The sequence below is a fragment of the Oryzias latipes genome, chromosome 9 (genome assembly GCF_053564925.1).
Source record: "Oryzias latipes strain Hd-rR chromosome 9, Olatipes_Hd-rR_3.1".
Classification (NCBI taxonomy): Eukaryota; Metazoa; Chordata; class Actinopteri; order Beloniformes; family Adrianichthyidae; genus Oryzias; species Oryzias latipes.
Window position 1 is genome coordinate 1754821 of NC_136245.1, and position 120548 is coordinate 1875368.

Below are 120548 nucleotides of genomic sequence, written 5' to 3' on the forward strand. Positions count from 1 at the left end.
TTCATGCTAAACCAGAAATGTGTCCTTATTACTTACTTTAGTTTAATGTTTTTACAGCAGTTCAGACCGTTATGAGTCCTTGAGAAAATGGCTCATTGGGAGACTGTCTGCAGATTTTACGCATCAACATTTTTGGATTCAGAACTTGGAGAATGTCAGAAACCGTCATTTTAGGAGGTTTCTATTTGAAAACAAGTACGTAGGGCAGTAAGTGGTCAACATTTTTATTCTCTTGATTTTCAGAATAAAAGCAAATACACAACGCTGGAGGTCAGAAATAATGACTTAAAAGCCTCAGAACTCTTTGTTACAGTTTTAAAGAAGATTTAGTTTCAAAAGCTTCCAGAAGAATCAGAAATAAAAAGGAGAAGGAAGAGACCAGCCTCACACTTCAGGTCAGACAAATGTTTATTTTTCTGTCTTTGCTGTGGTTTTCTCATGCAAGCTAACGCTGGAACACTGATGTGCAGCTGAACACGTTCTGTGTTTTCAGGCTCCGCCCCCTGGATGACCCTCAGACGGGGAACAGCATCCGGGGGGGTTGAGTGAGCTTTTGGCGCCGCCTAAATCCATCCGAGAAAGGAGAACAATTTATTTTCTTTAGGACAGCTGTGGAGGGAGCAGTAGGGGCTTTCCCGACAGGACATCCCAAAAACAGCCCGCGTCAGGGGGAGGGGGCAAGACCTTCAGGGGGGGCAAGCAGAGAGTGCCCGTGAGGCGCTTGAGGAGTCGGACCTGAACAGCCTCCGTGGGGCCACACGTGCACCGCATGATAGGATGCACTCTGCTCCAGCTGGGCAAAAGCCATTTAGCCCCTCCCCCTGAGGCATCACCTGGCAAAAGTCCCTCCCCCTGAGGCACCCCCCCCCCATTAGATGGAAAGAAGATGGAGACGTGACCCCAGCTGCAGAAATCTAAAGTGGATCTGACCTGTAGTGCGTAAAAACAACATTTCAAATATATCTGTGTACATATATCTATACAGGTTTATATAAATCTGCAGCAAGTCTGAGGTTCAAACAGGAAATGCATACTCCAGTTTCTTACACAGCGCCATCTAACCATGCATAGAGGAGCAGGACGGAGGACACGAGGCTACATCACAAACGGACATACGCTGCAGGGAGGAGACTCCGCCCACACCTGCTCCTTCTGTCAAACGCTGCAGGGGAGCCAGAGTCTACAGGAGGAACTCGCCAAACATTCAAACACTGAAGAGGAACCTGGAGGAATCTTCAGTCTGTTCGGCGTCTCTGACCACGGGGGCGCGGCGGCGCTCAGCAGCGTGTGAGGAGTGTGTGCATGCATGTCCGTTCGGCCAGAGAACACAACAGCGCTACATTCCAACATCCGAGACTCCAGATTCACTGGTGGAGCCTCTGCAGGTAAAGGGTGGAGTCGTCAAAAAGGGGGTTCTTCACCTCCATCTCCCCCGTCTGCAAAGGAAGTGGGACAGTCCGTGGTCAGGAACAGCGTCAAGAAGAACCATGTCAGACAGAATAGTGGACTTTCACAAACAGGAAGTGGACGTCCACAAACAGGAAGCGGACGTCCACAAACAGGAAGCGGACGTCCACAAACAGGAAGCGGACGTCCACAAACAGGAAGCGGACGTCCACAAACAGGAAGTGGACTTCCACAAACAGGAAGCGGACGTCCACAAACAGGAAGCGGACGTCCACAAACAGGAAGTGGACGTCCACAAACAGGAAGCGGACGTCCACAAACAGGAAGCGGACGTCCACAAACAGGAAGTGGACGTCCACAAACAGGAAGCGGACGTCCACAAACAGGAAGCGGACGTCCACAAACAGGAAGCGGACGTCCACAAACAGGAAGCGGACGTCCACAAACAGGAAGCGGACGTCCACAAACAGGAAGTGGACGTCCACAAACAGGAAGCGGACGTCCACAAACAGGAAGCGGACGTCCACAAACAGGAAGCGGACGTCCACAAACAGTAAGCGGACGTACACAAACAGGAAGTGGACATCCACAAACAGGAAGTGAATGACACAGCAGGGATTTCTGCCCCGAAACAGAATCCAAACACAAAAGGGACCATGATGTCAGATCTGGTGAGTAGCAGTGGACGATTGTGGTTCATTCTCTGCTAGCTTCACATGGACCCCCCGCGCCCCCCCCCCCCCCCCCCCCCGCCTCCAGAAAGGCTCTGACTGACACCTGGCTGGTGAACTGACAGTGACGAAGAGCGCGGTTGACTCACGGGCGCCAGTCCTGGACACTCGTACACGGTGAAGTCTCCGTCCTCGTTCTCCTCATCTGTGGAGGCTCCTGAGTCGGGAACTTTGGGCTCGTCCCTGTGCCTGTGGGGGCCACAAACAGATTCACTGTGGAGGGGGTGGGGGGCATAGGAGCTTTTTGGTATTTCAAGTTTCCCTTTCAAAACAAAGACATTTTAAAAATAAAATATTATAATAAAAAAATAAAAATTCAAACATTTTCTCTTTTTCAGAATATAAAATAATGAAAATGTAAAAAAAAGTATTTGTTTCATGTGAACACGATGTTTTTTGGTGACCTGAACTAAAGCAAGGTGATGCCTCAAGGGGGAGGAGCTATAGCCAAGTGATGCCTCAGGGGGAGGGGCTGTATTCAGGTGATACCTCAGGGGGAGGGGCTGTAACCAGGTGATGCCTTAGGGGGAGGGGCTGTATCCTTGTGATGCCTTAGAGGTGAGGGGCTGTAACCAGGTGATGCGTTAGGGGGAGGGGCTATAGCCAGGTGATGACTCAGGAGAGGGGCTGTATCCAGGTGATGCCTTAGAGGGGAGGGACTGTATCCAGGTGATGCCTCAGGGGGAGGGGCTATAGCCATATGATGCTTCAGGGGGAGGGGCTGTATCCATGTAATGCCTCAGGGGGAGGGGCTGTATCCATGTGATGCCTCAGGGGGAGGGGCTGTGTCCAAGTGATGCCTCAGGGGGAGGGGCTGTAACGAGGTGATACCTCAGGGGGAGGGGCTGTGGCCAAGTGATGCCTCAGGGGGAGGGGCTGTGTCCAAGTGATGCCTCAGGGGGAGGGGCTGTGTCCAGGTGATGCCGTAGAGGGGACGGACTGCATCCAGGTGATGCTTCAGGGGGAGGGGTTGTAAACAGGTGATGTGTTAGGGGGAGGGGCTTAAGCCAGGTGAAGACTCAGGGGAGAGGCTGGAGATAGGTGATGCTTTAGGGGGAGGGGCTGTAACCAGGTGATGCCTCAGGGGGAGGGGCTGTATCCATGTGATGCCTCAGGGGGAGGGGCTGTATTCAGGTGATACCTCATGGGGAGGGGCTGTAACCAGGTGATGCCTTAGGGGGAGGGGCTGTATCCATGTGATGCCTCAGGGGGAGGGGCTGTGTCCAAGTGATGCCTCAGGGGGAGGGGCTGTAACGAGGTGATACCTCAGGGGGAGGGGCTGTGTCCAAGTGATGCCTCAGGGGGAGGGGCTGTGTCCAGGTGATGCCGTAGAGGGGACGGACTGCATCCAGGTGATGCTTCAGGGGGAGGGGTTGTAAACAGGTGATGTGTTAGGGGGAGGGGCTTAAGCCAGGTGAAGACTCAGGGGAGAGGCTGGAGATAGGTGATGCTTTAGGGGGAGGGGCTGTAACCAGGTGATGCCTCAGGGGAAGGGGCTGTATCCATGTGATGCTTCAGGGGGAGGGGCTGTATTCAGGTGATACCTCAGGGGGAGGGGCTGTAACCAGGTGATGCCTTAGGGGGAGGGGCTGTATCCTTGTGATGCCTTAGAGGTGAGGGGCTGTAACCAGGTGATGCGTTAGGGGGAGGGGCTATAGCCAGGTGATGACTCAGGAGAGGGGCTGTATCCAGGTGATGCCTTAGAGGGGAGGGGCTGTATCCATGTGATGCCTCAGGGGGAGGGGCTATAGCCATATGATGCTTCAGGGGGAGGGGCTGTATCCATGTAATGCCTCAGGGGGAGGGGCTGTGTCCAAGTGATGCCTCAGGGGGAGGGGCTGTAACGAGGTGATACCTCAGGGGGAGGGGCTGTGGCCAGTGATGCCTCAGGGGGAGGGGCTGTGTCCAAGTGATGCCTCGGGGGGGAGGGGCTGTGTCCAGGTGATGCCTCAGGGGGAGGGGCTGTGTCCAGGTGATGCTTCAGGGGGAGGGGTTGTAAACAGGTGATGTGTTGGGGGAGGGGCTTAAGCCAGGTGAAGACTCAGGGGAGAGGCTGCAGATAGGTGATGCTTTAGGGGGAGGGGCTGTAACCAGGTGATGCCTTAGAGGGGAGGGGCCATATCCAAGTGATGCCTCAGGGGGAGGGGCTGTAACCAGGTGATGCCTTAGGGGGAGGGGCTATAGCCTGGTGATGACTCAGGGGAGGGGCTGTAACCAGGAGATGCCTTAGAGGGGAGGGGCTGTATCTGGGGTGATGCCATAGGGGGAGGGGCTATAGCCAGGTGATGACTCAGGGGAGGGGCTGTAGCTAGGTGATGCCTCAGGGGGAGGGGCTGTAACCAGGTGATGCCTCAGGGGGAGGGGCTGTAACCAGGTGATGCCTCATATGTCTCTTCCCCATTATGAAAATAGACTGATCATGGGAAATGATCTGTCACACACTGACTGAGACCTCAACCTTTAGCGACCCCCCTCCCAGACACACCTGTGGAGGTGGGATCTTTCCTGCATTTCTTTTTTCTTGCCTATACACCAAAATGGAGCTATTGATCAATATGTGGAAAATAAAGGAACTTCTGGTCATCATTGCTGCTTCTGCCTCGAGCCTTTGATGGGGTCATAGCTCAGACTCAAAGATGACCTCAGGATCTGACCTCCATGCTGGAGCAAAACCAGTCGGGATGTTTTCAGGCTTCCCGCCCCATCATGAGGCAAAACTCAGGTTTGTGCAGGTATGATGTGCCATCAAACTTTTAGAAAAGTCAAGCATGGTACTCCTGCAAAGCATCTCCTCAGGCTTTGTCGTCTGACATGACCTAAACAGTGTGTTCCAGCTGCCATCAGACCTGACTGAACACCTGAGTCAAGTCTGGTCACTTTGACCAAAACCATGGTCATGTTTGGGCTCCCCCTGGGTTTAACATGAAGACTCCTGAGTCCGTCCCATGCCGATTCAAAACAACTCAGTCATCTGTGCAGACGATCTACTGAGCTACTTCAGCCTGACAGAGGCCACTACAACCGTTTATCTGTTACCTGTAGTTCAATGGAATACAAACATTTTAATTCCAAACGATAAGACACCAAATGTTGATAACAGTCAGGGCACGTGTAACCTGATGGTTCAGGAGAAAACCATAGGTGGAAAACATCTGGCCAATGGTCAAACACACCTCCAGCATTCTGCAGAATGAGACTCAAGCTGAACTAGACAATCCGGGTGGAAATGTGTATTCAGGTAGAGAACACACCGAAAGAACAGGAAGGGAAAGTAGTAAAGGCTTGTCAGGCACCACAGGAAAGCATTGCACCCGACACCTGTCATGCAGGAGATGCTGGTTTATAGACCATGTCAACAAGAGGAGAACATGAGAGAACAAATATAAAACACTAAGAAGTGTTTCCACACTTTGGTCTGACAGTAACAACAGTGTCAACTACACACTGCAGTCTCCATGGACTCGCTCCAAAATATCTGTCTGACCTGATTCAGGTGTACACTCCTCCCCGCTCCTTTAGGTCAACAAATCAGACACAGCTGGTCGTCTCGAAGACCAGGAGAAAACTGAGAGGTGACCGAGCCTTCTCGGTCTTCGGACCAAAAATCTGGAACAAATTGCCCCTGTACCTCAGACAGATAGACTCACTTAGTATTTTTAAATCTGCTCTTAAAACATATTTTTTCACTTTGGCTTTTAACTGAGTTGGAATCCGGACCTATTTTATGTGTTTTGTGCTTTATATTTTCATGTGCTTTTATTAATTTTTGTGTTGTTCAGCACTTTGGTGAACCTTGTTCTGTTTAAAGTGCTTTATAAATAAAGTTGAGTTGAGTTGAGTTGCAATGGCTTTTCTCCAACAACTGGACCAGGAGTAGATCCATATGAAGGACAACCTTGTGTTTGTCTTCATCATGGACCTCGGTGACCTCTGGGTGCAGATGCTAATGTGCTGAAGACACCAGAACCTCGTCAGAACAACACTGTACCATGTGGCTCTCCAAACACCCAACGGACATCACCACACAGGTGTTTATTATCCAGTCCAAGTTAGGTAAACAGACATTTATCACCTGAACTTCCCTCCAGAACCAAAAGAAACTTAAATGTTCCATAAAACAATGAACTCATTTAAGAAAGCTTCCAAATTCCTCCATGGGATTTCAACTGCCAACAGTCAGTTTTGCAGCATATTTAATAAAAGCAGTGCTGCAGCAGTGAAACCCAACGGTTCGGACGGTTGGGTGCAGCTGTTCTGTCGTAATGTCGGTGAGTGTCTGAAACGACATTTGCTGAATCCAAAGGAGCACTTCCAGGTAGATCTCAGTTGATCCTTTTATCATATCATAAAGGAAAGATAAAACTGAAATAATGTCAGACATGTTTGACCAACAAAAGCTGCATTCTATTGTCCATTCTAGGTCAACATAGTAAAAATCAAGCTTTCCTTTCCTTTCATTCGTTTGTCTTTGTTGGTAAAAAGCCCAGCAGACAAGGATGACTCACCTCTCCATGGAGAGCATCTGCTGCTTCTGGTGCTGGTAGTGGTACATCTGAGCGTTGTGGGCCAGCTTCTTATCCCCAGGCTGGAAAACAACACGGGGGGTGTGTGTGTGTGTGTGGGGGGGGGGGGGGGGGGTCACACTCCAGCATGGTGTCGGAGATTTCTCATTTTTCAGAGGATGAGGGTCAACATCCCAGCAGAGAGGATTTCATTCAGAATTTGAACAAACCAACCGTCTTGGTCCACATTTGTTCAACAGAAAAGTTCTGAAGATTCCTAACGACGGGCAGCTGCTATTAGAAACCCAACAGAACTTCTGACCCGTTCTGTTACTGGAGCCGCTGGTGTTACCAAAGCTGAACCAAAGGCCGCCTTGCCTTGACCCCAGAGCCCGCTTGGTTGTCTGTTGATGTTGCTCTGTTCAGACAGGATTAACCCCCCCCCCCCAAAAAAAAAAAAATCTGCTTCTTCTTCTTGTAGTTTAAATGGCAGGAGGCATCAACAACAAGGTGCACTACTGCCACCTACTGTATTGGAGTATGGGGCGGAGTGGGGGACTACCTAACTTAAAAAAACAACAATATTCTCCTAAATAATCTGGTTCTGCTCAAAGAACCTATAATTGCACCATTTAAATTCTCCTCCCCTCCCAAAAGCTTCTTCAAACTCAGCCGTTCACCTTTTATCAACCGTACTCTATTCTCCAGCTGTCGTCTTTCTTCCCCATTCAATTCACAATGACACAGAATGTGCTCCACTGATTCTTCCCCTTTCCCACACTCACACACACCAGTTGGATGTTTCCCTATCAGATGTAATGTGTTATTTAGAGCAGTGTGTCCCATCCTCAACCGTGATATTATGCCGTGATCTCTGGTGTTTACTCTAATATTCATTCCTCTCCCCACTTTGTCTTGAATAATGAATAATATCGACCTTTCATCTCTCTTTCCCATTGTTTCTGCCATTCTTCCACAATACGCCTCCTAATCGCCCTAATTTCCGTTCTGCCTAAAGGAATTTCCATCTCTATACTCTGTTTCAAGGCCCGTTTTGCCAGAAAATCAGCCATTTCATTTCCCTCCACCCCCCGATGTGCTGGTACCCACATAAATCTGATGCTTATCTTCAATAAATTTCATCCATTGGATCTGATCTGCTTTCAGAAGAAAAAGATTTCAAGGACATCAATGCTGATAATGAGTCTGAACATATTATACCATCTCCAATTCTAACCAGTGTAAACTATATGATATTGCCAACATTTCAACTGCAAAAACTGAAAGATCCTTTGACGTCTTGATTCCGACATATTTTCCCAATGTAGGGATACAGACAGAAAAACCAGTCCTTTGTGTCTGGGTCTTTAGATCCATCTGTATAAATGGGGATAAATGAGGCCGTGTCTAACCGTCTGCTGGGATTTCATCCCAGTTTCCCTTCCCTTTGCTACCCTCCATCTTCCTGTGGAGGTTGAAAAAATCCAGAAGGGAGTGGCCGGATACAAAAACGTCTTAACTAGGGTTTTACCATGACTCTTTGTTCCTCTCTCTAATCTAGCTCATTTCCAAGCAACACTTTCGTTTTTCCCACTCCCACTTTCCCAACAGGGAGCAGTAGCTCTGCTAACCATGTGTTCTTCATCTGCACTACCCCGTATGTTCACCCAAAAATTAAAGCAGCAGTGGTTTAACTCTGAGATTCAATGGTATTTCCCCCATTTCAACTTGTAATGACACAGCAGGAGTTGAGCTCATAGCCCCAGTACATATTCTCAACGCCTGATTTTGAATGACCCCCTACATTATGTAACAGTCTTTGATATTATGTTCAGTAAAACTGGAAAAAAAAAAACTATGCAACAGAGTTTTGCAAGCTGAATTGTAAACAATAATTCCATAATCTGTGACTGACCCATTATTGTAACATATATTTGTTTTAAAGCCTGGTCACTAGCTCCCCACCCAGTGCCTTTCAAGCACCTCAATATATTTATGACTTTCTTACATCTCCCTACTATACTATCAATATTTTCTCTCCATTTCAACTTTGTATCAAATAGAACTCCCAATTATCTAAAACTCTGCACTTCCTCCAGTTTTTCTCCATATAATTTTAAATTCAAAACAGTTTCACGTTTCCTGCTACCTACTGTTTTGGGAGAGGAAACATCACAAACATCTCTGTTTTTTACTCAAATACAGTATCTTGTGGGATTTTTTTTTCCTCTTTGAAAACTAAACTGTGCATCTGTCTATGAGAGGGATTTAAACCAGCAACTCTTCCCTAAACAAACACGAGTTTAAACTGACGAGAACATGCCCTCAGTTTGGTTATTTCTACATTTCTGATGTTTTCTACTCACAAAGCTGCAGATGTTCTGGGCTCTCATCAGTCCGTAAGCGGGATAGTCCACCTTCTGAGTGAGACGCAGGCCTTTCTGTAATCTGACACAGAAGAAAGCTGTTAGAATCACTCTGAAGGTCTCTAGGGCCCCGTCAGACCTCATCCTCTCCGTAATGAGGGTTCATTCTGCGGTGGATGAAAGAGGACACCTGCTCCGGTCAGTCATGGCAGGAATGTCGCCAACAGGTAGAACGAGCTCATTTACTGGTTGAAGCACAGAGACTCTGTGCTGGTCATCCGTAGAGAATCACTCAAATTGTCCGGTGGAATACCGTTTGGTTCTTTTTTATCCTTTCCCCCAGAGGGGGTGGGGGGTCAGCAGACTTCTCCTCCCTGCAGGTCCAGCTTTACCCTTGTGCCATCTTGTGGGGTCCAGATGACCCCACTCCCAACATTAACATGCCTTGGAGGCACGTTAACGTTGGGACCCCACAAGCTAGCACCAGGGTTAATGGAAAACTACCTGCAGCCGAGCAACACAAACACTCTATTATGAACCATGAACCTTGGCAGGGTCTGACTGCTGTACACGAGCCTTCAACTGCAAGGCTTTAAACCCCGCCCCCAGAGTGATTACATCACAGCATTAGAACACCTTTGTCAACACTGAAGAAAAGCGCCAGCGGAGTGGCGCCCACTTTCCAGAAATGATTTACGTGTGTTGGTTTGTGTGCATGAGTAAGAGTGTGTGAACTGTAGTTGTATGGTGTACATGTTTAGATGTGTATGTAAACATTTTTGGAGCCAACAGGTATGTGTGTAACATTAGAATGTACGTGTGTGTGGACAGGCCCCGCCGCATCAGGCGCGTTGGGATTCCCCAATTATTGCCGCCAGTCTCTCATCAGGAGGGGTCAGCTCCGGTGTCCCCCCCCCCCACACACACACACACCCGTGGCAGACACGGGTGTGTGTGTGTGGGGGGGGGGGGGGGGGGGTACAGCGCTAGACGTTTTTTTGCCTTGACTTTGATGTCCGACCTTCTCTTTTTTATTTCTACGGCCACGGTCCGAGGTTGTGAGGCTACAGCATTACGGCGTCTGCCACCGTCTGCCACTCACGTGCCTTTTTGGCATTAGTAATGCCCACACTGGGCCCTCCAAACAACATTCTTCTCCTCTTTTCCACCTCGCCAACGATAACTTCTACTTCACATTGAGTGAAGTTACGTTTTTTTTCATTTCCTCTCTGTGTTTGCCATGTTTTCATAATCAATGAATATTCATTTGTGGGCGTTTCACGGACTATTTATGGGCAACTATGGGCGTGTCATGAAGCCGCTAAAGCTGCGCAGCATTTAGAATCGGTTGTGATTTATTAAGGGAAAGATGCGTAGGATGTGCGTGCGCACGGTTTTATAACTCCGAATATTTCTGTGCGTACGCACGTCCTATGTTTCATCCGTACGCCACTTCTGACGCAAATCCTACGCAAAGTTTTATAAATGAGGCCCCTGCACACCACCAGGGGCAAGGTGGAAGTTCAGTGTCTTGCCCAAGGATGCATCGACTCATGGGTGTGCAAGGCGGGAATCGAACCTGCAATAGTATGATCATGGGTGGACTGCCCTACTACTGCACCACAGCCGGCCCACATCTGTCCCACAATATTACCTTGATCATGGCAACAAATGACACTCAGATGAAGCCCGGATGTCATTCAGAGGTCAGTAATAGGTTAGTGTGTGATAAAAAATAATAATAATAAAGGGGGGAGGGGAGGGGGTACTGTGTCAAAGCTCCCAGATAAGGAGGCTGCAGGGCTGGTGGTGGGCCACATCAGCACACAGCAGACACAGGTGAAGGACTTCCATCTTCATTTCTTATTTATAGTTTTTGCCATTTCCTGTGCAGCTCTTTTCAAAATAAGACTCCAGAGCTTTAGCAGATTGGCGTGTATGCGTTTCCAATGGCATACGTTACAGTATTTAAATTCAAATTAATTCTATTTCCAAAGCACCTTTCATGAAAAAGCAAAGAACAGCTTAAGGTGATGTACATTAAAACAAACAAGAACGCAAAAACACCAATTCTCACATATGCAATAAAATAATAAAATAAGCCCTATGAATAATAAGAAAATACACAAAAAAAACACAAAAAAAAGAGAAATTTTTATAAAAAGCTAAAGAAGAGAGAACCCAGAAGGCGCCGTCCGCCCTGACCTCCTGTTGGTGGGTGTGTCAGCATCTAAGCAGCACAGTCTATTGTCACCTGTAGACTAGAAATTAGTATTTTCTTGTCGATTCTGCTCAGTTTGCTTTTGTTTACGTCAGAAAGTGTGTTTTTGTGCTTTTTTACATTCCAATCATCCGTCTGGTCTTGTAGACTCTGAATGCCACAAATCAAGACGACCACTGTGTTAAAGATGTCGACTCCATCAAAGACACACAACAGATGAGACCGAACGATAAAGCTCCACAATCCTCACTGTCCAATAGTTCTGAAGCATCAAAAGAAGCCTGCAAGCTCTCATGTGGAAGGCAGAGCCACGGTCCCACTGAGAAACGGCTTACCTGAGCCAGCAGGCCCCCGCTACGAGTAACACCAGCCCCCCGGCCGCAATGAAGACGCTGCTGATGACTAGGAAAAGATAAAAACAGACAGTCAGGGGCAGAGACAGCAGAGCAGGTCTCCGTATGTCCAAGGAGGACATGGTTTCGGCAGGACAGCTCGGCAGAGGGGGCGCTGCTGTGGGCGTCAGCCTGGGAGTTGCTGACGACCCCCACTGCTTGACCTAGATGAATAAATGAATGCCACATCTCAGCTCTGCTGTTTGTTCCCAGAAAGGGAAATCAGGATCTATCTGACGGTTTCTCAGCATGAAGCTCACAAAGAAATCCTTTCACCCAAACTGCTCTGATTAGCTGCTCTGTGAAATCTTTGGTAGACGGTTTGCGTCAAGAATGAGGTCACACAGGACTTCAATTCAAACTGTGTTTCCGCTTTGAAGCTCTCTGTGCTGAGAAATGATCAGAAAAAAGGTTTTGATGCTAGAAAAGACCCTGAGATAAACCTAAAGCCTGGTGGCATCTCTGAACCCCCCTGAGAGTTGTCTTGTTCACTGACTGCACTGCAGCCATGGAGGAATCTGGATGCAGGTCAGATCAGCATCACATGAACAGCTGGTTGGGAGGCAATGGAGGAGGCCTGTCAAAATAAATGTTCGCTTTTGGAAAAGTACGATTTTCCCAAAAGGTTTGTTGTTAAAGAGGAAGCAGACGGGGCCGCCCACTGTCCTCGTCTTCATGCTACTTTGAATCAACCTCTGGCTGCAGCAATAAGAGCTGCAGCCAGAGGTTGATTCAAAGTAAGATTCAAGAAAGGTATCTAAACACACTAATCACAAAAGAAGTCTTTACGACATATTACTTCTACAAAATTCACAATAAATCTGAGAAACAGAAAACATATTAGTGAAGTCTCCTCCATCTCAGACTGAGATGTGACTGAACAGTAGTAAAGACTCTCCATGCCGGTCAAATCATGTCAAATATCTTGGTATTTATTTCTCCCACAAGCTATCAGAGCTGGTGCTGCATTACTGAACAGCATCCAGGATGATCTACCCCCCCTGGGGCAACCTGCCTCTGCCCCTCATGGGCAAAGACTGCCGTCTTTCACAACCCATGTTGTGTTAAGAAAAAGAGTTATGTTCTTTGTCCGAAACAGGAGATAACTAGATCCCCAGAGAACAGAAACTCACAAATCCTAGTTTTAGCTGCTGGATTTCCTTTGAGGTTAACGTGTCTTAAATCTGCACTTACTGACAAACACACGGTCACTGGAAGGGTAGGGGAGGATGATGGGATCTCTGGGAGGAATGGAGGTGTGGTTTGTGGTGGTGGGTGGAGCCCAACTGCTTGACAGGTGACCTTGGCTGGTGGGCACCTCTGCAGTTTGATTGGCATCTGGTCTGACGTCCTGAGGCTGGGAGACTGTGGCTGCTATAAAGCAGAATTTCAGGTTCCTGTGACATTAGCAGTGTTAGGTTTCAAAGTCATCTGAGTAAAGCTGTGGTCTGCTCCGTACCTGAAACCAGAGATTCGGTCCCCTGCTCGCTGATGATGGCAGACAGGAAGTCAATCTCCTCATCGAGCTCAGGGTAAGAAGTCCCTTTACCTGGAAAGAAGACAAAGTGTGTTCTGCACATGCTCAGGCAGCCAAACTCACCTCTAACCTCCAATCCTACACCCAACCCGGTAACATGTTTCAGTCACCCTTCAGACTTTCTCATTTATGGCTTGGTACCTAGTTTTTAAGCACCTACCAATGCCTTGATACTGAGTATCAAAAGAATAATTTCAAGCCAAAGGTTGATTCCTAATGCAACCACAAGGGGGCACAATCCACTGCTTTTGCAGGCTGGTCCCAAGAGGGAGAGAATCTGTATAAAGTCAGGTTTGTTGCAAAGGTGTTGTCCATCCGTAAAAAGGTTTCGTACTAATAAGAAGAGATTTGTGTGTCTGTACAGATGCTATGTAACTGTAGAAAAAATGACTCCATCTGTAAAAGTTTTGTACTTGTAATAAGAATTCTTTGTGTGTGAAAACAGTTTTGTAGAAAAAAATTGTCTTCCGTAAAAAAGCTTCGTCTGTGTGTGAAACACCACGCCCACAGACGAGCGCGATCACTGATCTACAGTGAGAAACCCCAAATGACCAATCAGAAGCCATTCTCTGTCACCCAATCGCGGCGCTGCTTGGACCAGCCATCATCATCATCATATCAATGCCAGGAAAACAAAAGTTTTGTTAAGACGAAGACGAGGGGAAATGGAAGATACCCAAAATATGGTAAGTGATGGAGGAGGAGGAGGAGAGGGGGAGATCACAGGTTCATTCCCTCTCGTTCAAACTGTAATCTGAGAGATCGATGCTTAGACACGGCTGGGGAGAGTTTATCCAGACAGCAAAGGATGTGATGTGAGGATGACTCTGGTGGTGAGGAAGATGACGAGTAGTTTGGATGAGGAAGTCTGGAGTGACACAGAAGAACATTGGAGATGTTCAGGACATAAAAGAGAGCTGGAAGACAGAGGAGTTCCAGGTGGAGGCGGGACTTAACCTAGGATAAGCTTTAAGGCTCCTTGTTTACTGTGGTGACGGACAGACTGACAGATGAGGTTAGCAGGGTCACTACATCACTGTAGTAACAATAAAGCTGTGGAGGCTCCATCTCTCAGTTTTCTCAGGTACTGGACAGGGTGTAAAAGAGGAAGAGGAGGAAAATACTTCATAAGCATCTCCTGGTGGCTGGTAGGAGAGGAACTCTTCCTGAGCCTCTGGACAAAGCAAAAGAAGTGGTGGTGTTACTCCTTCAGCAGCACAGCAGGCACATTGTGAACATCCCCAGGTAAATGCTAAAAACAAGCCAATCTGGTCTCTGCTCCAGGGAAGCCAGAGGTTTTCTCCTGTCAGCTGATTACCAGCTCATTTCTCTGATGGGGGATCGACAAATATTGAGTTGTATCTTATTTCTAAACAGTTGATGATTTCCTGGCATCACAGGTACTAAATAAAAAAAAGTCCTTTCAGAGTCTGACCCTTTAAACAATGAATATCCTGTATATACAGAACCGTAAAACCAGATCTGAAAAGTGAACTGTTGTTTCCACATTTTTAAACACCAACGGGGAGTCCACTCCTCACACTCTTCCACAGACATGTCTCAAAGTGTGAGACACGTGCACATGAAGCCTAAATTAGGCCTCAGTGTTGGCGCGTTGGGGAGGATGCTGGACGGCAACAAGAGCGAATGAAAGACAGGAACGCGGCTGTTTCAGAGTCCTGAACCTTCAGGTGGACGGGAGCTGGTGGTTCCAGAAGCTGTCCTCTGAGACTGGAGGGAATGATTGAAATCAGTATTTAGCATAGTTTCATGTCAGGTTTGCTGCTGAAAAGTGAAGGAAGTTAGATAATGGGACCCGCTCTGCATCACCGTGGCAACCCCAATTTCAGCTGATGAACTTCCCTCCGCTTCAAAAGTCTTACCAGATGGATGACCATGTCTCCTCCTGACAATGCAGCGACCGTAGGAGTCTTCCACCAGGGGGCGCAGGCAGGGGCCACAGCGGGAGCTCCCAGGCTGGCAGAAGTGGCGCCCGGCGCGAGCACAGTCCAAACTGCGGGGGCACAGGTCCGACCCTGCTGAGGCAAAACACATAGTGGAGCTGCTTTTGAGCAACCACAGCTTTCCCATACCACCTTCACTTGAGCTCTGTGTCAGGAGAGGATCATCTGTGTCTGGGGGGGGTTGTCTGAATCGGAGAGGATCAGCGTCTCTTTTCCACAGTAGATGAAACGCAAGAAAAGATGGAATCAAACAGATTTCAAGCTGAATTTTCTCAAACAGAAAAACTCCATTTTCAGTAGTTTGTGTTCATCACACAAACTCAACAACAACGCACAAGAGGACACCTTTTTTGGGATTTATTAGTCTCATCTTACATCACGGCCTCCCCTCACTGCATCATAACCGCCCCCCTGTGGTTGGCAGGTGTTATCAACATGAGCTGCAGATCCGTCCAGATCCGTCTCGCTGCCTGCACACCTCTGCAGCAGCGCAGCACAGAAACACAGCGAGGCCGTCCATGTTACCTCCTCCAGCTTCCTCGCTAGATCCCCTCTCATCTCTGGTGGAACCTGGACACTTGTTGCCATGACAATCACCATGGCAACAGGGAGGGAGACGTCAGCAGAGGAGGGTGACTCACTGACAAACGCAGAAGTCACAGATAGATGGAGAAGGCAGACACGTGGACGACTCGTCACACTTTGGTGCTGCACTCCTTTGACACCGCAGGTGGAGCACACACACACACACTTCCAGCAAAAATAAGAAGCCCCGCAAGCCCCCCCCCCCCCCCCCCCCCCACAGCGATGGTGCTTCCACACTGAAACCGCAACATCCCCATCCTAAACTTCACCACCAGAAGAGCCTCCACCACGGTCCAGACGCTCAGGCAGTCCAACAAAAAGGCTGCACCTCTTATCTCACCCCCCCCAGCAGGACTGCTTTGAATGCAGCCACATTCAAATAGAACTGAGCTGCTCTATCAAAGCTGTGTGGACAAAGGCTGTCAGGTTCCTCAGCTCTTCTGTGAGGAGCCCAACTCTGAGCGCCACCCTGCCGCCGCCATGCTGCAGCTGCAGCATGGCGGCTGCAGCATGGCGGCTGCAGCATGGCGGCTGCACACTTCACACTTATCCAGTGTCTGCAGAGCAAACACGCATGAAGTCAGAACATGCTGATGTCCTTCAGGTTGTGGTTCCTCTCAGCCCGACTGCAGTCAGAACCACAGAGACAACCGTGTCAGCAGAGGAACTGTAACCAGCAGAGTCGGGCTTCCATGATCCAGCCGTTCTCCCCCCCAGCTGCCAGTTTCCTATTCGGATGGGGTCAACCCTGTTCCTGGAGCATCAGAGGCTACACGCTCAAAGCCTGGAGTCTCAAAGTCCAGTCATAGCAACTGGACTTCAAAGCTTCTTACTTCACATGCATCGCCTCTTGTATTTTGATGGAATATAAGTTACTTTCGCAGCTCATTTTTTACCCAGAAGACAGACGACTTGATCACTGAGGCTCCGTCTTTTGCTCCTTGTGGGTCCACCCATTTCATGGCGTCATCCAGCTGCGTTTCTCCCACGAAAACGAACATCCGAACTTTTCCAAAGATGGATGTTCATAGGAAATGAAAGCGTTAAGTCTATCACTGCTAGCTCCACTGAGAAAGTGGGCGTGTGCGTTAGCCTGGGGGCGGGGCCGGCAGCACAGACTCTTCCTGGAAGGGGCTGTTCCTCACTTTGTGATGTCTGGTGCTCAGAAATGCAGGAATGGATCAAAATAGCACTTTGGGGTTGTTTTTGTGAGGAATGAACAATATAATAAGCTTAAAGGCTCAAAAAGTTGATTTTGCCTGATTTAGGCTCTTTAACACCCTCACCTCACCTGACTGTGCTTCTTCGCCCTCTCCCCGGTCTAGGATTGGCTGACAGAGATGGTAAATGGCGTGGACTTATGCGGCACACACCCGTTCACACACTGATGACGGCTGTAACCAGCTGAAACAATGTGGAGCTCGCCGGCATAAAGGTGGTCTCTCCGTTCACATCTTGGGCAGCGCCGCCTCCCCTGGAATCTGTGGTAATGTAGTCAAACCTGTTGCCTTGGTAACCATGCACCAAAGGCCTCAAACTCTCAAACCAGTATGCATCAATGCTCACTAGATTTTTAGTAGTTAGGGGTTAGGGCGGGAATTCAGACGCAGCCTAAGTGTGTAAACCATGAAAATGCAAAGCTGGATTCTGAAAATGATGGGTAAAACCCAGCTGTACGAGTCGTGCTGCTGAGGGAACGGGTGCAGATGAACTGAAGGTGGAACCCCGACAGCAGCAGAAGGTGGAGAAGAAAGAAGATGGACCCCCCCCCCCCCCCCCCTCAAAGACAAGCCCATTTACCAGCAGCCTTCCTGGTCTTTCCCTGCATCCAGCTAAACTCTGAAGGAACCCACAGACCGCTGACACAAGCCGCCCTGCTGTAGACACAAAGCAGCTCACTGCTGCACGGCAAAGCTCAGAGGATATCAATCCACCAGAGAAAGTAGGGCCAACAAAGACCAGAAATCTCCTTTAGCTCCGTCTGAAAGAAAAAACAGTTTCTTTGGTAGGAATCCTGAAAGTGGAGCACAGACATGTGAAGGTCTGTCACACGGCTGCAGGTCACAATCTGCTGCTGCTGCATCTGCTGCACCTGTTGCTGCATCTGCAGCTGCACTATCTGCACTAGCTGCACTATCTGCACTAGCTGCACTATCTGCAGCAGCTGCACTATCTGCAGCAGCTGCACTATCTGCAGCAGCTGCACTATCTGCAGCAGCTGCACTATCTGCAGCAGCTGCACTATCTGCAGCAGCTGCACTATCTGCAGCAGCTGCACTATCTGCACTATCTGCATCTGCACTATCTGCATCTGCACTAGCTGCACTATCTGCATCTGCACTAGCTGCACTATCTGCATCTGCACTAGCTGCACTATCTGCATCTGCACTAGCTGCACTATCTGCATCTGCACTAGCTGCACTGGCTGCACTATCTGCAGCTGCACTAGCTGCACTAGCTGCACTATCTGCAGCTGCACTAGCTGCACTAGCTGCACTATCTGCATCTGCACTAGCTGCACTAGCTGCACTAGCTGCAGCTGCACTAGCTGCACTATCTGCAGCTGCACTAGCTGCACTATCTGCAGCTGCACTATCTGCACTATCTGCAGCTGCACTATCTGCAGCTGCACTATCTGCAGCTGCACTATCTGCAGCTGCACTAGCTGCACTATCTGCAGCTGCACTAGCTGCAGCTGCACTAGCTGCACTATCTGCAGCTGCACTATCTGCAGCTGCACTATCTGCACTAGCTGCACTATCTGCACTAGCTGCACTATCTGCACTAGCTGCACTATCTGCACTAGCTGCACTAGCTGCACTATCTGCAGCTGCACTAGCTGCACTAGCTGCAGCTGCACTAGCTGCACTAGCTGCAGCTGCACTAGCTGCAGCTGCACTAGCTGCAGCTGCACTAGCTGCACTAGCTGCAGCTGCACTAGCTGCAGCTGCACTAGCTGCACTAGCTGCAGCTGCACTATCTGCAGCTGCACTAGCTGCACTATCTGCACTATCTGCAGCTGCACTATCTGCACTATCTGCAGCTGCACTATCTGCACTATCTGCAGCTGCACTAGCTGCACTATCTGCAGCTGCACTATCTGCACTATCTGCACTATCTGCACTATCTGCACTATCTGCACTATCTGCAGCTGCACTATCTGCACTATCTGCAGCTGCACTATCTGCACTATCTGCAGCTGCACTATCTGCACTATCTGCAGCTGCACTATCTGCACTATCTGCAGCTGCACTATCTGCACTATCTGCAGCTGCTGCTGCACTATCTGCATCTGCTGCTGCACTATCTGCATCTGCTGCTGCACTATCTGCATCTGCTGCTGCACTATCTGCATCTGCTGCTGCACTATCTGCATCTGCTGCTGCACTATCTGCATCTGCTGCTGCACTATCTGCATCTGCTGCTGCACTATCTGCATCTGCATCTGCACTATCTGCATCTGCTGCTGCACTATCTGCATCTGCTGCTGCACTATCTGCATCTGCTGCTGCACTATCTGCATCTGCTGCTGCACTATCTGCATCTGCTGCTGCACTATCTGCATCTGCTGCTGCACTATCTGCATCTGCTGCTGCACTATCTGCATCTGCTGCTGCACTATCTGCATCTGCACCTGCTGCTGCATCTACTGCATCTGCTGCTGCATCTGCTGCTGCATTTGTTGCTGCATATGCTGCTGCTGAATCAGCTGCATCTGCTGCTGCTGAATCAGCTGCATCTGCTGCTGCTGCACCTGTTGCTGCACCTGCAGCATCTGTTGCTGCATCTGCATCTTCTTCATCTGCTGCTGCATCTGCTGCTGCTGCACCTGTTGCTGCATCTGTTGCTGCAGCAGATACAGCATCTGTTGCTGCTGCATCTCTATCAGGTGGGGGAAATACATCAGATATCAACCTTCTGTTTCCACAAACTGTTGAGTTTTCAGCTCCACTGTTCACTTTCAGCTGCAAACTGTTCGTTTTCAAGACCTCATCAGCTCACCGCTGCAGGGAGCCCCCCCTCTGACTTCCACCCCATGCAGAATTTCAGCAGCTGTAACCTGAAGGAGCCAAATTGATGGGATTTTTCTGGCCTTTGACCCCCCCGCCCCCCTCCATCTTTCCAGGTGTTTCCCTCCATCCAATAAAGTCAGGTCACAAACAAGAAAAAGTCAAAAGGTCTCCAGCACCTGCAGGTAGTTGGCCAATCAGAGACAACGTAAAAGCGCGGGTATGCCCCCCCCCCCCAACATCAACAAGCAAGGATAATTTCTGGAATCGATTTCAGAGACACTGAAGCGAACCCTGCGGGGGGGGGGGGGGGGGGATCCTGGCGCGAGCGCAGCAGCCAGCATTCGCCTGGTCTCACCTGGAAGGCAGGTGCCCACGGCTAGCAGGGCCGCAAACACCGCAGCCCGCATCCTGGCCAAGCCGAGACGGAGCCGATCGGAGGAGGAGGAGGAGGAGGCGGGGAGTGAGAGGAGACGCGGCCGATCATCCCCTCATCCCCTGCGGCTCAGGGAGGAGAGGGAGTCCAACAGAACCAGCAGAACCAGAACCACAGCAGAGAACCGCGGCCGAGACACAAGCTGCTCCGACTGACTGACCAGCACGGTGCGCGCGCACCTCCGCAGACCTGAAGCACCGACGAGCAGCTGTGATCCCACAGCGGAGGGAGGCACGTACGAGTGACGTCAGCACGCTGCCGGCGGGCGCGTCTCCTCAGAATCTATTAGAATGGACCGAATTCTCGGATCTCCGCATTCACAGGTTAAATGGCCCGGTTCTTCTGAAGCGGGTGTGAATATTATCCTTTGTTTATAAGGCTCATTTGTGGTTTTAATTTAAATTATGTTTCCAAATTCGCAGTTAGAGAAGGAACATTTTCCTCTTGTTGACATTTGACAATGATTTACTGGAGAACAAAGTGTTAGTGCTGCTTTTCCTTCGTTGTAAATGTAGATTTTCTTCTCAAGACACCTTTTATGTTCATTAGGCAGACTCAGAAAAACTCAGGCAGAAAACATAACGGACGGATGGATGGACGGATGGATGGTGTAGTGTCTCTCTCTCTCTCTCTGCTTGTCTTTCTCTTGTCCCACTGCTTGAAGTCTGTCCAGCAACTGTTTTTCGAAACGCGAGTGAGATGTGTTCTTCATCAACTTTTTATTCCAAAAAATAGAAATTACACGAACACACGGTCAAAAAACTATATCGCTTCCAACTTTCTGAGGCTTCAATCAGCAATGAGTCTCGCTAACAGCATCTCTGTGACGTAGCATTATTTAATTGGAAGTTCAAACAATGCTTATGTAAATGAACTATTAAATAAAAACAGTGCGTTCGGCACAACGCTGAAGTTGTGAATCGGAAGCCAACTTTAGCGTCGTGCATTACGATCCAAATAACTATTAAATATAAACTGTGAATTTGGCTCCAATAGATGGATGGATGAAGGGATGGATGGAGGGATGGACGGATGGATGGATGCTGTTGAACTGGAGTTTGAGGATGACTTTCCAGCAGCAGCTGCTCTGTATCTGAATGAGGATGGCGTCTGTGTGGATTGCAGCTGATAGACGAATGCAATGGAAAGTTGTGCTGCTGGGCCAAAGAGAGCGCTGCCTTTAAGGGGAGGAGTCAGACATCAGTTCCTTACCAGCTGTGAGCCTTTTTGAATTTACTGCTTTCATTCTTACTCGCCGTCAGAAACCTTTATAATCCACACCGATGATCATCAAATGTTGAGATTAAACAACTTAAAAGCCCATCTCCATCCAGCAACACCTGCTTCCTGCACTTGGAGCAAAATGCAGATGAGACCGTAGGACTACACACCTCCACCTCACTTCAGTCACAGGATCAACCAGCAGAAGGAACGGAGCTGCAGAGGGAAAGGTCATGTGACCGGGACACTTTAGAAGCACCCCCCCCCCCCCCCCCCGTGTGTCGTCTGTTCAGGCCGCTCCATGTAGATTCTGCTGATGAAGGGAGAAGGTTCCCATCCTCTGCATGTTGTGTCATCAAACATCACAAACGTGCGTTTGTCATGAACTTCATCATCCGTGTCCGTGCTTATGAGCCGACACAGAAACCAAAAGAATCATTAAGACATCATCCGATTTAATGAGTGACTGATTTATTATCAAGAAAAGACATTTGGAGAACAAAGAAAAAAAACTAAAATAAATGTCAGCAAGGAAATGGGGGCAAAAATAATAAATAATACAGATGGAGAAATCAGCAAAGGGACTTTTGATGTTATAAAACACACAAATAATGTAAAATGACGACTTGGCACTTCACCTTTTCATACAAGTTTTACAAACTATACAGTCTTGTGGGGACAAACAAACCTTTAAAATAGTGTCATTGGTGGGGGGCCGCATTAGCCGCCACGTTAGGTAAACTTGTACTTTTCATTCTAGACGACATTTTCTGTTGTCCAGGTAGGACTAATACTCTTTAAAGCAACTCGTTTGAAGGCTGGAGCACACCTTTGCGGTCCACCCCCCTGTGCTCATGCTTCTGTTGGGTGGACAGGACTTCAAACTAGTCGTCCTCCGCCTGTGCAGTGGGGTGAGACCTTTAAACCCTTGTGGGGGGGTCAAACTGCAGTGGAAAGTAGAAAAGAGTTTGTTTGGCATAATGCTGACACACATGGAGGATGCTTGCCGTTACTGCTCTCCGGTCTCGGTGTTGGTGCTGCTTTTGTGCTCTGCAGCTCCACCCGTCTCCCCTGCAAGCGGCTGTTCTTCTCTTAGCTGTGAATGTGATGCACAGGAAACTGTGGCCCCCTCCTCATCCACTGCTTTGCTGGCAGGAACCTGGGTGCAACTGTTCAGGGGAGGTAGACTGGAGTCCGGCTTGGAGTCGGCGGGGGTCTCCGGGCGGGTTTCTGGAGCTGGAGACGGCATTGCCTCTGCAGCAGGGCACAGCCGTTTGGATTCCACCCCTTTGTTGGAGGCTGGGGGTTCCTGCGCCCCCGGCTTGGTGTCAATTGCTGTGCGATCTTCAGCAGCAGCCTCCTCCTCCTCTAGGGCCCGCTTCTCAGGTTTGGCTTCCTGCATGATTTCAGAACCAATTCCCAAGGCTGGAGCGCTGTCTGGAGTCTTTTGTGGAGAGGACATTTCCTTGTCAGCAGGTGAGAGAGGGACAGATGCCACCACCGGGGAAGACGGAGGTTCCTCTACCTCAGGCTTGGTGTCCTTGATGTCTTCACACGTGGTTGCAGGCGCTGTGAGAGCTGCTCCATCCTCTTTTGGGTTATCCTCCTTACCTGACCCCCCCAGCTTAACTTCCTGTTTAGAGTCAGACCCATTTGCATTGTCTGGAGTGCTCTTTGGAGTGACATCTAACTCTCCAGAGGGCATAACTGCAGCAGCAGGGGACAGTGGTTTGGATTCCACCCCGTTTTTGCTGGACTCTGGAGGTCCCTGCACCTCAGACTTGCTGTCCTTTGCTTTGAGATCCTCGTCCATGATCACAGCAACAGCTGCTGCAGCTTCAGGTTTGGCTTCCTGCACGATTATAGAACCATTTACCAAGACCGGAGTGCTCTCTGGAGTCTTTTTTGAAGAAGGCATTTCCTCCTTGGCAGGGGAGAGAGGGACAGATTCCCCCACCGGGGAAGACGGAGGCTCTTCTGCCTCAGGCTTGTCCTTTTTTGGGATGCTTCCCTCACTCACGCTCCCCACAGTTTCTGCTTTATCCGTTTTACCTGGCTCCTGAAGTTTGACTTCCTGTTTCATGTCAGAGCCCTTTGTGACGTCTGAAGCGCCCTCTAGGGTTGTTTCTAAAGTTCCAGATGGCGTCTCCTCTGAGCGAGGGGACTGCGGTTTGGATTCCACTCCTTTTTGGCCGGGTGCTGGAGGTTCTTCGACCCCAGGCTTGCTGTCCTTTGCCTCGACTCCCTCGTCTGTGATTGCAGTAACTGCTTCTTCCTCCTCTTCACCTTCACCTTGCTCCCCTGGCTTGACTCCCTGATTCAGGTCTGAACCATTTGACATGTCAGATGGATACTCTGGAGTCACCTCTTGAGCTCCAGGCGGCAATTCTTCAGCAATTGGGGACAGGGGTAGTGCTTTCTTTAGCTCCTTGCTGGAGGCTGACTGCTCCTCCACCTCAGGCTGGCTGTCCTTTGCTTTGCCTCCTACACCCACGGCTGCAGAAAGTGCTGCTTCATCGTCTTCACCCCGGTCGTCCGGTTTGGCTTCCTGCTTCAGATCAGCACCGTTGGCCATGTCTGGAGGGATCTCTGACTTTGTGGGTCCATTTTGGTTGTCGTCTGAGCTTTTATTCACGTTTCCATCCGTCTCTTCCTGGCTGACGTCAGAATCGGGCACCTCCACGGACGACTGACCAGGCAGCAACGAAGAGCCTTCCACCTGGATCATGGACACCACCTGCTTCATCCTCCAACTCCTTTTGGACTCGGCATCCTCCCCCTCATTCTCAGTGTCCCCCCCTGGTCCATCTGTGCTGTCCTGGGCTCCTCCGTATTTTCTGGCCCAGTCAATGGATGGCTTTTCCACCAGGAGGTGCAGGTTGGGGTCGCTGTTGCTCAGGACCATGCTGTCTCTGAACAGGTTGTGCTTCCTCTGGACTGCTGCTTCCTTCACAGCTGCAGATGCAGAGAAAAGGATCAGCTGTGGTTGTTTCTTCTGCCCTCAATCGAAACTTTTGAAAATTGAACCAGTTTCTCCGTTTTGATTAAAACATATGTGAAAACCAAAGCAGTAAACTGACCTATCATGATGTCTTTCATCACAGAATGCAGAACCACCTCCTCAAAGATGTTCTCAACCAAGATAAAGCGGCAGAAGTCCTCAAAGATCAGGTCCTGGAAGCCGGGAAGCTCCTGATGTTTGCAACACAAACAGTCGAATATTTCCAAAAAGCATTCGTGCGTGTCACATCTTAGACATTTCCTCTAGAATTTAACAAGACCAAAGTTCTGAAATGACTCACTGAGGCACAAGTGGGGCTGAGCTGTTTGAGCATGTAGGGGATGAAGATCTGGAGCAGAGCTTCACGGAAGAACCGCTTCCTCACCGTGCTGCTGTCATAGTCAAATTTCTGAGAAAAACAAGCAGTGAGTTAGAGAACCTTTAGCATCCCAGTCTTGCTGTGGACTCCTCAGTCCAGGTTTCAGAAAACTGACAGTAAACTTTCAAAGTAGAACCGTTTCAAGGTTTCATTGCATCTTCTATTGTCTGACATTAAAAAGGTTGGAGACCACTGCACTGGATTATCCGTCAAACAGCAGTTTGTGCCGACTATTGAGTGAGATGAGAACTGGGATGATCACAGAGTCGTGCAGGATGCTGTACCTTCAGAACTCTGTCCTGGCAGCGCTGGATGGTCTTACAGAGATCCTCTGGTCCCTGGGACTCCAGGCTCTGGTGAAGGATGTGCTCAAATGTGAACACAGCATTGTCCATTTGCTGCAGGGACACAAAAACGCTGACTAAAACCATGACCAATCATTTTTCATCATTAAGCTCCTCTGTTTTAAACTCCAAGAAGTGTGAAATGAGTCAAAAGAATAAAAGAAATGTGTCCATCTTTGGATAAAACCTTAAAAGTTCTGTTTAAATGGTGAAGTTCACATCTACAGGTGTAAATCCACAGTTCAGGCCTTTGCAGGAGCTCCAAAGGGAGGTTGGGCAATCACACCTTCTTTCAACTGGCTAATCTTTAGCAAAGGCGTCTTTGGATTCAAAAAGCTCAGTTGTCACCTGTCTCATAAGGATCTGGGCCCGCTGGACAAAGACGGATGGGCTGGAGACGTCGAATCTCTGCTGCAGACCCTCCAGACTGAGCTGCTCCACCTTCTCATAGCAGCTCTGCATCTTCACGGGATGGTAAGGCAGCATGGAGATCTTCTCCATGTGCTGAGGGAAGGGGAAGCGGACAGTTTTCACGGCTCTGACTGAGCTGACCGAAGCTTAAACTCAAACGCCGTCACACTTTGGGGAACTGAACCTCCTCCTCCTCGTGCTCCTCACCTGGGCTACCGTCTCCTTGGTCCCCTTGTTCACAGTGTTTTTGCTCATCTCTGTCAGCTCCCCAAAGAAAACGTCCCGCACCTCAAAAAAACCTCGGCTGGTGGGTTCCATCAGGGCGTCGAGGATGGAGCTGATGTACGGCTGGATGCTCACCTTCAACAGCTTCTCCGCCTTTGAGAGAACCGCCCCTGCAGAAGAGAGACCAGGGAGAAAAGGCAAAGAGGTCAGAACAATCTGGGAGAACAAAGGTGGATCTTTGAGAAGCAGGAATCTTCTGGGCTTTGAGCCTTGAAGTCACATCGTCGCTAGATCTGTTCAGGTGTGGGAGACTACAGAGACGAGGTTTCCAGCAATGCTTCAAAATGTACAGATATGACTCCCATTTGAATTTTTTGTCTTTCCTTGAACTGAAACCAGAAGAAGTACAAGGAACAATCACTGTCTTTAAAGTCAAAAAGAAGACTTTCATTTGCGTTTTTAAGGTTACTGCAGCGGAACAGGTCCTACAGTTTACACTCTCAGATTATTATTGCAATGAGGTGGAGTGACAGCAGACCGAGGAGCTGCAGGGTCACGACCACCTGAAGGTCTGCAGAGAAAACAGGAAACAGTGGAGGAAAGAAGTATTTGATCCCTCTACACCAGGGGTCGGGAACCTATGGCTCGCGAGCCATATATGGCTCTTTTGATGGTCACATGTGGCTCGCAGACAAATCTTTAATTATACTTTTTTTTTTTCATTAGACCAGTCCTTCACAGGTGCGATGCGATGCTAAGGAGGGCGGGGGGTAGTAGTGGTGCTTGGAGAAAATAAATCTGCACTACTATCAATTAACTATCATCTATTATTTCACAGAGTTTATAACAGCCTAAAACCTGCGATCCGCCGTCTCTTCAACTTCCCGTCTCTGAGAAAGAGCGCGAAGGTGCAGCGGGATGTGTGAGGACGAAAGGGGGGGGGGGCACAGACAGCAAGGTGAATCGCGCAGGGATTGTCAAAATTTAAAACACGCTGCCCGTCACATACTGCAGCGTGTGAGTGTATGTTTGGCTCCACGTCTGCATGTGAGCCGTCTTTCTCACATCTATAGAACATTCAGACCAACCTACGATCACGTTTAAAGTCTCAACGCCTGCATGAAGCCGAAACTCGCCACGTATCAACCAGACTAGACCATCAGCAGAACTACGCAGCACCAGAATTTGTAATAATGGTAAGAAATTCTCATCATTTATTAGCAACAGCATAATAATGTTATTAAAAAAGAATCCACAGACTTATTGTACTTTAAAAGTGTTGAAATTACATCAAATACACACATTCACTGGTTTATTTAGTTTTAAACTGAATTTAAATTTATAGCGGACTGAGTTAAACTGGTGGCTGTTGGGTTGCGTTCTAAATTCCGGAGTTGTTTGAATGCATCAAGTAGAGATCTGATTGGCCCTCAGTTCTGTCACTCAGCCTGTGTTTAAGGAGTTTGGACCAATGGGGTTCAGCTATTGGCTAAATAAGGTATATGGGAGGCCTGTGGCGGCAGTGAAGAAATATAAAGTTGGGAGAAGCGCTCTCCTCTCGTCTCAGCGGGAGAGATTCAGGAGTTGCTGAATTAATTGAACGGCGTTGGTTACGGTCTGCAGTAACCAGAATAAAGAACCTTAAAAGAGGTTAAGTCTCAGTGCCTCAGTGTGGGAAGGAGACACTACATTATTGTATGGCTCTTTCAAAATTACATTTAAAAATATGTGGCGTTTATGGCTCTCTTGGCCAAAAAGGTTCCCGACCCCTGATCTAGCCAGTAAGACTTAGTACTTTGTGGTAAAACTACAGGGTACAGTAAATGTCAAAAAGAAAAGTATCCATTCAGACAAAGGTGTTCACAAATGAATACTTTGTGCACAACGTTGCAAAAAATATGAATACAACATTTCGTTTTATGTTTGACATGTCTGTTTTGAATACGACATTTCTCCTGTTACATTACTGTCAAAAACATGTCACGGGTATTTGACATTTGACCTTGGCCCATAGAAAAACCTGATCCAGCACAGAGGTTTGTTGTAGTTGATGATCCAGTTTCTACACATATCAGGAGGAATTCTGCTCCTCCCTTCTTTACAAATGATTACTAAATCATTCAGATTTGCTGGCTGTTGCTTAGCAACTCTGAGCTTCAGCTCTCTCTGAGGTTCAGAGACTGGCTGGACCAATCCATGACCTTGATCGACCTCTTCTTCAGCCGTTCCTCGGTTGTCTTGGCTGCATGTTTGTGTCATGATCCTGTTGGAAGACCCATCCACCGCCTGTTTTAAGCCTCCTGGTGGAGGGAAGGAGGTTGTCACTCAGGACTTGGCGGTCTATGCCCGGTGCAGAAAAACTCCTCCAAACCATAATGTTTCCACCTCCGTGCTTGACAGTGGGGATGGTGTTTTTGGGGTCATTGGCAGCATCTCTCTTCCTCCAAACATGAAGGGTTGAGTTGATGCCAAAGAGCTCCATGTTGGTCTGATCTGACCACAGCACCGTCTCCCAATCACTCTGTAAACCCCCCCCCCCCCCCCCCCACACACACACACACACCCCCCCCACACACACACACACACCCCCACACACACACACTAAATGTAACAAATGGATATAAAATGATAAAAAAACAAAGATCTACACTCTGGTTTTCCGAAGATTCATAACCTCTTTGTGATAGTAAAACCTGTCCAACACAAAAGGCCTTCAACGCTCATCTGTCTGCTCAGTTGTTGGACAGAACAAGTTAAAGAAAAAAAAAGTTTTTCAGGATTTCCTGCTTCTTCAGCTGATGCAGCATTGAGCCATTAACTCCAGCAGCTTCAACTGTCAGCAGTCACTTGGATTTTTGCAGGTTATAAAGTGTTTTCTAGTTTTAATTTTATTTTGTTCTTGAAAATGATCAATTTTAGGAAATTGTGTATTTATATTTTCTTACACGTATTTGAAAATCTGCTCCAGAATTGTATTTTTCCTCTCCTGGTCAGCAGGTGAAACGACTCAGACCTCCTTGTCTGATGGTTGGTCTGTTAGGAGCAGCTGCAGACGGTTTTCACCAACCTTTGACCTTGCTGGTGATGTGCTCCTTGGATGCAATGATCTGGTCCATGTCTTTCCTTATGGATGCCTCCAGGGAGGAGCGGCTGTCCTCACATTTTTGCAGCAGTGCCTCATGGTGGGCGCGGCACTGCTCCTGCACCTGGCTGTAGACGGCGTCGCTGATCTGCCCACAGAGACGGTCCACTTTACACAATGACACTCCACACCAGCAATAGTGGAACTAGCTCAGAACATCTCTTATTGATAGTAAAGGTCGTGTCGCGCAGCCACTATGTACATTTTCAGCATTTTCCACAGATGAAATGTCGGTCTTTCATGATCCATGCGAGATATTCATCATTCATCATTTGGGTTCATCATTTGTTGATGTGCTCAGAGGGTTTCAGCTGACTGGTTTTTATGCAAACTCGGTTTTGAGCTGTTCAAATCTTTGGTTGGTTGAGAATTACACAGTTTCTGTGTATTTTACATAGTTTATACATAATTATTACCTAAATCTTATGCAATTGTTCATAATTTTTGCAAGATCCAAACAATTTTGTGTCTTTCCAGGACCGTTCCACGTTTGTCTAACAGACTTTTCACACATGAACCACTGATGTATAGCTTCTAGATCACGTATACGGTGCACGTATCACGTTACAGTTATGTAATTGACGCACAAATCCCTAATGAACTGCAGATAGACATCACAATAACCACTTACGGTTCATGTTCTATGTTGATTTACCTGTTCTTTCCGTGGTCTATTTGTACTTCTGTGATTTTAAAGTGGTTCATTCCTTATACATCTGTGGAAATTTCAAATAAAGACCACAATTTTTCTCACTTTTTCCACGTATGGCTAATTTTCATCTATGCAATATACACAAAATGTACGTAGTGGCTGCAGGACACGGCCTTAACTTAGAAAACATTCAACTGCAGCGAAGAGTCCGACCACACCGACACGGAGCAGCCGAACCACTCATCTCCAACGCAGAAACATTCCTTTGCCCACCCTTTCAAAGGCTGAGTGATTTATTTACGCAGTCTCCAATCATCTACACAGAGGAAAAGGCTTTCAACCTTCACCTGTGTAATTCTCTGCCTTGCCAGATGGAGGCAGCGAAGTCCATCGCCGATGACTCATTGTGGCCGCTTCCACCAAGAAGCAGGTGAGAACACCCCTCCCACCCACTCCCCACCCCCATACCCCCAAACCTTTTTAACGTCAACAGACATTCCTTTCAGAAGCTTGTTGGAGGTTGAAACTCCTGATTTTATTCTGATATTCAGAGCTTCGGTGAGGTGGTTGCTTCTTACCAGCATCCAGCTTCTCTGTCGGTCATGCAGCTTTCCTTTGAGGCGGGGGGAAATGAGCTCCCTCAGCTCGGGGTGGAGGCTCTCCATCACCAGGTTGGACAGGATCTACCAGCAGAACAGGGAGCACAAAGCATTCAGCTCCCCGGACCACGGAGGTGGCCATAACTTTCCAGAGTCTGGAGTTTCTGTGTCAGGTGGGGGTGGGGGGGTCTAGAGTTTGAAAAATGATGATCAAGAAGTTCTGAAGATACCGGCCCTTTTTCAGGTTCCTGCCGTGCAACCATGCATGCTCTGGGTGAGCAGAACCCCCCAGTTTACGTCCATGTTGGCGTCAGAGCAGAAACTGCAGCACTTTTTCTGACATTTAACATGAGAACAAAGTCTGAGGGGCTCATCAGCTTCTGGGGGGGTCTGCAGGACCGACCCAACCCAGACGGAAGGGATCTCCATCAGAACGACGGCTGGTTTCATCTACAGGATGTCGGGGCTTTACCTGCGACGGGAGTCCACACATCATGTCCCACGTGCCGTAGTTCCCTTGTGCCTGTCGGTAGAGTCGCACTGCATCAGTGAAGGCTGGAGTTTGGACCCTATTCTCCTCACACAAACCTGAAATCAGATCATCAGCTGGAGTCATGAGGATGCTCAGGCCTCGCCGTGGGACGGATTTCCTCTGACAAGTTTTTTTAATAAAGATTTGATTCCAGAACGAATCAAGTACTTCACAACACACAACACAATTCACCACAAAAACAAACCATTAAAATCCACTTTGTGCCAAAAGTCTGCTTAGACAACAGATGAAAGACTGAAGTAAACCTCAGACTCTTCCACAGTCGGAGGTTTCAGAGAGAAGCTCAGAGAAGAGCTTCAGACTTAGACAAGAAGATCACTGCAGTAACACAAATCCAGGAATTATCCTTTCTAGATGCATCTTAGACGGCAGAATCCTGAGATCTGCAGGTCTTACTCAGCTGGAAAAGCCATGTTTCTGGTTGACATGATGATTGTTGAGACTTTAAAGGCAAATGGTGCGACTGTGGCGCTCCATCAGAGACTCAGGTTTCTGCAGCCATAGGTTCGTCTGAGTCGACTGAAGAAGGATCAGAGGAAGGATGTGAAACCAGAAAAGTCCCAGGAAGACCTCCAGCGGGCATAAAAGCAGTCAAGAATGGCAGCACTTCCTCCCAGCTGATCCCGTTCCAGCACGCCGCCATTCTCAGTGGGACAGAAATCCTCATTGTGGTTATAAATCAGCCTCATATCAAACTTTAATGAGAAAATGCCGGCGACCCTTTCCGCTCCTGCTCCTCCATGATACTCCAGAGGAAGTCAGCCTGTGTTTCTCCGGCCAGGGGGGGCATGAAAAACCCTTCCACACAATCTGCTGGTCACAAATTGAGGCTGTAATTGTTCGGATAAACTGGACTAACTGGAATCATCTGGATTATTCCAACCACTGCTAATGAATCACAATGTTTTCAGCTTTTCTTTTAGGTTTGAAGATAACTTTGATTGAAAACTGAATCAATTCACCAAATGCGTCACTCGATTTTCACCTTAATGTTTGGGTTTTTCCAAAAATGAAAAGAAATTTTTCTGTTTGTTTACATTTCAGAATTCATAACTTTAATACGGAAATTTGCTCTTTTTTAAGTTTAAATCCCTAAGTGGATTCTCAAACCAAACAAAGACGGCTTAAGATGAAACTTTCAAAAATACATCCGGGTACTTTGGACCCAGTCGATTTCTAAACCTTTCATTCTCAAATCAAACAGATTCCGTTTGTTCTTCATTCTGAGGCGCCATCCACCAAAGTCCTGAGAGTTGTTCTTAAACTTTGGAGGAACAGCTGAGCGCATTGCCTCACACAGGCCGTTATCCGCCTGATAAGACGGCGTCTCTTCAGTCTGGGGATGATGTGGCGTCACATCCTGAAGCTCCGAAGGGCCGGCTGAGCCGCGGCCCGCTGACTTCACCCCACAGGTTGTGTAAGATCCAAGAGTGACTAAGCCACAAGCCACGTCTGTCCGTCCAGCAGAAAATGTGGTCAAACCAGAAAAGGGTGTGAAGTGCTGATCAGCCTCAGTGGACAGAGCAAGACATGTGACAAAACCAGGAAGTGTGCCTGTGGGGGTGGGGGCGTTCACAGGCGGAGGTCCCTGATGAAGCTGAAACAGGAAGATCCGATCAGAGAGGAATTTCTGCTCAGCCTGAGTGTAACGTGCCTCACCTCAGACACTGATAACTGTTCACAGGAGACGCAGCAGCAGAGTCCAGATGGGGTAAAACAAATCCTTCTGGCATTTAAAGTCAGTTTCTAGCAAAAATGTGGAAATCTCACAAAGGTGGAGAGGTCACGCCACTGAAACGTGACAGTCCAAGAACCCAAGTAAGCTGCTTCTTTTCTGTTCAGTGGAGCAAAAATCTGTCCATCTGTCCAAAACCTGACCCTAAACCTGACCCAGATCCAGAACCAGACCCTTACCCTAACCCTGACCCTGACCCTGACCCTGACCCTGATCCTGACCCTGATCCTGATCCTGAACCAGACCCTGACCCTGACCCTGATCCTGACCATAACCCTGATCCTGACCCTGACCCTGACCCTGACCCTGAACCTGAACCTGAACCTGATCTTCATCCTGAACCTGTATTGGAATATTTGAAACATGGATTGGAACAAAGTGTTTATCAAAAGTGCGCTCTGTGAAAACATGAACTTTGACCTCTTCTGTGTTCTAAAAACCTGGGTTCACGTAATTGTTTGCGACTGCTGATCAGTTTAGCGCCTTCAGAAGGTTCAGTGCAGACACGCCTTTCATTGTTATGAACCTGGACTGCTGTACCTGCTTTAAACACCAGGAGTCTGTTTCAGAACGCCAAAAGGCTCCTTTCAGACCAGATCGATGGTCTGTTCATACTGAAGTCTGCAGGCAGCCCAGCAGATCCTGCAGCCTCCCTCTGTTACACGGATCTGACCAATCGGATGATTTCGATTCTACGCCGTCTCACGTGGTCGGGTCCGAGTGAGTCTTTCTGGCTGATCTGAGGTTTAGTCAAGCTGTCAACAAAAGCTCACTCAGGAGGACTTTAAAGCAGCTCGTTTTCATGACCAAAGCTGCATGTGGTCACCTGCAGACCATTACGCGCCCAGAAAGCGTTTCACTGCACTGTCCAAAGTGTGCCGGAGCCATATTTGAGTCTGAAGGGACAGACAGGATCTGTTTGTAACCCCACACCTTCTGGCAACTCAACGTCTCAAATAAGTCAAACCAAACAGGAAGACAGTGATATTGGTGAGCGACTGAGCTGATCTAGTCGGACTCATTATCCGCCTCCTGCTTGAGAAAGGTGCAGGGTGCAGCCCTGAGCAGAAAAACAGGCAGAGCCGTTCTCAGGAAAGTGTTGTGACATGCCAGCCAACAGGGTGTGTTTGTGTCAAAGCAACGCGCCTGCTGCAGACATGACGGGAATGGAGGAACGAAGCTGCAGACACCAGCAGGAGCTGCTTCAACCTGACAGACTCTCACGTCTCTGCCGGATCACAGATGTGGCTCCTCTACATGCATGTTTCACTCTGTTCAGAAGCTACGTTTACCACACTTCAACTGCTCACACGTCTATGAAAAAGAAGATTAAGAAAAAAAAAGATTCCAGACAAAAAGCTCCAAATCCATTTCTTCAGATTCTGCAGAACAGTTCAGGCCAGAAATGACAAAAACCTTTTTTCTTGGGTCACTCAAAGACATTTCTGAACTTGACAGACATGGATTTCTGTCATTCTGAAGCCCTCATCTTTGCTGCTAATAAACCAAAAATTGTAGATTGGCCGACAGGAAGCAGCTGCTGAAAACCAACACTGCTGTGGAGTGTGGGGTTTGGGTCGGGGTCAGGGTTAGGACGGATGGACAGATTGGAGACAAACCTCCATCCATGTTTCCATCCTCCAGGAAACGGGTTTGGATTCTTTTCAGCTTCAATTTTCTCTTATTTCAAGCCGACTAACAGAGAACCTTAGTTTTAGTTCAAATGAAAGTGATCATCTTGGAATGTGCCGGGGTTATTCCTGCTGGCATTTCTCTACATCCCTAGAATCAAGCTAATAACTTCAACCATTAAAGCAGAATTTCTTCAGAAATATCAGCATCATGTATGAAATTATGAGGGATCAAAAATGACAGGGAAAGGGCGAGAACATGTTCTGAACACCGCCGTCACATGACCCAAACTGGCCGGAGTTCAACCCCAACAGCTGATTAAATTCATTCTTTGAGTCTTCAAATATTTAGGAAAAAGTTGAATCCTCCTTGAAAACACGATTCCCGTTTGCAGGAAAGGCTCTTTTCTCTTTTCTTCATAACTCGGTTTCTTCTCATCCTCTTTTGTTCTTTCATGGGTTTGATATTTGTGTTAAAAACATAAGCCGACGTGTTCATGAACACTTCTAAACAACCAGCGCCGCTCCCTGAAATGGACTGAGGGTCATTTTCACAGGAACTTCTCTTCACAAAGATGGGAAATGGGTTACATATCTGGCTGTGGTTGTTAGGTGATAAAAGCTCGACTGGATGTCATCATTTCTAGAAAAGCAAACAGATCCTCTAGCTTCCAGCTTCTCCATCGCTGCTTTGCTCCTTCCAGCTGAAATCCGCTGCTGCACCAGTTTCTCCTGCTCCACCTCTTGGTCCCTTTCACTGACAAGAACTTGACAGACTGACAAACGGCGGCAGAGCTTTGGGTTGGACTGTGAACACCAGCTGACCGATCTACCGAGGATTTCTGCTGGCAGAAGGACGTCTAAGACGGAGAACACAGCCACTCCGTGGGCAGTCTGAGCCAGCCCTCTGTGGAAGCGTCTGGTGTGACGGGGGTTTCTGCTGCGCTGAAGCGGAAGGACTCACCGTCGTTGGAATGCCGGACACAGTCCTGCAGGACAGCCTGCCACTTCTGCTGCTCCTTCTCGCTGCCGGCGCAGAAGTAATGGTGCCGAGTGTACGGATGCCACACGATCACAGGGAACTGGCTGGGACACTTCAGAAACGGAGAATTTCCCGCTTTGGCTTTCACATCTGCAAAGAAGAGGTTTTTCAAAACGCTGAAGCATCTCCATCCAGATGGAAACAGATCTGCAGAGACGGGCGTGACCTGAGCCTCACCTGGCAGGCTGTCACTCATCAGGTCCAGGTACTGCTCCACAGAGGTCAGCACTTTGGAGCCAGCGCAGTTGATGCTTCCTTTGGGGGGCAGATGCTTGTCAAAGGCCTGGAGGACCCAGGAGGACATGTTAGAAGATCAGAACAGCCAAGCAGCACCATCCAAGCACAGCTGACCCCTTACAGCTTTGTTTTCATAGCAGCTGATGTTGTAAGAGTCCGGGACAAACAGGAAGCGGTTCCTCCACTTCTTGTTCTCCTCGACGTACTGAAAGATGGTTCCAGAGAAGATGGACTTGTTCTCCAGGGGAATCTGCAGAAGATGACACAGAATGAGGACAGAAGCCATGCCTGCCAACCTCTCTTTGCTTTTAAAGGTTATCCGAGTTCACATGAAACAAGGTGCAACAGAACTCAAAGATGATGTGGAGTCAGAGATGCTTCTGTGCTTTGGTACCAGCATTTAGGCCAACATCACATGGGAGAGCTCTTTAAGAGCATTGATCAAAGACCAGCAAGTCTCTCACTTTGGAGGTACTGATGATTACATCATCAGCATGAAAACAGAACTAGAGCATGCAGATTTACTGGTAGACTGATGCAGATGGGATCGACCTTTCGTGCCAACAGTTCCCGTTTCTCCTGCTATCGAGGACAGACTGAAACAAAGATCACCCAGCTGATGTGGAGTCTGCCCCCCTCCCATCCTGAAGACCTGGAAGGACCTTCCTTCTGCCAACTGCACCCCAGCTGTTGTGCTGGGAGTGCCGCCGCACTTCCTGGCTCATCGGGTTTGTGTGTTCCGACCGCTGAGTGGTGAAACGCTCCAACGGGGGCACAAACCCCCCCTCAGGGGTCCCGATGGCACACACATGCCGAAGCTGGCCATCAATTAGATGTCAGAGTCCATCTGTTCTAAAGGTTTTCTGAGCTTCACACATGAAAATAACAATCAGCAGCCAGATTTCAGACTTGACGCATAGAAAGCGGTGACTTTCTGCACCGACAGAAACTTGTCTGCCCTGGGGGGGGTCACGGCGAACACAAAGAGCCTGTTTTCTTTACCACCTTCTGGTGCAAATCCAAACTTTTGTCCCCGTTTTCCTGGGCTGAGAATGCACCACAGACGCACTGAAAGGTTCTCAGCCTGTTGACGTCCTCATGAATCACAGCTCAGCTGCAGCAGGTTCCGACACGCCAACAGTTTCGACAGCAGCTCTCCTCTAATATGTTGAAATCAAAAACACGCCTGCACTTCAAAGATCCGTTTCTCAGAACAAAAGTACCCGTAGAACCCAGAAGACTATCGCTCGACTGTTTATGTGATGTCACACGGGCACAGAACCAGTAATAAGACGTGTTTGATTATTAATCGAGTATTTCAGCTTCCAGAGGGGGCTGCATGGTGACCCGTGTCCCCAAAAGGGATAGGGGTGGGATTATATAAGCTTGCTTCTTCCCACTCCTTTTCAAGCAATAAATCAAACTCTACTTATACTTTAATTGATGATCACTGTATTTAATTAAGCAAATGTGATTTAAGTGACGTTTCTGTTCTGTTTTATTTTCTGTCTTTTTAATCTAAGCATTTCATCATTTCTGTAATTAGTTTGATAAATATTGGTACATTTTTTATTGCTTTGACTACAAAGCTTGAAAATCAATCAAAAAAATCAATCAAATCAAAAGGGATCCAACGGTTCTGAAGATGGATGGATCTTCCAGAGTGATCTTTCTCCTACTTTGCCTTCAGTCCTGTTCCATGATTGGGTCTTTAGAGAAAGCCCTGACATGATGGACCTCTGAAGTCCCCAGACCAACTGCAGATGAAGGAGGAGACCCCGACTGAAGCTGAAGACCATCTAGACCAGTGGAGGCACCAAGACTGATGGATCGCTTTAAGGAGAGCAGTCACAAAATGTTTGGACCTAAATAGGAAAGTCTGCACCACTTTATGGTCTGGAGCAACGCGTTTCCTTGTGAAGTGTGGCATGGTGTGTAGTGCTCAGCACTCCGGTGACCATGTGACCCCAAAAAGGAATTAAGAGGGTTAAAAAAAGGATTACATCTGATCTTTTTGGTTCGCACAGGAGGCTCCCAAAAACCTCAGCGACTAAAGCGTTTTGAACGTTTCTAAGATAAAGGTCTCCGTCTTTTCTTTAGGCAGTGACCTTGGCACTTAGCCACCGCCGTCGCCACCGCCGTGTGCTGGCGTCAGACGCTTACCTTACGCTGCAGCAGCTGGGACTGCGGCCCGCCTCCTCCTTCGAGGTCGAAGCGAACACTGTTGAAGAGAGCCACGCCATACTGCTGCTCGTACAGGCGGCCAAACTCCGCCATGACCGCTCCGGTCCGAGCTGCAACACAAACACCAGTCAGCACTTCTGCAACCCCCAAAGCCCCCGCCCGCCTCTGCATTTAATTTAGCAGACCTCTGAGCAAACAGGTGCACATGCACAGCAGAAACAGGTCTGCACACCTGTGCAGGTGGAGCACCCACATTTGTTCAGCTGCTCCTCTTCTTCAAGCAAAGTCTCGGCCTCTTTTTAATAAAAAAAGATTCCCTGAAAGGTTTCCAGTTCGACGGACATTCAGGACACCAGGTTTCTGCGGTGAACAGGTTATGAGCTGCTGACAGGTGAGCGAATACTCAGCCACCGCAGTCACATGACGTGACAGGAGAAGGTCAGCTGACATGTCTGGACGTCGTTTATCCTCCTCCTGCATGAATCCAGACATCTTTGAGGACGCACAGATGATTGTCCGTCATGTCCCGGACTCAGAGACATCATCACATTCAACAAATACAGCAAGAGGGTCCAGAGACGTCAGAAAGTCAAAGGAAAGATCAGCCGTGACGACGGGAGGAGCTGCAGCGACTCCTGACCGACCTGGAGCCCAATGATCAATCAGGCAACCGTTACCGTCTCATCAATAGATTCAAAACACCATTGATGAGGATTTTTGCCAAAACCAAGCTTTCTCCTTAACAGCAGGTCCATCTGATAAGATGAACTGTTGTATTTTAGGAAAGGAAAACAGAAAGCATGAAGGGTTTCAGTATCTAGCTCAACTTCTGATCTTACACAGTCAAACAGAAACATTTCAGCCGCTTCAGGTTCCAGGAAGTGAAATATGAAATCCAAGAGCAGAGTCAGAGCTCTGCAGGTTCTAGATCTCAATCTGTAAAATGAGGAAACTCTTCAATCTGGACTTCTTTAAAGACCCCCTCCAGTAGAGATTCTGTTTTTAACATGTTCTCAAAGCATTTCTCTCAGGATGGAGAAACTAAGCATAACATTACTTTTCTGAGGATTTCTTTATACAAATCATTGTGAATCAGGAACAGAAGAGAAAATGAGTTTGTATTTGTTACATAGAAGCTACAATCGGTGGGCTACAAGCTTCCAGTTCTGCTCCATTCTGATCATCCACCTGCAGACCAACAGATCCATGAAAGTCTTTGTTCTCCTGGTCTGAGCTGGAACCTGGATCAGAACCGGATTGATGGATGGATGGATGGATCTGATATTGCTGCCATTTTGGTTGCACTGCTTATGTTAGTTGGGGCTGTAAGCTAGCAGGAAAGGGTGCTCGTCTGCCCGTCAGGTGTGACTGTGGGTCCAGGAGAGTCCGGGTCCTCTGTGCTTGGAGACCAAGGAAAGATGCTGAGCTTCTGCAGACGCTCCGCTCACTGATTTGGAGCTTTCTGTCAGGCCCGTTTCATTCCTCTGATGGATCGTGGGTTTTTTCCAAGGCAGCAGACGGCCGTCATCATTCCAAGAGGACAAAAATAATAATAAACATGTTAAGGAGGGAAAAGCCAAGACGCCATGATGCAACTCTGGAATGAATCCAAGACATTTCTACTTCAGAACAAAGAAAGAACAAAGAACTGTGGCCGTTTGGTTCTGCTGTGAACAGCAGCATCAGAAAAGCTCAGACTGGGTCAAAGATTCGTCTCACTTCAGGCTGAAATGTTCCTGCTGGGATTTGCTGACCTTGCATTAACATCGGCACTTCCTTTGACAGCAAATGTAAGGGGGGGGGGGGGGGACTTCAACTCACCCAGATAAATCCCACGTTGACTTGTGTGACGGAATAAAAACTAAACAGATACTTTTCCACCAACAATCATTTTTCCATGAAGCACCAACAGTCTTCCAAGTGAGCACCGGACATGGGGGGGGGGGGGGGGGGGGGGGGGGGGGTATACAGCCAACTCTTTGTTGTGCAGCAGGAGCCCCCACATTAAAGGCCTCAGGCCCTGCAACAGTTTAAATGAGACCATGTCGTCCTCCATCACAGCAATAATGCGACCCCCACCCCAACCCCACTTCAACAGTTTCAGCATGTCTTTATTAAAAAAGCACCCCCCCCCCCCCTTGCAGAGGCTCAACAAAAACATTCCTGTGAGACGGAGCCCCCCCGCTCTGACTCATAAATAAAGCTGGTTCCATCACAGCTGCAGCTCCCAGAACCTCAGCACCGGTTCTGGCTCGGCTTCCAGCCCGTTTCCCATCAGACCCACCGGCATTCCTGTCGGCTTGGACCTCAGACTCAGTTCAGGATCTGACACACAAACTGAACGGATCCCATCAGAACATCAGCGCTGGGATCAAAGGGCTGTAGGGTGGGAGGCGGGACACTTCCAGTTCTCCCCAACCTTCTTCTCATTTGATTCAAAACGGAAAATCTACAAAAGATTTGTTTCCGTCTGTGACAAAAGTTTTAGCAAATGCATGAAAATATGCTTTATCAACCACAAATTTCATCCAATGTTTTCCTTTAAAAGACACAGTTTTGTACTTTTGAGGACAAAAATCTGCGTTTTTGTTGGTTTTGATTGAAGGCGTGACGGTAGAGAAACGTCCTAAATGCATCTGAGTTGTCATGCCGACAGCTTTGTGTTTGTGTCTGGTCACCAACGGAGAAGCTGACGTACCAAAGATCTACTGTATTGACTCCAACGATGAACATTTGTGTTGAAAGAACTCCAGCGGTTCAAGAACAGCAGACGCGTTTGGAAAACGCCGCTGACATCTACAGCGGTTATCACCTTATTGATCATCGTGCTCACGGGTGACGCTCGGTCCTCTAGAAGCCTGAAGGCTGTGTCCTCGTCCCTGACGCACAGACTTTTCTACAGTTCTTTGGGTGATTTTCAACGCCGTCACAGTTTGGTGTTGAGTCATTTTTAGTGTTTTACAGCAGAGGAGCCATTTCTGGCTGTAAGAACCTCATGAACCCATCCATCACACGGTAGCGTCTCCCTGCAGGCTGAGCGGAAGTCTGATCTAGATCTGATAAGGAGCCCGGACCACAGAACGTCACGTGACGGATCTGATCTGCCATCCTCCTGGAGGCACGCCAGGGATCGTCAGGGCGCATTTTTGTAGCGTTTTCCGTTTGCGGTCCGATCGATGAGTTATGACTCCAGCTCGTCTCAGACTTTCACGGATTCTTCGGATTCCACTCCTCGCGTTGCCTCACCGTGGGGCCCCCTCCAGTCTGCTTCTGCGGGTCAGCTCAACCTCAGCCCTGGGGGGCGGATGGGTTGCAGCGTGTTGGTCCAGCCGTGGTCAGATGAAAAGATGAGACTCTGCATGTGAAGACTTCTCACTCTGTTCGGCTCGGGTTCTGTGTTCGGCTTTTGGGGGGGGGCTCCTGAAGGGATTTGAGGTTCGAGTCCCAGACAGCCCGTCTGAAAGCCGTCCAGCTGTCTGAACTGCAGACGACCTCAGAAGTTTCATGGATGGGAGGAATTCCACGTCCGGAAAGATGGCAGCAGCAAACTAACATCACGAAGCTCCTCCAATGAGCGACACCGCTGTGTTCAACAGGAAAGGAATCATTAAAGACGGATTGACTGAGAAAATGACATGAATGTCAAAATAATCCTTTTTTCCATTAAAAAAACCTTTTCTGTCCATAGTTGTGTGAAAACGTTTTTTATCAATCAATCCGTCTCAGCTTTGGATGGAATTTTAATGGACCTGTAAGAAATTCCAAACGTGTGAAGCGATACGGAAAGGGTTGAGCTGAAGGTGACTTGGCGCTTTGTCCCAGACGAACACTGAGGCCTTCATGAAGGCCGGACTCGCACTAACTAGGCGGGGCCCTGCACACACAGAAGACCTCGCCGGAGGTTGGAGGCCTGAAGCCCGGCCGACTTTCTGAGTAGGAAATCTGTCTTTAAGGGGAATTCCAGAGGAATTTTCCCACTGCAGGCAGAAATTCCAATGTCTGAGTTCAAGCGAAATGCATCATTAGCACACCAGCAGCAGCTGGAGAACAGAGCCCATGTTTTCCCCAGGGGATGCTTCGGACTGCAGCAGAGTGGTTCTGGTTAATCCTGCCCCACATGCTCGGAGCGTGCTCCTCAGTTCCTGTCACCTTTGACCCAGAGGCACCAGCAGCAACACCAAGCGTGAAGGGATTGCACATGTATCTGGCCTAAAGCAGAGGAAAGGAACACTGCAGCGTCCACAGCTCCACCAGGTCTAAACCTGCCAGACAAACGGACTCGAAACATCTCCCGGCTCTGCTCTGCAGTGGAACTGACAGTCCAGCCTCGCCTGCAGCTCCGCCGCCTTTGTCCCAAGCCGGCGTGTCTCTCCCGAGCGCAGCTTCCTGTGACACTGATTGCACAATAAGCGGGGAAACACTGGAGGCCGGAGCTCCTCCCAATGCGGCGCCGTCTTATCCGACGTTCTTTAAAGCAGCACAAAAGGGAAGATTCGGGTCAAACCATGAGGACTCCTCACGCCAGCAGCACCAAATGGATTTCCCCATCCCATCTCCAGAGAGCAGATGAAGAACGTCAGGGTTTTACTTCTGTCCACTGTGGACCTGCAGGCCTGGACTCCAGTCCGAGGCTGCAGGTGTGACTGTGGGTCCAGGAGAGTCCGGGTCCTCTGTGCTTGGAGACCAAGGAAAGATGCTGAGCTTCTGCAGACGCTCCGCTCACTGATTCTGTGCTTTCTGTCCGGCCTGTTTCGTTTCTTCTGATGGAGCTGCAGCTTCCTACTGTCGACGAGCTTGATGGTGGTTTTCTGAGCACCCCGATTCATTTCCTGCTCGGTTCTCTTCGGATCTTCGTGTCCAACTTAACCTCTCAGCGGGTCTGAAGGCAGAGCTTCTTCAGCTTCCTAAAGACGTGAAGGTTTAGGAAGAACGAGATCGGCAGAGCACAGCGGGCTCTTGAACCTCCGACATTCTAGGATGCACAGCCCCTCCTCAGCAGCTGCACGTCAGGATTTCATCTCTTGAAGTGCTGGACACAGATGCCACAAAGCAGCGCAAACTCCTCAAAGGACAGAGATCTGGAGGATTCAGAGTCATGAAGGAAATCCCACAACCTCTGCAGACGGAGGAGAGGCTCCGCCCCATGTGAAACCACATCAGCTCTGCATCATCCGACGCCCTCACAGCAGGTCCAGACGGGCCTTGAGAAGGTCAGGGGGGCGGTGGTGGGGGGTGTGGGGGTTTTGAGTTCAAAGATAAAAAGCGGTGACTCGTGCAGACGACACAGTTTCACCGTGAAGCTGCAGATGACGTTTGGATGCTTGTTTTTCGTGTCCCAACTTCCCCCGTGACTAACCGATTCCTGAACCCGGTCATTCACTAAGCTGCTCTTCAGGGAGGACGTCCACGCCCAAACGGACCCGGTTCCTCTTTTCTGACCATCTTCACCAAGCAGTTTCTGCTACTTTTGGGTCCAACAAACTGCTTTCAGCTGAGGAGAAGGAAAAAGCACCACATTCTGCTCAATGTTCACACCATAGGCAACAAAGAGCTGGAAATGGAGTTCTGAAGAACCTGGAGGTCTGATGGGACTGGAGGTCTGGTGGGACTGGGGGTGTGGAGGACCTGGAGGTCTGGTGGGACTGGGAGTCTGGTGGGACTGGGAGTCTGGAGGACCTGGGGGTGTGGAGGACCTGGGGGTGTGGAGGACGTGACCTCAGTTTGCGGTGGGGGTTACTGTTCACTCGGGCAGGTGGGGTCCCTGCAGCTGTAGATGTTCTGCAGGGCGTTTCTGCCATCTGACGCTCCTCACGTGACTTTCAACTTACAAGTGAAGTTAGGCGAAAGGGGGAACCACAACAGCGGTCTGAGAGCGCATGTGCAGAAGGAGGGCTTCGTGCCTTTTTGGGATACGTCAGTTGTCAGAAGAACTTTGTCAAACCAGAAACAAGAACTTTTCTCAATGTTCCAAAAGCAAAAACAATGAACTGTCTTTGTAATGAGGAACACTGCGGGGAGGGTGGGGCTCTGAACCTCTTCTTTTCTCTGTCTGGGGGGGTTAAAGCTCAGGGTGTGTCCGCGGGGCTGGGACGCGTAAAGCGCACATGCGCCAAAACGCCACCGCGCCAAACGCTCGGCTCACCTGTGATCAGCTCCCGCTTGGATTCATCCAGGTGACTGGAAACGACGTCCCCCATGACGGATGACACTCACAAGTCCCGGAGATCCACGGCACGTCCACAGTCAGTCCTCGAGATCCGCGTCCGGCCGCTGCGCTCAGACCTGGAGACACTGCGCGGGCACGTCGACAGCTCGGGGGCGAGCTCTGTGATCTGGGTGGAGTTGGAAGTTGCGGGGAGTTGAAGTTGGTCGCGCCAACAAACACTCCTTTAAAGTGGGAGGAGACTCCCACTCACGACGGTGCGTTCAGGTGTAGTAGGAAAAGTCGAATTCAGCAAGCAAGCGTTTCTGGGATAGAATGGAATGGAATAGAATAGAACAGAATAGAATAGAATTCTCTGCAGTGATGTTTCTCAGAGATTTTACATCTTCAAGGCTTCATCCATCATACTTTGACCATGTGACCTGGTGGGATCCCAGAACTAAGGTTTTATGTTGAAGAGTTTTTGTTTTTCTGATACCATGAAGACGGTTGTTTATGTAAACCTTTAAACAACCGAGAGTAAGTTGGGATCGTGTTGGATAACCCGGTTTAAAAGCACAGGCGGACGTTTGCTGGTCTCTGAACGTTGGACTCCACATTTCCTGCTCATTGAGTCTGGCTGCAGGAGTGTGGAGCGTCTCCTCCATGGTCCACACTGGTGTTTTCGCCGGTGGAGCTGCTGCTGTTTGAACCCAAGGGGATCGTGTTTGAGGTCCACACGTGCTGCTGCAGCATCACGAGCACTGCTGTGCATCAGCGGCCTGCTGCGTGGATCACAGTCACTGTCTAAGCAGGCAAGGATCTGGGGAGAAAAATGGGTTTGAACTGAACCCAAACACAATCACCATCAATTCAGTGCAAAACAAGGCGTTGGAGCGCCCCCTGGTGTCCATCTGTGCAAATGCCTGTTCCTTTGGTCCTGGCTGCAGCCTGCAGAATGGCTCAACGTAGTGGAATGCTGGAACGCTGAGGAATGTGAACACGCTGTGGAATGTTAACCCCGCCCACGTTGAGCCCGTGCATTTGATTCACCTTCGTCAGTGCAGTTGTGATTGCAGGAAAGGGGAAGAATCAGTGGAGCACATTTTGTGTCATTGGTAATTGTATGACACAATAAAATTGTGTTTGTTTTATTTAAAAATATATATTTTAAAACAATGTATCTACATATAATTGACCTAACACAAAATGTATTAATAGTTCCCCCGATAACTCCAGTAATCCAGAATAATTGAGTTCAAGTAAGGGGCATGCTGTTGAATGCTGTTTCCCTGTTTCTCTTTATTTATTCTTTTTGCCGTCTCATGGCTACAATTTTTCACCTATTTTAACTATTCAGCTATTAAAATGTTCAACTCCTTCGTCTAATGCCTGGTATGACTTTTGGTCCTTCAAATCCTTCGACTTTTCAAAAGTGAAAACTTTCGTTCGTTTTTTCCACGTAAAAAGCGAAACTGTGGCATGAAATCGTTTCAACTCGGCTTCTCCCAATAAGACGATACACGACGAGCCTCAATTGTGTAAATAATGAATCTATTTTTTTTATACCGGCGGCTTTAAGATGTCACAAAAGTATTAGCTCAGTGGATTAATTAGCGGGCTTAACATACAGAGGTTCTGAGTTTGAGGCTGGCTTCAGACTGCTGTTGCATAGTTTTTTTTCCCTTGCCTTTCTTGTTAAAATTGAGTTCGAATAACTCAATTATATTTCGTTACATGGAAGAATTTTCTTTGAGGTGGGGTCACTCATATTAATTGGATGGAAATCCTGCCCACAATTAAATTGAGTTCATCCAATGAGTTATTTTTTGAGTCCGTGAGGCCAGACAAAATGTATTAACTCCCTAATGCATGCACATGGAAACTTGTAAAAGGCATAAGAAGACAGCAATCACTGTATAAATTCTCTAATTCAATTAAATATTTTTTTTTATTTAGGGCCAATTCGAATTACAGACGTCTCAAGGTAAACATACAATGAAAAAGGGATCATGAATACAAAGAATGCATTAGGATTAATACTAAACTTGAACAAAACAGATTAATCTAAACTGATATTCCTGCCCTTAGACCCCCCCCCCCCCCCTTCACGGTAAGGAAAAACTCCTTAAAACTGGTAGGTGGCAAATTGCACATGGAAACTTGTGAAACCAAAGAAGACGGGCTCAGCATGGGCGGGGTTAACATTCCACAGCATGTTCACATTCCTCAGCGTTTCAGTATTCCACTACGTTGAGCCATTCTGCAGGCTGCAGCCAGGGGGAGTTGCAGTTGTTGGGGTTGATGGTGGCCAGTCATATTCCCTGAACTGTCATTTTATTTATCAGTCAGTTCCGCTCTCTGAGGGAACACACTGCAGAAGCTGAGCACATATTAATGACAATTTGTTGCACAGATTTCCTGTCTCCCCACTTTGCAAAGCTTTGGGATCATTTATCCTCAACGGCATTTTCTGCTTCTCAGTCTTTTTCCTGGATTTGGGAAAATGTTGTCAGGGAAGCTGTGTGCTCGTGTGATGAAAACGGATGCATCTGAGTCAGATCCAAAGGATTGATTCATTCATGTTTGTGATGAGGCTTCTACTTGAAATTGGGCCCAGAAACACCAAACAGATGAGCGTCAGAGGAGAGAGAGAGGGGGGATGCTGTGAGGGAGGAGACGCCCTGAAGCTCCACCACCAGGTCCGCCCTGGAGGGAATAAGCTGGTGTCGACCTCAAGCCTACAGTGAGGAACTTCCAGGCTGAAGCCTGAGGTGACGACTCTGACTTCCACACAGTTCTAGCGTTCACACTGATCCTAAACTCTGGTCACTGAGGTTTGGAGGGGCAACATTCTTCTCATGTCTAAAACAAGTAAGACCCAAATTGGCTGTTAATCTTTATAATAGATCTAAGAATTTTGGACTTCTGGAATATCTGTAGTCTCTATTTATTTTTTGAATTTTCTTTTCTATTTTTGTCTTTGACAATTTTTCCTTTTTTTTCTGCTTGTATTGTATTCTGCTTGAATATTGTTAATAAGAGCAAAAACTAAGGTTCAGAGGCGCCTGGTGAGGCGGGGTTAAAGCTGTAATGGGAGGAGCCTCTTCTTCTGCCACAAAGGTGTTGCTCTCCCATTGAAGAGCTGGGAATGTGTTTAAATATGAGGACAGGCGGAGCAGGAGTGCAGCGTCTGACCCGTTCAGACCCCCATCAGCTGCAGCGTCTTCCTGATCACATTTCAGGCTGGACGCCTGGCATCAGTGAGGAACTCAAACCCACAGCCTGGTCCCCTCCTCAGCAGAGCAGCGAGGTTCCCGTCTTCAGCGGTGAAGGCTTTTCTTTTTGATGATTTTTATTTTTATTTAAAAACGGCATTTAAAACATGAATCTACAGGTGATTTAAAAAAATGTGCAGATTAAAGTAAATAAACAGTGATTTCATTCAAATCCTAAAAGACGCTCTGTTGCCGGGTAAAAATCGGAACATTGATTATTGCTGCAGCGGTGGGGGGGGGGGGGGGGGGGGGGGTGATGAGGGGGATCAGTCTTCAGATGCGTCGTCAAAAGCCACGCCAGTCGCCTGCAGCTTCCTGCAAAAACCCAGACGGCCTGCATTCAGACGGGTCACAGCGACGCCAACTCGGCTGACGGGTTCGTCCTACTTTTTCGTTCCTGGGTTGATGAGTGAAGCTCCGGGAAGTCTCCTCTTCATCGTCACTGATGAAGAGGCATTCTGCTGCTGCAGCCTGGCCTCCAGCTCTGCAGAGAAGAGCACACATCCTTCACTTCATGTCGTCTGAGGGTCTCCCAGGACCCCCCAGAACAGACAAAGCCTGAAGCTCCGTTCATGCCGCTGAAGATGATTCGAATATGGCTCCAGCGTGCAGCTGTCCCGCAGTCACCGTGCACGAGCGTGCTGCTGTCCCGCAGCCACCGTGCACGAGCGTGCTGCTGTCCCGCAGTCACCGTGCACGAGCGTGCTGCTGTCCTGCAGCCACCGTGCACGAGCGTGCTGCTGTCCCGCAGTCACCGTGCATGAGCGTGCTGCTGTCCTGCAGTCACCGTGCATGAGCGTGCTGCTGTCCTGCAGTCACCGTGCACGAGCGTGCTGCTGTCCCGCAGTCACCGTGCACGAGCGTGCTGCTGTCCCGCAGTCACCGTGCATGAGCGTGCTGCTGTCCTGCAGTCACCGTGCATGAGCGTGCTGCTGTCCTGCAGTCACCGTGCATGAGCGTGCTGCTGTCCTGCAGTCACCGTGCACGAGCGTGCTGCTGTGCAGCAGCCACCGTGCATGAGCGTGCTGCTGTCCCGCAGTCACCGTGCATGAGCGTGCTGCTGTCCCGCAGCCACCGTGCATGAGCGTGCTGCTGTCCCGCAGTCACCGTGCACGAGCGTGCTGCTGTGCAGCAGTCACCGTGCATGAGCGTGCTGCTGTGCAGCAGTCACCGTGCATGAGCGTGCTGCTGTGCAGCACCTGTTAAGACGCTGTTTGCACCACTATCCCCCCGCATATACTTTTATAATAGAGCGTGCTGAATTACAGGGTTCAGAGCAGTTTACCTGATGACCACCTGTGGTGAGCTTTCATTGGACTGACCTGAGGACTTTCACCTGCAAGACAAACAAATGGAGTCGTGGGAGTTCAGGTAAGCGTGTTTTCTAAACAGCCGTTGCACGGCGTCTTTGTGTTTCCGTGATCAAGCGGTGAGACGTGACGGTGCGATTTCTCTGGATTCCAGAGGAACGGGTCCCTGCCTTGCTGTGCCAGCCTGTCCGCCATGGAGAAGAGCAGCTCCCGCAGTTCCTCCGTGGCCTGGGGGCCTTCCATCCTGGGGAGGGTCAAAGCTGGCTCCCGTGAGTCGGCTCCCACATGTATATCTGCAGTGGCGCCGTGCACCACGGCGGTCACGTCGCCACTCCGGCAGGAAGCCCTGTGGGAGGCAGCTACAAGTCAGGATGGCTTCCTGATGCCACTGGCAAGCAGGGGGGGGGGGGGGGACTCTCACCTGAACTTCAGGATGTAATCTTCAGCAGATTTGAAGGCCAGCCTCCGTCTCTGGGGGAGGAGATCCCGTTAGAGTCGTGGTCAGATTCAGAAGGAAGGAAGCGGACGCTTACCTGCTGAGTCAGCGCGTCCTCCGAGAGCTCCGACCTCCACACAGATTCTGCGTCTGTCAGGCTGCATGACATCATAGCGGTTAGGGGGGGTGTCCAACACTGAGCCTCTCCTGCCTTAAATAAACCATGTTTACTGAAAAGCCTCCAGTCTAATTCTCTGACCAGCAGGTTCGACTGAAACAGAAGCTGTCTGCTCTCTCCACCCAGAGGGCACTGCACCTGTCGGCAGGTGTCCTGACCACTCCCCCTGCTGCTGCAGCTCTCAGGTGTGGAGTCTTCCACCAAGACATTGGCCTCGCATGTAAACTTCAACAGCTGTTTTAACAAGGGGCAGCTTCAAACATCTGTGAGGAGAAAGCTCTGATCTCTACACCCATAGTCCATCTCATAAAAAGGAACAAAATTAACCTCTTTTTATTTCTATGCAAATGGCAAAATCAAAAATCCAAATTTTCAGCAATTTAATCCTCTTTTCTCTATCTTTGTCTATCAATGAGGTCAAACATTACATAAACACAATAAAACAATCTGACAATATTAAGGCCATTAAAAAACTCGATCTGTGCGTCAGTTTCAGTGTGTTTGTTTAAAATGTAATCATAAACCCCGGCTTGTTCTTTTCCTGTTGTTGTTTCGCACTGTTTTGTATTGGTTCGTTGTGTTCAATAAAGTTTGTTGAAAAAAAAAGAAAGCTCGGCTCTCCCCCCGCGGCGGCTAAACCCCGTTAGCATCGCTAGCATCCTTACCTCACGGTGAAAGTCCCCTCGCTCCTGCGGGTGGAAAACAGATACTTGGTGCGTTTAGCGTCAAAAACAGCGCAGAAGGAGCCTTCATTCACGGCCATCGTGTCCGGCTTGTGTCGTTCTTCCGCGTTCTCTTCTTCGTGGGTTTCGTTGACTTTCAGACTCACTGCTGCCCCCTCCTGTTCTGGAGCGGGACGTCAGCTGAGATCAAGCTACCATTGACAGTAAACAGGAACTGGACTGAGTGACTCCGCCCTTCTGGTACCAAAACAGGAAGTACCTGTGTAATGTATCTTAATTCCTGCTGGTAAGGTTTATAAGAAACATTCACGAGACGAGGGAGCCGTTCAGATGACGTACTTTTATATACTGCTTTGCGACAGTCGTAAATCAGAACTACGGACAGCGGCAGGGACATTACAAAGCAATAGCTTGATTCACCAAACATTACATCCCCTTTTCTCAGTTATAAAAAAAAAACATAAATACGATTATCAACAATAACAAACTAAAGGCTGTCCTGGTGCTCTAACATGGAGCTCAAATGTTCTGAAATAACCCAACAAAACATAAATAATAATCATAAACAAGCTTTCCAGCATTTATGAACTAATCTAGGAAGGAGAGGTTACCAGCACTTCACTTCCATCAGACGTCTGCGTCACGTCTGTCCCTGAATACTATCTGGCACTGGATGTAGCCGGATTACAAGTCTAGTCTATCAGGTGGCTTTACAGCTCTGCCACGTCTGGTGCGATATGGTTCGCTCCTTTGTGATGTAGAACACTGGGGAACCACTGAAGGTTGAGATGGTAGCTCTGAGGGTGCCACTGCACACTGCTCCTCCTTAGCTTCTGGCGTCCCTGCAGGTTCACACCAGGGCTCCTCGTTGGGCATGGTATGGCGCGATATATTGGCAGCAGCTGTGCTCGTGCGGAGATGCTGTCTGGTTCGACGGAACAGCTTGCCCTCACTGTCCACAATGTAGGAGCGTGGAGCACTGTGTGGTCGGACGACCACTGCTGGGGACCATTTTTGGTTTCCAGGGTGTGGCGCCATCCTGACCTCATCTCCGGGTTGTAACTCTGGCTTGGTGCTGACCGCTCTTCTGTCGTGGTAATGCTTCTGGATATGTTTTGTCTTGTCTAGTAACCATTTCACTTTATTGGAATCATAGGATGTGGGTTTGAGCAGTGCTCTGGCTGTAGGTAAGTTGTTGCGAGGTCTCCTGCCCATTAGCAGCTGAGCAGGTGACAGTCCTACAGACTCGAGTGGTGTTGTGCGGTAGTCCAATAATGCGAGATATTTGTCTTTTGCTTTGCTCCACAGTCTTTTAACAGTTTGTACTGCCCTTTCCGCCTCACCATTAGAGTGTGGAGTGTGTGGCGATGATGTTTTGTGCTGGATTCCATAGCTTTGGCAAAATTCCTTGAACTCTGCTGATGTATACTGTGGACCATTATCTGTTCTTAGGATGGCAGGGATGCCATGCCTGCTGAACTGAGTTTTTAGTGCCTCAATAGTAGTGCTGCTGCGCTGATCTTTCAGCTTGTCTGCTTCAATGAATTTTGAATAATAATCCACAAGTACGATGTAATGCTTATCCTCAAACTCAAACAGATCGGAGCCAACTACTTCAAAAGGAAGTTCCGGTGTTTCTGTTGGCATTAGAGGAAGTTTGGGGAGTCGGTTTTGCACTTCAGCACACTTTGGGCAGCTTCTGATCATGTTTTCAATCTCGGCGCTCATACCTGGCCAGTATAACACTTCGCGTGCACGCTGTTTGCTTTTCACCATTCCCAAGTGGGACTGATGTATGAGGCGAAGCATGTCTGTTTGCATGGTGGGGGGAACAACAATACGCATACCTTTGTAGACAATGCCATCTGTTACCACTAGTTGACTTCTTGAGTCCCAGTATGGCTGCACAGGGGTCGGCACCTCTCTTCTGTGTTCCGGCCAGCCATGCTGAATGACCTGTTGGAGCAGACTCAGTTCATTGTTAGTTCGTGTCTGCAGCTCGGTGTATTTCTCTTCACTCACAGACAGAAAGTTGATCATGGAGACACACTCTAGACCTCCTGCCTCTGGTGTTTTGTCTGACAATTGAGCTCGAGACAGCGTGTCTGGCAGTTCCATATCTTTGCCTCTCCTGTACCTGACTGTGATGTCATACCACTGAAGTCGCAAGCGCATTCTTTGGATACGCAGTGGTGTGGACAGCAGCGGCTTTTTGTAGATGTCCTCGAGTGGCTTGTGGTCGTTAAATACTGTGACATGTTTTCCAAAAATATAGTGGTGAAACTTGGTGCAGGCATGGACAATGGAGAGCATCTCCTTTTCAATCTGCGCATAACGCGTCTCTGCATCTGTCATTGACCGTGATGAAAAGGCTACTGGTCTGTCGTCCTGTATCAGCACAGCTCCCAGTCCGGTGCTGCTTGCATCACAGTATATTTCCACAGGTTTTGACACATCGAAGAACTTCAGTACAGGGGGGTTCGTGCAAACATCCTTGAGCTTCTCAAAGGCTTGTTGCTGTGCTGGCTGCCACATGAATTCCACATCTCTTTTTGTAAGCTGCCTTAGTGGTGCGTCGATTTCGCTGAGGTTCGGAATAAATTTAGACAGATATGTCACAAAACCCAGGAACCGTCGGACACCTTCCTTGTCTGTAGGGGGCGGCATACACCTAACAGCTTCAGTTTTCACTGGGTCTGGTTTTAGCCCATCAGCTGTTATTAAGTGTCCCACATAAGGCACAGCTGACTGACGAATGTGGCATTTATTGAAGTTTAACCTCAAATTATAAGTCGTGGCTCGCTGCACAACCTGCTTTAGAATTTTGTTGTGTTCTGCTAGGGTTGGCGCTGCTATGAGGATGTCATCCATCACACTTGTGGCTCCACCAATGCCCTCTAGCATTTGATCCATAATGCGCTGGAATATTTCAGGAGCGCATTTGATACCAAATGGTAGTCTCAACCATCTGAATCTTCCAATGGGTGTGTTGAAGGTTGTTAGGAACGACGATGGGTCATCTAGCTCAATCTGGAGAAAGCCTGATTTTGCATCTAGGACCGAGAAGACCTTGGCATTGGGCATTGTCGACACAACTTCCTCTATTGTGCGCATGGGACAATGCTCTCGCTTTATAGCATTGTTCAGGTTGCTTGGATCGATGCAGATTCTAAGCTTGTCTTTGTTTTGGACTACTACCATAGAGCTCACCCAGTCGGTTGGTTGGTCAACCTTTGTGATATAGCCATCTTGCACCATTTCATGCAGTTTTTTCACTATCTTAGCTCTGAGTGCAACAGGCTGTCGGCGCACAGGATGTATAACAGGCTTGGCATCTGGATCAATTTTTATTGTGTATTTACCTGGTAGTGTTCCTGTAGTATGAGTCAGTTCTGGGAAGTTCTCAAGCCCGACAGGTGTCTCTGGCGTTGTAGCTTCATTTCCAACTTCGCCTGCTTTGTTTGAAGCAGCATCTTGTAGAGTGTGTAGTCTCATGATAAAGCCCAGTGCCTCTGCTGTTGTGCCGCTCAACACATTTTCTTGTGCAATGTCAACTATTTCAAACTCTGCTTTGGCCTTGTGTGCTTTGTATTTTAGCGGGAGGTCAACTGATGCAATTGGTTTTATTTTGTGGTTGGAGTAGGTTTTGAGCACTCTTTTAGACGTTTTAAGCTCACCTTTGTGGTTTAGGGATTGGTAACAGTTTAGAGTGAGCGTGTTACATCTTGCACCAGTGTCGATCCTGAACTGCACCTTTTTAGACAGGATGTCAGTGTCCATTAACCACTTATCTTCCACTAATGTTGCTATGGGAACTGCATCTGTAGTGAGGTCGATGTCCAGTATTTCCTCCTCACACTCGTCATTAGTTGACTCCACATTTAAAGCACTCACCATGCGACTGTGGCAAACTGATGCCCAGTGGTTTGGCTTATTACAGCATGAGCAGATTGATCCTTTAGCTGGACATACACCTTTACTCCACTTGTGTTTGGGGTCTTTCCCACATTTGGAACACATTTTTGCTTTACCTTGCACATTTTGCCTTGGTTGTGTGGGATTTTGCTGCCACTGAGTGTGAGCCTTTTTATTTTGTGAATCAAATCTTGGTTTGCTTGACACTGCTGACACCTGTGTGTCCTCCTCTCTCACAATTCTCATCTGTGTTTGTGACATTTCAAACTGTTGAGGGATTTCTATAGCTTTAGCTAGTGTCAGCTCCTCACCTTTGTCCAAAAGTCTTTCCTGGACACGTTTTTCCCTCACACCAGCAATGATGGCATCCACGAGCATGTCATCTGGGTCACGATACTCACAATCCAGCAATAGAAGTTTCAAGTCTTTCACAAAACGGTCGAATGTCTCCGTTGCTCCTTGTTTCCTCTGCTTGAAGCGATGCCTCGCGATCCTCTTGTTTTTCCGAGGTCTTACGTAGGCTGCAAATTTGTCCAGGACTTTAACTGGATCATCCTTTTCACCGTCAGCCCACTGGAGCGTTTTGTAGATTTCTCTCCCTTGCTCGCCAAGCCACGTTCCAAGCCAGCCCGCCTTCTGTTTGGGCTCTTGCGCGGACAGAGGACCCGCGAACACGAAGCTAACGTGGCTGCTAAACCTTTCAAACTCTTGGAATAAATCCGCCGCTTCCCAGTCTATTCTTGGGTGGTCAAACTGCATAGTCATGGCTGCGTAGGTTTCTTACTGTTCTTGACAGCTTTCTGACACCATGTAATGTATCTTAATTCCTGCTGGTAAGGTTTATAAGAAACATTCACGAGACGAGGGAGCCGTTCAGATGACGTACTTTTATATACTGCTTTGCGACAGTCGTAAATCAGAACTACGGACAGCGGCAGGGACATCACAAAGCAATAGCTTGATTCACCAAACATTACAACCTGCTAGCTTCAAGAAGACAAGGGTTATGTCTGAATTCTTTCCCTACGCACTATAGAGTGCACTCTTTAGAGTGTTCGCCATTTTGTAGTGCTGTCCAAATAGATCGGCGAATGTAGACCACAATGCATTGCGTCAGAACAAATTTTGCCAAAAAATGTATTTAATTTTTTTTAATAAACCATCAACATATTCATCTTCAGAAGACAGTGGACTCAGAAGACATGACGTCATATCCGCCGCTTTAAAAAACAACAAAAAAACGTAGTGAGCATGGTGTCCAAATTGCTTTTAAAATTCAGGGCACTACACTGTTTTGTTTTTCAGTAGTTAAGGGTTGGGGTGGGAATTCGGACGTAGCGTCAGTGACTCTGCTCCTCTGGCGTTCAAAACAGGAAGTACCTGCTGGCTCCAAGAAGCCAAAATCCATAGAGAAACAGACAGCTGTTACTCAGTCATTCTACTGATCAGAATAACTGTTCTGGATCTGGTACCTTTTCTAACAACTTCCTGATAATCCAATTATTTCATGATATTTTTGCTGAAGCGCTAATTATTCAAGGTATGAACTGACCAATCAGGTGCCTCAGTAAAAGTCCTTCATGTCAAACATTTGATTGACAGATTCTTCAGAGCCATCCTCAGTGGAAGGGTGTGGCCTTCTAACGTGTTCACTTCCTGATTGGAGAGAGTGGTTCCCATAGAAATGTAGACGGCTTACTGTGGACGTCTAGTGACTGAATTGAAATCAAGTGGTAGGAACCGGAAGGGGGGCATTTTTTTATGGGTGACGTTTTTGTTTTGTTTTTCGTCAATATTCATATTCAGACAAACGTCAACATATCAAACAAAAATTGATGCCAGGAGGAAGCACAGAAGATGACAGAAGCAGTCCTCGTTTTTTTCATGATATTTTTTCTGTAATTCAAGTTATAAACTGACCAATCAGTCAGATTGTACTGATTCGTCAGTAAAAGCATGTCGTGCCCGCTGGCCCCCATCTTGACACATTCTCCTGAGCCGCTTACAGTCAAAGGGGTGTGTCACTCCTGATTGGCGACAGTAGTTGCCATAGAAACATTGATTTAGACTGACTTGCACCAATCACGGTTTATTTACCTCGTCTGGGTGCAAATGGCAGCGTTCGTATCGCGGAAAATGGCAACTGAGTTGACTTTGTTTGGCTGAAGCCGGAAGTAAACCGTTTTCTATGGGTGACATTACACTCACTCAGTCCAGTTCTCACATACAGAGAATGGTTGACACCAAACGCGAATCGGGCATCAGAGGTGTCCAGTTTCAACGTTTTAGCTGTTCATTGTACTGAGCTTTTCTGGACTGAGATTTTTCCAGAGTTCCCCTGTAGCCACTCCTCCAGTTTTAGAGGTTACTGCCCCGAACGCACCAATCACTGCAGACGCCACTGTCACCGCCTCCCTCCAGGCCTTCTCCACTTCTTTCCTGACTCCCTCACATTCTCCCGTTTCCTGATGTCAACATTACTTGGTGTTGCCACATCCACCACAGCTTTCCTCTGTTCTTTATACATATTTATATTTTGACCGAAATAAAAATGTTCCAGAAATAAAAATTAAAAAATGTGAAAAAAAACATTTATGCATAAACCAAAACAAGAACAAACAGTGAAAGAGACAATAATGGTGACAACGCATATGATTTGACCAGATTGAACTGAAATTCAGACACTTAAATTCACTGAGGATCATTAAACTAAAAATAAACAGCTGTGGATAATCAACAACATAAAACCTGGGGTGGGGAAACAGACGTGACGAGAACCAAGGAAGCGTAACTGAAATGACATGAAAGAATCCTGGCAATGAGCTCATGAACCAATCAAACTCAGGCTTTGTTGTTTTGGATGTCAGACTTGCTGACTTTTCAGCCAAATAGAAACTACCAACAGATTTCTTAATATAATGATAATTCTGTTGTTTTAACAAGAAAAACACGTGTGACTCTGCTTTTCTAACCACACACTGAAATCACAGCATTATCCCTTGTGCTATCTTGTGGGGTCAAAATGACCCCACCCTTACATTGACATGTTCTCCCTACCATGACAAAGGAGGATAAAGGTGGAAAGATTTCATGTAATCCATGGACACCAGTGAAGATCACAAATCATTGAAGAAAAAAGGTTCAGAGCTCTGTCTAGTGGGGTCATCTAGACATCTAGATAGCACCAGGGTTAACAGAAAACTACCTGCAGCCGAGTATGAACCGCGGTGAACCATGAACCCTGGCAGGAAAACAATATAGCATTCAACCCACAAAGAGACAAACAAAGAGAAAGGGTTGAATGCTATAAAGCATTATAGCATTATGTGAAGCATTATGGGTTGAATGCTTCACTTATCCCAAGACAGCAATACAAAATTGAATCGGTTAGTTCAAAAGGGGCCCAAGTCCAAGAGGTTTGTTTTTCCAGGAAATGATTTTAATGGCATAGCTTAAAGGGAGGCTACACCAAATGATTAATACTTTACCCAGATTTAGCACCAGTTCATTGCTTACAAATGCTATAATATGAAGCACCTCACTTTTAACATTTCAGAGGACTAGCAAACTAAAGTCTCTGGACTTGGGCCCTTCTTGAATTAAACAGAGGTGCTGCCATATTGGATAACTAGTGCTGTCATCTATGGCAGTGTTTTTCAACCAGTGTGCCGCGGCACACTAGTGTGCCGTGGGAAATTGCCCTCATTAACTGATCTAAAAACATTTCCCATCTCCAGGATTTCAGCTCTCTGTTCATCCAAACAGGCCCTGATAAAACACTGAGGAGTTAGGAATATGAAAGATGTAAAATACATTTTCTTTGCGTTTATTTTATTTTATTAAAGACATTTTGATAAGAATGACTGTACAGTACCGCGATTCAGCTGCAGCTTCGGCTGTATTTTGGAAAAGTCCCGTCCCTTTAACTGTCTCCACCAATCATTCTTGGGGAGCTTAATCACATGTCATCAGTCTGACCAATCAGAAGTGGTTAAAGTCTTCACTTCCTTGTCCCGATTTAGCTCGTAAAGTCGCTCAGTTCTAACAAAAATACCAGCTAAAGCTCGTCTTTAGCGGTGTAGCTTTCCACAGAATCCGGTATCAGACCGTGGAACAAGTGAACAAAACAATGAAGCTCCGAAAACCGATCTCCAGCCGTTTTATGCACTACATCTCCCATGATGCATTGGGTCATGAGATTGACAGCGCACAAGGAGATCTGTTGTTAAACGTCTTGAGACAACGAACACACATCAATCTGTTTTTAAATCTTCTAACTTAACTTTTATTGCATTTTTTAGAAAAGCAAACAGCTGCAGTTTCCAGCTTTTTCTGACACAATTATCTCAAAAATGCATGTGAGATTGTGGAGGGGCTGTAGATCAATACAGACCATGAGTTTCTCCTTTTTTTTTTGGATGCTGGTGTGCCGCGGGATTTTTTTTAAGGTTAAAGTGTGCCGTAGCTCAGAAAAGGTTGAAAAACACTGATCTATGGGATAAAGCTAAATCCATGCAAGAGAGGCCCAAGTCCAGGAATTTAGCACTTAATGCATTTTAAATGTCAAGCATAGGCAATGCATTAAAACAGACTGGGGACTTTTTTGCACATGATCAGATAGCTTTTCCCCTTGAAGACCATAGAGCATATAATATCTCTATTTTGAAAAATTGTGGACTTGGGCCACTTTTGAACTAACCGATTCAATTGGGATTTCGTTTTTGAATAACTTTGTCTTTTTGTATTAGAAATAAGACAGGCTGGGAAAAGATAAACGCTGTTCAGACAAAGATTCACTGGCTTTAGCCATTTTTCTGTTGGTCTGAAGTGTTCATCCCTCCTTTCATGATGGACTGGGCTTTGAATGGAAGAGAGGGTCTAAAGTCATGTCAGCTTGAAGAAAACAATTAAACAGTGTTGGTAACTAAAGTTATAAACATTTATATTTGATGAAAGTTGAAGAATAAAATCCTGATGATGTTACACTGCAGACAGCAGAACCAAACGGTTCCTTATGAAGAGTAATGAAGGAAAGACTTCAGGTTCCAGCAACAGCCGCACAGCTTTATTAATTCTCTAATACAAATTCCAGAATCGTAGGCAACCCCACAACCACAAAGCCGCTGCTGCACAGTCACCTGGCAGCACCAGAGCTCCACCACGTTACCACCTCCTCTACAGGTCAGGCTGTCTCGTCCTGACTAACAGGGAAGCTGTAGGTCTCCTGAACGACCACAGAAGAAAGAAAAACGAATAAACACTCCTGTATTGATGCACAACTTTGTGCTGATGAACTCTAGACACTTTACATTCAAGCTGTAGAATCAAACCATTCTTCTGTTTATCTCATTACTACCAGTGCAAAGATGGAGATTTGATGTAAAAGATATTATGTGTGTGAGTTTGTGCTTGTGTGTATATGTACATGGGTGTGAGTGTAAGCAGGGCTGGATTGACCAATTCTACTGGCTTTTTTTCATAAATCTCAAAGAAATGCAGTAAAAACACTTTTTAAGACAGATTTTAAAATGACTAAAAAAGTATTTGGTTATGTGAGTAAAAATTATTGCAGGTTATTATTTCTTGGCTTTTATCGTTATGAACTCTAACATCACTCATGTTGTTTCAAAAATGAGGTGATTCATTTCATGAAGGACAGTTGTGTGATCGTTCTGATGACTGAAGCTTTTCTTTTGATCTTTTTGTTTTAACATGATGAGTGTCTATTAGTTTGCGTTTTCTGTGTTGCTTCCATCCGTTTATATTAACATCTCGTCTTTTACATTGATTTTTTGTTTTTTACTGTCATCCTGTGGAGTCTGCTGAAGCTCTTTGGGTGTTTCTTGTTTTTCAAGTTCTATCTGGATGAATCTGAACTAGAGTCACACTTTCTTGATCGTCAGTGTTGGTCTCCAATGAGAATATACATTTTTGTTTTTAAACCCCAAACCTAAAAATAAAAAGGAGAAGGCGGTGTCACACAGCCACTACCTACATTCTGTACATTTTCCACGTGTTAAATTTCCGTCTTTCGGGATCCATGCGTGACATATGTAATTCATAAGCGTTTCTTGCATTTGTCAATGTGCTCAGATGTCCGTTGAGGGTTTCAGCCGATGGCTCTATACGTGAATTCAAGTTTGAGCTGTTCAGGATTTTTGGTCGGTTGAAAATGACGCAGTTTACGCATATTTTACGTAGTTTATACGCAATTATGAGGTCTTCAATTGTGCGTGAGTTTTGCGAGATGCGTATACAAATTTGTGTCTTTCCAGGATCGTTCTACGTTTGTCTAACAGACTTTTCACGCATGAACCACCAATGTATAACTTTTAGATCACGTATACGGCGCACATATGCCAAAATTAAGTAATTGATGCACGAATCACTAATGAATTTCTGATAAACAGCACAATAATCACACGGTTCATGTTCTACGTTGGTTTACGTGTTCTTTGCGTGGTTTATTCCTACTTCTTCTACAGGTTAACGTGGTTCATTCCTGATACATCTGTGAAAATTTCACATAACGACCACAAATTTTCTCACTTTTTCCACGTAAATCCATGTCTGACCAGTTTTCATCAATATGCACAAAATGTACGTAGTAGCTGTGACACGGTAAAGGTGAAGGTACCGTGTGCAGTCTGTTCATAAGGAAACTCCTCCTGTCAGCAACAACATATAATACTCATTTACTTCAAACTAAAGCTTAAGGTATGAATGTCTGAAAGAAAACACATCTAACACATTACAAATCTGTCTACAAAGTACAAACATTTGTACTTTTTTTTACTTTGTTTGCACACACTCGTGTATTATTGTGGTCTTATAGTCACAGTCACATACCATTTACATAAACCTGTGATCTGAGTGAAGCTATGCTGCAACATAAGTACCACGAATGACAAAGAGCCTTAAAGTTCAGAAGATTCTGTCACCAGAACAGGCTGCGAGTCATGTCAGAGCGTTTCCATATCGGCGTGTTGGCACACACATCAATACTGAATTCATCGTACAGCACAATAATGATTACATGCAAGCTCAAACAACAGCACAGCCAGTAAACTCTGATGGTGGCTGAGGGAGGCCTGACCTGAAGACGGAGGGCTTCAGAGGCCCACCGGAGTGAAAGACTCGCCACTTTCCGACCTGAGACGTCGAGGAAGCTTTGGATCTCCAACGAACGTGATCCTTTAAGGGAGGGAAGCTGGAAGGAGGGTTAAGTATGACAAACCCTTCTCAAGTTTCTCATCAGAATAAGAAACCCAGTTGGTGTTTAGTAGCAGCAACAAATGGGACAAATTAATCAGAAAGCTGTGTGGTGATATTTTGGGGGAAAAAAGATGGAGGGAAGAGTCTCAGGCTGATTGCTTAATCTACTGTAAAAGAGAAAAACAGTCTGTATTGCTACTCGATACACAACAGTAAGAAAAGACATTGCTATCATATGTAGGTCAGAGTAAATACTACCTTTTGTAAGGTGATAAAAAACACCCACTGACAAAATATATCATAAAAAGTTTAGGGTTCTGCCTCCGTCTGCGAGACCGTCTGGTTGCAGGTGTTTCAGGTATTTGTGACAAAGATCTCTGCAGGTGCTTAGAAATAAACCTCACATTCGTTTCGTAGAAGTAGGCAGTCACACAGGAAGTTAACAGTCCAGCACTCAGTGTGGCGTTCCAGGACCGAGAGAGGTCTTTGATTTGATCCAGATCAAGAAGCAGTAGGTTAGCATTAGCACTAGCTTCCTCCATTTGCAGAGAAATCCCTGCCTTCCTTTAATACAAGTGTAGCAGTCGTCTGCATGGGGGGCATGCTATACTCATTTCCATTGTCGGGCTCATGTCTGATTGTGCGTTCGTACTATTGCACTCATGAATGTGAGAGTCTGCAAACATTTCTGCAGTGTGCTGAAAATGTCCACATTTACAAGAGGGCTGACTCAGAAACTTTTGGACGACTGGTTCAATTAACACTTTAACAACATACCGCCACTCCTTGACCGTTCACGCCATCAACGTGAATCAGCTGATTCTGAGGCGAAGAGAAGCAGCTTTTTAAATTGGCTTGGAGCCGACATGCAACACAGTGTTGCACATCCATGCAAAGTTGCTTTTCTCTGCTTCAGAATCCACTGGAATAACGTTAAATGTGTACATGTTTGAAGCGTCACGATGGTCACGAGAACGTCCTGTGTTAAAGGGTTAAACTAGCAGATCATGCCTGCGGTGAAGTTCTGGACCGAACCCTAACACTAACCTCCCTCGCTCCTGGAAGCACACGGGTTGACCTGATTGGTTTGCTCTCTCCATTAACGGGTGAAGGCTATGTCCCAGAATCCTTGGGAGGGGTCTTAAATTCCAATCATTTCAGGTTTAGAGCAGTGCCGCTGTGAAGAGCTGCACTGGTTTTACACCTTACTGGATTATATGATAAAGCGTGACATTATAAAGGACTTGGTGGCCATTGTTCCAAGCGTAAAGAGCCCTGTCTCTGGGGTTGTAGTCAAGCATGGAAAGGTGGCTATACTTATTGGTGAGAGGAATATCAATGTACTCGTAGGTGGAGGAGTTGGTGGAGTAGGCGTAGTACACTTTGGTTCCACCAGAGTATCCGTTAGTGACGTACAAAGTTCCACAGATCATGAAGGACTCGCCGGCACTGCGTTTGGGGTGGTTGGTGGTCCAGCTGCGGATAATCTGTAATGTGTTGGGGTTAAGCTGGCTGAGGACAATGTTGCCAGCATTTTGATTGGTTGCATACACGGCCCAGAGCCCACCCTCATCCACCATGAGGTCGATGTCAGAATGCCCTCCCCAAGAGTAATGGTACATGTTGTTGTAACCGGCAAAGTCCAGCTGTCGGGTGCGGCTGATGAGCGACGTGCTGAAGTCAAACTTGATGATGGTGTGGCTCTGAAACTTGTTGTAGTAAATGGACCCATTGTAAACCACTTGACCGGTTCCAGACCAGGGGTGAGGCAGGCGGTGAGAGGTGAAGTTATCCGTCATCATGAAGTCGTACATGGACTGGTACTCCCTTACAAAGCGGTTGTTGTGGTAACCATCCATGTACCACACCTGGAACAGAAGAATCCAAACCTTTTATTTCCGGCTGTAAGAGCGTGGTTCTGGTTCTGGTTCTGGTTCTCTTTTTCAACAGACTGATCTCTGTAATTCTTCTCTACCAGAATAATCCTTACTGTCTTGGAACTTTTGCGTCCATATAGAGAGGAGGTGACCACAATGTTGTTTTTTTGTTTATGAGAAACAGAAAACAACAGGAACATCTGATTTTTACTGGCTGCTCTGACCCCACACACCCCTCACCCTCACCCCCCAAAACCAGACTATTTCTTCCTGCAGTGTCTCAACAGGGAACTCAACTGGACTGGAGACAGAACTTATGCTATAACAGATTTCTGCATACTGGGCAAATATTTTACAGTGTATGCTTGCACGCACATATCAGTTTATATTGAGTCCATCGACTGTGTTCTCCGTAAGAGAACTGGACGGAGTGAGTATGATCTCACCAATAGAAAATGGTTACTTCTGGCAGAATGAAGACAATTAAGTTGCCATTTTTCCATGATATAGACGCCGCTCTTTGGAGCGAGGTAAGGTTATTAAGCAGTGATTGGTCCGAATGGTCTGAATCAATGTTTTATGGCAGCTACGATCACTGTAGGAGCCAAACTGTGCACATATTGCTTGTCCTGTGAGTGTCGCTGTTGCGGGATTTGACTTGTTAAGTACAGGTGCAACCAGTAATCAAATCCGAGGAGCGTTGGTCTGAAGGGGCAAATGGTTTTCGACTGTGGCCACGAAGTGAAAATGAATGTGGTTGTAAGTGATGATCCTCAGTACAGAGATAAATTAATTAATTTAAGCCCTTTTTGCAACAATCGAAAGAGCCGTGAATTATTTTACGAAGAAACAGCGCTAAACCGAGTAACGCGTCGACCATTCCAGGATATCAGGCCAACACCGCCGGCATAGTAGCTCAGACAGCGGACTGAGCAGCAACAACAATCACCAATCAGGAGTGACTTTGTTGGAAGTCCACACCCCTTCTACTGACATTGGTTCAGTAGAATCTGTCAATTAAAGGTTTGAGGGCACCACATGGTTTTACTGAGGCATCTGATTGGTCAGTTTATAACTTGAATATCTTGTGACAAAACTTGAGGATTACGAAGAACATCTCTAAAAAGATTCTTCTAACCCATAGAATGACTAACAGCTGTTTATTTCTCTGTAGAAGTCTTTGGGATTTTGCCTTCTTGCAGCAGGTAATTCCTGTTTGGAAAGCCGGGGGCGGAGTCACTCAATCCAGTTCTCTTATACAATCAATGACTGAGCCACTCACTTGACATCGACCTTGTTTACATGAGGTTCACAAATTCGCACACTTTGACCTGTAAAAACTAGACTGATATACGTCGATGTCACCTAGAGGAGTCTGAACAGCTATAATGATGGCTGACGTGAACTGCCATGTTTTAAGGTGTTTGCTCCGCCCACCTCAACAGGGTCTGTTAGTGACTGGTTGATTGTAAGAGAAGTGGACTGAGTGACCCGCCCCCCCGGCTTTCCAAACAGAAACACGTTCTTGATAATCCTCTTTTTTTTCATATTCCTTCTGTAGTTTAGGTTATTCAAGTTATAAACTGACCAATCAGATGCCTCAAAAAAAGTATCTGGTCTTGTGTCAAATGTTCAAAACATTTGATTGACAGATTCTCTCCTAGTGGAAGGGGTGTCTCACTCCTGATTTGAAAGAGTGGTTACCATAGAAACGAGAGTTAGACTATCTCGGACAATCGCTGCTTACTGATGCCATCCAACCGCCATGTTGGAACCGGAGGTAAACCGTTTTCTGTGTGCACAACGTCACAATCACTCGGTCCAGTTTCCTATATAGTCAATGGGCAGAACAAAACAAAGTAAGTAGTTTTATCAAACCTTGGGTCCACCCACCTGCCAATCAAAAAACAGTCAGATGATGCAAAAGCTGCAAAAAAATCAAAACAGTAGAGCGACCCCCACCCCCAGGTGTCCTCAATAGATAATTGAGCAGTAAAGACGTTTTTACACTGCGTTCTAAAAACCTTTGTGGTCCAAAGTTGGACTGTTAAACATGGGACTCGGCTGACGGCGACCTTCTAAACCCACACTCAGGTGGTCACTTAAAGAACTGCAGCAGCATTTAACACTGACGACACTCACCCTGGTGTCTCCGGCTGGCGACAGTGGGTCAGTCATCCACGATCCAAACCTGGACCCAGAAGTCTTGATGGTGACGGGCTCAGAGATTCCCGTCAGCTTCCCACAGGCTGAGGAACACACACAGGGGCAGTGAGGTGAGCTGGAGCTGCTCTACCTTCACTTGACTGATGCGGCTCCCATGGCTCTCAGTCATTGAAGGTAAACACAGAACCAACTGTTTCTTAAAAAAACGGGACAGGTGAGAACGATTAAAAGTTGCTCTTAGCTTATAAAAACATTACCGAAATTCAATCCTTTCGGGTCAAACTTTACTTAACATATTTAAAAGAAACACTAATACCGAATGATAGTTTTAATTCAATCATTGACTACAGAGGGTTGACCATTTCAAACAGGTGCCATGAATACAGGGAAGGAGTGTTTGAAAGAAGAAGTAAAAGGTCTGTGAAGAACTGAATTACCTGCACTGTTCTGTAAATAGCTTTTTAAATTATACTACTACTTTGATGTTTGCATTTATGCTACATTTTCTTTGTTCTTGTTTTTCTATTTCATTCTAAGTCTTTTTTTCCCTCTGCTGTCAGTTGCTATGGTGACAAACAAATTTCCCAGGTGTGGGATCAATAAAGTATTTCTGATTCTGATTCTGATTCTGATAATAATAAATTTGTAGACAATTAGACAAAGTGATTCCCTGGATTCTTGTTTTTAGATTCTGTCTTTTACATTTCAAGTGTTTCTATGGTGAATATTACAGACCAACCTCTACTCTTTAAGTGGGACAACTTGCAAAATGTTACTTTTACATTTAGAAATCTCCTTTTTTGCCTGTTTTAGCTTTAGGTTAATCTGTTTTCCAAAGTAAAAGTGAATTTCATACGTGGAATCAGCCTTAAGGTGAAGCTCTGACGAATTAAACTAAAGGTCTTTTCAGGCTTCAAATATTTAGCCTGCATCGTCTTCCATCTTTCATTGCGTGGTCTTAATTGTTTGTTGACCCTGTGGCCATTACCCACCCAGCCTCTGCATGCAGGCCCTCAACCGATCCTCCAGGTTCATCACCCGCCCGTGCAGCTCCTGGTAGTCCAGACCCCCCAGCTGCTCCTGGAGCAGTCCCAAGAGCTCTGTCACATTGGCCACTTCCTCTTTGAACCTTTGGACCAGCAAAGCATCTGCTTTGTAGGCCTCCAGAACTGGGATGAGAGGACGCAGCTCCTCCATCTTTGCTTTGATGAACTGACAGTCGGTAGAAGGAAGAAAAACAGACCAGTTCAAACATTGTCTTCATGCTGGTGGGCTGCTGGGGCCGCCCGGATGCTGATTGGCTCCCTGCAGACACGAGGTCAGGACGCGAGACATACCTTGAATTGTCTGACATTGTTGCTCTCATGTCCGTCCTCCACTTGTTGGAATTTCTCTTCCAGACCCTTTAGCTGGACCTCCATTTTTTCCACAAACTGCAGGTCCTTCTGAGTCCGCTGGTCCAGAGCTTCGATGGACTGACTCATGTTCTGCACCTGGAGACCAAGAAACCATCACGCTGTCAGCTATTCCACACAGTGACGAGGCAAAGGGGTGTTTGGCGGCGTGTTTGTGACTTGTCAGGCGTCACAAGGGTTTTGTACCTTCTCCAGCAGCTGCCGCAGCTGTTTGCTTCGAGCATCTCTGGAGCAGACGGTCTGCTGAGGAGCCACGACCGTGCAGACACACCTGCCGTCAGAGTCCTGCGCCGAGCTGTACACCTGCCAGCCCTCCTCAGGGGTCGAGGGACCCACCTGTTAGAGAGCGAGGATGAGGAGCCAATGAGGAAGGCCAACACATCAATGGGTGAAGGGGAAGGTGTTCCTCACAGCTACGTCTTAGGACCCACACCTTTTTCCTGTCTAATGTTCACATGCTGGCACTGCTTACCTAACACTGTTTCACATTCACACCTCTTCTATCCTAGAACATTTGTTTTGGTTCATCAAGACAATCCTGAAGGTCACTCGTGGCATCTGGACCCTTTCTCTTCTCTTCTTGAAATGTCTCCCTCCTCATCCAAGTCTTCATCAGTCTGAGTCAGGCTACTTGGATGAGTAACAAAACATTCAAAGAAGGGAATGCACCAAGTCCAGATGCCATAACTCAACTTCAGTACAGCATCACCTGGATGAACCAGAACCTTCACAAACATTAATTGAAAAACGGTTTAAAAAAAGAAAGAAATACAAACTGCCTTTAGATGTGCCCAAACCAACTGTCAGAGGAAACTGGTGTGGACCAACCAGCTCACAGTAAAAGTCAAAGTAACAGGTGTTGTTGTGGATGAACCACTCACAACGCCAGTTAGGTTTTAGTTTTTTATATTTATCAAAAGATACCGTTTTTATAAAGATATCTGTAATGGGTGCACACATCTTTATTTTGTTTCAGTGGAAAACATTTTATTTACGTTTGGAGCTTGACTGCAGGTGACCAATCAGGAAGACTGAGGCGAACCACTGCTGAGATGCTGAGTCTTCTAATACTGACATTCATTTGTTTATGTTGGAGATTTGAAGTCTCTGCTCTCCTTTTTTATTTAAAGTTATAGATGAATAGGTTAAAATTGGCTAGATTCGGTTCATTTAGTTGCTTTCCTGCTCCACTTTTTGTGTGGTAAGGACTTGGTATGGATGGTTTTTTTCTGCTTATGTTGGGCCCACATTATATTTTCTGTGGAGAAAGAATCCCAGTTCATTATTTTCTAAAAAACATGTTAATCCTTTAATTCTGTTTATTCCATTTAGGCTTTAAACAAAACGACGCTTGTCCTGCTGACTGATTGTGGACCAACTCCTGACACTTTGCTTTATTTAAAAAGTGACTGATAAAACAACAACCAGTACTCTTAACTTTTATGCATTACAATTGCCTCTGCTAGATCAATAAAAATGAAAGTGCTGCCCACAGTCTGGTTGGTGGCTGCTGCAGGCATCTGTGACCTTTGGCCTTGCAGGCACACATTCACATGTTGGCACAACTGAACCTGCAGATCCGTTCCAATCTGACACCGCGATTCCTCTGCGTGTGAAACCGCCAGAGCAGCTCCAAGCTGTTTATTACCTTCCTCTGTGCACACAGTCAGAACCTGAATCTAATATTAAAAACAGCGGGGGAGGCCTAAACCCTCTCCTTTTTATCTTTTTCTTTTCTCTCTCAGATTTTTACATTTCTTATTGTGAATTTCAGAAAGTTATGCATTTGTAATTTGTAAACATTCTTTTTGTTTGGAACAAGTCAGAAGGGATATACGTATTTCAGGACCAAAACACAAATACAGAAAGGAATAAGAGACTGACATAGTTGCTCTGTGTTCATGAGACACGAAACCACAACTGTCACTGAAAAAAACGGGAAACAAAAAAGAAACATTTACTGAAAATCTATTAATGCAATTCTAGACGCAGAGTGTAAACTGCAGTTTTCTTAAAAACCAGGGGGCCTGGAAGGAAATGAAGATCCGGGACAGAGGAGAACCATCAGTTCTGTCCACGTCTCAAACACGTATTCTCCAGTCACACATCTGCAGTGATGGACCTACAGGGGAGGAAATGAACCCCATTGTCACTCCATGACCTTGACATGCTTCGTCTTCAGCCATTCCTTGGTTGTTTTGGGTCATGATCCTGTTGGAAGGCCCATCCATGACCCGGTTCTTTGGAGTTTTGAACATCTTGTTGCATTTGTCTCACAATGAAGGACAAATGGAGAAAATGAAACTTAAAATTGCATTTCTGAGTATTTCTTTTAGCATTCATCCACTGTCAGACACACAGATCCATGAACGTCTTTGGTTTCCTCGTCTGAGCTGGAATCTGGATCAGAACTTTACGGCTGGATAGATCTGATATTGATCCATCATTTCTGTTGCTCCACTAATGTGAGGTTGGGGTTGTGAGGGGCTGTAAGCTAGCAGGGTAGAGTGTAGGCAAAGGCCCTACGTTGGTCCCACCTATGAGTCAGAGGTGAAATTCTAAAAAACTCCTGCTGCTCTGCAGAAACTATGTCCAAGAAAATGACACAGATGTTTTAGATTTTGGCTAAAAACAGCATCATCATCATTCAAAGACCACTGGGAACGCTTTAGAAGATGATCGGACTTTAATGAGACTAAGAGATTATTGACGGTGATGGCTCCGCCCATCCTCCCATCCTCAGGGTGAAAAACCCTGTGCAGAAAAACTCCTCCAAACCATAATGTTTCCACCTCCGTGCTCGACAGTGGGGATGGTATTATTGGGGTCATCGGCAGCATTTCTCTTCCTCCAAACATGAAGGGTTGAGTTGATGCCAAAGAGCTCCATGTTGGTCTGATCTGACCACAGCACCGTCTCCCAATCACTCTGTAAATCATGAAGCTGTTCACTTCACGCGTGTCCTAAGAGTTCCTGCGTGTCCTAAGAGTTCCTTAAGAAGTCTCCAGCTTGTTCAGAACGCAGCAGCTAGATTGTTAGCTGGAACTAGCAGAAGAGATCACATCACTCCTGTGTTGGTTTCACTTCACTGGATCCCAGTTGATTCTAGAATCAAGTTCAAGATCCTCCTGTTAACCTATAAGGCCTTACATGGAATGGCCCCGTCCTATATTAAGGACCTCATAGTCCCTTACCATCCAATCAGAACACTTCGCTCGCAAAATGCAGGACTGCTTGTGGTTCCTAGAATTAGTCAAAGTACGGTTGGAGGTAGAGCGTTTAGCCACCAAGCCCCTGTCTTATGGAATAAACTCCCAGCTCATGTAAGAGAGGCCGACTCAGTTTCTACATTCAAAGTTAGACTGAAAACATTCCTCTGTGGACAGGCTTATTGTCAGACTAGTTAGTATTCAGAGATTATTTAACTTAATGTTAATTTGTTTAAATTAAACTTAATAATAACTATTTCTTTTAAAAGGCTGCTAGAAGTTGAAGCTGGGGTAACTATGGTGCACTGGGGTTCTGTCCTCTTTCCTTTTTTTACTTCTACCCTTCCTCTCCTCTATTCTTGATCATAATTTATCATTTAGTTCTCCATGCCTCTGTTTGGTGCAGTGCGATTCATGTATTGTCCCTCTTTTCCTCTCCCCTCCTGGGGAGTGGGAGTGCTTCCAGACTCCAGTTGGTTCATCCGTGCTCCAGTTCCTGACCGTTTACCTCGCCTTTGCTCCTGCTCCTACACCTGGCTGTGGATCCTGTCTCCGGCTCGACTCGCGCCGTTGACTGTCCCCACAACCACGGCTGGATGAAGCTCGTCTGCTGGACTTTTATATATGTAGTTGTAGATTTAGATAAGTTAATTCTTCTCTTTGAGTTCTGGTAAATCGCCTGTACGTCCTGGGGGAGGATCCCTCCTTCATGTGGACACCCCTGAGGTTTCTTCGTTTTTTCCGGAATCTGGTTTTTTTGGGAGTTTTTCCTTACCGCGAAGGGGGGTCTAAGGGCAGGGATGCCAGTATAGCTTAGTCAGTTTGTTAGTTCATTTTAGTATTTTTCTATTGAACTCTTGGTATTCATGATCCTTTTAAGTTCATGTTTTACTTCGAAGCCCATCGAGACGACTGTTGTTGTGATTTTGGGCTATACAAATAAAATTGAATAGAATTGAATTGACCAACTTCAGGCACATGTGCTTTCTTAGTCAGGGGGACTTTGTGAGCTCCGCAGGATGTTCAACCACTGCAGTGTATCACCGATGGTTTTCTTGGTGACTGTGGTTTCAGCCGCTTTGAGATCATCAACTTTCTCTCTGTTCTCATGATCATGGAAACCCCACCAGGTCAGATCTGGGTTGGAGCCCCAGACCTACAGCTGGACTGATGGTCATGCTGCACCAACTGTTGTCATGGTAACCCCCAGCTTCTTGCTGATGGTTTTGTAGTCCATTCTGGTCTGGTGCAGGTCTACAATCTTCTCCCTTAAATCCACTGAAGCTCTTTAGTCTTTTCATGTTGGAGAGTCTGACTGATGGACTGATTCTGTGGACAGGTGTCTTTTCTACAGGTGATCAGTTCAAACAGGTGTCTTCAGGTGACAGGTTGATCAGGAGAGTCTAACTGGTCTGTATGAACCTGAACTCTTAATGGTTTCTAGGGGATCAAATACTTTTCTCTTCAATGAAATGCAAAAAAAAGTGTAAATCAATTCTTTAAAGTGGATTTCTTGATTTTCTATCTCTCACTGTTCAGATGAACCATCAGGATGACAGACTGTCAGTTTCTTTAGGTGGGCAAACCTACAAAATCAGCAAACGATCAAATATTTATTTCCTCCACTGAATGGAAAGTGCAGAAAAAGGCTTTTTCTGGGAGCTTGTTGACCTGTGAGCGGAATCGTCAGCAGCAGAAGAAGCTGAACTAAACTTCAGAAACAGTCTTTCTGAGGACTGAAGGACACATTCAGCAGATGAAGGAAGAACCTCTTTAGCTCTGCTTACACACTTTCTCTTCTTTCATCACATTTGGATTACTCACACGCACACCAACGGTTAGTGAGAGGATGACGGCTGGCTTGCTGGACAAACACTTTTTGTGGGAGGAGCTCTGGAGCAGTGAGGTTTGGTTCATGCAGGATGCGATGCAGAGCTGCTGAAATCTGGTTTTGTCATGTCAAATCGATACAAAAGTCGGTTGTTGACTTTATCTCTTAACCCCAAAGGCCGTTTAAAGCAAAGACATCATCATCACTCTTTCAGCCAGCAGCTGTCGTCAACCTTCCTCCCAGGTGGATCTGCAGCCACGCGCTGCTCTGCTTCCATGATCCTGAAGTGGTCTGAAGCCTCACAGAAGCTGTCAGGTTGTAGCTTCCAGCATTTCTGCACCAGGACTGTTTGGAGTTGGTGACCTGCATGCAGCCGTCTGTGCCATTTTGAAGTAACAAATGTGTTTTTCGTTAAGCTGGAAGGGTCTTCAGACTCCTGCCTCTGAAGATCTGGCGCCGACAGAGCGCAGCACCACATCTCCTCAGCTCCACAAATGATGGAGAACCTCTACGTCTGCACAACACAGCTCAGCCATGTGCCAAATGCGGCCCCACACAGGCTGTGATGATCCACATTTCATATGCGGTTGCCATGGCAACTGCAAGACCATGACACAGAGAGAGAGAGAGAGAGGCCAAAAAAAATCTGCTTTCAGCCCCGAGCATGAAAATCAACAAACAGGCTTGAAGATGTCAAGACGGTGACCTTTGACCTCTGTGGAAGTCAGCACTTTGGTGCAAAGTTTCTCCTGAAACTTTCTCTGCTCTTCCAAGCTTTAGTTTTTGTTTCTTCGTTCACAGATCAGACTTCAGTCTCAGTGCTCTGCCCTGCTGCTTTATTATCAGAGATGTTTTCATCTGGAGGCTTTTTTTAAAATCTGAAAACGGATTTAATCTGGAAAGAAAATGTCTCTAACAAGAACAAACACAATCAGCTTTCAAACATCATCAGTTCTAATCTTTTCCCAGCAGAAAGGCTAAAAGTGTTGAAACCCGTCTACCCGATCAGGGTTTGATCCGCAGACACTGGTCCTTCAGAAGGACCGCGGGTCGATCAGAACCGACGAGCGGCATGAAAATCCGACGGGTGGAGGATGGAGAGGAAGCTTACCTGAGTGATGAGCAGCAGCAGAACACAAACACTCAGCAGGTTCTCCCCGTTCTCCATCTGTCCTCCTGAAGACAGCCGTGCCGCCTGTCGCCCTTATCGATCGCTTCACTCCAGTTAGTGATCAGGTTCCCTGCTCATCTGTTAATCTGCTGCTCCACTCCGCCTGCCGCTCTGCTCTGCTCTCTCCTCCCCCTCCTCCTCTTCTTCGCCGTCTTCTTCTCTGATGCAACGCCAAAAACCTGCCGAGTGGAAACAGAATCCTCCATCTCACAGTGTGTGTGATGTCACAGCCTGGCTGCTGAGCAGGACTGTGAAGGAGGAGGAGGAGGAGGAGGAGCTGTCAGTGATGCTGAGCAGGTCTTACTGTGTTCACGAGGAGCCATTTGGCTTCAGGCAGAAAATATCGGTTTATTTTTAACCCCCCCTCCCAGAACTGATGCTCCTGAAGACCAGACCTGCTCATCCATGGTGTTGTAAAAAGATCCCATCTTCAGTCCAATCTCTGCTGGGTTCTGGTCGGGTTTGTGCAGAAACACCTGAGAGCTTGATGGTCCTCTGAGGCGCTCTGGCTTCAGCAGCGGCGGAGGGAGCCTGCAGCTTCGTTTCAGGCAGCTGTCGGCCCTCTGTGGGCTGTCAGAGCAGGAATGCTCGGCTGCGTGAGGCAGGGGGCTGCAGCGCTGCAGGAGGTCGCTCCAATGTCTCGGCTAGCTGAACGCCGCGGCGTCTGAAGTCTGGGATGAACGCTGCAGACAGAAAACATGTCTCACCTCCAAAAGGTTGTTTTGGTGTTGTCATGGTCCTCTTGGTTTTATTAAACCACCCCCCTCCCATCACAGTCACACCAGGTTTCACTTAACAAGCATCCATAACGGTTCACCTAACACTAAGTGTATTTAAGAGTCTGGTTTTGGTTGAAGTTTTACTTCCTGCTCAAGTCAAACATCTTGCATTTCTGTTCTCCTGACAGAGAACAAGTCCAGATTTTGAGATTTTTCATCAGGAAGAAGAGAGGAAGTATGATATGCATGCAAGTCTAAATATGCATTTTTGTTTTTGCATAGGAGAAATCAGATGATTGCCTTGACTTTAGCTGCCTGGAGGACTTCTTTAGACCGATGCTCTGGACGTTTTTTGAATTTGGTTTGTTTTAAGCCATCTACACTAAATTACCAAAAGTATTGGCTCGCCTGCCTTGACACCCATATGAACTGTACTGGCATCCCATTCCAATCCCATGGAGTTCAGTATGATGTGGGTCCACCTATTGCAGCTATCACAGCTTCAACTCTGTAACCCTTGTGTTATCCTAGGCACTTTAACGTTGGGAGTTGGGTCATCTAGACCCACTAGACAGAGCTCTGAACCTTTTTTCTTCAATGATTTGTGATCTTCACTGGTGTCCATGGATTACATGAAATCTTTCCACCTTTATCCACCTTTGTCATGGTAGGGGGAACACGTCAATGGAAGGGGGGGGGGGTCATCTAAGATAGCACAAGGGTTAAACCATTAAATTTGGTTTTAAGATGCTGCTCACTGCTGAGCGCTGTGGCATCTACCTGGAGCCTCAGCTCTGGGCTGCCTCTTTAGGGGCCAGGGGTGTGCAGGAAGTTGAGACTTTAAGTACTTTGCAGCGGCTGTTTCAGAGACCGGATCAAGGTTTAAATAAAGGCAAATGCTTTCTATCCTCTGAAGAAGAACTGAGGTCCCATAAAGCAGACCTTGAGCTGTCTTTTTTGTCATGAAAGGTGCCATATAAATAAAATTAATTTAATTTAATAACAATCATGCAGCCATGATGTGATGCAATGTTTCAACCAACAACTTAGACCTGAGTGGTCGTCAGTCAGATTCAGTTTTTTTATTGCTTTTAAAAACATTTAAAACGTTATCCAAGACAGCTGGAAATGTCAGTTAGAGAAATGGAATCAGACTAAAAACATCCAAAAATAATGTGAATAAGAAATTGATTTTCAATTATGCAGCTAAACAAGCATCCGTGTCATTGATTGCATCTATATTTATGAGGAAGCGGAGCCTCCATGGATGCGGTGGTAGCAGTGACATTCTGACTCTGGCTGAAGTTCTGCTCCCTGATTTATTCATGATAGACCGAGAGAGAAAAACCTGACAGCAGGAGAAGAAGAGATGGAGGCAAGAATGTCTTTAAATTAATCATGCACCTCCAAGGGTTGTCATGGAAACAACATCTATCTGCAGACACCAGAGTGTGTAAATGTACTTGGCTGAGGCTGCATGTGTCAGATGGTACTCAGCAGGCGTCTCTCACGCACACGTGCACACGCACACACACGCATGCACACACACACACACACACACAGTGTTGGACAAAAAAAGAAAATCCAGTCACACATTCAGAAAGCCTCTCGACATCATAAAATATTTGTGAAATTCACAGCTAAATAACCAAAAATAGAATATCGTAGGTGTAGTATATACAGTTTACAGCACGTCATTAAATAATAAATTTAGAACAATTTGTGACAGTTTTGACAGTTTTTGGTGGTCCATACTCACCGAGCCTCTCAGCCGGAGCGTTCTTCACTGGTCGATGTGCTCAGGTGTCCGTTTCAGCCGACGGCTCTTTACGTGAATTCAGGTTTGACCTGTTCAACAGTTTTGGTCGGTTGAGAATTACACAGTTTATGCATATTTTACATATTTTATACGCAATTATTACCTAAATATTACGCAATTGTGTGTGATTTTTGTGAGATGCAAACACAAATGTGTGTTCCACGTATGTCTACAGACTTTTCACGCATTAACTTTTCATATCACGTATACGGCGCACATATCACGTTACAATTATATAATTGATCCACGAATCACTAATGAACTGCAGATAAACATCACAATAATCACACGGTTCATTTTCTACGTTGTTTACGTGTTCTTTGTGTGTTTATTCCTACTTCTTATGTGGTTTTAACGTGGTTCATTCATCTTTGAAAATTTCACGTAAAGACCACAACTTTTCTCCCTTTTTCCTCGTAGATTCACGTCTGACCGGTTTACATCTGTGCAATATGCACAAGATGTAGGTAGTGGCTGTGAGACGCGGCCTGAAAAACCATCACAACTTTAAATAATGACTCGCAGGACCAGCTTCTTACACTTTTTTTTTTATTCTAGCAGAATTTGTCATAAAGATCAAAGGAAAAATGCAAGCTCACATTTCTTTCATTCAATGCTTTTTATTTTTTACGGCTCAAATGGATTCCTGCTTCCTCTTGCTTAGCTGTAGAAAGTTATTGAGGTGATAGAACCATGTGAGGTCCAAACGTTTGCCCACCGCTGCTCTAGAACAACATCAACCATCACTGCTCACATGTGTTTGTTTGCTGCTGCTTTCATGACTACTTTCTTTTCCACGCTGACAGAGATAATGGATGTCGGCCCTCCTGTGTTGGGTCTCCGTGGTGACCGTCACTCTGCTCCTCGCGGTGTTAGTATTGAACGAGTTATCGCGATACATCCCATGATGCAACATGGCCTCTGAAAACTGATGACATTTCCCCCTGTACTGCATCTGAAACACAAGTGGGTGTTGGTGTCACTGAAAGGAGGTTTCTAAAACTCAGAGGAGGTTTCTGAGACTCAGATGAGGTTTCTGAGACTCAGGGGAGGTTTCTGGGACTCAGAGGAGGTTTCTGAGACTCAGATGAGGTTTCTGAGACTCAGAGGAGGTTTTTGAGACTCAGGGGAGGTTTCTGAGACTCAGATGAGGTTTCTGAGACTCAGAGGAGGTTTCTGGGACTCAGAGGAGGTTTCTGAGACACAAATGAGGTTTCTGAGACTCAGATGAGATTTCTGAGACTCAGAGGAGGTTTCTGAGACTCAGAGGAGGTTTCTGGGACTCAGGGGAGGTTTCTGGGACTCAGAGGAGGTTTCTGAGACACAAATGAGGTTTCTGAGACTCAGATAAGATTTCTGAGACTCAGAGGAGGTTTTTGAGACTCAGGTGAGGTTTCTGAGACTCAGATGAGGTTTTTGAGACTCAGGTGAGGTTTCTGAGACTCAGATGAGGTTTCTGAGACTCAGATGAGGTTTCTGGGACTCAGAGGAGGTTTCTGAGACTCAGGGGAGGTTTCTGGGACTCAGGAGAGGTTTCTGAGACACAAATGAGGTTTCTGAGACTCAGATGAGATTTCTGAGACTCAGAGGAGGTTTTTGAGACTCAGGGGAGGTTTCTGAGACTCAGATGAGGTTTCTGAGACTCAGAGGAGGTTTTTGAGACTCAGGGGAGGTTTCTGAGACACAAATGAGGTTTCTGAGACTCAGATGAGATTTCTGAGAGTCAGAGGAGTTTTTTGAGACTCAGGGGAGGTTTCTGAGACTCAGATGAGGTTTTTGAGACTCAGGTGAGGTTTCTGAGACTCAGATGAGGTTTCTGAGACTCAGAGGAGGTTTCTGGGACTCAGTGGAGGTTTCTGGGACTCAGTGGAGGTTTCTGAGACTCAGATGAGGTTTCTGAGACTCAGATGAGGTTTTTGAGACTCAGGTGAGGTTTTTGAGACTCAGGGGAGGTTTCTGAGACTCAGAGGAGGTTTCTGGGACTCGGTGGAGGTTTCTGGGACTCAGTGGAGGTTTCTGAGACACAAATGAGGTTTCTGAGACTCAGATGAGATTTCTGAGACTCAGAAGAGGTTTTTGAGACTCAGGGGAGGTTTCTGAGACTCAGATGAGGTTTCTGAGACTCAGGGGAGGTTTCTGGGACTCAGAGGAGGTTTCTGAGACACAAATGAGGTTTCTGAGACTCAGATGAGATTTCTGAGACTCAGAGGAGGTTTTTGAGACTCAGGGGAGGTGTCTGAGACTCAGATGAGGTTTCTGAGACTCAGAGGAGGTTTTTGAGACTCAGGGGAGGTTTCTGAGACACAAATGAGGTTTCTGAGACTCAGATGAGATTTCTGAGACTCAGAGGAGGTTTTTGAGACTCAGGGGAGGTTTCTGAGACTCAGATGAGGTTTCTGAGACTCAGATGAGGTTTTTGAGACTCAGGTGAGGTTTCTGAGACTCAGATGAGGTTTCTGAGACTCAGAGGAGTTTTCTGGGACTCAGTGGAGGTTTCTGGGACTCAGTGGAGGTTTCTGAGACACAAATGAGTTTTCTGAGACTCAGATGAGATTTCTGAGACTCAGAGGAGGTTTTTGAGACTCAGGGGAGGTTTCTGAGACTCAGATGAGGTTTCTGAGACTCAGGGGAGGTTTCTGGGACTCAGAGGAGGTTTCTGAGACACAAATGAGGTTTCTGAGACTCAGATGAGATTTCTGAGACTCAGAGGAGGTTTTTGAGACTCAGGGGAGGTTTCTGAGACTCAGATGAGGTTTCTGAGACTCAGATGAGGTTTCTGAGACTCAGATGAGATTTCTGAGACTCAGAGGAGGTTTTTGAGACTCAGGGGAGGTTTCTGAGACTCAGATGAGGTTTCTGAGACTCAGATGAGGTTTTTGAGACTCAGGTGAGGTTTCTGAGACTCAGATGAGGTTTCTGAGACTCAGAGGAGTTTTCTGGGACTCAGTGGAGGTTTCTGGGACTCAGTGGAGGTTTCTGAGACACAAATGAGGTTTCTGAGACTCAGGTGAGGTTTCTGAGACTCAGAAAAGGTTTCTGAGACTCATATGGGGTTTCTGAGACTCAGATGAGGTTTCTGAGACTCAGGGGAGGTTTCTGGGACTCAGAGGAGGTTTCTGAGACACAAATGAGGTTTCTGAGACTCAGAGGAGATTTCTGAGACTCAGAGGAGGTTTTTGAGACTCAGGGGAGGTTTCTGAGACTCAGATGAGGTTTCTGAGACTCAGATGAGGTTTCTGAGACTCAGAGGAGGTTTTTGAGACTCAGGGGAGGTTTCTGAGACACAAATGAGGTTTCTGAGACTCAGATGAGATTTCTGAGACTCAGAGGAGGTTTTTGAGACTCAGGGGAGGTTTCTGAGACTCAGATGAGGTTTCTGAGACTCAGATGAGGTTTTTGAGACTCAGGTGAGGTTTCTGAGACTCAGATGAGGTTTCTGAGACTCAGAGGAGTTTTCTGGGACTCAGTGGAGGTTTCTGGGACTCAGTGGAGGTTTCTGAGACACAAATGAGGTTTCTGAGACTCAGATGAGATTTCTGAGACTCAGAGGAGGTTTTTGAGACTCAGGGGAGGTTTCTGAGACTCAGATGAGGTTTCTGAGACTCAGAGGAGGTTTTTGAGACTCAGGGGAGGTTTCTGAGACTCAGATGAGGTTTCTGAGACTCAGAGGAGGTTTCTGGGACTCAGTGGAGGTTTCTGGGACTCAGTGGAGGTTTCTGGAACTCAGAGGAGGTTTCTGAGACTCAGAGGAGGTTTCTGAGACTCAGAGGAGGTGTTTGAGACTCAGAGGAGGTTTCTGGGACTCAGAGGAGGTTTCTGGGACTCAGAGGAGGTTTCTGGGACTCAGTGGAGTTTTCTGGGACTCGGAGGAGGTTTCTGGGACTCAGTGGAGTTTTCTGGGACTCAGATGAGGTTTCTGAGTCTCAGAAAAGGTTTCTGAGACTCATATGGGGTTTCTGAGACTCAGAGGAGGTTTTTGAGACTCAGAGGAGGTTTCTGGGACTCAGAGGAGGTTTCTGGGACTCAGTGGAGTTTTCTGGGACTCAGAGGAGGTTTCTGGGACTCAGTGGAGTTTTCTGGGACTCAGAGGAGGTTTCTGGGACTCAGGGGAGGTTTCTGGGACTCAGAGGAGGTTTCTGAGACTCAGAGGAGGTTTTTGAGACTCAGAGGAGGTTTCTGAGACTCAGAGGAGGTTTCTGGGACTCAGAGGAGGTTTCTGGGACTCAGTGGAGTTTTCTGGGACTCAGATGAGGTTTCTGAGACTCAGAAAAGGTTTCTGAGACTCATATGGGGTTTCTGAGACTCAGAGGAGGTTTCTGAGACTCAGATGAGGTTTCTGAGACTCAGAGGAGGTTTTTGAGACTCAGGGGAGGTTTCTGAGACTCAGATGAGGTTTCTGAAACTCAGATGAGGTTTCTGAGACTCAGGGGAGGTTTCTGGGACTCAGTGGAGGTTTCTGGAACTCAGAGGAGGTTTCTGAGACTCAGAGGAGGTTTCTGAGACTCAGAGGAGGTTTTTGAGACTCAGAGGAGGTTTCTGGGACTCAGGGGAGGTTTCTGGGACTCAGAGGAGGTTTCTGGGACTCAGATGAGGTTTCTGAGACTCAGGGGAGGTTTCTGAGACTCAGGGGAGGTTTCCGAGACTCAGATGAGGTTTCTGAGACTCAGGGGAGCTTTCTGGGACTCAGTGGAGGTTTCTGGGACTCAGAGGAGGTTTCTGGGAATCAGTGGAGTTTTCTGGGACTCAGGTGAGGTTTCTGAGACTCAGAAAAGGTTTCTGAGACTCAGGGGAGGTTTCTGAGACTCAGATGAGGTTTCTGAGACTCAGGGGAGCTTTCTGGGACTCAGTGGAGGTTTCTGGGACTCAGAGGAGGTTTCTGGGACTCAGTGGAGTTTTCTGGGACTCAGGTGAGGTTTCTGAGACTCAGAAGAGGTTTCTGAGACTCATATGGGGTTTCTGAGACTCAGAAGAGGTTTTTGAGACTCAGAAGAGGTTTCTGAGACTCAGATGAGGTTTCTGAGACTCAGGGGAGGTTTCTGGGACTCAGGGGAGGTTTCTGGGACTCAGATGAGGTTTCTGAGACTCAGGGGAGCTTTCTGGGACTCAGTGGAGGTTTCTGGGACTCAGAGGAGGTTTCTGGGACTCAGTGGAGTTTTCTGGGACTCAGGTGAGGTTTCTGGGACTCAGAAAAGGTTTCTGAGACTCATATGGGGTTTCTGAGACTCAGAGGAGGTTTTTAAGACTCAGAAGAGGTTTCTGAGACTCAGAGGAGGTTTCTGGGACTCAGTGGAGTTTTCTGGGACTCAGAGGAGGTTTCTGGGACTCAGATGAGGTTTCTGAGACTCAGGGGAGGTTTCTGGGACTCAGAGGAGGTTTCTGGGACTCAGATGAGGTTTCTGAGACTCAGGGGAGCTTTCTGGGACTCAGTGGAGGTTTCTGGGACTCAGAGGAGGTTTCTGGGACTCAGTGGAGTTTTCTGGGACTCAGGTGAGGTTTCTGAGACTCAGAAAAGGTTTCTGAGACTCATATGGGGTTTCTGAGACTCAGAGGAGGTTTTTGAGACTCAGAAGAGGTTTATGGGACTCAGAGGAGGTTTCTGTGACTCAGTGGAGTTTTCTGGGACTCAGAGGAGGTTTCTGGGACTCAGTGGAGTTTTCTGGGACTCAGAGGAGGTTTCTGGGACTCAGGGGAGGTTTCTGGGACTCAGAGGAGGTTTCTGAGACTCAGAGGAGGTTTTTGAGACTCAGAGGAGGTTTCTGAGACTCAGAGGAGGTTTCTGGGACTCAGAGGAGGTTTCTGGGACTCAGTGGAGTTTTCTGGGACTCAGATGAGGTTTCTGAGACTCAGAAAAGGTTTCTGAGACTCATATGGGGTTTCTGAGACTCAGAGGAGGTTTCTGAGACTCAGATGAGGTTTCTGAGACTCAGAGGAGGTTTTTGAGTCTCAGGGGAGGTTTCTGAGACTCAGATGAGGTTTCTGAAACTCAGATGAGGTTTCTGAGACTCAGGGGAGGTTTCTGGGACTCAGTGGAGGTTTCTGGAACTCAGAGGAGGTTTCTGAGACTCAGAGGAGGTTTCTGAGACTCAGAGGAGGTTTTTGAGACTCAGGGTAGGTTTCTGAGACTCAGAGGAGGTTTCTGGGACTCGGGGGAGGTTTCTGGGACTCAGAGGAGGTTTCTGGGACTCAGATGAGGTTTCTGAGACTCAGGGGAGGTTTCTGAGACTCAGGGGAGGTTTCTGAGACTCAGATGAGGTTTCTGAGACTCAGGGGAGCTTTCTGGGACTCAGTGGAGGTTTCTGGGACTCAGAGGAGGTTTCTGGGACTCAGTGGAGTTTTTTGGGACTCAGGTGAGGTTTCTGAGACTCAGAAAAGGTTTCTGAGACTCAGGGGAGGTTTCTGAGACTCAGATGAGGTTTCTGAGACTCAGGGGAGCTTTCTGGGACTCAGTGGAGGTTTCTGGGACTCAGAGGAGGTTTCTGGGACTCAGAGGAGGTTTCTGGGACTCAGTGGAGTTTTCTGGGACTCAGGTGAGGTTTCTGAGACTCAGAAGAGGTTTCTGAGACTCAGAAGAGGTTTTTGAGACTCAGAAGAGGTTTCTGATACTCAGATGAGGTTTCTGAGACTCAGGGGAGGTTTCTGGGACTCAGAGGAGGTTTCTGGGACTCAGATGAGGTTTCTGAGACTCAGGGGAGCTTTCTGGGACTCAGTGGAGGTTTCTGGGACTCAGAGGAGGTTTCTGGGACTCAGGTGAGGTTTCTGAGACTCAGAAAAGGTTTCTGAGACTCATATGGGGTTTCTGAGACTCAGAGGAGGTTTTTGAGACTCAGAAGAGTTTTCTGAGACTCAGAGGAGGTTTTTGAGACTCAGAAGAGGTTTCTGAGACTCAGTGGAGGTTTCTGAGTCTCACAGGAGGTTCCAGCACTCACCGGCATTTCATGCACTGTTGGTTTGTTGCTGCCGTAGGTTTGGTTGGATGTTCGGTATAACGGATGAGTCGGCTTCACTCTGAGACACAAACAGAACAAACCACGCATTAGTACGAAAACAGCTGACGGTTCGGGCAGGGGTACAACGACCTAATTTCATAGGGGTATGCTGCCACATTAACCCCCCCCCACACACACACAAACACACACACACATAAATGAACATAAAAAAACATCCCATCCACCCCTCCTAAAGATATCTAAACACCCACACAACACTTTTATTGTTTAAATGTATAAATCTCATTACTTCTTATTTGATCTTGGAATATCAGAACATTTCAGTGAGCTTTTTTCAATTGTGTTTTGCCTCAATGATTCCCCTTCTGAGTGATGCCTTTGCCTCAGCCCCCTCCTCTGCACCTCTCTGTTCTTCTCCTCTTCTGTTGTGGTTTGACTTTCTTTAGTTTTGTGTTTTGGTTTTCTTTTTGTTCTGTCAGGTTTTGAGTTCAGTTTCCTGTTTTTTTTTGAAAGGTTTCCTGTTTTGTTGTAGTATTGAGTTTTACTTTTGGTCCCCATCTGTCCTTATCGTTATCAGCCGTGTCTCGTTTGTCTGTGTGTATTTAAGTCCTGTCTTTCCTTCCTCCTGTGCTGCTCCATATTTTTCTATTTCCACATTCAAGTGTTTTTCCAGTTTCTCTCGCCTGCTCAAGCAGTGGATTTTGGTTTCTAGTTTGTTTTTAAGTTATTAAAGATCTTTCTCCCCTGGAACCTCCTCCTCTCTGCACCTGGGTACTCCCTCATCCCCCACCGTGACATCTTCATCATCAGCCGATTGTCTCTCTATCATCATCATCATCATCTGAACCTCTCTCCTCATTCTTCTCTTGTCATGTATGTCTGCACTTGTTTTCCCAAAATAAGTGAACAGGTGGTCAGCAGAAGTTTAAACCAGAATGAGCATCTGGGTTTTTATTACTTCAATAGTTGAATGATTCCTACCTGAAGTCATCTCTGCTCTCTTTTCTATCAGATGCATCACCAACCTCACGTCTGTCTCCTTCACCTCTTCTGTGTTCTTCTCCACTAAATCCTACGACAAGCAACAATTATTTAATGTTTTAAATAAATTAAACAACTTTCTTATGCACATTTTTTGAAATAAAGAATACTATTTTAAAAAGGACTGACTTGGTCTGAACTGGCTTTGCCCTGAATCTCCACCATCAGACCAGCCTGTTTCTTTCCTCCTTCTGTCCTGATTCTTTTTCTTTTTTCTCGTCTTTCTCTCCATCCTCACAGCTGTTTGATATAAACTTTGTGTTAGGAAGAAAGAATACTTAATACTATAAACTATATATAAAATAGAAACATTTTTAATTTTTATATTATATTTTTGGATATCGGTTAGTACTGGAATAGAATAGAATAGATTTCTTTATTGTTGTCAAACATCTCCAAATGTTCAACCGAAGTCCAAAATGTTGTTCAGCCAAAGTGAAATTAAAAGCAACAGGCTGTAAGCTAAATAGTCACTCAAAAACAATAATTATCCAAACATTTAACAATAAAAAAAAGAAACAAAACACCATCTAACCCACCATCACACACAGGAGCAGCTTTTATCATCATTTAATGCTGTTTCAGTCAGTGGATAAAAACCTTTTCAGTGTTTTGGTACATCTCACTAAAGAAATTATTTAAAACAAAATCAGCACAAACAAACTCCTTTATTTCCTCTTCATGATAATTGATGCTGTAAATCCTGCTCAGTGCAGCTGCAGGACACCAGCAGCTTCAGCCTGAATGTTTTTATCACGGCTTTAACGTTCCTGCTGTCTCTCAACCATTTAGAGAAACGTTTCTTCATCCTCACCACATCTTTGTCCCTTTTGCGTTTTCTGTTTTGATTTTCTTTTGCCTTTCTATTTAAAGCGCGTCTTCGCGAGAGCGCGCAAGAGCGTTCTCGAGGACGTGCTGGATTGAACTCTGTTCAAAACCCGAGGGAGGAGCGGCTGCAGGGGGGGGGGTTACGATGTGCTTCTGTTACTGATCATATCATGTAAATATTTGTGCACAAACAGCTGTGAAATAAAAAAAAATACGAACTCTAAATAATTTTCACAACTTTGGTTTGGCGCCCCCTTTGGCCGGCGCCCCTGTGCGACGCATGCGCTGCAGACCCACTTTTCTTTATGGCAGCGATGAAACGCCATGGCTATAACAGTGAGGAGAAATCATCTGTGTTCAAGTCAAATCTGAACAGAATCCCTTCTGTCACATGATCGTGTGCCGCGCACGAGCCAATTATTTACCTGAACACACCTGAGGAGGCGCGGAGACCCCGGTAACCCTGGCAACCTCCGTTAAAGCCCTTCTACTCACGGACAAACAACACCGAAACGGCGCGCGACATACCCGTAACCATGGAAACAGTCGGGGTCGTTGAACCTCCGTGGCAGGTCCGGATCCGTCCGGTAAAAGTCGCTGGTCTGAACTTTCCGGTTCTCCATGGCCGCTGCTCAATGTCACCAAATCACACTGCGGTTGCCGTGGAGACTGACGTCACTCTCTGGTTCCTCCTCTTTCAAAGCTAATAGCTAATCATTAGCTTTTGGCTTTTGTTGATCCTTTTATTTTCTGAACCTGGGGGTTGCTGGAGCCTATCCTTCTTTTAATGAATGTAATTCTTTGCTCATTTGCTGAGCTGAAAGCTGTAACTACGGAGGCCCAGGAGGGTCTTTTAACCAAGCTTTCATGAAATGTGAATCAAGTACAAACTTTATAGAAAATGAGTTTTTTTTTCAATAATGAATTTACAAAAATATATTTCTCATGAATATGAAATATTGTAATAATCTGTGAACCAAATCAAGCTCTGGTTTGGATTTAAAAACGATCTTCATTTCACGGATTTGTTTCATGAAATAGTATTTCAAATCTGGGAACACTTTGTACTTTCTCCCATTATTTCAATATTATATTTCATGACTTTTTACAGCAGTTTTGACAAAAACTACGCTTTAGAATAATGAACGATTAAACAAAGAAAAGCATTAGGATATAGACATGCATTTTTCCAAGAAGAGTCAGTATTAGTTGTTAATTCCTCCCCACAGCCATCAGACTGTACAACACTGTGTTACAGTGACACTCCACGGTCCCAGGGTGTTTTTTCATTCACTCATTTATTTATTTATTTTATTTTGTTGTAGTTGTTGTTTTTCAATTTTAAATTGTTTTTTATTCCTGAACAGTTTTTTGTTTTTGTTTTTGGTGTGAACTTCATTAGTTATTTCTGTATTTTGAAAAAAAAAATTTGTAATGTTTTTTTTACAGTTTACATGTTTTGCAGGCCGCATGTTTTTTACACTCTTGCAGCTGTATTTATTTAATATTTAATATTTATTTTTTTATTTAATAAGAATCTCATTTTTGATAATAATTTTTCATAATAATTTTAGTAATATTTTTAATTATCTAATATAAATGTAATTTGTGATGTCCTTTATTGATGTTATATTATATAGATTATTTCTGAATGTCGTGTTGCTGCCACAGAGAAATGAAATTTCCCCATTGTGGGATTAATAAAGTCATCTATCTATCTATCTATCTAACCACAAAGCCAGGTCACATGGGCCTACATGTACGAGTACAGAAACAGAAAATTCTTTCAAGTTGGGCCGACTTTTTCTAAGACTTTTTCCAAATTCATTTCTGATCATATTCTTCCACCTGTTCACCTGCAGATCCAACGTACATTTGCTTCAGAAAAGCTGACAGCGCTTTCTAGCAAAATGGATGGAACTCCGTGTCATCCTGTTCAATAAAATCACCAGAATTCATGGTGCCGTGCCAACGATTAGAAAACAGGATGAAGGCAGGTTTTGGAGGGTGAGCAAAGTGGGAGAGGCAGCAGAGAGAAGGTTTCTGAGCGCAGATGTGTGACAGATTTGAGACGTTTTGCATGTTTGGAGTGATGGTTTGAGATGAGCAGCTGTGAAACGGTGGAGATGCTGGTGCAGCGTCTTTGTGGTGGGGACAGGACAGACGACCTGTATCCATGGTCACAGACGCTCACAGGAACTCCAACAAAGACAAAGGAAAGTGCAAACGCTGGACAACATTAGGACGGATGCAGGAGAGTCCAGCCTGTGATATGGTCCTCTGTGGACAGCCGGACAGAAGCTCACTTTTACAATACAAGAAATCATGTGTGGGATCCTATTGCCAATGTAATTAAAACCTGGTACAACACTCCAGCATTCCTATGTTAAATGTTGGGATTAACTTCATTGTTGGTCAGAATGCGAGCGTGTTTATGTTCAGCTGAAAAACAAATGTCATTTGAGTCTCTTATTTTGAAGGGCCAACATAAGTATAATTCATTCATGGGAAATTATGAACACACCAGCATTTTAGTTTACAAGGTTAAAGGTTACAAAATATAAAACCACTTCAGGATAGAGAAGGAGAATATTTACAGAAACAACCTCATGTATGGACGACCCAAAAAGGGCATTTCTGTCTGTGGGGTCAGATTGTGGAATAACATGGAGGAAAGGATCAAAATGAGTACAAATGTTACACAATTAAAAGAAATACACAATGAAAAATATGGATTCAAAAACAAGAAGCCTGGTGGGACAAGATACTGATTATGACTTAACGAAGCTTTTTTAGTTGGTTATCTGTTTAATGTATGCATAGAATAGAGTAATATTAGGAGTCGAAAATAATAAGATTTTTCTTAAATCCGCTTTTTTTTAAACCAAAAACTACTATGAATGGAGAAAGAGAGAGGAGATTTAAAAGAAAAACATGTAACTAATGCAAATTGTTGAAGAAATCCACTTAAAGTTAGACGCTACAATCCAAAAGCTAAGCCCAGTTTCAGCACTGAAGGGGACGGGCGGCTCCAGGATTTTGTCTCCGCAGTAACTTAGAGGTCACTGAGTGACTGCAAGGAGATTCTCATTCGTTTGTATGCTAAACTACAGGAACGTAGTTTTAAGATCAGAGTTTTATGCTAAAAACCAGTGCGTGTTGCGCTTGGAGTAATGGCATAAAATCCCTCCGTAAGTCGTGCCGTAGGACCTCAGATGACCTCTGTACCATTGACTTAACATTGAAACTGGCTGCTCCTGATGTGCAAACTGGGATCAGTGTGAACGCAGCCTCAGGCGTTTACACATTTGGGATTGCTTTGCCAAGTCTTGCAGTTGCCATAGCAATCCCAAGCTACGGCCTGGCTGTGCTGAGTGCCTCTTCCCTTCAGGTCTGACAGGTGGACCTCAGCAGCAGAATCCTGAGGCAGCGGGAGAATCCAGAAGCAGCAGCAGAATCCTGAAGCAGCGGCAGAATCCTGAAGCAGCGGCAGAATCCTGAAGCAGCGGCAGAATCCTGAAGCAGCAGCAGAATCCTGAGGCAGCAGCAGAATCCTGAAGCAGCAGCAGAATCCTGAAGCAGCAGCAGAATCCTGAGGCAGAGGCAGAATCCTGAAGCAGCGGCAGAATCCTGAAGCAGCGGCAGAATCCTGAAGCAGCAGCAGAATCCTGAGGCAGCAGCAGAATCCTGAAGCAGCAGCAGAATCCTGAGGCAGCAGCAGAATCCTGAAGCAGCGGCAGAATCCAGAAGCAGCAGCAGAATCCTGAAGCAGCGGCAGAATCCTGAAGCAGCGGCAGAATCCTGAAGCAGCGGCAGAATCCTGAAGCAGCAGCAGAATCCTGAGGCAGCAGCAGAATCCTGAAGCAGCAGCAGAATCCTGAGGCAGCAGCAGAATCCTGAAGCAGCGGCAGAATCCTGAAGCAGCGGCAGAATCCTGAAGCAGCGGCAGAATCCTGAGGCAGCTGCAGAATCCTGAAGCAGCGGCAGAATCCTGAGGCAGCGACAGAATCCTGAAGCAGCGGCAGAATCCAGAAGCAGCAGCAGAATCCTGAAGCAGCGGCAGAATCCTGAGGCAGCGACAGAATCCTGAAGCAGCAGCAGAATCCTGAGGCAGCAGCAGAATCCTGAGGCAGCGGCAGAATCCTGAAGCAGCAGCAGAATCCTGAGGCAGCAGCAGAATCCTGAAGCAGCAGCAGAATCCTGAGGCAGCTGCAGAATCCTGAAGCAGCAGCAGAATCCTGAGGCAGCGGCAGAATCCTGAGGCAGCGGCAGAATCCTGAGGCAGCGGCAGAATCCTGAGGCAGCGGCAGAATCCTGAAGCAGCAGCAGAATCCTGAGGCAGCGACAGAATCCTGAAGCAGCTGCAGAATCCTGAGGCAGCAGCAGAATCCTGAAGCAGCAGCAGAATCCTGAGGCAGCAGCAGAATCCTGTGGCAGCGGCAGAATCCTGAAGCAGCGGCAGAATCCTGAAGCAGCGGCAGAATCCTGAGGCAGCGACAGAATCCTGAAGCAGCGGCAGAATCCTGAAGCAGCAGCAGAATCCTGAAGCAGCGGCAGAATCCTGAAGCAGCGACAGAATCCTGAAGCAGCGGCAGAATCCTGAAGCAGCGGCAGAATCCTGAGGCAGCTGCAGAATCCTGAAGCAGCAGCAGAATCCTGAAGCAGCTGCAGAATCCTGAAGCAGCGACAGAATCCTGAAGCAGCAGCAGAATCCTGAGGCAGAGGCAGAATCCTGAAGCAGCGGCAGAATCCTGAAGCAGCAGCAGAATCCTGAAGCAGCGGCAGAATCCTGAAGCAGCGGCAGAATCCTGAGGCAGCGACAGAATCCTGAAGCAGCGGCAGAATCCTGAGGCAGCTGCAGAATCCTGAAGCAGCAGCAGAATCCTGAGGCAGCGGCAGAATCCTGAAGCAGCAGCAGAATCCTGAAGCAGCGACAGAATCCTGAGGCAGCGGCAGAATCCTGAAGCAGCAGCAGAATCCTGAGGCAGCTGCAGAATCCTGAAGCAGCAGCAGAATCCTGAGGCAGCTGCAGAATCCTGAAGCAGCAGCAGAATCCTGAAGCAGCGGCAGAATCCTGAAGCAGCGACAGAATCCTGAAGCAGCGGCAGAATCCTGAAGCAGCGGCAGAATCCTGAGGCAGCGACAGAATCCTGAGGCAGCGGCAGAATCCTGAGGCAGCAGCAGAATCCTGAAGCAGCAGCAGAATCCTGAGGCAGCGACAGAATCCTGAAGCAGCGGCAGAATCCTGAGGCAGCGGCAGAATCCTGAGGCAGCAGCAACCTCCAACCAGGGTCACTCAAAGAAGCGTCCAGCTGATGACGAACACGCGTCCGCCTTCCCGAAGGTCTTCAAGTGAGTGAACGGCTGCAGGCAGTGTCCAGATCAGAACAGACTGCAAAAATCTGATGAAAGCTGTCAATTGGGCTGTGGTAGAGTGGGCAGGCTGTGGATTTAGGACTTTCATACTGATAACAGCTTAGTTCAGAGTTACAGTGGCCGTGTCTGAAGAACATTTTATGGCAGAAAAAAGGTCAACGCCAGGTTCGATTCCTCTCTCTGGAGTCCATGTGAGGCAGATGCACTACATTCAGTCACTCTGACTCAGTGAGGCCTAAAGAACTCAAACTTTTGCCCAGAAAAGATCTGCTGCCAGCTGCAAGATCAGAACTTTTATTCTGAAAAAAGCAGGAAGTGACAACGAGCCAAGTAAAAAGCTGACTCCTGTGTAAAACTCAAAATGCACTTTATTTTAAAATAGAACATACAGCAGGTTAAAAAGCAGCTGACCGGTCGCCTCACCTCTCAGTAAAAAAACATAATAATAAAAGAATCAACAGCTCACTGTTAAATATGAAAAGAATCAAATAAAATCCACTTTTCACATTTTGAATCAATAACATGTTCAGTGACCTACAAGCAGGGACGGGGTCGGGGGCGGAGCCTACACTGGCTGGTTACTGTTTGGGCATAGCAGAGAGGGTCAGCGGGGGCGGGCCTACGCGTACGAGTACTATTTACAAGCAGTTTCCTGTAAAGGGTTTAAAGCGGCCTGCATCCGCAGAGACGCCACGCCGGGACTTCTCTGCAGCGAGGCACGCCAAAAACAAGCTTCCTCCTCTTCCTCCCCTCTCTAACTCCCAGGACCTGGGGAGCTCGGGGGTTCTCCGGCTCCTCCAGAGCCACTTCAGCAAATACTTCTTCACAAAAAAGGGTGAATGATGCTTTTCAGATGAGGGTTCACTTTTTGATCACAAGATAAATTTTCATGAAAACATTTAAAAGGTCTGATCAGGTCAGATTGTAGAATTTTATCCGTCTGCCACCTGACTGGCGGGAATAAGTGACAAGCTGTCAGCAGACTTCCTCTGAGCTCTCTGCATCACTTCCTGCGTCCAGGCGTCCTCACTGGTGGAATACTGTGCTAGACTAGCCGACTATTCTGCACAAAGCCTACAAGATAGACAGACAGACAGGTAGACAGACAGGTAGACATTAGAGCAGGAAGTGGTTGGCGGAGGAGGTCAAAAAACACGACTCAGATCACAGCTTCCTGTAAACACCACCGTGTTTCATCCTTCGACCTGCACAGGTGAACAACAGGAACGAATGCATGATGGGATACCGAAAAGCCTGCGTCTCTAAGACTTCAGACGGTTCCTGGTGCCAACCAGATGAGCGTCTAACGCAAACTCAACAAAAGAAGCATTGCTTTGTTTTCTTGGATTCAGACAACAACATCCATGTGTGTCGCCGTCAACAGGATCCTGACTTTGCAGCTGCCAGGGGTCACCTGTCCCACCTACCTGTCCGTCAGGCTGCACAGGTAATGCTGACCCACTTGGGTTTCTACCACAGGAAGTCAAACTTCCAGAAATCTCTTCCCTTCAGGGTAAAAACTGTACTCATCTACAGTCCACACTTGACCTGCTTTAGTTTATAGCGACCAGACATCTGATTTGGAATGAAGGAAGTATGTACACCCTCCCTAAGGTCGCGACCTCTCCACCTCACGGTGAACGCACTGATGTTTACATCTGTTGGGACTCAAACCCCCAACGAGATGCAGACATGGTGCATCTCTCTCTAATTGAAAAAGGCACGGCAGAGGAAGTCACCACAGTTCAGTCAAACATTAGCAAATAAGACTGAGGTCATGTGACCAGGATGAGGCTCAGCTGAAGATCTGGTCCCACCTGCATCAACCCTGATCAGAAGACGATGCGGCGTTTAAATCGACTCTGACGCCACGCTGCGACCGCTGCAGCTGCAGGTCTGCTTGTTCCTGCAGCTGACGGCGGCAGTTTCATTTTTACAGAAAAGCTATTACAAACACCTTAAAGTGTGTGATATCACAAAGAAAACACAAAAAACACAGGTCAACAACGGGTTTTACCAAACAAAAAAACCCGACCTAAACAAGTGGGATTCTTCAATTGACCTAATTAGCTGTTTCTTCTTGTTGCTCCTCCTCTGGAACATCGTCACATGAGTTCAGTGGCTCTTGGGACGTCTGAAACGTTAGTCGAGCTGTGCAGAACAAGAACCACCTTCGGCGGACCTGCTTCAGTGTTGGGGGGCGGGGCCTGAATGAAACCAGACCTGCAGCACAGGGAGCGCATTAAAGCGCCGTGGCTGCAGTTTGGGGGTTTGGGCTGGTTTCATGCAGCTCCTCTAAAAGCATCAGCCTTTCATCTAAAAGTGAGTTCAGAACCAGAACCGACCTGACTGTCTGTGAGTCCAATCAGAAAACACAGCACATCCAATGCAGATTTACCTGACAAAAACAGGAGGTACGTTTCTGTTCTGACTCCGCCTTCTACCCAGGTGACATCATCAATGGTAAAAACAAAACCATATGTCAGCAGCATCCCAGAATGCACAGCTGGCATGTCTACAGTTACGTACAGATCAGGTACATAAAAAAAGAAACTGAATGGAGGCGGAGCCTCAGAGGAGACACGCCTCTTCTATAGCAGTGCATGTCACACAGATGTTTTCCACCATCAGAACAACAAAGATAAAACTCAGCTGTTCCGAGCCCATGTGCTAACATTCACAGGTCAAAGGTCACAGAGGTCTGAGGTTACACCAAGGTCATTTAGAAGGTCAGCCAACGGTGAAGTGGAGAAGATATTTTTTAGGTCATAACAAGTCTCAGAGGTCAGATGTAGGTCATGGCACCTTTAGCGCTGGTCTCCAGAAAGACCTTGATGTAGGAGGTGGGAACATATCCCTCCTCTTCCAGGTTCCTCCGCACTCTGGTCCAACCGTCGCCTTTGTCCTCCTCCACCACAGAAAGTAGCTCCCCCTCCACCATCGACAGAGTGCCTTCATTCTGACCTGCAGGGAAGAGAAGAACCAGACTGTCCGGCTCTCACAGAACCAAAGGAGACTGAGGTGGCGGTTCTCCGCTCAGACCCGCTTCCAGGACGGCAGCAGAAACTCAGACACGGTACCTTGAAAGGGGTACAGAGACTTGCAGGTGCCGATGCTGGGTAAGGGCTCTTCATCATCAAAGTCGTCATCAAACTCTGAGCTGCGAGACTTGAAGTGAAGCTCTGCACTGTGGTCCTCGGTGTAACTCCCATCAGGGCTATTGACAGACACACAGTTGAGACGCACAGGTGAGATCTCTGTGCACGTGCTCAGTCTGCCAGCTCTGACTCACAAACTCGACAGCCGTCTGCCTCGGTACCTTTCTCTGCTAGCTGGGTTACGATTATCCAGCTGTTTCAAGCTGCTGCTGCCAGGGGTCGTTGCCTGAGAATTCAACCCACAACCTGCACTCTGCCTTCTGCCACTGTGGTCAGACAACCTGATGTCCACCTCAGACATCCACAGCTGCAGTAACAGCACAGACATGTAAAAGTCCATTGGCAGAGCAGATCAGCACACATTATCCACACACACACACACACACACACACACACGGTGTGGAGCTACAGACCTGGTTCCTCTTCAGCTCCTCCTCCAGCTTCTGCAGATTCTGCTTCACCTCCTCCAGCCGAGGCTCCAGACTGCTGGCATCGCCCATCTGAGGGCTCCGCTCATACACCTCCCTCATCTTCAACAGAGCGTCTCTGCAAACAGAAGACAGAGATGTCCAGAGTCACTTTCAACAACGCTAATACAAAATACTTCTGCTCAAAGTTTCCCACACAAGTTTAGTTCATGATGCAGCTCAGCGGGTAACCTAACAACACTCATCCAGAGTCTAACAACCTGTCTGTTTATCAGGAATCGTCATGGTCGTGGACACGTGCAGTTCAGAAAGTTACCATTGCAGCTCTGATTTATAGGTTTCACATTCAAAATAAATAAATGCTAAAAATGTGGTAACAGTAAAACTAGCAGACTTTAAATCCTAAAAGCAACTGACCAGTGTGGATCAGTGAACATGCAGTTCACTCGGTCACCAAAGGGAGCGCTAAAGGTCGAGTCACACAGCCACAAGAAATGTCAGTCTTTTGTGATCCATGTGTGATCTACGTCATTCATGAACGTTTCCTGCGTTCGTCATTCATCGATGTGCTCAGATGTCCGTCGAGGGTTTTGACCGAAGGGTCTTTACGTGAATTCAGGTTTAAGCTGTTCAACATTTTTGGTCAGTTGAGAATTACGCAGTTTATGCGTATTTTACATATTTTATATGCAATTATTACCTAAATGTTACATAATGGTGTGTGATTTTTGTGAGATCCATACACAGTTGTGTGTCTTACCACGACCACGTTTGTCTAACAGACTTTTCACGCATGACCCACTGATGTCTAACTTTTAGATCACGTATACGGCGCACAGATCACGTTACAATTATATAATTGATGCATGAATCACTAAGAATTACAGATAAGCAGCACAATAATCACACGGTTCATGCACAATTGGCGTATTGTGAGATGGGTAAATATATTGGCTGATCATTCCCCCCTCCAGCAGCCTATAAAAAAGTGGGTGTCTCCCACTCTCCCCGTCTGGCTCGTCCAGGTGGGGGGTCCGGCCTCTCGTGGGGTGGTGTCCGGCACTGGGGGGACCCTTCTCACAGACCTCCCCAGCTGCGCCCAGGGGAATCCGACTGTTTCCTTAAAACAAAGCGTAGCGAGGGCCCGTGGCGGGCGCTGTCCAAGGTGCTGACCCGATGCTCAGTGCTCTGAATTTCAAAGTGAAGAAGTTCAGTGAAGCACGGGTTTACGTGTTCTTTGTGTGGTTTATTTGTACTTCTGTGATTTTAATGTGCTTCATTTGTGATCCATCTGTGAAAATTTCACGGAAAGATCAGACCTTTTCACGTATGACCCATTTTCTGCCATGCAACAGGCACAAACTGTAGGTGGCGGCTGTGTGACTCGGCCTCCAGCATCAGTAAACGATCAGCAGGCGTGTTTCCGTCTTTGTCAGTCTCACTTCTGCTCTTTTTCCCTCTGGATCTCCTGGTTGATGTTGTTGATTCTCGTCTGGAGCTTCTTACGCCGCTGCTCAGCAGGGAGGTGGCTGCAGTCTGCCGGACTGGAACCCTGAAGGCGGCAACAACAACAGTTACACCTGCTGTCTGCAAACACAGGGCTGGTTCTGACGGGGCAGCTACTGACCAGTTTCAGCGACAGCTGTCCGACCAGGAGGGAGCATGAAAGAAAAACACACGTTTGAAATCATCCAAAAACATCAGCTGGATTTTTGGATGAGTGCATTAGAAAAGTTTATGTTACTCTGAATCAAATCCATTTTTCCACCAGTTTTTCTGGTTGCCGAACACTCATATCCACGACTACCTGACAGATGCTTGAGGTGAGACTCCGCCCCTGTCGACACAGGTTCTTCTGTTTCTCAGAAGGGTTCTTTTTACCAGCAAAATTACATTTAGTTTTGTTCACAGCCGCTTAACTGAAATGTTTATTTTGAGTGATACTAAGCCTTGATGACTAATAGTGTCAGTCAACTAAACCTCATCATCTCACAGTTGACTCAACTACCAAAGACTTAAAGTTTAAGATGATGAAGATTTATTCATTAACTTCACATAAAGCTTATGAGGTTAATATATGTTAAATGGGTAAAAAATCTACAAAAACTTTACATATTTGAAAAATGTAACATTTTTATTATCATGACTTTTCTGCTCTTAAAAATAGGAACAAGCTACCTCTTCAAAAAGGCATTTATTTGTTTTCAGAAAATGAAGAAAAATCATTACATAAATTATTATTAATAAGTATCTGACCTTGAGCTCAAATCCCAAATTACTTTTGGTAAAAATATGTAGAATTCATTTTGACCACTTTCGTAAACTTAAACATAGAAAAATGCTAAACTGTTAGCATTAGCTCTCACTGTCTTTATGGTTATGCAGCTAGAAACAAAAATAATGGCAGTTCCTCGTCTGTGTTCTGATTGGATCTCTTCGTGTTTCCTCCTGCCTCTCATTATGAAAAATTGCTGTTGCTTCACAGGATAAAAGATTTGGTTTCAAACTAATGTCTAAACCAAAGGAAAGACACCAAAGCAATAGCGCCACTTAGCATGTTTGAGTGTGTGTGTGTGTGTGTGTGTTGGTTTTAATGGTTTGTAAGGACAATTTGCCTAAATACACACAACACTATGAGGACGTTTTGAAATGTGAGGACAGGGTCCATGTCCCTATTATTCAAACAATGCAGAAAGGATTTTTGGGTAAAAAGCATAAATTCACAGTTCCTAATACAAGGTGTGTGTGTGTGTGTGTAGGTGTGTAGGTGTGTGTGGGTGTGTGTGTGCGTGTGTGGGGGGGGGGGTATTTACCCCTCTCTTGATGCTGCGGAGGCATTGCTTTCTTGTTCTGGAACCAGAACTCATGAGGTCATTGAGCCGCTGTGTGATTGGCTCTCTAGAAGCCGGAGTTGGTGACTGGGGGCTGTTAGCCACACCCCCAGGTGAAGGCGATGTGGGAGGTGGAGGTGGAGGCTGCCGAGGCGAGGACAGGAGGGTCAACAGCTGTAAAGAGAAGAAGACATGAGAAATTAGTTTGAGCGTGAAAATGCGTGTACAAACATATGTGTGCACGTGTGTGTGTGTGTGTGCACATACATGTATACATGCATGTATGTCCATAAAGGGTGTATGGTTTTTAATGTGTGGCAGATAAATACAACAAAATAAAGTGAAACCATTATAAAATGTGGGATTTCCTGAGTGTAAGTCTAAACATGAATCCATGGTGGATGAAACATTATTAGCAGCATCTGAACATTAGTCAGTCGCTGCATCTCATGCAAAACCGCCTTGGAGCAACTGTAACATTAAATCTATATTTGGAGTAAAGACTTCTGGTTTTTGTCTGTTGTTTACAGATTTCTTTTTCCTTTGAAGTCGAAGGCTATTCTGTTTTTTTCACTCACTCTGTTCTGCAAATAGAAACTTTCCAAATGTTTGAATTTTGTTCACGTTGGTAGCTTAGGAGTTTCAAATTAGGGGGAATGTTTTGTGTGTTAAAAGTCGGAGCAGTCACTTTAACCCTTCAACGCCAGAGCTTTAGCTGCAGTGTTTACATTCTTTCAACTACCGTAACTCTTCAACCGTTAACGCAATGTGACGTAATTCCAGCAGATCCTGAAGCGGAGAAAAGCAGCTGATATCCAACATTTTCCAGCAGTAAAGTGCATCCGCAATCAATAAATCAGCTGATTGTTAAAGCTGATGCTTAAAGCAGCTTTTCTCCACAACAGAATCAGCTGATTTATTGAGGCATCATCAGAGGTACCGTGACAATTGGCTGATTACTGTTCATAGCGTGATTGGTGAAAGAGTATATCAAAGAGCAGGTTTTATTTTGGTGTTTCCGGCTACAGTTCTGGCGCTAAAGGGTTAAGAAAGTAGCAGATGTAAGTAAGACATGGGGCTGAGGCGAGCATCCCGACATGCATCGAGACAGCACATGTGGTGGAGAAACTCCAGAAGCTTTGAAAATTAAAACATCCTTCAGAATCAGATCATAGATAAAACAGAAATCATGAGCATATCAAGTGACCCATTGGCCGGTTACCTGACAGTTGAGGAGCCCTGCCTTAGAGTACCTTGTTTTTTCGTAAGAAAGGCCACAGTTTCCTGCTGTGTCTTCGACCTTCAGTCCGGTTGTCGAGGTAACTGGATTCAGAGATGCTCCGCCTCATGGAGGTGCTGTAATCTTCAAACTCTACATCTCCTGGAGGGTCAAAGCCAGATTTGTACATTTCCACTACCTGCCGTGTGTCCTACACACACAGACAGAGCAGACCGTCAGGACTTCTTTCGTCCCGGGGCAGGACATGCGAAAGCGCGTTATCGGACAAACAGACAGATATAGCAACATGTGAGGGGAGCGTCCAGTTCTGACAACACTCCTGTCCCCAGACCCCTCCGTCTCCCCCATGGACAGGCTGTGTGTGAGCTCATCAGGGGGAGCCTCACCTTCCGAGGCTGGATGCTTTCTGCAGCGTCCACCATGGCGTCAAGACAGCGACTGGTGACAGGAAGCACTTTTCTCTCAGCCTCCGCTGACAGGCGCATCGCTTCGCTGATTCTCTCAATCCGCCGCTCCTCCATGTCCTGAATGCGCTAAAACACACACAGCACAGATCCTCTTATCCATGGTACACAACAAATTCAAACCATGTCACAGTCAACACTTTTCAAAGCAGTGAGAAGAAGGTTATGAAAGAGGAAAACGAGATATAGGGATATGCTGAAGAGAACAAATATGCAAAACGCGAAGTACAAACTACCCTCAAAAGTGCGTTTATGCTGATAATGCACACTTTGTCGGCCATTAACCCGCTTATAACAATATCACTTACAAGAGAAATAAATATTCAACCAGTTTTTAGTTCTTTATTCTTGTTATTTTTACGGTTTGGATTGCTTTTTTCACAAAGAGTGGACTATTTGTTACGTGGTGCAGTCAAGGTCCGGCGATATAAAGCGATTAATACCATGATCCGGGTGAATACTCGATTCTGATTGGCTGCTAGGTGTGCATTAAAAAGAGATATACCACAGGATAACCGCACGGTGAAAAAAGAAGTTCCGGTAACCTAGCTTAAATGTTTTGTATCACTGCGCCGGCTTCTTTAAAACAACCTTTGCTTCATCATTTGGACAAAAACAAGCGGTAAGACGTGAACTTTCTCTCTGAACTGATGCTTTATTCAACCCATCGGAAAGATCAAGTCAAGTCTTGACTGCACCGGTGGTGCGGCGCGACACGGACTGTTTGTTACGTGGTGCAGCGCGCCACGTAACAAACAGTCCGCTTTTTGTGAGAAAAGCGATCCAAAATGGAAAAAACAATAATTAAGGACTAAAAACTGGTTACTATTTATTTTTTTCTAAGTGACCTTGGTATAAGCGGGTTAATGGCCTTCAAGTGTGCATTATCACTTTTTAACCCACTTCGCGGAAGCAACCGTCCGACGCAAGGCTTCCACGGCGTGCGTCAAAAAGCGATCATGCATACTTCGTCGGCCATTAACCCTTACATCTATGCTGATGGTCACAATGTGTTAAATAAAGCATCAGACCAGAGAGAAAGTTCTCCTCTTACCGCTTGTTTTTGTCCAGATGAAGATGAAGTTTGTTTTAAGAAGACAGCACAGTGACACAGAAGATTTAAGATATGTGACCGGAACTAATTTTTTTTGCCGTACATTCTCACAGTGGTATATCGCTTTTTAATGCACACCCAGCAGCCAGTCAGAATCGAGTATTGCCCTGGACCCTGGTGTAACTTCTCTTAACTAACAACTCATCTGCGTAGAAAAGGACCTTAAGAGAAACTTCTGTAGCGGTGAAGAATTACCTGGTATATAACTGGTACCAGTGTGTGGTAGTGCTGATGCTGGTCCTGGTTGAACTGGTTTAAACTGGTCACATAGTCTTTCCTGGACTCATCGGCAGCTTGATGTTTCTGCTGAGCGGTTTGACGAGCCTGAGAGCAGCGAAGGAGCCGTCAGCGGGAGCTGACGAGCTGGAAAGTCAGCAGAGGTGAGGAAGCTTACCTTCAGGGAGCAGCGCTGAAACACAGACAGGGGGTCGGATTAACGTCATGAAGCCGAGTCAGCAGGTAGAAAGATGACCTATCAGCTGACCTTGATCTTGCGAGCCTCAGACTCTCAGTGTGCGACACTCACCTTCTCGCCGTCCGTCTTGTTGTCCAGGTCGATTCTGTCTGAGACCAGCTGGGCTCTCTCCGCCTCTTTGCAGTCCCGTTCAAAGCGACGTTTACTCTGAACATCAAAACAAAGACAGCACAGTCAACCAGCTCAGTGGCCCTGTGGTAGAGTGTCCACCCTGTGACTGGAAGGTCGTGAGTTCAAATCCATGCCTCCCTGCTTGACACTCAGCATGAAGGGGTTGGATTGGGGGGGGTTAAACCACCAAATGTGTCTGCAGCTCTCTGCTCCACCAAGGGAGGGGTCAAATGCGGAGAACAAATTTACACATCTTGGTGTGTGACAGATGATGGGACTTTACTTTACGTTCTCCCTGCTTGCTGAGCTGAATTCATAACTGGGGTGGGGGTCCCATGTGGGGCTGAGGGCCGCTGAATACTTACAGACTCTAGCTGTTTCCAGGAACTCTCCATGTGCTGCTGAGCACGGCGGCCATCTTGGAAATGCTGCAGAGCAAACAGGAAACGGTCCGATGAGCGACCTCCTTCTCAACATTCATGCGATCGTTCCTTCGTTCTCCAGAACATCCCACAGAACTCCAGAACATCTCACCCCCTGAGCCCTGGACTCAGTGGCTCAGAAGGGTTACAGTGTGCCGCTCACCTTTCACATCCCTGCTCAATTTTTTCAATTTTTCAGGAATTTTCTCTCTACAGCTCACAGTGTTCTGCGTCCTGATTGGCTGTTGATCTTATCAGTCAATCTCTGCTGGGCTGTGTCTCCTCGCCGGAGTTGCATAAATCTTTAATCTTGGTCAGATCTTAGTTTTCATTCTATAATCTTGGACTTATTTTTCTATGAAGGATGGAAATCAAGTGTGAAAATGTCTGTCTGAGTAAAAGTGGATAGAGTGTGTAATGAGAAGTTTTAAAACATCTGTGACCCTACTTCAAAGATTTCATCTATCGTGGGACATTTATACGTCGTATCCCCCGTGTGAAGCCCTGAGGAAGTGGCTGGGGGGGGGGGGGGGGGGGGGGCATCTTTGCTTGGACTGCTGCCCCTGCAGCCCGGTCATGCATGAGCAGCAGAAGATGGATGGATGAATCCCCCGTGTGAAACGTGGGAACGCTGTACTCTGTTTAAGGTTTGAACCTAAAGGCAAATAAATCACAACCACCGAAGATCGGAGGAGATTCTTTGATCCTCTGTTTTGGGTTAAATAGACTTCAGCCCATGAAGTTGTTGCTCTAAATCGCAGAATAATGTCGGATTTGAAGTATAAATAAACAAACTGAATGCACTACTGTCTCGGTAAGTAAATTCCTTTCAAAGTAAAATGTCGGTTCTCTTTTTCAAAAATAAAACAGTGTTTTTGTAGAAAAAAACCACTGAAGTTCGGTTAACTGAACTAAGTTCTGAAAGTTCTGAAAGTTTTTAAAGACAAATGAAAATAAACACAAGAGCTTACAATATTTTGACATATAGTTGAAAATTTGAATAAAGAGATTGTAACGAATATGAAATGAAGAAGATTATGAACATCTGGGATGCTGCAGAAAACAGATACATTAAAGAAGGGCTCCACAATATATAATAGGACAACTCCTGATATTAGTGATGGGTATTGCGACGACGATGTAACTTGTAGTATTTGAAAAAATAGTAAAGCAACCAAAAACATCATTTCCATTTCACTGCAGTTTAATTTAAATAAGAGTCAACATACCTTAAATTTAACTCCGAATGGAACTAGTCTGCATGGAAGGTGAGCGTCTAACATAAAAGGGCTTCATACTATTGGTCAAAGTCATAAATGGATTTATTTGATTCCCTTAATACTTCCAGCCGCCATAAGACTGTTTTAGCACATTTAAAGCAACCATTTATAGCGATTTTCGTCGTGTTTTGCAATATGCATATTGCTCAGCTTAATATCGCGATAACATACATTTGCGATTTATTGTGCGAGTTACATTAAAGCCATTTTAGATTGAAAAGGTAAGAAGAAATGAAGGAGGATGACAGAAAATAGTTGTAACATTTTCAGGATTTGTCCTAAAATGATGCAATCAACAGTGATGTTCATGTTTAGTTTGCTGCTGAAGTTAAACAGGAAGTTGACGGGAAATCGTTGAGTGTGACGTTATTTAAGGAGAGAAATAACATTTTCTTTCTTTCTAAATCTGTTTTCATCCTAACAGACACACAAAAAGCAGGAATTCAGACGTAACACGTGAAATAGTGAGAGTGATGGTTTGATGTGGGAATTCATGACCTGATCCACCGTCCTGACACTCAGATCCGGTGACGGAGCGACAGCGCTGCTTACTCACCGTCTTCCTCTCTGCCTTTAGCTCCTGGGTGTACCGCATCAGCTCACAGGCGATCTGCGAGCTCAGGTTCTCGGCCAGCTCCTCTCTCTGAACGGCCATCTCGCTCAGCTGCTGGAGAGTTGCGGCAAAACCCAAACACCAGGTGTACCTGCACAGCCCACAGGAGGCAGCTCGTCAGGAGGGGGCAGGAAGCCCCTCATCCACCAGCAGCTCAAACACAAAACTCTGATGGAAGAGAATCTGTTACGGCTCATCTCCAGCAGACGAACCTTCAGCCTCTGGAAGTATGAAAGCTCTGACCCCCCCTCATTGAAACAAGACTGTGTGGATTCTCAGCAGGGGGTGGTGGGGGGGCATGCAGCAGGAGAAGCTCTAGTGCTGCTCTCTGCTCCGGTAAACACTTCCTCCTTCTTCTGTTTGCTTTATGTCATTTCTTTTGGGTTTTTTTCGTTCACTCAGGTTTCACTGAATCCACTTTTTGTTGCTCTTCGTCCAATAAAACCCAGAACCAGACGACTGTTTCAGACCAGTTTGAGGTCTGAACAGCAGAGAGTTGAGGCTGTTTTGCTTACATTTATTGGGTTTTTGTGTTTTCTTTTTCTTAGATGTCTCTACATTCAAACTGAACCTGCCGTCCTCCTACCAACTCCTACACACGTTTCTGAAGACAGAAATCGTTCTTTCTTCATTCCTGCAAACATTCTAATGTCAGAGGTCTGCAACCTGTGGCTCTTTGGCTGAAGAATCGCAAAAGTAACGTACTTTTCAGACTAATTCAGCGAATTAAGTGAAACAGAACAGTCTGTGATCATTCCAGCTGTTGTGTGATAGTTGACTGAATATTTTCATCATAAACTAGAGCTGTCCGTGTAACTCCTCAGAGCCTCCATGTGACGCGTGACGCTGACCTGCTCTCGTCCTCCCTGCTCCTCTTTGGATGGTACTTCTTAGACAGACTCCTGCAAACAGGTACAGACGGGGGGGGTTAGAAACCAAAACCATGTGGATCACAAACCAGATGTATGGAGTTAATGCACACAACCTGTTTCACAAATACACACGCTCTGATTCACAACTGTAATGTTATGCGAACGTGCTAATGCACACATTGTGTTTCACACATGCACAGTAAGTGTTTCTTACAAATGTGCACGCTGTGTTTCACAAAAAAAAAACACAATAAATGTTTCAGAAATGCACAATCGATGCTTCACAAACATGATTCCCTTGTAATATGAACTCAGAGATAATTCAAATTGCAAAAAGGGGCCATTCGATTGGCTCAAACTGGCTGATGAGTTTGATGAGTCCATTAGCCAATGGTGGCATTAGTTGAAGTGCTGCATCAGGAGAGTCTGAAAATTCACCCCAGGGGTCTCTCTCAAAAATGTGGGGAGATTCACGGGGGGGGGGGGGGGGGGGGGGGGGGGGCATTTCCAAATTTATGTTGCACTTTTGCATAAAATGCCAGTGTGTATTGTGTATTTGTGAAACAGGTTGTGAGCATTTCTGATTAGTGAGACCGACTTAACTCCATTAAGTAGACGGTATTCTGACTGTCATCTGAATGTAAGTTTGGGTTCAGGCCCTCGACCCCTTAAGGTGGCGCTCCCTGATGTCCCGGGATTGTGCTTGACCCGAGACATCAGTGAAGCGGTTCTACCTTCAGGATGCAGAGTTTCAAACGCTGTAAACGGGACGGGGGAAACGCTGCGAGAGGCTGAACTCCCAAAAAGACACAGTTGGGGATAAAGCTGGCAGGAACTGTCTGATTCCCAAACATCTGACTTTGACGGAAATAAGAAATAAACAAAAATTAGCTTCAAGATTTTTCTGAAAACCTCCAGATAAATCCTAAAGTGAAGGGGGGGGGGGGGGGGGGGGCTGTCCTAGAGAACAAACCAAAAAAGAGGCTTCACATTTCTAATGGAGTTGAGTTTGAACACAGCAGGGATGATCCAGCCCAGACCCGGACTAAAGAACTGGATCACATGACTGTTGCGAGGCGTAAGAAGACCCCCCCCCCCCCCATAGGTTTGAGGGGGGGTGAGGGGTCTGACCACACTGAGGAAACGGCTGCTTTTTCCCCTCATGAAAAGGTGCTTCCATTATTGACCTGGGGGTTGCTGAGTCCGACCTTTAGCTCAGAGTTTTCATCTGCATTCATGAAAACGTGAGGGGGGGGGGTCTCCAGGCGGAACCCGTCTGCTGTGAACGCCGCAGTTTCAGCGCCCAAAAGTCAAATGAAGTCAGTTTCCGTCCGCAGCAGCTCTGAATGCAACAAACGGCTGCAGTGAACTCCTGCCCCCCCCCCCCCCCAAAAGAAAATGACCAGCAGAGGGCACTAGAACCCAGAGAACAGGTGTGCCCTCAGCCCACAGGTATGACCTCACCTGATCTGTTTAGCATAGCTCAGCTCGATGTCAGCTCGCTCCTTCACAAACTTGGTGTATCGCTCCAGGAAGTCGATTCCCCAGCTGGTGTGTTTCTCCAGGTTATCGAACTGATCCTGAAGGTGGAAGATCAGCGGAGAACGTCAAAGGCAGTAACACACACACACATATGCACACACACACACAAATGTACACACACACCCATGCACACACCAACACACACACACAAATGTACACGCACACACACACACATGTACACACAACACATGCACACACACACTCGCACATGTACACACACACACACACACACACAAATGTACATGCACACACACACAACACATGCACACACACACGCACACAACACATGCACACACACGCACATGTACACACACACACGTGTACACACACACACACGCACACACACACACACACATGTACACACACACCAATGCACACACAAACACACACACACAAATGTACATGCACACACACACAACACATGCACACACACACACACACGCACACACACACACATGTACACACACACACGCGCACACACACACACACACATGCACACACACACACGCGCACACACACACATGCACACACACACGGACGCACATGTACAAACACACACATGTACTCACACACACATGCACACACATACACATTTACACACACATGCATGCACACACACCCACAATACCACGTGTAAAGTAGCGTGAAAGCGTGTTTTGAACAGCCTTTAGTGGGAACAGCAGAAGCTGAACCCTAGTTAGGCTTCTGAGGAGAACAGCTGGAGTTTTACTCAGAGTCATGACACAGGAGCCTCCCTCTAACTCAGGTTCTCTCCAAACACCAGTTTCTAGAGCAAAGACCGTGAACAAAGGGAGGTTCTCTGTCAACCACTATTCATCCTATTTCCATGTTTAGAAAAAACAGAATGTCACATTTTTGAAGGATCTGGACCTAACTGGATCATATCAAATTGTTCATTCATTTTTGTCTCACTCAGTCTGACTAATTCCATTTAGTAAACTTTAATCAATAATTTAACCTCCTGACACATCCTGGATTTTCTGGATGTTTTCTCCAGATGACACAACATTCAACAGGCCCCTGTTGGACCAACAAGCAGTCCAGGGAGGTTCTGCAGATGCTGGAGATGACGGACAGCCGTGGTTCTGCAGGGGGGGGGGCACGGTGAAGCCTTCGCTGGGCACCCCCGTGAAAATGTTGGAGCCATAACCGCGCGCAAATTGAATGTGGGCGTGGCCGTTTTTTCATGCACGAACGTGGAGTTCACCTGTACCTGCGTTATCCTAAGAAAAAGTCCCCCAATCCGCATCCTCCATGATGCTGCAGCGCGCTGACGTCACCCGCCGTGTTGCTATGGCAGAGCAGCCAGAAGCACGAGGCCCTCACCCGTACACAAAGGAATGATGGACCGCCCGGTTAGGAGCAGACCGCTCCGGTACCGGGACACCGGATTCGGCGGAGACCAGTTCACGTACCCACAGCTCGGCTCCCCAGTTGCAGCTCATGGTTCCGGTCCGCTCCTCGCGCTCCTCTGTGAGGTGATCACGGCAGGCTGCAGCTGCGGCTGGGCGCGCGCATCCTCCTCTGTCTGCCTCGCGCTCCACCTGTCTGCGGGAGCAGCAGGAGACCCGGGAACGCGCAGCGCGTCTCCTTCACGGACGTCAGAGAGATGCTGAGATACGCGCACGTGCGCATGTATACATAAAGATGTATTTATGGCCCCAGGATGCGCGTGAGTACCAATGTATACATAGGAGAGCTAACATGACGCATGCGCAGTCGCAACAGAGTCTCGCGCAACATGCAGGAGAAAGGGCTAAGATGGTGACGTCATAATGCGCGCGCATCATTGTCGTGCCAAATCCCCATCAGATGCGTTTGGTGGAGCTCCTCTCTGGGCTGCAGGCCTCCTTCCTTCCATCTCCTCCTCCTCCTCCTCCTCCTCCTCCCGCCTTTCAGTGGTTCCGCTGCTCCGCACACACAGAATTGGAGAATATCCTCTTGTGTTCCCTAGTTTTATTTGCCCATTTTACACAAAACATGCATGACTTATAAACTCGTATGACAGGCGGGTCAAACTCAGTCGCACAGGGGCCCTAAATCCAAAACACACTTTAGGTTTGGGGCCAAACAAGATAAACATTTAGTGAACACACTAAAACCAATATTTTAAAACTTTTAAACCTTTAAAACTCCACTTTTTGGACATAAATATGTATAAAAAAGCAGGAATATTGATCCAGAATAAATCAAGGTAAACCTTAAAGAACGTTTAATGTTTTGTTCTCCATAAAAACAATACAAATATGAAGATGCTGTGGAACAAAACAAAGAAAGAAAAAATTAGGAATAACAAATCAAATCCTTCCGTTTTCTTTGCTCTTATTTTTTTACACCTGGATTCCTGCATCATTTTAGCAATAAGTTCATTTCTTGGTGTGTGACGTTCTATGTGAGTCGTTGTGCAACAGATCAGAGTGATTGGATTTTTTTTAAACCTGTTATTGTGAATTTCATTTTTAGGTCTTATAAAACATTAAAAACTTAATCATAGAACTCGTCACTGATTACTCCAAAGTATTTGGTATTTTCCTCAGTTAGTGCAGCACCAACAGTAAAAATCCTCCAAAAACCTCAACACATTCATAAACAAATGATCGATTGTTTATTTCTTTTGTCATAAAGTGCAGCTGTTTTCCTGTGACATCACAAAGTGAGGACCCGCCCCTTCCAGGAAGAGTCTGGGCTGCCAGCTCCAACCCCAGGGCAACAGACACACCCACTTTCTCTGTGGAGCTAGTGGTGATCAGTTAAATGTTTTTATTTTATGATATATTAACAATATGATCCTCCATCTTTGGAATAGTTCAGATGCTCTTTGTTTTCGTGGGAGAAACGCAGACACGCTGCTGAGACCAGCTCTACGATGACATCATGAAATGGGCGGCACCCACAAGAAGAGGAGGGCGGGGCCTCAGAGATCGAGTCGTACTGTATTACTTCCAGTTAGGACAAAGAGCTGAAAAATTAACACCTGACTCAAATTAAATCATTGGTAATATCCTCCCACTTAAAAAATGAGTGGGGCCTGTAATGTTCACAATAGGTTCATTCTGGTTTTTTAGAATTTATTTGCAGATTATGGTGAACATGATATTCAGTCAATAACAAAAGTTCATCTCAATTCTTTGCCATTTACCCTTTTGTTGTCCATGTCAGAGGTATTCTGTGCATCTTCACAAGGTTTTCACACACTGTAGCTGCTATTTTGGTCCATTCATCAGTGCAGATCTTCTCAAGAGCTGTGAAGTTTTGGGACTGTTGAAAAATATGGACTTTCACCTCTATCCACTCTGTTGGATGTAGGCCCAGAGACAGTCCAGAACCTTGAAATGCTTTTTACGTAGTCACTCTTTGGTTATCCAGGTGATGAGTTTTGAAGAAAATCCTTTTGAAGAAAATCAGCTACAAAGCATGATGTTTCCACCTCCGTGCTTCACAGCAGGATGGTTGCAACCCGGTATTATTTCTCCGCCAAACACAGAAAGTGACGTTTTTAGCTACTTTGGCTTAATCTGGCCATAGGACATTCTCCCAAACCTCTTCTAGATCATCCCACTGCTCACCTTCAGGGGTTGGGGTATCCGGTTCTGCTTTAAACTGGTTCTCCTCTTATCTGACTGGCAGATCTTTTTCTGTTGTTTTTTCAAAGTTTAAGTCCTCTTCTGCATCCCTCACTTCTGGTGTCCCACAAGGCTCAGTTTTGGGACCTTCATTGTTTATTTTGTGTCTGGTGCCTTTCCAGCATAAGTTCTTTTAATGATATTTCTTGTCATTTTTATGCTTATGATATTCAGCTTGATGTGTCTTTTAAAGCCAAGTTCCATGACCGGGGTTTGGGCCGCCGAGGTACTCGCCTTTGACTCCCAACCAAACCACGCTGCACCAGCCCGTTTGAGGTCTCCTACGGGTGGTGGGCCCATGGGAGAGTGGTCCCACGTCGCTCCTTCAGGGTGAGGCCGACCGGGGCCCGTGGGAAGAGCCTTGGTCACCAGGCGCTTGCCTGCAAGCCCCAACCCCAGGCCTGGCTCCAGAGTGGGGCCCCGGTGACGCCAATCCGGGCGACATAATTGGGTCCTTGGTATTACTCTTCATCGGGGGCTTTTGAACCACTCTTTGTCTGACTCGTCAACCAGGACCTGTCTGCCATGGGAGACCCTACCAGGGGCTGAAGCCCCAGACAGCTTAGCTCCTGGGATCACTCGAGCTCTTAAACTCCCCCCCCACGTTAAGGTGGTGGTTCACGGGGCAGCCTCCTTCCCCGCTGGGGAACCTCAGATCCAGGAACAACAGTATGGTTTCCGCCCTGATTGTGGAATAGTGGACCAGCTCTACACCCTCTCTAGGGTAATGGAGGGTTCGTGGGAGTTCGCTCATTCAGTCCATATGTGCTTTGTGGATTTGGAGAAGGCATTCAACCACGTCCCCTGTGGTTTCCTGTGGAGGGGGCTCTGGGAGTATGGGGTCCAGGGGGCTTTACTGAGGGCTGTCCGGTCTTTGTATGACCGGAGCAAGAGCTTGGTTCGCATAGTCAGCAGTAAGTCAGACCTGTTCCCGGTGCACGTTGGACTCCGGCAGGGCTGCCCTTTATCACCGGTTCTGTTCATAGTTTTCATGGACAGAATTTCTAGGCGCAGCCAGGGGCTGGAGGGGGTCTGTTTGGGGACCACAGGATTTCCTCTCTGCTTTTTGCAGATGATGTTTTCCTGTTGGCTTCATCGAGCCATGACCTCCAGCGTGCATTAGGGCGGTTTGCGGCCAAGTGTGAAGCAGCTGGGATGAGGGTCAGCAACGCTAAATCCGAGGCTGTGGTTCTCGACCGGAGAAAGGTAGTTAGCCATCTCTCGGTGGGTGGAGTGTCCCTGCCCCAGGTGGAGGAGTTTGAATATCTTGGGGTCTTGTTCACTAGTGAGGGCAGACCGGAGCGTGAGATTGACAGACGGAGCGGCGTCCGTAGTAATGCGGTCGCTGTATCGGTCCGTTGTGGTGAAGAGAGAGCTGAGCCAAAAAGCGAAGCTCTCAATTTACCGGTTGATCTTTGTTCCAATACTCACCTATGGTCATGAGCTCTGGGTCATAACCCAAACAACGAGGTCCAGAATACAAGCAGCTGAAATGAACTTCCTGCGTAAGGGGGTTGGGCGCTCCCTTGGAGATAGGGGGAGAAGCTCGGTCACCCGCGGAGGGCTCGGAGTAGAACCGCTGCTCCTCCACATCGAAAGGAGCCAGTTGAGGTGGCTCAGGCAGCTGGTCCAGATGCCTCCTGGATGCCTCCCTGGGGAGGTGTTCCGGGCATGTCCCTATGGATGGAGGGAAGCCCCAGGGAAGACCCAGGACACGGAGTCTGCAGACTCAGTGTTTTCTTTTAAAAAGCAGCTTAAAACCTATCTATTGCTTCTTCTTAATTCTTTTTTATATTCTGTGTTTTATCGTGTTTCACTGTGAAGCACTTTGTGATTTTTATCTTGAAAGTGCAATACAAGTAAAGTGTATTATTATTATTCAGACGGTAATAGACGTGTACCGGCTGAAGCAGGGGACATAACTGGCACTGCAGTCCCATGTGGTGATATTTAAGTTATTGACATACTGCAGATTCAGTCTTCTCAGCCGGGCGAAGGCTTACCATCTACATCACCTCTAAATCTTTACAGGTGAGCCTTTTGTGACAGAGGCAGAGCCAATTATCTGTGATGCCGGCCAAGCTTAACTTGTGTGTCACAGCAGAGGTTGTTTCTATGATTTACTTTTTAGAGCAGTTTAGCTCAGGCGGTAGAGCAGGTTGTCCAGTAACCGAAGAGTGGGCGGATCGATCCTCTCTCTCCCCAGCCAGCCGTCGCCCCCCCAGTGCGGCTAGTCTGCAGCTCACTGCTGCCCCCCGGGGATGGGTCAAAATGCGGAGAACAATAAAGTAAATAAAAGTAAGTAAGTAAATAAAGTAAGTTGCATTATCTCAACACCACTGCATGTGGGCATGTCCCACTGTGCGGAGGCCCCGGGGAAGACCCAGAACAAGTGTGGTTCACGGAGCTTCAAGTGGTTCACAGAGCTTTATGTGGTTTATGGAGCTTCATGTGGTTCACAGAGCTTTGTGTGGTTTACGGAGCTTCATGTGGTTCAAGGAGCTTTATGTGGTTCACGGAGCTTCAAGTGGTTCACGGAGCTTCAAGTGGTTCACGGAGCTTTATGTGGTTCACGGAGCTTCCAGTGGTTTACGGAGCTTTATGTGGTTCACGGAACTTCGGGTGGTTCACAGAACTTCATGTGATTTACGGAGCTTCAAGTGGTTCTTGTTTTTCTCAGAGCAAATACTTATTTTATTGATGAATTAACCAGTCATTATGTTTTTAAAAAAAGCAACAAATTTAATGTCCTGGATTCTCTGCCCTATTTTTTCTAATGATTAATGTGCATAATAAAATTTAGATCACTCTCGTCGGTAGTACTTGCACAATTGGTGACTAAGTATTTTTGTATTCCCTTGTAATGAATCAAGGTCTTATGTAATTAAGCAAGTACAAATATGCATGTATTCCAAAGAGTAAGTCAAAAATGCATATACCATGAATTACTTCCCGCTTCTCTGATTATGCTTTTCTTCAATTCCTTGAGCAGCTTGAAACAGCCTGTAGACTGTTGGAGTGTAAATTAGGACTGGATGTCACCAATTATTTCCAATCACAATTTGTTAAAACCTTTCGATTCACTCAAAACCCGGAGGGTGTTTCAATTTGGCCACTAGTTGGAGCTCTCGCTACAGGATTACACTTTTTTCCAGAAGATTTGAGCAAAAGACAGAGCTTTAGACCACAAAGAGTTTGGATAACTCCTCCCTGTGAGTCAATAGAGCTGTTCTATAGTCAGCCATGTATGTTTAAGTCGAACGAGCGTTAGCATTGGCTGTCCTATGGGAAATTCCATTATATGTTAGCATCAAGCTAGCAGACATTTTCTTTATTGCTGTTCTACGTTAGTTAGCTCATTGAAAAATAAAATGCATAAAAGATGGATCTCTGCTTTTATGGATAAATTCAGATTGATTATTCAATTTTATCAACGCAGCTTTAGTTTAAATTCTTAAGTCATGACTAACAAAAATGATCCAAACATGTTTCTAATGACCTGATCTGTAGAACACACAAATATAAAACAGACTCAAAATGGATTATTCTTTTATACAAATCAAAATATGATATACAAAAACTATCAACAGGAAGTGTCCCTTTACATTCGACAGGTGTCATGAAATGCCTCCAGGGTCCTAAAGTCCCTCCACGTTGGTGGGAGTCCGTCCTGGAGGAAGTGACCACATCGCTGACAAGAAGCCTGGAAGAGTTTGCTGTAGCTGCGCAGCCAGGTCTGCAGACGAGACAGACGGGGGGAAGCAGTTCAGGACGATGCTCCACACTCACACACAGTTTAGTCTCTGAGTTACAACGACCTTTGATCGCTTTGACCTTCGACAAAGTTTGGTTTAGCCCAGTGCTTCTGAATTATTTTTTGCCAGGCCCCCCCCAGGAAAAAGAAAAATGTTTCCAGTACCCGGCAGAACCACTGCGGACCTCCTGGAGTGTTTATTGAGGCCCGGATTGCCTCCGGATCGCCTGCCGTGCCTCCGCGGTCCTCACCCGATGGATCCGACTCACTAAGCCAGCAGTGTTTTCCTGTAGCACGCCGTTCTGGAGCGCCGACCATGGAGCCAGCAGCGCTTTAGAAATGCCATGCTCCCTCCATTGCACGGTTTACAGCAGAGCATGAAATACGGTAGTGACTAGATACTGATCCTCATCTGTTAATACTAAAGTATCCCCTCACACTTGTGACTTGTGTACTCTTACTGTGTAGTTTTTGAATTATCAGTACATAAACAATGTACTAATAGTTTATAATACCATGTCTATGATTAAACAGTATTTTAGTGTCAAAATGCTATATAGATCTTTAAGACATTGTCGTCTCAAAAGTAGCTCACATGCCAAAAAAGTGTGGAGACCCCGCCATACATACAAGCTCCAGCAAAAATGTGCAGATCATTAGCATTGTAAAGATGTTCTGTTTCAGTTTGGCCACTAGGTGGAGCTCAGGCTACAGTATTATACTTTATTCCAGAACATTTGACCCAAAACGGTGCTTTAGACCCACAAATGTTTACTTTTAAATAATATTTTCTTAAAAGAGTTTGGAAAATTCCTGCCTGCGAGTCTATAAAACTGTTTATTTAGTCAGCAATGTATGTTTAGGGCAAACGAGCGTTAGCATTAGCAGCCCTATGGGAAATTCCATTCTATGTTAGCAAGCTAGCTGACCGAGGCTTTACTCCTAGTATGCGTTAGCCACTGGAAAAGTAAAGGCATAAAAGATCTATCTCTTCTTTTATGGATCTATTATTGATTTATTAAGCTTGGATCAATTAATTTATGTAAACAACTCAGCCCTAACATCTGGGACAAGGTTGAAGACTATAGCTTGATAGCTGCGGTCACGGTGCATCATGGAAACCATGGCAACCATACTCCAACTGTTCACAGAACAGCAGTATCCCACTTGACAAATCCTCTCAGTTTAAAACATTTATGTTATTTGTGCTCAGTTGTGATTAAATCATGTGATGCAAATTTCTGTTTTTAAGCTGCTAAAATCCACGTTCAGCACCTTCACACATCCTTCAGGTCAACTTCCTCTGAGGCTTTTAGCCTGCAAAACCTTACCGCTCACTCATGGAAAAAAAACGTTCCTAAGGTTAATTCCCTTTCTAAAGGACACGCCGTCTGGCAGCAAATTACCAGTCTGAATAAGAGACAACAGTTCCCGGTTTGAGACGGTGATTAGGGAGAAGAAGAACTTGGACGCCTCACCATAAAGGACCGGACCACCACATCAGGCATCTGGGGCAGCTGGTAGTGCAGCAGGGCAGTGGTGGCGTGGTCTGTTACCTGAGAACAAGAAAATGGATCAAATCCTCCAGACTTGGACCAGGAGGACATCTGACATGAGGGCGGACAGTCTTACCTTCTGAAACACCTGGTACTGAGACTTGGTCCAAATGTCCAGCTGTGGATGACAGATAGTTTAGCACAGAGACGGTCGGCGAGTCAATGTTGGCCTGACAGGTGAGCCAAGCTCCCACCTTTCCATCTTCGTTGTAAACATTCTCGTTGTATCCCCGGACAACTGTTCGGTCAATGAAGAGCGAGCGCATCACGACAATGGCCTTCAACACTTTCCCCAGAGTCACCTGAGAGGGAGACAGGTCAGACCCGCTGCCACCAGCTGGCCTGCAGACGGCCGGCAGGGAAAAGTGTTTCCGTACCAGCAGCACGGCAGACGTGCCGTTGGGTCTGAAAAGCTCGATGGACATATCCGGAAACATCCTGCCGATCCGCGAGATGACGTCGTCCACGTACCTGCGCACAGTTTTTAGAACCGTCTATGGACCAAAGCCAAGCAGGACTTCAACCGTCACAGTGACAGCAACGGTGTGAACATCCGCAAACACGAGCTTCCTGGACATACCTCACAAAAAAGGATGAAGGGCAAACTCCAATAAAGTGTTCCTAAAAATTCATACAAACCAGAGATGTCCCCATCAGGATCCGATTCAGAGTCGTTTCATTTTGAGTACACGACGATACCAAGTCCTGATTCGATACTTTAGTACAACACTTAAAATATAAATAATATATTTAATAAAGAAATCTAGGTTTTCAACATTTTTTCATTTTATTAACCTCCTTTATTATTTTATTAACCTCCTTTATTATTTTATTAACCTCCTTTATTGACGCCTAAACAGAACTTCTGGGAAGCAACTGGAACAGTTAAGCCCAAAGAGAAAACTATTAACTAATAAAAATAGCTGATAAAGTTTAGTGACTGTAGCTTTAGACCTGCCTACATAGCGATTCAACATTTTTGATCACATCACGGGGCGCGGTAGACCTCTGATCGAAAAGGTTCAATTCCCGCCATGCCTGCTCGTGTGTTGAAGTGCCCTTGAGCAAGACACTGAACCCCACGTTGCTCCTAGTGGTTATAGGTTGGCGCCAGTGAACGGCAGTGGAGCCGCCGTCAGTGTGTGAATGGGACTGTGACTGGAAAGCACTTTGAGCCTTAAAGCAAGGCAGTAAAGGGCCATCCAAGTATTAACCAGCCGTCATTCCGATCTCTATTTAAATGTAATGTGTGGCTGTAACATGAATAGGATGATGAGTATTCATATTTATTTTGTCTTGTGAAATGCCTTTGCAGGCCGTTGTTTGAGTTAGCACAGAATGCTAGAGACACTTGCGGTCAGTTTTAAACATTAGAGTTGTTGAGCCGGGAGTTCAAACCTGCGAACATCCTGCTAACTTTACCAAACGGCTTTTGTGCGTCTCCTGCCGTATTCTGCAGCGCTTTGTTGCAGGAAAATGTCCAGATGTGTTCATGATATGCAGGCGAGTGACTTCTTTAGGGTATTTCTCTTTTATAATCTTGACCTATCTATAACCTAACAATCTTATTTTAAGTCCACTTCAACCAGACGACAGCAGCGCAGGAGGACCTGCCCCCCCACCAAACGGTGCCCAACATCAACAGGACGTTTAAAGACGCCTACAGCAGCAGATTTCTGAACCAGTTCCTGCCTCACCGCCTGCTAAGAAGCACAACGGTGAAACCAGAGACGACAGGAATGAATGTTGGTACTCACTGAGGGGGGAGCACCAGGGTGCTCGGCTGGACTTTGGGTCTTCTTTTGGCTGAAGCTCCGATCTGATTGGCGGATCGCTTGAGCGACTGCTGGTTTAACAGACTGGAGGCTAAGCCGGCGTGGTACTGCAGCTACACACACAAACGGAGGCATCAGAGCGACCTTCAAAGACCGCGACACTTCACCTGAAGAGTCATCCAGAGTGCTGGATCAGGATAACAGCCCACCAGTCCGCTGGCAGACCGGTTGGGGGCCAAAGAAACCCTCCAGTCGACAACGACGGCACTCATTCAGATGAGCTCATAAGGAGACGATGGACGGAGTATTAAGAGCTGAACGCATCCGTTTATCGGCAGACTAAACAAAGAAAAGACTTCAATCTGTCGTATGAAGAGGCGCCGTCACCATGGCAACAACACAAAGGGGCCTGTTACCTTGTTGGACCACTTGTAGGCCTGAAGGAGCTGAGAGTACAGAGGAGTTTTATCCTGAACCGGGTCCAGACTGAGCAGACCACTGTTGTGAAGGGGATGAGACTCTGAGGGACGGCCCACCAGACCACTGAGCCGCTCCAGCTCACTGCAGAGGGGCGGGGTTTCACAGAGAGGGGCGGGGTTTCACAAACTGTTAGCATCTAGGCAGTGACACCCGGTCTCAATAGTTTTAAAGCACAGACATCGTCTCTGTCATCACAGTTACCTCCACCTTTAATTGTCATTTTGTATTTTAAAATATCCCATCTGTCATAAAAACACAAACTCATCACATCAGTTTAACAACTTCCACCGTTTTTTGTTGAGCGGGTCAGAATATTGACAAACATGTTATTTCCAGAAATGATCAACGCCCGCTGAAGGATCTGGTTGATGATTGGACAAACAAAAATGGTTTGGATGGAAAGAAGAACGTCCTGAAGGAGGAGTTTGATAAGAATGTTCTGGAGGGGAAGAGAGCCTCAGATAAGGTGGTGAGTCTGAAGATGAAGGTGTGGCGGTGAAAGGTCTCAGCAGTTATGACCTCCCAGTAGGATGTGAGTAAGAAGAGGAGGAGACGGATGAGGAGGTCCAGGGGGGATCTGACTTTGACGGACAGGTGGGGGAAGGAAACAGAACTGGTGTTCAGGACAGGAATGAAGGACAGATGGTGGTGAACTTTACTAAAAGACTGGAAATGTCAGAGACAAAGACGTTTTCCAGAAAAGATGGGGGGAGTACAAGAATGTTCAAACGTAATCTGAGAGATCGGAGACTGTGAAGTCGTGGCTGAGGAGGATGGAAGCATTTCTGCTGCATAGTTAAGAATAAAAACCAATTTTGGAAATCCTTTTCTTTTGTATACAATGATGTGAATGAAAAAGCATTTCTGGTATTGACATTTATTTGTATTTATGCAACAGAAATGCTTCCACAGAGGAGAGTTTAGTCAGATGAACAATTGGTGGAAGACGGAAGAATGCTGTGTGGTTTTTGGGGAGATGAAAAAAGGACAAACTCCAGGAAGAGGTTGGATAGGAACCTCTGTGGATCATGATGTTTGCAGACAACATCGTGATCTGCAGTGAGAGCAGGTGGAGGAACATGGTTTGAGAAAGACGACGGGCAGCCGCAGCAGGACAGAGAATCTGTGTGGAAATGAGAGGAACTCAAGAGGAACGGTGAGGTTACAGGGAGCAGAGGTGGAGAAGGAGGAGGACCAATGTGAGAGCAGCCATGTTTTTGGTTTAGAGACTCATCAGAGCTGGAAGCAGCAGAGATGAAGATGCTGAGGTTCTCTGTGGGACCAGGAGGGATCAGGACTGAATCCATCAGAGGAACAAATCATGGATGCTGTGGTTATCCATGCAGGGAAGAGGATGGAGACGTTTGAGAGGAAGAGCAGTGATGATGAGGATGATGGTGAAGGGATGCTGAGGGTGAAGATACCAGGAGAGGAAGACCAAAGAGGAGGTTCGTGGATGAAAAGGAGGAGGACATGAGGGTGGATGGTGTGAGGAGGATGCAGAGGAGACGGTTCGATGGAGGGGGATGATTGGCTGTGGCGCCCCCCCCCCCCAGCCTGGGGGCAGCTGAGAGATAAAGAACTATAATGTTCCACAGACTGGTATAAAAAAAGCAACAACAATATTCATTAAAAAGTCTCTTTCATGTGTCAAAAACACATGAACATTTATTTCATTTCTTCTGAATAAAATCATTTTTGTAAATGGAAGTAGCACAATTTAAAGGTTAACTTTGATGTTGTTGGACTTTTCTAGCATATGAATGTAGAGAAGGACTTATTCTGTGGAGAAAGCCTGAGGCACTAGTTTGTCATTGAAGCGCATTCATTTCTTTCCCGCGGACTCACTTCAGGTCTCGGTTCACCGCCTGCAGGTTGTCCTGGAACTCGGCCAGAAACTCCTTCTCGCGTCCCTCCAGCGTCTCGCGGTTCTTCATGCCATCTTTAAGGGACTCGAACACGCGAGTCACGCTCGACCGCAGCGCCTGAATGCCGCTGATTGCGTGAGAAAAAGCGTCCAGATTCACGCCAACGTTCACCACGTCCGCCATTTTCCCGCTGCTGTTTTCTTCGGAATGGCGCACAGAGATGACGTCACAACCCACCACTCAGAGAGAAAATAAAAGATTTTACAAAGATTTTACCCTGCAAACTTATTTAAGAAGATTTAAACCCACTGTTGACGTATTAAATACCTTTTCAACTTATTTCTTTTGTAAAATTGCACATGTAACAGTTATTCGTCTATTTTGGCCTTTTCCTCTTTTCTCAACCTTTTTGGCAAATATTTCTGTAATTTCTGTTTTTGTTATAACTTTGCTCCCTCCTCGTCTTTGCCTTGGAAACATGTATTGTTTGGCTTCCACCAACATAAGAATATACCATTTCAGTTTTTAATAAATTTATTAATCCTGCTTGTTAAATTTTACCTTCATAAATGCACAGTTTCTAACAAAACAAAACAACAAAATTCCAAAGGTTTGTTTATTTCGGGTGGAGGTCAAATATATTGAATCAATTCGTTTAGCAAAACAACAAAACGATGTGAAATGTCTTGAAATTTGATCCAGACATAAAATCATTTAAAATGTCAAGTCTGCAATGTTTTTTAATCAATCTTACTTCTATATCCTTCTTGTATGCTTCTGTTTGTTCATTCCTACCCCTGCCAACTTATTTCATTAGATTTTTTCAGTTATTTTTATTTTATCAAATCAAATAAAAACTTTCTATATAAATCACTTTTCATATAAAAACATAACACAAATTGCTTTACATTAAAACACAACAAGATATAAAAACAAGCATGACGATTAAAATAAACAAGCACAAAAATAAAAAAATAGGGCGCTTAGATCTAGTAAAACTAGAACTGAGATCTGACCTGAATCCAAGGCACACATCATTAACGATTATATTATTTATATTTTTATAGATGTACATTTTATATCAAACATTCTTTTGTACTGAAACTGACGTTAACAATAAAAACCTTTTCCCCCAAAATTAAAGTTTTCTATTGCTTAATAAATCAGTCAATTTATCAAATACAAAATTATTTCTAAGTGATTCTTGATTGTTGGTTTAATTTTAAAAAGTCAAGTTCAAAATAAAATCTGCCATTGAGATGTTTCCACAGTATTTCTTCAAGTTAGAATGTCATCAGTGGAAAACAGGAAACACACTTCATTTTAATTAAACATTCATTATTTATTTTGCAACATTTTCAAGATTTCCATACATTGATGCATTCAGTGTGAAATAATAAAGGGAAATTATATTTTAGAATTAATAGAAAATTTGTCGATAGCACGACACAAAAAGAAAAAGATATAGGAAATTTGGATAACTTCCATTTTTGTAGAGTCAGGATTCTCAAAAGTTTACACGGTGTAATCAGAACTGACAATAAAGACAAAAATGAAATATGATTTAGTTTTTTATACCTGATTGAAACATTTTAAAGAATTATGCTACCAACTTTGCTACAAAAGAATAAAGTACGGTGGCCCAGAAGGGTCACAACACAACACATTAACTTTACACACAACACATTAACTCACAACACAACACATTAACTTAACACACAACACATTAACTTTACACACAACACATTAACTCACAACACAACACATTAACTCACAACGCAACACAATAACTCACATCACAACACATTAACTCACAACGGAAGTAAAGCTGCAATGGAAGTGCTTTTATTCTGAAATTTCCACTGGGCTGAGTGGCTAAGTGCCTAACAGAAAGTAACGTCACAGTGAGCTGTGGAGGGAGCATGTTTCTTCTACAAGAGAAGCTAGCAGCAGCGTTGCCAGATTGGGCGGTTTTGGGTGTAAATTTGCGGTCAAAAATGCATAATTTGGGCGGTTTTAAGGTCGGTTCAGCGGGTTTTTTCCCACTCATGAATATATATTAGCGGCCTACGTTAGGCCGTGTGGCTTTTGGAGTTCTACTGAAGCTCCGTGAACGGCAGAGCTTAATGGACCGGGTTTTGTCATCTAACCTGTTGTTGGGGGAGTACAACGCCCCGCCTCTTAGAAATTGTGTTCTTTAAAGCCTGACAGTGCGATCTCTCCACATTTGTCGTGTCAAGTGTTGGGGACCGCGTGCGTGTGTGAGAGGAAGAGGAAGAGGGAGAGGAAGAAAGGAGAGGAACACGTGCAGGGACTGGGAGGGTGTGTGTGTGGGTGGGGGGTGTTGGGGACCGAGTGAGTGTGAGAAGAGGGGGCTGAAGAACGGAGAGGAGCGGAGCACGTGCAGCGACAGAGAGGGGTGTGAGTGCAGCGCCAAGGAGTGTGCGTTAACATTGTGTAGCTTCTCTTGTACAAGAAACATGCTCCCTCCACAGCTCACTGTGACGTTACTTTCTGTTAGGCAGTTGGCCACTCAGCCCAGTGGAAATTTCAGAATAAAAGCACTTCCATTGCAGCTTTACTTCCGTTGCGAGTTAATGTGTTGTGTTGTGAGTTATTGTGTTGTGAGTTATTGTGTTGTGAGTTAATGTGTTGTGAGTTAATGTGTTGTGAGTTTATGTGTTGTGTTGTGAGTTATTGTGTTGTGAGTTAATGTGTTGTGTTGTGAGTTATTGTGTTGTGAGTTATTGTGTTGTGAGTTATTGTGTTGTGTTGTGAGTTAATGTGTTGTGTTGTGAGTTAATGTGTTGTGTTGTGAGTTAATGTGTTGTGTGTTATTGTGTTGTGAGTTAATGTGTTGTGTTGTGAGTTAATGTGTTGTGAGTTATTGTGTTGTGAGTTAATGTGTTGTGTTGTGCGTTAATGTGTTGTGTTGTGAGTTAATGTGTTGTGAGTTAATGTGTTGTGTTGTGAGTTATTGTGTTGTGAGTTAATGTGTTGTGTTGTGAGTTATTGTGTTGTGAGTTATTGTGTTGTGAGTTATTGTGTTGTGTTGTGAGTTAATGTGTTGTGTTGTGAGTTAATGTGTTGTGTTGTGAGTTAATGTGTTGTGAGTTTATGTGTTGTGTTGTGAGTTAATGTGTTGTGAGTTATTGTGTTGTGAGTTAATGTGTTGTGAGTTAATGTGTTGTGCGTTAATGTGTTGTGAGTTAATGTGTTGTGAGTTAATGTGTTGTGAGTTATTGTGTTGTGTGTTAATGTGTTGTGAGTTAATGTGTTGTGTGTAAAGTTAATGTGTTGTGTGTAAAGTTATTGTGTTGTGAGTTAATGTGTTGTGTGTAAAGTTAATGTGTTGTGTGTAAAGTTAATGTGTTGTGTTGTGACCCTTCTGGGCCACCGTAATAAAGTATCTTGTTTTAAAACCATCAAGGTTCAGAGTTTCAGGAGTTTTGTTGCTGAATTTGCTCCTATTTTGACTCGGTTTAGGTTTGCTTTTGCTAAAGAGTTAGTGGTTGTCTTTGACATCTTTTTTATTTGTTGATCTGAAACAAACTCTGTCTGAAGTGGGCGTTGGGTTGGGATGCTGCTCTCTAACCTGTTGGGATTTCTGGCTCCTGTAAAACATGAAGCTCAAACTGTGTTACTTTATGCCCCCCCACCAGAGATGGAGATGATCCTATATTTGCTTCTTTGAAATGAATGCGGTGAACAACCTGGAAGTCTCCTTCTTTAGGCTAACAAACAACACATCTAGGCTTTTCTACAAGAATGTTACATTTGCACAAACCTTACCACTTTGGCAAAGTCTATTAGAAGAGACTGGTTCCAGGACACCACATGTGTCCAAAGATGGCTTCC

General features: G+C 46.4%; 7 protein-coding genes and 1 long non-coding RNA gene across 13 annotated transcripts; 1 reads left to right on the forward strand and 7 right to left on the reverse strand.

The window, feature by feature from the left end:
* Positions 1-390: 390 nt before the first annotated feature.
* On the reverse strand, positions 391-20403 carry npdc1b (neural proliferation, differentiation and control, 1b). 2 transcript variants are annotated; one of them, XM_023958875.2, is made up of 9 exons: positions 20074-20403; positions 15040-15192; positions 13079-13168; positions 12814-12993; positions 11563-11629; positions 9007-9088; positions 6644-6723; positions 2228-2327; positions 391-1436 (listed from the first exon to the last, which is right to left on the reverse strand). In XM_023958875.2, exons 1-9 carry the CDS (start codon positions 20123-20125, stop codon positions 1365-1367), a joined length of 876 nt encoding a protein of 291 aa, XP_023814643.1. In that variant the 5' UTR covers positions 20126-20403; the 3' UTR covers positions 391-1364. The 2 variants fall into 2 exon arrangements, with proteins under 2 accessions (XP_023814643.1, XP_023814642.1); XM_023958874.2 differs by having other exon boundaries at positions 15040-15195; positions 20074-20390.
* Positions 20404-21826: 1423 nt separating this feature from the next.
* LOC101155358 (protein Niban 2) lies at positions 21827-43946 on the reverse strand. Its single transcript, XM_004072989.5, has 14 exons — positions 43650-43946; positions 37487-37617; positions 35445-35573; positions 35264-35369; positions 35009-35176; positions 30598-30713; positions 30105-30209; positions 28800-28962; positions 25715-25902; positions 25445-25600; positions 25037-25150; positions 24675-24782; positions 24453-24564; positions 21827-24327 (listed from the first exon to the last, which is right to left on the reverse strand). The coding sequence occupies exons 1-14, from the start codon at positions 43702-43704 to the stop codon at positions 22382-22384; spliced, it is 3597 nt and encodes a 1198-aa protein (XP_004073037.1). The 5' UTR covers positions 43705-43946; the 3' UTR covers positions 21827-22381.
* LOC111947940 (uncharacterized) lies at positions 43793-48529 on the forward strand. 3 transcript variants are annotated; one of them, XR_002873911.2, is made up of 3 exons: positions 43793-43927; positions 48196-48298; positions 48392-48529. It is a non-coding gene; the product is annotated as an uncharacterized LOC111947940 (long non-coding RNA). The 3 variants fall into 3 exon arrangements; XR_013657897.1 differs by lacking the exon at positions 43793-43927 and adding an exon at positions 46291-46423; XR_002873910.2 differs by lacking the exon at positions 43793-43927 and adding an exon at positions 46386-46523.
* Positions 46987-49713, reverse strand: paxx (PAXX non-homologous end joining factor). Its single transcript, XM_023958873.2, has 7 exons — positions 49517-49713; positions 48771-48831; positions 48659-48708; positions 48408-48583; positions 48213-48263; positions 47315-47411; positions 46987-47242 (listed from the first exon to the last, which is right to left on the reverse strand). The coding sequence occupies exons 1-7, from the start codon at positions 49612-49614 to the stop codon at positions 47194-47196; spliced, it is 582 nt and encodes a 193-aa protein (XP_023814641.1). The 5' UTR covers positions 49615-49713; the 3' UTR covers positions 46987-47193.
* An 8779-nt stretch (positions 49714-58492) lies between these two features.
* LOC101159273 (noelin) lies at positions 58493-72999 on the reverse strand. The gene is made up of 7 exons (XM_004072841.5): positions 72729-72999; positions 72274-72581; positions 66309-66458; positions 66045-66200; positions 65700-65919; positions 64684-64790; positions 58493-62532 (listed from the first exon to the last, which is right to left on the reverse strand). The coding sequence occupies exons 2-7, from the start codon at positions 72328-72330 to the stop codon at positions 61870-61872; spliced, it is 1353 nt and encodes a 450-aa protein (XP_004072889.1). The 5' UTR covers positions 72331-72581; positions 72729-72999; the 3' UTR covers positions 58493-61869.
* Positions 73000-75403: 2404 nt separating this feature from the next.
* Positions 75404-84515, reverse strand: pierce1 (piercer of microtubule wall 1). The gene is made up of 3 exons (XM_004072838.5): positions 84216-84515; positions 81798-81876; positions 75404-75826 (listed from the first exon to the last, which is right to left on the reverse strand). The coding sequence occupies exons 1-3, from the start codon at positions 84308-84310 to the stop codon at positions 75608-75610; spliced, it is 393 nt and encodes a 130-aa protein (XP_004072886.1). The 5' UTR covers positions 84311-84515; the 3' UTR covers positions 75404-75607.
* Positions 84516-89413: 4898 nt separating this feature from the next.
* On the reverse strand, positions 89414-105375 carry fnbp1a (formin binding protein 1a). 3 transcript variants are annotated; one of them, XM_078952118.1, is made up of 18 exons: positions 105050-105375; positions 103536-103651; positions 102051-102101; positions 101143-101290; positions 99250-99312; positions 98825-98920; positions 98693-98707; positions 98494-98622; positions 97107-97253; positions 96734-96910; positions 95461-95654; positions 94277-94298; positions 94092-94201; positions 92635-92767; positions 92383-92528; positions 92144-92280; positions 91869-92027; positions 89414-90137 (listed from the first exon to the last, which is right to left on the reverse strand). In XM_078952118.1, exons 1-18 carry the CDS (start codon positions 105077-105079, stop codon positions 90109-90111), a joined length of 1902 nt encoding a protein of 633 aa, XP_078808244.1. In that variant the 5' UTR covers positions 105080-105375; the 3' UTR covers positions 89414-90108. The 3 variants fall into 3 exon arrangements, with proteins under 3 accessions (XP_078808244.1, XP_023814640.1, XP_078808242.1); XM_023958872.2 differs by having other exon boundaries at positions 94277-94291; positions 95463-95654; positions 104848-105292; XM_078952116.1 differs by having other exon boundaries at positions 104848-105292.
* Positions 105376-110789: 5414 nt separating this feature from the next.
* Positions 110790-116916, reverse strand: med27 (mediator complex subunit 27). Its single transcript, XM_004072837.5, has 8 exons — positions 116671-116916; positions 114759-114903; positions 114325-114455; positions 112945-113038; positions 112762-112869; positions 112644-112685; positions 112490-112567; positions 110790-110993 (listed from the first exon to the last, which is right to left on the reverse strand). Exons 1-8 carry the CDS (start codon positions 116871-116873, stop codon positions 110859-110861), a joined length of 936 nt encoding a protein of 311 aa, XP_004072885.1. The 5' UTR covers positions 116874-116916; the 3' UTR covers positions 110790-110858.
* Between the last annotated feature and the right edge of the window lie 3632 nt (positions 116917-120548).

Coding starts and splice junctions, on each gene's coding strand:
- fnbp1a (XM_078952116.1), bottom strand. CDS start 104,883: ATGCGGATTGGGGGACTTTTTCTTAGGATAACGCAG. Junction 94,202..94,276: donor GACAGCTGTCGCTGAAACTG/GTCAGTAGCTGC, acceptor TGCCGCCTTCAG/GGTTCCAGTCCGGCAGACTG. Junction 92,529..92,634: donor AGGAGCTGAAGAGGAACCAG/GTCTGTAGCTCC, acceptor CTGTTACTGCAG/CTGTGGATGTCTGAGGTGGA.
- LOC101159273 (XM_004072841.5), bottom strand. CDS start 72,330: ATGGAGAACGGGGAGAACCTGCTGAGTGTTTGTGTTCTGCTGCTGCTC. Junction 66,201..66,308: donor TGCGGCAGCTGCTGGAGAAG/GTACAAAACCCT, acceptor CTTGGTCTCCAG/GTGCAGAACATGAGTCAGTC. Junction 62,533..64,683: donor CGCCAGCCGGAGACACCAGG/GTGAGTGTCGTC, acceptor CTTCTGTTCCAG/GTGTGGTACATGGATGGTTA.
- LOC101155358 (XM_004072989.5), bottom strand. CDS start 43,704: ATGGGGGACGTCGTTTCCAGTCACCTGGATGAATCCAAGCGGGAGCTG. Junction 30,210..30,597: donor TGTGTGGACTCCCGTCGCAG/GTAAAGCCCCGA, acceptor TTCTGCTGGTAG/ATCCTGTCCAACCTGGTGAT. Junction 25,903..28,799: donor CATCACCAGCAAGGTCAAAG/GTTGGTGAAAAC, acceptor TCTCTTCTGCAG/GGGCGGTTCTCTCAAAGGCG.
- pierce1 (XM_004072838.5), bottom strand. CDS start 84,310: ATGGAGAACCGGAAAGTTCAGACCAGCGACTTTTACCGGACGGATCCG. Junction 81,877..84,215: donor GACTGTTTCCATGGTTACGG/GTATGTCGCGCG, acceptor TTTGTGTCTCAG/AGTGAAGCCGACTCATCCGT. Junction 75,827..81,797: donor CAACAGTGCATGAAATGCCG/GTGAGTGCTGGA, acceptor CTTGTGTTTCAG/ATGCAGTACAGGGGGAAATG.
- med27 (XM_004072837.5), bottom strand. CDS start 116,873: ATGGCGGACGTGGTGAACGTTGGCGTGAATCTGGACGCTTTTTCTCAC. Junction 114,904..116,670: donor GCGGTGAACCGAGACCTGAA/GTGAGTCCGCGG, acceptor GCCCCTCTGCAG/TGAGCTGGAGCGGCTCAGTG. Junction 110,994..112,489: donor TGGTGGTCCGGTCCTTTATG/GTGAGGCGTCCA, acceptor TCTCGTCTGCAG/ACCTGGCTGCGCAGCTACAG.
- npdc1b (XM_023958874.2), bottom strand. CDS start 20,125: ATGCGGGCTGCGGTGTTTGCGGCCCTGCTAGCCGTGGGCACCTGCCTT. Junction 13,169..15,039: donor GAGACATGGTCATCCATCTG/GTAAGACTTTTG, acceptor TCTTCTTTCCAG/GTAAAGGGACTTCTTACCCT. Junction 6,724..9,006: donor CCCAGAACATCTGCAGCTTT/GTGAGTAGAAAA, acceptor GTTGTTTTCCAG/CCTGGGGATAAGAAGCTGGC.
- paxx (XM_023958873.2), bottom strand. CDS start 49,614: ATGGCCGTGAATGAAGGCTCCTTCTGCGCTGTTTTTGACGCTAAACGC. Junction 48,584..48,658: donor GATTACATCCTGAAGTTCAG/GTGAGAGTCCCC, acceptor TGCCTCCCACAG/GGCTTCCTGCCGGAGTGGCG. Junction 48,264..48,407: donor GGACAGGCTGGCACAGCAAG/GCAGGGACCCGT, acceptor TTTGTCTTGCAG/GTGAAAGTCCTCAGGTCAGT.